The sequence below is a fragment of the Anas acuta genome, chromosome 1, assembly GCF_963932015.1.
Source record: "Anas acuta chromosome 1, bAnaAcu1.1, whole genome shotgun sequence".
Taxonomy (NCBI): domain Eukaryota; kingdom Metazoa; phylum Chordata; class Aves; order Anseriformes; family Anatidae; genus Anas; species Anas acuta.
The window spans coordinates 162482081-162587506 of record NC_088979.1 but is presented as its reverse complement, the minus strand read 5'-3'; the positions used below and the strand labels follow the sequence as shown (position 1 = coordinate 162587506).

The 105426-nt window shown below is 51.0% G+C and overlaps 8 protein-coding genes and 1 long non-coding RNA gene across 10 annotated transcripts; 4 read left to right on the top strand and 5 right to left on the bottom strand.

The window, feature by feature from the left end:
- Positions 1-1093: 1093 nt before the first annotated feature.
- PMM1 (phosphomannomutase 1) lies at positions 1094-10261 on the bottom strand. The gene is made up of 8 exons (XM_068669050.1): positions 10102-10261; positions 9866-9983; positions 8974-9050; positions 8391-8482; positions 5917-6016; positions 5042-5117; positions 3167-3282; positions 1094-2906 (listed from the first exon to the last, which is right to left on the bottom strand). Exons 1-8 carry the CDS (start codon positions 10243-10245, stop codon positions 2784-2786), a joined length of 846 nt encoding a protein of 281 aa, XP_068525151.1. The 5' UTR covers positions 10246-10261; the 3' UTR covers positions 1094-2783.
- A 2183-nt stretch (positions 10262-12444) lies between these two features.
- Positions 12445-24642, bottom strand: DESI1 (desumoylating isopeptidase 1). Its single transcript, XM_068669057.1, has 6 exons — positions 24449-24642; positions 19233-19254; positions 18292-18361; positions 17724-17833; positions 16780-16902; positions 12445-15623 (listed from the first exon to the last, which is right to left on the bottom strand). Exons 1-6 carry the CDS (start codon positions 24537-24539, stop codon positions 15530-15532), a joined length of 510 nt encoding a protein of 169 aa, XP_068525158.1. The 5' UTR covers positions 24540-24642; the 3' UTR covers positions 12445-15529.
- A 71-nt stretch (positions 24643-24713) lies between these two features.
- Positions 24714-38215, top strand: XRCC6 (X-ray repair cross complementing 6). The gene is made up of 12 exons (XM_068669038.1): positions 24714-24879; positions 24972-25087; positions 25400-25538; positions 27438-27692; positions 28562-28745; positions 30111-30297; positions 31536-31704; positions 32826-32987; positions 33858-33987; positions 35305-35405; positions 36262-36375; positions 37010-38215. Exons 1-12 carry the CDS (start codon positions 24780-24782, stop codon positions 37204-37206), a joined length of 1854 nt encoding a protein of 617 aa, XP_068525139.1. The 5' UTR covers positions 24714-24779; the 3' UTR covers positions 37207-38215.
- Positions 38216-39889: 1674 nt separating this feature from the next.
- On the bottom strand, positions 39890-42077 carry SNU13 (small nuclear ribonucleoprotein 13). Its single transcript, XM_068669064.1, has 3 exons — positions 41913-42077; positions 41489-41609; positions 39890-40865 (listed from the first exon to the last, which is right to left on the bottom strand). The coding sequence occupies exons 1-3, from the start codon at positions 41913-41915 to the stop codon at positions 40603-40605; spliced, it is 387 nt and encodes a 128-aa protein (XP_068525165.1). The 5' UTR covers positions 41916-42077; the 3' UTR covers positions 39890-40602.
- Positions 42069-76540, top strand: MEI1 (meiotic double-stranded break formation protein 1). The gene is made up of 31 exons (XM_068669066.1): positions 42069-42283; positions 42528-42651; positions 44121-44171; positions 45779-45852; positions 46518-46623; positions 47287-47490; positions 48229-48359; positions 48943-49057; positions 49819-49935; positions 50484-50583; positions 53051-53185; positions 53705-53819; positions 55401-55501; positions 56490-56631; positions 57671-57782; positions 58154-58214; positions 59148-59245; positions 60054-60228; positions 60339-60486; positions 61054-61326; positions 64395-64560; positions 65777-65881; positions 67600-67710; positions 68291-68472; positions 70385-70466; positions 70668-70873; positions 71600-71681; positions 73698-73804; positions 74643-74774; positions 75128-75237; positions 76279-76540. The coding sequence occupies exons 1-31, from the start codon at positions 42152-42154 to the stop codon at positions 76322-76324; spliced, it is 3843 nt and encodes a 1280-aa protein (XP_068525167.1). The 5' UTR covers positions 42069-42151; the 3' UTR covers positions 76325-76540.
- LOC137849451 (uncharacterized) lies at positions 67739-70119 on the bottom strand. The gene is made up of 2 exons (XR_011091881.1): positions 69617-70119; positions 67739-68514 (listed from the first exon to the last, which is right to left on the bottom strand). It is a non-coding gene; the product is annotated as an uncharacterized lncRNA (long non-coding RNA).
- An 87-nt stretch (positions 76541-76627) lies between the features above and the next one.
- CCDC134 (coiled-coil domain containing 134) lies at positions 76628-80252 on the top strand. The gene is made up of 7 exons (XM_068669056.1): positions 76628-76787; positions 77616-77733; positions 78010-78131; positions 78338-78422; positions 78848-79029; positions 79258-79329; positions 79649-80252. The coding sequence occupies exons 2-7, from the start codon at positions 77631-77633 to the stop codon at positions 79772-79774; spliced, it is 690 nt and encodes a 229-aa protein (XP_068525157.1). The 5' UTR covers positions 76628-76787; positions 77616-77630; the 3' UTR covers positions 79775-80252.
- Positions 80253-80482: 230 nt separating this feature from the next.
- SREBF2 (sterol regulatory element binding transcription factor 2) lies at positions 80483-97310 on the top strand. Of its 2 annotated transcripts, none has more exons than XM_068669032.1 (19): positions 80483-80706; positions 81341-81724; positions 82256-82437; positions 83105-83245; positions 84917-85138; positions 86455-86569; positions 86820-86953; positions 87731-87923; positions 88533-88714; positions 89277-89550; positions 90409-90578; positions 90743-90911; positions 91191-91311; positions 92967-93076; positions 93515-93647; positions 94329-94497; positions 95255-95440; positions 95518-95629; positions 95739-97310. In XM_068669032.1, exons 1-19 carry the CDS (start codon positions 80622-80624, stop codon positions 95957-95959), a joined length of 3303 nt encoding a protein of 1100 aa, XP_068525133.1. In that variant the 5' UTR covers positions 80483-80621; the 3' UTR covers positions 95960-97310. The 2 variants fall into 2 exon arrangements, with proteins under 2 accessions (XP_068525133.1, XP_068525132.1); XM_068669031.1 differs by having other exon boundaries at positions 86772-86953.
- Positions 97311-97366: 56 nt separating this feature from the next.
- Positions 97367-103295, bottom strand: SHISA8 (shisa family member 8). The gene is made up of 4 exons (XM_068669044.1): positions 102226-103295; positions 98194-98318; positions 97925-98053; positions 97367-97802 (listed from the first exon to the last, which is right to left on the bottom strand). The coding sequence occupies exons 1-4, from the start codon at positions 102759-102761 to the stop codon at positions 97534-97536; spliced, it is 1059 nt and encodes a 352-aa protein (XP_068525145.1). The 5' UTR covers positions 102762-103295; the 3' UTR covers positions 97367-97533.
- Positions 103296-105426: the final 2131 nt, after the last annotated feature.

The following is a 105426-nucleotide window of genomic DNA, read 5'->3' as shown; positions in this document are numbered from 1 at the left end:
GTCACTGCCAGCTCGGGCCGTGGAGAAGGGGGGCGTTGGGAGAAGCGGGCTCTGCCCCGGCATGGGGCCTGGGGGCGAGCACTGGTTTGGTTTCCTTTCCCCTCCCTGGTGCCCCAGCTTTGGGGGCCGGGTGTGCAGGGCCAGCGGGATGCAGCCAAGGAGAGCATCACCAGGCAGCACCGGGCAGCACCGTGCTGCCCCGAAACGGTGGGTCCCGGCTGAACCCCCCCTCCCCAGTTAAACCTTTGTTCAGTCAAGCCACTTCAATACTATAGTTTAAAAGAAAAAAGGGTGGCTTAAAGGAAGAAAAAAGGAGTTTTAAGGGACAAACGCCCACTGGCAGGGCCCCGTGGTGCTCAGCGCTGCCTTTTCTGTGTGCCACGGAGGGGCCGGCGACGCACTGCCCTCAGGCCGGAGCTGGCTCTGGGGAGACGGCTTCCTCCTCCTCCCCCTCCCCGTGTCACCCCAACCCTGCGGGGACCCCCGTCGTCCCGTGTGTGCCTGTGTGTGTGTGTGCGCGTCCTTAGCTTGCCGTGGGGCTGAAGGGTTTTTAGGTGGCCACGGGGCGAACACGGGCGCGCCTTCCTCCGGGCACGCCCTGCGCCAGCGCCTCGGTGTAGACAGGGTCTGGTACATAAAGCACAAACCCCTTGTGGTCCCTAGCCAGGTGGGCTGCTGCAGCCCGGGGGGAACAGGCACCGGGGGCTGCAGGACCTGGCTGCGCTGGCCACGACAAACTCTGATTATTTTTATTATTATTCTTTTTTTTTTTTTTTCCCTCCAAAATAAACGACAACCCTAGACTCGTTGGTGTTTTTACAACTCTGGTGTGGTTCCCGCCTGTCTGACCTTGTGTCAACCTTTGTAACATTGGCAATAAACCATTAAAAGTGACTTTCCCTTGAGCCCTGCTGGTCCTGCCTCTTTGTGTGAGTGTGCGGGGTGGGGCAGGGGACCTGGGGCGCGCCGGGCTTTCCCCAGCAGGCTCACCGCACCCCCAGCCCGCGTCTCACCCCAAATTCCCTTCCTGCACCTCACCTGCACCCACACACAGCGCGAGGGCACAGCAGAGTCCATGCAAAGCACACGCTCCGACAGCTGCACATTGTGGCTTTAATAGGATTGATTTATATATATATATATATGTATTTAATTAAATTATTCCTCATTTAACAGTTGGTACCAGTCAGACAGGGGCCACCCTCCTCACGCAGACACAGAACCGTACGGCAGCACAGCCCCCGCCACGGGACCCACCGCATCCACTCGCTCACACACACAGGTGGGAGAAACCCCGCGGGGTCACGCTATGGGACAGGCGTGTGGGGGCACCTCGCTGCCTCTGGGAAACCCCAAATAGCCCAGCCAGAGCTGTAGCAAGACAAGCAGGTCGCCCCCCTCGCTCACAGCGTGATGGCCCCGAGGTATCTCCACAAAGAGGTCGCCTCAGCCCCCAGGGCCACCACGGTGTCCTGCACCTTCAGCAGCACCGAGCTCTCCAGAGACCTGCTGACTTGGAATAGATTTACAAGGAAAAGAAACCAAACCCAAACAATCAAAACCAAACACCCAAACATAACCTGGTCCTCAGCGAAAGCGAAAGCGGAACCACAGATGATTCCTCCACGAAGGTTGCAGGGGAAGGGCCAAGACAGTGGCCTGTGAGGAGGGTCCCCTGCATTCAGGCTTCTCCAACAAGGTCCCCTTCTCCCACACAGATCTCGTCTGTGCAGAGAGAAGAATTTGTGCATTTGTTGGGGATTTCTGGACGCCAGGCAGACCGCTGCACTCCTGCAAATCTGGTGCACCACAGACCCGACGTGCTGAATGTAAGAGGGCACCCCGGCTGTGCTGGGCTCACAGCGCCCTGCTCGTACCACTACAGCACCAAATCCGCTCGGGGCTGTGCCCGGGGCGATGTGGGAGCACCAGGCGCCTCTCCTGAGCAGCTTGGTCCCGTGGTTGAGTGGCAGCAGCTGGGAAACTTCCCTCTGCACTCCAGACCCCGGGTGGGAGGCAAAGAGCAACGGGACTGCGTGGATGGGTGCAGGGTGCAAGGAAAGGGGGTGAAAAAACGAGAAAACAGGAGCATGGGGCAGCCACAGGCTGGTGTCAGTGGCTGTGACACACCGGCAGGGAGTGGCGAGGGGCTCCTAAGGGCCGGGAACAAAGGCTGAGGTTTGGGTTTGCATTGGTGTCGATCTCCGTTCGCACCGGGAACTGGATTTGGTGTGTCCCGGTCCGCACGGACACACAGATGGGAAGGCAGCACCAGAGGTTGCCCAGAGAGGTTGTGGAGCCTCCTCGCTGGAGGCCTTCAAAAGGGGGAGCTCCCCGTCCCTCACGAAGCTACGCAAAGGGGGAGATACGGGCGCTGCACCTTCCCTCGTGCAGGAGCGTGGAGAGAAACAGCGAAAAAAAGAAGGAAGAAGGAAGGGGAAGGATGGACGGACAGACAGACACACACATGGCTATGAATGGCCCCTTGCCACGCGCCCAGGTCCCGCAGGCAGGTGCTGCTGCCCCCCGGGGCCCAAGCTGGCAAGCGAGCAGTGTTGCTGGCGGACGGACTGCCTGGTCCCACAAACCTCAGCCAGGAGCGGGGCGCGCCGCAGGGCTGACCAGCAGCGGCTCCCTTCCGCGCGCCCACCCGCTGGCTATCTCCCGACCAGCTCTGGAAAGTGTTTTTCAGTCCAACCCTGAGCAGATTCCTCAAATGAAGGTGCTTTTCCTCGGGGGGGAAGGGGGAGGAAGAGGGGGATTGGGCGGCCGTGCCCCGGCAGTCAGTACTCGTTAGCTCGCTCTGGGAAGAAGATCTCGCGGCACCGCTGCACCGTGTCCTGGGGGGACTGGACGCTGTGTCCCACCGTCCGGGGGTCGTCGTAGATCTCGTAATCGTTCCCTCCCTGCAGGGGGACAGAGACCAGGGGCAGCGTTAGCACCTCTTCCGTGCCATGGGAGGAGCGAGCAGGGAACGGATGGGGAAGGTGCTGGACCCGCTCGCGGCGCAGTGCCGCAGAGATGAATTTCTGCACGACCCACGTGAGAGCATCTCCCCCTCGTGCACCACTAGAGGTCTGTGTCGGCCTCCGGCAGCAGCCGTGCTGCGGGCAGCCAGGCCCGGGGAGGGGAAGCAGCAACCATGGGGTGTGTGGGGTGCACTCACCGGGGTGGTCTCGTTCCCGAAGAAGTGGATGGTGTCAAACCTCTCGTCGTCCAGCACGTTGAGGCAGTAGCGCTTGTCCCAGCCTTCCGGGAAGACGTCAAAGCTGATCATGCCGCCTGCCAGCGGGAGGGGGGGCATCAGTGACGTGGTGGGGACAGGGTGGGGGGTCCCCCGCCCCGGGACAGGGCTGGGCGCGAGCGGGGAGCCCTCCCTACGAGCCCTCCCCACCAGCTGTGCCCTGTGGCTCTGGCACGGAGCTGGGAGGGTGGCAGATGCTGTTCCCACAACAGCAGCCCGAGGGACACCAGCACGGTGACACGCAGGCACCAGGGGAGCTGGCAGGGGCTGTAAGAGAGGCACCGGCTGAAGGAGATTTGGGGTTGCACCCCACAGAGAGCATCGGCGTGTCCTGCGTCCCCACAGGGGGCAAAGCACCTTATCGGAAACTCTCCCACTCTCTTTCTTCACAAATAATAATCCTGCCTCAAACGGGAGGGGGGTGAGCTGGCAGCTACCCACGGGGGAAGATCCCTCCTGGAGGAGAGGTGCCAATCCCCCAGGCTGCTCAGGAGCACACGTACGATGCCGTGCTCCTCTCCTCCCCGGCTACCTGAGATGTCCCTGCTGCTTTGGGGCCCTTCCCCGATGCTGGCCCCGCAGGCAGAAGGAGCCTCTGCAGGACAGGGTGCCCCAGGCAAGGCTCTGCAGTACTCAAGGGAGCAAGAGCCCTGTGAGACCAAGTGTCCCACAAAAGAGCAGGAACTGAACTTGGTTGCCCATTTCCCAGAACAGAACACTGTCCTCATTAAAAGCCTTCCCTTTTTTGTTTTTTTGTCTCCAAAGCCATTTACCTAGGAAGAATGCTGCATTTCGTTGTGTGCTGTCCTTTCTAAGAGAGCTGGGCAGCACGGAGGGCTCCTGATGCCAGCTGGAATGGGTAAGGAAATCGGAGAGGGGAGAGAGGGCTGGTGTGGGGACACCAAGCACCTCGTCTAGGCAGAGCATGGGCCCAGGGAGCTGCAGCAGGATCTGCGTCACCTCGGGCTGTGGCAATGCTGCAGGCAGCACAGGGTGCACTCAGTAGGGCACTGAAGGGAGAGGCGCTCAGGATGAAAGCCCACCTACCTGTTCTGTGGAGGGTCTTCTTCTGGCCTCAGCCCCACCCCTCAGCTCCCCTCATTTCATTTTCCAACCCCTGCTGAGCAGATTCCCAAGGCTGCTCAAGCCCCAAGCTCCTTCAGCTCCTTGCCTTTGGTAAGCTGGCTGTAAAAGCGCGCCTCCACCCCGAGGCATGGCCCTGCAAAAGGCACAGGGTGGCAAACTCCCTGCCTTCTGGCAGCTCTTCTGCCAAGGAGAAAGACGTTTCCCTAGTAGCCAGCCTCCCAAACAAAACTCCAGCGCTGAGAAACACGAGATCCCTTCCTCTCTTACACCCCTGCATTCCTCCAGGAGCCTGTGCAGAGGACTGAATGTGCCTGGAGCTCTGCTGGCAGCCCGGCTGCTGCTGCTTGAGCCAGAACAGACCTCCTGCCTGCGCAGGGGTGGGCTCAGCACGGCTAACTGCAGGCAGGCACAGACAGCGTCACGGGACAGAACCCAGTTGGTCTGGATGGTTCCCAGAGAGGAAAATCTACAGCACGGTTTATTCTCTGCCATCGACCTGCTGCAAATGCGAATGTGACGCCCTCGCAGCGGCTCTCCAGGAATAGAAGCTTGCTGAGCTCTCACCGGGGGCTCCCTGGGGAGCACAGCTCCAGCCCTCACCCAGCCGGGCCCCCGAGGAGAACAGCCTGGATTCCTGCTCCCCTTTCCATGATTTTAAGGGAAGCACAATAAAGAGGCCAAAGCACAGCCAGGGAAGCCGCCCCTACTCACCTCGGGAGAAACGCAGGCCCTTGCCAGCAAACTCCCTCTGCAAGGCTGCCACAAACTTCTCCCGGATCCGCTCCTTCTGCAGAGGAGAAGAGGAAAGAGAAGGTTTGAGTAATCAGATGCTGACACTACCGAAATACACCGTAAGCTGTCTCCTGGGCAACTCTGGCTCATCGCTCTGCTCTGATCACTCTCCCGGCTTTTCTGAGCCCCTGGAACAAGGGAACTCCCCATGCTCTTCGGGGTCCTGAATGGGCGTTGTGATCTGACTGCCATCAGTTCCCTCCTGTCTGACCCTCTCCTCCTGGCTGCTTCAACACCCTTTAACCAGCTTTCACCAGTCCTGCGTGATGCCTGCCTACAGACACCAGCTCAGGGCAGCTCCAGCAGGCTACGGGGAGCAGCAGATCTGCCCAGCATATTTGCCATGGCTCTCCCAGTCTAAAAAGCCCCTTACTGCCAGCTCCCTTATGGATGGGAGAGAGGGAAAAAGACGACAGCTGCTGGTGAGCTAGGCCTGGATGTTTAGGGCTTTTTCTGAGGCTTGAGGTGAAATTCTACCTTTGGTTACTGCAAACAAGGAAACAGCCTGTGAAATACATGTTTTATTCCCAAGGGGCCTGCCACAGCACCAGGGATACTGCTGGCAACCCCACTGCCCTGGCAGACCCCAACTAAATCAAATTCTTCCTTTTATTTATGTCTCTTCTTGGGTTTTCTGCCTCGAGTCCTGTCTCCACCTTGCTGCCTGCTTTACTTTGGTGCACAGCTTGTAGCTGGGCTCCCTTCTCCCCAGAAGGGGGAAGCACAGGAGACCTGAGATCTGTGAACAGCACAAAACCACCAAAAGGGAGGGTGAGCCCGAACGCAGCCCGTACCTTGTCCAGCTCGGAGAACTCGATTCGCTCCTCCGGCGTGCAGCTCCGTCCGATGGGGGAGATGTTCAGCATCCCGTTGCGAAACTCAATGAAGGTTCCTCTGTGTGTGGGCAAGAGCACGAGGTTACTGGCGGGATTTACAGGGGCTGGGAGAGAAATAAAAAGGCTTTTCCAGGGAAACGGCTGCTCAGTGAGGCATGCAGCATCCGCAGAGACATGCAGGAGGAGAGGAGCCGTGCCCACTCATGGCTCAGTGTGAGCTTCAGCTGTGCACGAGCTTCTAAGGTTGCCCAAGAGCCCCGTTTCAGCAGGCAGAGACCAGGCTTCAACAGCTACTGAAGGTCTCCAAGGGATAGTTTAATAAAAAGACTGCAAGAGAAGGGGAACAAACAGTTACTGTGCTCTGGAAACGGGCTGGAAACGATGGGCTTAGGTGAGATAACAGGAGGCATTTTGTGATGTTGCAATAGCTGCAAGGACTGCTGTCGCCGGGACTGGATCAACCGCCTGGCAGGACTGTGGCATCTCCACCCCTGGAGGCCTTTCAGAGAAGTTCCCTGCGTTGGTCTGTGTGAAGCTGGAGGAGCTTGGGGCAGTGGGAAGGAGCAGGTCAGCGTAACGTGTTGCTGATGCTGGGCAGCAGGATCAGGCAGGCCCCTGCAGGGCCTTCACATCCCCCCTCTGCCACCTGCACCTTGGGCTGTGATTGCTATCGCAGCTTGCACAAACAGGGCCCAGCTCCCTGCCTGACACCCTCGCCTCGCACTGACACTACTGCTCTGCCAGTTCCTTGGTGGGCTGGTCCAAAGCACTAAGCTGGCAAAAAATCATCGATTCCCGTTCTTTTCTCCTTTTTTGCTGGCTTATCACCTCAGAAGAGCGCACCGAGGCTTCAGACAAGTACCAGCACCGGTGCACGGGAGGGGCAGGAACAACGCAGAGCGAAACAGAAGCCAATCGGCAGCACTGCTGATTCGAAAATAGATCAAAACTCTTGAGGGAACCTACCCGGAGCAGGAAGATCCCCTTCCTTGTCCGGTCTGAGGAGCCCTGAGCTCCCTAAGCCTCTAACGTCCCTCCCAGCCGTCTGCTGTTTCTCTGTGATAAAGCGCTTACCCCGGGGGAGAAACTCTCCCCCTCCTGTCTCGTAGCACAGAGCAGAAGTGCCTGCGGAAAGGGCACGTAGGCAGCCGTGCCTGAAGCCTGCGGACAGCATCCCTGCAGCACCGAGGGTTTATGGCTCCATGCCCAGGGCCAGGACTCGGGAGACGTGGGTTAAAGTCCTTGCTTTGTTAGAAATCCCACAAGCCTAAATCCACAGAGGCACTTGGGAGCTGAAACCTCACTGGGTTGAGCAACCAGGCAGCCGTGAAGCAACCAAACAGCCCTGAGGGATCTGGGTCCCAGCCCACGGTTTCAGGGGCATGTTTAGCCAGCGCTCCTGTCGCAAGGAGCCACGCTGGCCCCTCTCACCAGGGCTCACGCTGCCACGCGGTGACTCACATCAGGAAACCCATCTGGATCACAGTTTAGCAACTTTTCTTTCAGCACCTTAATTTCAAGCAGACCGCTCGCCTCGGGTTCACCATACAAACACTGGTGCTGACACGAGGGGGAGAGCAGGAACAAAACAGCCAGAGGCGAGGGGAGAGCAGAGCTGCTGGGCAGTGCTGGCTTCAAGTGTTTGTGAAACCGTGCTCTGAGGGGTGGTTTGACATTACACCCAGACTGGTTCAGCTGCAGGCTGTCTCTGAAAGACGTCCTTCTGCTCTCCCCTTCCGTGTCATCTTTTTTTCTCCTCTTTTTTTTTTTTTTTTCTGCTGGATCCAGCAATGACATGATAACGAGCTGATCCAATGGAAAACTACCCTTTTCTTTCCTCGCAGCAGACTAGTTTTCCTACAGACCAGATGTACCAACCCAACTCACCCTGTAACAGCAGGATCTCATGATGAGGAAGCAAGCAGGAACACGTGGTTGACTGCAGAGCATGGCCAGCCCCGTTACTAGAGGCTTCTAGTGACTTTAGGTTAGACAGAGCACGAGACTGTGTGCTTAGACTCTGCACCTCTGCACCTTAAGATGTTAAGAGCTGTTTTTTGTCTGTTTGGAATCTCATACGACCAGTGATAATTCCTGATGCCCTGACCAGCATCTAGCTGTTACCACTGCCTTAAATCAGGTGCATGCAGTAGCTGTACTCTGCTTCTGAAGGAAGAAAACCTGAGGGGGAAAGCACAGGCATTAAGCTAAAAACCAGTTCAGACTCTCCAGAAGAAAGGCCCTCCTAGATTATTTGCCTACAGTGCCCAGCTCAAGGGGGCAGCGATCCTATACAGGGTCCCTAAATACTACAGTAAAACCTGGAGCAAAGACAAGCTCAGTAGCTCAGCTGTTCTTACAACAGCTTTGGGGTCCACAGCTCCCTAGAAATCAGTGATACAACAGACATTTGCACAGGGTCAGTCCTTTACCGTTTCTTGGGCAGTTTCAGCAGCGCCATGTAGTTGAGACAGAAGTTGATGAGATCCTGCAGCAGCTCCTCTCCCAGGTGGTCCTGGATGGCCTGCGGGAGGAGAAGGGGAGTGAGGGAGAAGCAAGAGCACACACAAAGCTGAGGTTCCTGCTATTCTGTCAGGAAGAAAGGACCACAGGAAAACGGCAAGGCTTTTTTGGACTAGGCCTTTCTACCAAACGTGGATGGTATGCAGTGAGGGGACCCTCAGACAGCAGGAGTGGGTCAGTTTTTCCTGTTTGTTGCTTGGCTCTTCTGCCCCACACAAGCACAAACCACTGAACCTGGCGCTAAGCAGCTGCCACGGCTGCAGTGGCCCTTGGACAACCATTAACCCAGCGGCCACGTGACAGGTGGGGGAGCGCAGGCTCTGGCCCCTGTTCCAACCCAAAAACACGAACAGGAGGAGTGGGACATCCAAATCTGGCTGCTGGGGAGGGAACACGGGGCTGCCCACCTGCATGCAGCCACCCTGCTCCCTGTGGCGCTCAGCAAGGCGGGCTGAGGAGGCAGAGCTGTGTTTGCACGAGGAGCCGGCCTACCTGCTTGGAGACCAGCCGCCCGTTCTTGTACTGCACGGTGCCATTCTCGGCGAAGACGTAGTCAAACTTACTGATGACTGAAAGGGAGGAAAAGAAAGAGAAAAAACAGATGCTGCTTCAGCCCTCGGCTAGGAAAAGGGGCCAGACAGAGAGAGAAGAGCTGGCTGGGTCCAGGACCCAGCATGTTTTCCTCCAGGTGCCTTCACAGCACACAGGCAGCGACCCTCAGAGCTCGGGGCGTGCGGGAGCAGCCGCTATCTGCGGCGGGCAGGGGGGCAGCTGACGCAGACGGGGGGAAGCGACCTGACTGGGGTCACAGCCTGAATCAGTGGCAGACGGCAGATAAGAGCTCCGAGATGTCAGGCTTTCAGCCACGTGCGCTGCCGGGGTGCTCCGGTGATGCAGTTGTTGGTTATCTAACGCCGGGCCCTCCTGGCAGCAGTAAACAGATTGCTGCTGACTCAGCCACCGGCGCCGCGCTCCCCCGAGCCACGCAGCCCATCGCTGCTAATGAGGCAGAACGGAGACCTTAGGACCAGGCTGCGTGCTCGCCATCGAGCTCGGCGATGGCAAACAAGGCGGAGGGCGGACAAACAAGGCTGCCCGCCCTGCCCTGCCCTGCCCTGCCCTGCCTGCTGCCCCATCCTCTGCCTCACGCCCTGCCCGGGCTGGCGATGCTGTGGGTGCGCTGCCAGGCGGCTCGGGCAGCCTCTGCTCACATCCCATGGCAGTGGGAAGCAGCCTTCGAGCGGCGGCTCCTAGGGCACGTCCAGCGACCCTACAAGCGGGTGTGGGGTCCCACTGCTCATCTGGGGCACGCGTGAGCCCCCGAACCTGAGCGGTACCCCCGGGCTCAGGGCCGAGGAAGCGGGTGGGCTCGCGGGCTTCTCACCTTCGTCGCCCTCGCCCAGCTGCTCGGCGATCTTGGAGTAGTCGGAGCCGCCCACCACGCCGATCTGCACCCTGCCGCGCAGCTCCTGCAGGAACCGGTCCACCTCGGGCTCGATCTTCTGCGGGAGCAGGGGGGGGGTGCCCGGGGTCAGCCCGCGGGGCCGAAATGGCGGCCGGGCAGCGCCCACCCCCCCCTCCCCCCCTCACCTCACCTCCCTCCCGGCGGCTCCCCCTCACCTGCCGGGCCGGTGTCAGGGTCCCGTCCACGTCGAAGAGGCAGAGCACCCGGCCCCGAGCCGCCGCCATCCCCGCTGCCGCCCGCTGCCAGCCCGCCCGGCGGCCCGGGGGCGGCCCGGGGGCGGGACCGCGCCGCGGCGCCATCTTGTGGCGGCTGAGGGGGGCTGAGGGGGGTGAGGAGGGCTGGCAGGCCGCGGGAAGCTGGTCCAAGGGGGTTTTGGGGTTGGTTTTAGGATTGTGGTACTTTATGGGGTTTGTCTACGTGCAATCACACATATCTCTCTCTTCTGTGCGGCGCAGCCATGCCCCATCTGCCTCAAGAGACAGCCATGCAGTCAGACACACAGCAAACTCCCGGTGCCCATAAACACAAGCCATTTCTTGTTTGTAAGGCACAGCACGGTACAAAGACAATACGTCCCCTGTCTGACTGGAGGAGACACGGTGCTGGGAACAACTGCAAGCTCGCTCCCCTCATGGCCCCAGAGATGTGGCAGCACTTCGGTTCTCTCCATAGCCCATGCTGCCCCTCTGGTCTGTCCTCCCAGCTGCTCCCTCAGGGCATCCCAAACCTTGTGCCCAGCCTCGCAGTTATTTCAGGCCAACCTGCCTCCTGTGAGGACTCCAGGACACCACCATCGCTCTGCAGTCTCTTGGCTGACCTTGTGCTTGCACAAGCTGGGTGCTCACCCCTTCACCCAGTTGGACTCAAAACATCCCCCTGCACATCCACATCTACACTTCATAGCACAGCAGGAGGAAGAGGGCAGGCTCTCAGCCACATCTGGGTCTGGATTTAATAAAAAGGACGTGGTCCCCACTGGGATCTTTGTGTTATTCTCAGTGTCTGAGGCCAGTGCAGGCTTCTGCTGCAGAGGCCGCATGTATGGGCAGCTTTCCCCTCGGGCACCCAGCTGAGGCTCATCTTCCCACTTGGGGCAGGAGACAGCCACCAAAAAGGCCCCTCCGTGGGACCTGACCCCCTCAGCTCCCGGGGAGCAGGAGCAACTCCGTGCTGCACAACGCCCCAGCACTGCCGCCCCGTGGCACTTGCCGGCATCAGGAGGGCCACCAAGGCACCGCTCCGCCTCGTTTTCTGCACGCCTACAGAAAACGCTGGCTTTAAGCCAGCGGTAGAGCTTTCCAAAATCTGACCTACCTGCTGTGCTTTCTCCAGCTTATTATTTCCGCCGTGCTGCTTTACGAAGTCTTTTCAAGTCTACAGCATGCCAAACCACCTCCCTCAGCACCTTTATGGCCATTTACCGTCAGCTGGGGAGGGCCTGTGCCACTGTGGTTTCCCCAAGAGCACAAAAATCACCTGGGTTAGCTCTGAGAACAAGCCACTGCGGCTGTCCCAGTTATTTAGTACTTCAGAGAGCTGCTTAGCTCCTCCCTTGATGCATTCCCTTGCTTGCGACTTGGACAGCAGCAGTTGTGGATGAAAGCAGGTATTTTGGTCCAAGTTTTGACCGTGTCTGTGAGCACTGTACATTATGACTAGGGCCGCTATTATGGTCAGCATCTCCCCGTTGTACTCACTCCCAGGTATTTTACCCGGGGCTAATACTTGAAAGTAAACCAGCCCCCCATCTGAAGAATAGACCAAAATGACCACAACCATTAAAGCCCCTTACCCTACTAAACCCACACAGATTGCTGTACAAACAGCAAGCTGTGTGGCTCAGCACATGGATGTCATCAGTAAGTGTCCAAAAGCCCATACTGAAATAATTTCTTACCCAAAGCCCCAACTTTCCTCTAATTTTTAACAGCCTACTAGCAGAGGCACCATGGACGCTGCTACATAACCCTCACCCGTATGCCCTCTGCAGCTCCAGAGGAACCCAGGAATGAAGCCCACTTCTTAAGGCTTCTTCCTTCCTTTTTAAAGTAGTAGCACTGAGACAAGCAGGAGAGAAAAAAAAAAAATAGAGCCTTTTGTTATGTTTAAGCTCTTTTGGGCCTCTTCTTCAACAGTACACATTGGTTATTTCATTCTTGAACACTTAAATGAGCAATGGCTGTACACGATCTGTGCTGACAAACCACCTACTGTGTGACCTTTATTCAGCTCATCCAAGCTGTGCCAGCCCTCAGAAGAGGGATTTTAACATACCACAGTGATTGCAGAAGTAAAATGTCCCCAAATTAAATAAAAATATTGCCCATGACCAGTTCTAGCAAAGAGCAGTAGCCACTGTCACTTCTACCAGCAGTACACAGCACAAACTGCTGGGATGGTTTCTCAACCTGCAATTTCCAGCAGGGAACAGAGTGAAGCAGATTTCTGGTGGGCTGCCTTTGCTGGGTAGCTGCGTGGACACATACAACCAAACAGGAAATTGCTGTACTTTTTTATTGTAATAGAAAAAAAAATCAAAACATCACTTTCTGTCTAAAGATGTTATTAACATTTTAAAAATGGCATGGTGGAACCCCAGCAATACTTGACAGAACAGTAAGTGTGGGAAAAAGGGTCCTGCCCCCCTCCAGGAGTTCAGCTTCCCTGCTCCCCTTTGTCAATCAGCTGGCTGAAGTTTGCCACCTCTGTACACTTCCATACATTGCTCATTGTAGTTTGTGCACCTATGAGTAGGTATGGCTGGGAGGAATGTTGACTGCACAGACCTGCAATTTACACGCAACCATCTTTGGAGAAAATGGGTTTCCTAAGAGGCCTACGGGGTGCAAGGGTCTCATTACCCAGTAAGATCAAACAAACAGGATCTCCTCCTATAGTTCCTTCGTCACAATACACAGAGTAGATCCAGGGACATGGAGACCCTCTGGAGCTCCTTTTGAGAGTACCACAGTTACTGCAACCAGAATGTGTCTGAGTGAAATTTTACCCACTGATACTCAAGTAGCAGCATTCTCTCCGCAACAGGGCTGCTCAGGAGGGGAAAAGGCTGATTGCAAAATGCCTGGGGTGAACCTCTTACATCCTGTCAGGAGGCAGGAAAGGAAAAGGCCCTGAAGCAGAAACCAGGCTCAGGACCTCTGAAGTGGACACATTTGTCATGCAATGAAGCATGGGGCAGAGACCGTGGTACTAGAGACTGTGGTGCCTGTGCTTGCCTTGCAGAACAGCTGTACCAGCAGATGGCTGTACCTGAAGTGATAGTTTGCCGAAAGAAACAACCACAGCTGTGCTCCTTGTGGGTACCAAACTAGCATACCCAGATGTTGTGCTGTGTTGTATCAGCTTCTGTATACCTGTTCGACAGAGGAAGCGCCAAGATCTCTAACGTGCTGTTGTGTTTTGTGGTATAGTCATGTCTGTACTCAGATGAGAGACCGTTATTCTTCACAAAATAGGCATGGAAAGAGTCTGGAGGGGATTACACAGACAACAGGAAAACTATGCTGTGGCTTACCAGAAAACAAACACTTACCAATTCCTTCTCCAGAAGCACCAAGAGGTGCTGTATGGTAAATAATTTACTACAGAATGCTTTCTGCAAACAGTACGTTTTGATGGTGAAAGACTGAAAACTTTTGCATTAAGTTTTTGCATCTGTACTAACTGCTGGAGTTGTCTCCTAGTCCAGTCTGTCAAATGAACATTTAAAAAGTTGATGGCATGAGCAGAGAATGACAGAAGGAAAAATTCACCGCTGACAACAAAAAAACATTCTGGGCTGCAAGGGCCACCTGCACTCAGAGCAGCTCCACACAACTGCAAAAGGACTGACAGTCCCCGACTTCCACTCATGTAGTGACTCCACAAGGTGCAGGGCAACAGAATAACTGACAGAGTGACTGAACTGTGGGTTTCTTCCACTTCATCCCCACAAAAATAACAGCGTGAGAAACATACTAATCCGTATTACTCTGGGAGAAAGATAGCCCAGCAGAGGAAAGACATCTCCTTTAGGTATACGGAGAGATGCAGGACTGAGCTTGCAGCAATTGTTTGCACAACAAAGCACTGGAACTAAGGGCTATACTTTGCATAGATGCTTTCTTCAGTGGCATCTGGGATGTGCAATCCCCATTTATGAAACACCAGCAATGTTTTGGGGGTTTGCCTGATATCTTTCTTGCGTTCCTTCTGAAGTATACTTGCTACAGAATTGTTCAGGAAATCAGTGTATATACATGCATGAAAAGAAATCAATGTGCCTCATCTTTCCTTCCCCTGATTTTTTCCCCACTGCAAATAATTGCAAAGCCGTAAGAACCTGAATTTCTAACCTAAATTCAGAACCTAAATTCATGCCTGTCTGAATTTAAGAAGAAGAGATTGGACTGTGCACTTAGTCACATCGTCTGAACTTTTGGGTAGACCTGTGGGGTGTCAAGAGTTGGACTTGATGATCCTTAAGGGTCCCTTCCAACTCAGGATATTCTATGATTAACCTTAAATTAGAAGATGCAGTATTGATACAATCTAACATCAATCTAAGGATAGGACTGCTTCTCCATGCATCCCAATCAACTCAACTGTTCCACAAAAAAGCTTAACTTCACTATTCCTTATTTTCTGTAAATTTGGGGAGACCTAGCACTTATTTCCCTCACTTAAGCAGAGCGCTCTCATTATTGTGCAGCTGCCATGCTATTCCTGCCTCACTGTACCGTAACTCTGGCTTAGTGAGAAAAAATAGCTCCTGAGCAAAGGTAAAAGTTAACAGGATTCTATCCATCTGCTGACAAACCTGCTTGGAGAAAAGAAAGCTTACTTTCACCTAAAATTTGCTCATGAGATTCTGTCCATTCAGCTGGTTCTCTCCCTTAACACTTGGATCTCGCCTTACGAGGCTCCTGGTAATTTTCAGTTGCAGCCTCCCACCCACACACAGCTGATCCCATTGAAAGTCTCAGCTTTGAAAGTGATGCTGACTAGCTCAGCGAGGCCACCCTTTCCACTCAGCTGTGCCATTGCAAATACTCTGATCAGATGAGTTGAGCTTGTCCCCTGAGCAAATAACACAACGTTAATGAAATATGTGTAAGACTAGTACAGGGACACCTTCACTTCCTAGGCTACAAACACTTCCTTTGTCTTCTTGCTACAGACTTCAGTAAATACCCCCAGAATACACGCAGTGACAAGAGAAAGAGATGTGAGCCTGCAAGGGATGGCTAGGACATCCCATTTACACCAAAATGTGTAACGGGTGCTTGAATGTTCATGGAATGAATTCCCACTTACCAGCACGGGAGTTACTTAGAAAGTGTCAGCCTAACTCAGGCAGGACAGCCTTTATAAATTAGTACAATACTATTAGAAATTATGGCAATCTTTTTGGTAGCATTGTCTTACATGCACCCTGATAACCCTCTCCCTAGGAAATTTTAAAACTGGTCCTGTAATTTCCATAGAGTTAATTCTGATGGGAAATTATAAAATAGAAATCTGGTAGATTCGTGTTTAAAAAGGAAGAGGCATGGTGAGGCTGGGCACAATGGGTCACTCCTGTTAGCTCTGTCCATTATGTCTGCTGAAGGCATTTCCTCCAGGTGCCTGGATCTGGATGGTGTCCAGGAGGGGTCTCAAAGCTTGTCCAAAAGGTCTGAGAAGGCAAAGAAATAAACACATCAAATAGCTTACTTGAACAATTTTTCCCATTTACTACAGAAATGGGCTCACTTCCTAGACTGGAATCAAATCACCATAACAGAAGTAAAGTTGATGAAGAGACTTTCACTTTTCACTACAAGCAAACTAGATTTAACTTATCATGCAGAATTTACTGTTCAATAGCTAAGGATCTTAAAGCAGATTTTCTATAAAGGTAATTCCAAGTCCTAACACACCCACGCTGCTAATGTGGTATTAGTGTGTCTGAAACTGGCTTTCAGTAATTCATTCTACTTAAGCATGCGAATGAAATCCCTGTTATGCAACTGCAGTTCTTCATTAAGCACCACATCAATATTAAAGACTAGAATAGCCCCTAGTCCCCTTATAAGACAATGATTCAACACAGAGAATCATGTCTGTTGCAATCTGTAGCACCAAGTTTGTCTTTTGGTGTGACTCACTCTGTTACAGCCTGGCTGAGAGATCTGAGGAAATAAGAGCCCAAGGCAGAAGATGTGTCTCTCAGATGATGTGGTATACCACTGCTACGAGAAAGACCTAAACAATGGAGCTAAATCACCCTGCTGGGATCTTCACCATCTCAGACTACAACAGAAGAGGTCGAGCTGACCTGCCTTCATTTCCTCTTCCATATTCTTTTTCCACTCAGTTCTAGCTTTAAAGCTGCAGCAGTAATTTTAAAATTACATCTCCCCTGCCTCTTCACAAGCAAAACTGACATCTTCACTGGTGCTTTGAGTATGATACGTGACCATTGAGATATACTGGTTCCCCAAGACAAAAAAAAAGACAAAACCTAACAGCTACCAAAGAAAAGACACACTTGCATCACTTTCAGAAAGTCCCTTTACGTGTCTGGTCACATAAGAGAGGCCCTCACAAAATAGCTAATTTAAGTTAAAGACAGAAGAACAACCTTCTTTCACACCTTCTCAGTAATGCCAGTGCCAGTTAGCACCTGTCGGACAGTGTTGTAAGCATTAAAGGAAAGCAAATAGCATCCTCTCCTTAATCTCATGCTGGTTCTCACAGAACCGGCAGAAACTGGTACTGCTGCCTCTGTCAAATATTTAAGCATTAGCATGAAGCAATAGACTACAGGGAGAAGCAGAATGCATACTCACGTGGCAAGAACTTCAGATGGAAGGTCAGTGATGTAGGAAGGGATTTTTCTTCCTGTCAGGAACTGTGCCACTTCATTACTGAAGGTGTTGCAGTTATGTTCAAAGATGTTATAAGACTCACTTCTGTGCCACAGGAAAGGAATTGAAACATGAAAAGCGAGACCCAGCAATAAATCTAACAAGAAAAACTTAGACCACTAATGAGGAACATCTCCTTACATCAGCACTTTTCTCCCCTTCCCAACAAAGGGTGCTAAGTCAAGTACGTAAAATACAGACATCAATTCACCTTCAAATTCAATTGAATCAGGGTGGAAAACGACATCTCTCTGCATCACTGACTCTATACAATGTTTTTTGAAGGGTAAGTGAGGTCAGGTTTCTTTGAGTAAAACCACAGAAGGAGTAAGGAAAAAAAAAAAATCACAGGAATTATTGATACTGAAATTTAGCCAGAACACTAATGCTACCATTTCCTATCCTCTTGAGAAGCTGACAAGACTCTTTAGCAACCAAGACCTTGATTTTACTTATCTGAAAGTTGGCAGCTTTACTACAAAGCTTCACCCATGACTCATGGGGCAAAGCCCTATTTACTGAAATATTTCATACAGTGCCTTCGTTTTCCCTGGTGATCCTCTCTAAAGCGTTTTAGGTATTATTCCATTTTGAAAACAACAATAACACAAAAATACAACAACAAAACAAACATGTGAAAGATTTGCTGGTAGAATGTCTTCCCAGCCTAGCTCAGGGCTGGCACACGAGAGGGTTGCCTAGTTGTACGTATCAGTTCCAGTCTCTTATCTGGAGAGCACTAACTAATACACTAGGCAAAGTTCTGTGAATGGGATGGGTTTCAGAAGACCTTTCTCCCTCTTTCCCTAAAAGCCTTTTTTTTTTTTTTTTGGCACACAGATTTTATAGCAAAAGCTGCTACTTACCGGAACATAGATTCCCCCAAAGACGACAAATATTCCAGAAAAAGTTCTTCTGTGACTTCCGTGTTTCCCAGGTCAACAACCAAGTCTGGGGGGCCAAGCAGCGTTCCTCCCTGTAACAATTAACATCCAGAAGATAATATTAAAATCAACAGACTGAATTATTTTGGGGTCCACTGAATTGAGCTATGGTTTCTCCAGGCACAGAAAGAGGAACTTTTAGTTTATCAAGCAAGGAGCCCTACTGGCCTTCCCCATTCTCCACCCAGAGAATGAGAGGTTATGTGCCGAAATCTCTAAAATACAGAAAAATTCTGCTTTAGAAGAATTGCCCATCAGTTTCACCACTCCAGTGGCAGAAAGGTCTGTCAAAGCATTGTGTTCTATTTTTTTTTTTTAAAAACTTCCCTCCATGTTCTTTTCCTCAGATGCCCAGGGCAACCATGGCAAGCAGCCACATCTGGCTGAATTCAGAGTTCTCTTCACTTGCTGCTTTTCTAAAGGACACAAGCAAATCTGATCTGTAAGCCTATCACAAAATTATCTCCTCAGAAAACTAAGGTTAACTTACAGGTGCACAGCTGGAGATTCCTCCACTGCCAAAGAAGAACTCATCCTTATGGACTATTATGGAGGTGTGCCTGCCAGAGAATAAAAACAGATGAAATAAAGGAAATATTTAACCTAGCACATTAATCACCAGTAAAGACATTGTGGTCAAGGTCATCACCAAGTTAATAGCTGAAGGAAAAAGTCAATGCGTTTCTGTGACTAGGAACAGTATCTGCTGAGACAAAAAACAAACGGAAATGATTATCAACCCTACTGCAACACTGTGGGAGGTTGGGAAGAAGGGCTCAGCTAGGTGCCTAAGCATGTACGAAGGAAGACTGGGACTTCCACAGCAGCACGAGAACTCCAGCAGCCTCTTTCCGCTAACGGGTTGAGGGTGAAGTTGCTGAGATAGTCGCAGAGCTAGCTCTGTCTCTCTCTGCTGGCAGAAGGGTCTGACTGATAGCAACCCACTGAGGATACGGTTGGGCAATCACTAGAGAGGGCTTGAGAGAGACGCAGAAGGTGGGTTATTTATTTATTTATTTTTAAACTTTCTGAGCATGACCTACAGCAAACTAGGAAATGATTTGTAACTGAACGTAGCCATGGTTCTTACATACCAGGAGGCTAGATTCTCTAATACCTTCTCCCCACCTACTCTTTTACTCTCATGTTTAGTCCTGCAATTAGAAGACAGTGTCTGGGACAGGGACAATATCCTGAACCCTGGAAAATGGGTACAAGAGAGCACTAAACCAAAACAATGACTAAAACCATGAGATCCTAGCACCTGACTGTATGTGATTTTACTGTCAGTCTGTATTCAGGAACAGAAAGTGCCTTGGTCTCTTCTCTGTGCTAAAGTGTTCTTAAGACCTGCAGCAGATACAATCTATGGATAATACTTCCTACGCCACAGGAGTTAACACATTATGCAAGTTAAATGCAGTCACTTACCAGATGCCTTCCAGCTGCTTCCCTGTATGCAGAAAAAAGATGATCATTATTAGCAATGTATTCTCCAGATTTCAGCCTACCTTCTGTCAATCACAAAGGAACCTTGCCTGTTATTTCACCACGACAGCATCCCCCCAAAGACACAGCTTTCATCCCAGAGGCAGTTCTAAAGAAGCAGCATGCCTTTTTTCCCAACCTAAACTACTGTGTCCACACCAGTGCCTCCCATTTTTCCTGCTGCATGCAGAGCTGGCAATACCACCCTACCCTGCCAGTGCTTACATACCTTGGGCTTTTGCCTACAGACAAAGGAAAGAAACCTTATCCCACAGTTACAGAGCCTTCAGTCATGACCAGAACAGTTGAGTTTTGCACTGCTTTCACAATCACAAGCGGTCTGCCAGCACGGAGCACTCACTTTCCTTTTTCAGTGACTGATCTGACTCGAGCCAACTATCTGTGGTGATGGTCTCTACAATCAGCTGTCCCCTGGCTTCCCCGCCTCTTACAAACTAAGAGCTTAAATGAATGTGTGGAATTAGTGTTGTAATTTATACAAGTTATAAAATCAAACTGTGTGTTTTGTAGAACACAGCAGCAGCAACGATACGCTTCAGGCACAGCTAAACTGATAGCATGGTTGTCTTACAGAGAGCCCCTTCTGAAATTCTTTTCCAGTTCCCTGGTGCATCTTTTTCAAGTGTCCTCAGCACACCACCTCACACTCAGCTGTCCTCTACATCCAGGCAGCACCTCTCCCGAGAACTTCTGTTGTCACAGCCTTGCTTTTAGGTGCCAGAATGTGATTTGAGCACCAGCAGGTTTCCTAGAACTAGACCAAGAGCACCGTAGACAGATGACAAAAAAAAAAAGCCAGCTGAACACAAGAGGCATTGTGCCAGGAAGAATTTGTTAAGGAAGTGCTGCTGGGCTACCTTCAGGCCAACAGCCTTTGCTCTGGTTTGGACACCATCTGTTTGCATCAGATGGGCATCAGGCCTCCTAAAGCCTGCTGCAGACCTCAATTCCTGAATTCTAGGCCATCGCGTCCAGATATTGTTCTCTTCCTTTCCATTTTTCTCCTTTCAGTGAAGCTTCAGAGCTCTGGTCTTTTTAAAATAAAGAAATAATAATTAAAACCAGTTCTATTTAAATGCTTGCGACAATAAAACTTTTCTTGGCTATCTTAAGAGCCACCGCCTTGCCAATCCTCCGATGAGGATAATCCCTCAGGCCTTCCCAGAAAGGGATGCCTATGTGCCCAGGTAAGGAATTCACAGCCACCACTGCAATTTCCTCACTTCAGTTTGACGCAAAATAGGCACAGAAATGGAAACCTGCTTCAGATGAGGGTCACACATGTGTGGAGGCAAGGAGAAGTCTGTCTGATGCCTGCAGTGTCACAACCAAGTGAGCATACACAGTTTTATTGTAGGTGGACTGATCTGTCACTGCCGTGGCCCGCAGCCAGGCAGCAAACATATTCTCTGCCATCCTGTTGCAAAGAAACGTGGGCACGGAGCAGGAGGGAGGCCAAAAGATAGCAGCAGCGATGAGGGGAGTGGAGCAGCGTGTCGCAACATCTCAGCAGGATTTGCTGCCTCTTGAGCACGTCCCACCCCACTGAGCTGGATCCTCTGGCCCTCATCCCACACCTTGCCCATCGGAGCTCTCGCCCCGCATCCTGGAGCTGCCAAAAAGCAGTGATAGCACAGCTCAGCAGCACCAGCAGCTGGGGAGGGCACAGGGCACGGCCTGCAGCAGCTGGCCTACCTCCTTGGCATTGCGTAGTTCACGTTCTCTTTATCTTCATAAATTAATGCACGTTTCTATTCACAACAAATCACTGTTTTCCAGGAGGAAACTGTTGCAAAAGCAGCACGAGGAATCTGTTCTCACTGGATCTACCGTGAACAGGACCTCCAGGGATCCCTTTCCACCAGTGTGGTTCCCTGATTGCACGAAGGCAAAAAAGCAGAGAGAATTCAGGAAAGGAACTTCACATTAACCTCTACTCCGGCCGGGGGGGGGGGCTCTCCCTGGCTGCTATGCCCCAAGCCCACAGGCAACAACAGCAGGGCAGCTCCGGGCTAGCACAGCCCCACAAGGCAGGGCTGTCTGAGGCCAGCTGCTGCCAGGCGCTGCTTTGAACGGAGCCGCTGTTTGTTTTTAACTCCTCGCGGACAGCGTCCAGCAGCAGGCACAAAATACACTGCTCACAGCCTCTCGAGGTACAACACACACGCCAGCCCAGCCCTTGCCCAAGCAAGGATCTGCACTGCTGTTCCCACAGCCAGTTGCCCAAGGCAAGTTGCATCCAGGCCTGGCAGCGACACTTCCAATAAAGCTGCTGCTGGCAGCACTGCCCAGCTTCATAAGTAAAAGGTCAAGCTTTTCGGGGAGCCACCCCAAATAATCCTAGAACAGGAACGTCCACATGGGATGGTATTTGTTGGGCATCTGCTGTTCATCCAGGTAAATAAGGTAACAACAATAAGGTACACAGGGAGTTTAAATATTCCAATGGGCCTCTAGCTGTTGAGGAGGAAAGGGTATTGCAAATTTAGCTGAAGGCACTTCATCAAACAACAATTAGTGCAGATGGCCAAGTTGCCAGGTATCAGCTATCCCGCTGCAATTACCTGTGAGGAAGCTCAGCCTGCAGTAAACGTGGGGTAACTCAGTTTAATTTCAGCTGCTGCCATTGCAAGCTGATGTAAGGCAGATTGCTGTTTGTCACGGATGAAGAACGTGGGCATTGAAGTCACCCTGTCAGAGCCGTGAGATTCTAGGATGGCAGCTCCTTAAGCTTTGGAAACCCGATCAATGCCCAACCTCTTAAGCCTTCTTTTCTACTTGCTGAGGTGCTCATATGGATATTTCCTGAAGACACTCAGCAGAACTCAGGAAGGGATGTCAATTATGCACAGATCCGTGCACTTCAGCCTCTCAAGGATTTAAATTGCTGAATGAGGCCAAGTTTCATCTGCTTTTTGTGGCTGTTGGCTATTATCTTTGTTTATAACATTCATAGCACAAATAGCTTTCTTGCTCAAGTACATACCAGAGAAATATGAGAAAAACACAACAGTCAAACGCGTTAAAAAATCGCAGGAGCCTCAGCTTAGCTACAGGAACAGGGAGAACGGAATGGATTTGTTTGTTGTGCTGATTCAGGAGACTGCCATCACGAGCATGAGGGCATTTTGAAAGAAAACAAACCTGAATAATTTTAGAATAACAATCAAATCAGATTACTTCCATGCTGAGGTTTATCTGGAAGGCCAAGCAAAAGGCAGATTAGATGCTCGCCAGTCTATCTTCCGGGCAGAGTCAATTTGTTAATCTCTTGGCGCACGTGATGTCGTTTATTCCTGTGCGTTTTAAGTACCAAGTGAAAAGAGTTTGCATATTAATCCAAACTATTAGGCTGAAGGGCAGAAGAGCTGAGACTTGAAGGAACTGTGTAAGGAGACGGATGTTTAGCCCATTTAGAGCTTGTTGTTCATCCCTCAGCTCAAGAGCAACTTTTAAAAATGGAAAATTATCCTAATTAGTCAAACACTTTCTCCTATGTGATATTCAGGGTACTCAACTGAAGGAAAAGACTAAGAGAGGGAGGAGGGTGCTTCATTTCCCTTCTTGTGGTGCCTGGAGAGACCAAGCAGGGAAGACTGGGGGAGGGAATTGTACTTGATTTTCACAAGATCCCTAGCAAGTGTTTTGGAGCAAAGCTGCTGGGATTTTACAGCAGAGCAGTTTAATGTTTTTTGGAAAGCGTGGAGGTGAGGCAGCATAGTGTGCTGGGGCTAGGAACAAGGAACAAAGCAGAAGGTACTTTCTTTGGACAGTTATCTTTTGCTCCAACTCTTTCTGGGCTGCTAGGTGCTTACAGCTGAACGCCCTGCTCAAGAGTTCCACCTGACACACGCTGCCGGCCAACTCGACCGCAGTGAGCCAAGGCTGCTGCAGCAAACCAAGGTCCTGCCCATTCTGCGAGTCACGTGGGCAACAACCTCACTTACAGGACAGGGGAACTTAAAGAGCTGCAAGACATTTTTCTTCAAGCCCACAATGCAATGGGATTTTAATCTTCCTTAAAGATTTCTCTCAGTATCATCTTCCAAATCAGAACAATTCAGCTGGCAATGCTGTTATCCTCCCTGTTATCCTCCTTATACAGAACCAGGTGCAAACTGAGATCTCATTTCCTTCTGGTTAGCATTTATTATTATTAGATCACATAGCTGGACAGACAAACGTAGTCTGAACAGACTGAATGAGGGAGAGCAGACAGTACCTGCAGAGAAGGTAGAGCAACAGCACACAGAAGTTAAACATGCCACGCCTGATATCAAAGCCAACTGAACTTCACTGTCTGGTCGCTTATACTTTAGAATAGAAATATTCACCGAAAAGTTACAGGAAACTCACAGAAAGTAACAAGAACAAAAACACCTGGGGAAAAATGAAGAGACTTGCCAAGAGAGGTGAAGATGTGCCCAAGGGGCATGACTAAGTCACCACAACACCTGGAAGGAAGGAACAACGCTGCGTGGCTCTGCTGTTCAGGTTCATCACTCAGCCACAACGCAGAGCCCTGATCTTGAACCAGGCAGGCTAAACTGATCCTTGAATGCTGCACGGACATAATACATAATGCCTCTGGATCCTATTAGCACGGCTAAAGGCATCGTGCGGTGATGCTCCCACAGCAGCCAGCCCCGTGAGGAGGAGCTCACCCCTGTGTGACAGAGGGCTGGGTTATCAGAGGGTCATAAACTGGTTTGGGCTGGGAGGGACCTCACAGATCACTGGTGCCATGGGCAGGGACAGCTCCCCCCAGCCCAGGCTGCCCAAAGCCCCCTCCAGCCTGGCCTCGAGCACCCCCAGGGATGGGGCACCCCCAGCCTCTCCGTGCAGCCCGTGCCAGCGCCTCCTCACCCTCACAGCGAGGGATTTCCTCCTCACCCCTACCCCAAACCCGCTCTCCCCCAGTTTAACCCCATTCCCCGTGCCCTGCCCCTGCTCCCCCTGCCAGTCCCTCCCCAGCCGTCCCGCTGTGCGGCCTCCCCGCGCCCCCTGCTCCCCACATCGCACCGGTGTCTCCTCACCAGGCCCCGTTACCGTGACCGTTACCGCGACCGTTACCCGCACTGCCCCGTCACGCTGACGGGCCGGCCTCACCCCCCCCCCCCGCGGTCCCGGAGCCTCACCGAGCATGACGGGGCTGAGGCGGCGGGCCATGCCCTTGGACAGGTCGTAGACGTAGAGCTGCACCGGGTGCAGCGCCGCCGGCTCCGCCATGGGGCCGGGACCGGGGGGGGACCGGGGCCGGGGGGGGGGCCGGGCGCGAACCGGCGGCGGCGGCGGGGTCTGGTCAGGCGGCGGGGCCCTGCGCGGTGCGCATGCGCGGCCCGCGGGCGGGTGGGCGGGGCGTAGAGGGCAATTCTCTCTCCTCATTGGTCAGAGGCGCCGTGAGTGACAGCTGGGGCCGGCGGGGCGGGCACCGCCTCCATCTTGCCCCCTCCTCAGGGCGCGGCCGCCATGTCGCAGTGGGGGGCCTTCTACCGCGCCCAGCTGCACGGCGACGATGAGGAGGAGCGGGAGGAAGGCGACGGCCATGAGGAGGGCCCGGAGCCGCCCGGTGAGGCTCCCCGCCGGCCGGGGCCGCGCTCTGCCCCCGGGGGGGCGGCGGGGAGCCCTTCTGCCTCACGTTTCCCTCCCCTTTTCCCTCAGGGGGCGCCGGGTTCTCGGGCCGGGACAGCCTCATCTTCCTGGTCGATGCCTCCCGGGCCATGTTCCAGCCCTGCCACGACCAGGAGGCCGCGACGCCCTTCGACATGACCATGCAGGTGAGGCCGGGTGGCTGCCCCGCGCTTGGAGGGCTCCGAGCCATACTGTCATAAAAAAGATGTATTTCCTTCATATCCCTGTTAAAGAGAACGGTAATGAAAAATAATAACGCTTTCCCCCCAAAAAAACACAAAACATCCCGAAAAGCAACGCCTTGAACTCTTTCTCCTGGCAAAACGTAGCTTAAAGCATTCATTATGGTTCTTCTGTCCTCCACAACTCATAGGAACTGCTAACCGCCAAAGACAAAAAGCATTTCCACCAATACTGCAACAAATGTGCATGTTTTGACCCCTGTGCGTTCTTTCCAGTGCATCCGGAACGTGTACACCAGCAAAATTATCAGCAGCGACAGGGACCTGCTGAGCGTCGTGTTCTACGGCACCCAGACGAACAAGAACTCCGCCGACTTCAAGCACGTCTACGTGCTTCAGGACCTGGACAATCCAGGTAAAGGCAATAAAGAGATAAGAATGTTCATGTAGAGGGCAGAGATTAAAAAAAAATAAATTTGTAGTACTGTCAGTAACTGGCCTCTCTGAACACAGAGCTGACAGGTGAACAAAAAGGTTCTTGGTAGTGAGATGCGTTTCGGGAGGGTGGATTTAGAAATTTAGTGGAAGCTTAGAAACTTAACGGGAGCTTAGCCTTTTCTGTTATAGTTTGTTCAGATCTCCTTTCTTTGTCTTTTTTTTTTTTTCTATTTTACTGTGGTCATTTGCTTGCCTCTGTTAAAGCTAAGAGGATCTCAAAAGAACTCTTGAGAGCCCGTCATGTGCTGGCCACACTTCAGAATAATATGTGGACATTGTAAGGAGCTGCAAGTTACAGCTGGTGGAGAATATCACAGAATGGCTGAGGTTGGAAGGGACCTCTGGAGGTAATCTTGCCCAGCCTGCCTGCTCAGATAGGGTCAGCTAGAACAGGTTGTCCGCTTTGTTACCTGCTTAGGGTGTGTTGTCTCTAATTTCTGTAGGAAGTTTTGCGGTTCTCGATTTTAGCGCTTCCATTTTGTTCGGGTTACCTTGCATGCACTTGTTAACAAGAGTGCCAATTGTTGAATTGGAAAACCTAGAAGCAGTGCGATGAGTGCATGCTTGGGGCTACAGGTTATCAGACAGCTGAGAGTGTTGTAGGGGAACTCTGTCTACTAGCTTTTAATAACTGTCATTATCTCCGGGGAGGTTTTATTTCATTTTCTTAACTAGGAGGTGCAGTTTAGTGCTTTTGCTGTTGTGCTTTAATAACGCATGGGTTTTCCTGTAAGAACTGTACCTTGTCCTACTTTCAGAATTAATTGCAAGTGGGACCTGACAGGACTGCCCAAGGTTCTTCTCCTTTCTTCGGAAGAAAGTGCCTTACAATTCTAGCACATCCTTTTTCCTCTTCCTTCCATGCTTGCCCTTTTTGCCTTCGTTAGAGGCGGTAGCTTCATCATGCCGATAAAGAGTGCGAGTGAAAGGTGGATGTTGCTAAAAAGGGAGAAAACCGTACATTTACTGCCACTGGAGAGCCACATGGAAAAGACATGCTATTATTAGTTATTATGTAGTTGTTATGAAAACTTATGGTATCAATTAAATGAAAGCTGAGGATGAAAATAGGGGAAAAAAGGATGTTTTCAGATGAGATTTCAAGAGTGCTATGGAATTTGAGTGAAGGACAAAGGAAGAAGCTCTGCAGAATGCAGTAGGTAGAAAATGGAAGCTTGTCTCCCTTTGTAGAGTTGTGGGAGAAGACAGAGGAACTTCTTTTAGATGGCTGGAGAAAGGAGTCATACTTGGGCCGCAGTAATTCATAGATCTTTAAAAAGGCCGTCAGTACCTGACTGGAACGGTGTTCTGCTCCATGTGGTGATCTGCGGGCTGAATCTCACCTCTAGGCTGATGCTATCGGGCATGTGGGGCAAAGGAGCAGGAGGAGATCTTAACCTTCCCAAAGTGCTGTGGAGACAGGATGCATTTCAGTCTCTTCTCCGTTCGCTGGTGGCATTGAAGTCTGCTGTTCCTCTGAAGTGGGTACAATTGGTGCATTTTCTGCTGAGAACTTGTCCTTTCAGTTCAGGGTGCGTGATGCTTTCATCGCTGCGTGTTTCCCCCAATAGAAGGTGCCCCACATTGGTGCCAGGGCACTTTGCCTCTTCTTGCAGGTTCTTTCAGCTGATAACCAGCTTACATTATTGAAAAAGTTGGGCCATCTCAAACAGTTTTCTCAGGTAGGGGTTGGAAGGGCATCACTACAGAGCTGTTGGGGGCATTACTCACGTGTCAGCTGCAGGGAACCATCAGTGCTTATTTGGAAGAGTTTGTTTCAGTATTTCTAATACATGCAAATACTTATTTCCCTCAGGGGCAAAGCGAGTCCTAGAGCTGGACCAGTACAGGGGAGAAGAAGGACAGGCGCTTTTCCGCGAGACCTTTGGCCACAATGCTGACTACTCACTGGGCGAAGCGCTCTGGGCCTGCTCCAATCTGTTCAGCGATGTCCGAGTCCGGCTGAGCCACAAACGGATCATGCTTTTCACCAATGAGGATAACCCTCATGCCAACGACAGTGCCAAAGCCAAGCTGGCCAGGACCAGAGCTGGTGATCTGAGAGACACGGGTCAGTGTGCTCCCCTTCAGCGCAGGCCTGGAATTTGAGGCGATAAAAGTGATGTGATGGCTCCTTGCAGCAGATGTTAAATGCATTGCAGGTTCCTGATGGAAAAAGAATGTAAAATCATCAGGAATCTTTCTGGCGCTTTCTAAATGAGAATGTTTGATATCCAGTCTAAATTAGAAAATCCATTATCCAACCTGGTATCCGACAACAAACACTTCTTTCTAGGGTCTCTCTATCTACCCTCATACCATAAATCAGAATTAGAAAGGGCCACGGAAATAAACTATTTTACTTCATTGCTCTGCCTCTTTCTCCAGGAAGGGAACAATAACACTAGCAAGGGAGAAATAGCACTAAGCCAACACAAAAGGAAGATTAATGATTGCATTCTCAATTAGCAGAAGATCAGCAACCTGGGCTCAGAGACTGGAGAGCAAATGCTTCGTTAGTTCAACTATGCAGCTCAGATAAGCATTGTTTTTTTGAGTTCAGCATACGTGCTAGATCTAGAAGCTCTGAGGCAACCTTAATCCATCAGCTCTTATAACTGGGAAGGGGGAATTTCTGAACTGATTGCTTCCCTCTATGCCTGAAGGAAGATTAGGTTTTAAAGGAGCTTAGCAGAGCTGTTTCATGCACCATGTTGATGCAATTCTCAGTTAAGGAAGGAACCTTTTGCGTGCGACATTGCTTTGACTGAAGATGAAGAAGGTGTTTTGCCTTTTTCTCTAGCAACTTGCACATCTGGTGCAGATGGGGCAATTTGGATCTTTCTCTGTCAATGACAGAGAAATCTGAGAGTTGTGGATCATGCCAGTGTAAGAGCAAAGCAGTTTCAGTGATCCTCCTGTCTTTTACTTTCCTTCTAGGTATTATCCTGGACTTGCTGCACTTGAAGAAGCCAGGAGGGTTCGATATCTCTTTGTTCTACAGGGACATTATAAACGTAGCAGAGGATGAGGACCTTGGGATCCAGCCTGACGAGTCAGGGAAATTGGAAGATCTCATGAAGAAAGTACGAGCAAAGGAGACAAGGAAAAGGGCTTTAGTCAGGTGTGTGTCTTGTTACGGTGTGTCATTCAGTGGAAGCAACGGGATTTTATTTTCAGACTGCATCTCACCTACCTCTTCTGGAAAGATTGGTCTCTAAAAGCATCACTACTTTGATTCCTCAATCTTAATTCCTAAGCCTGAGATTGGTGTTTCTTCCTTGGCTTCCAAGGGTATTTGTCCTTAGTGGATAAGAGTGAAGAGTGAATCTAGGCCTCCTCTTTTCCACCAAGTGATGCCTCCTGTATTCAGGTTGGCCAGAAAGTATCATGCGGAAAAAATGACATCATTGCCTAAGTAAGATATCTACCCAAATATCGTCAACTTGTGGTCTAAAATGTTCAGTTTATAGTGCAATCTGATAGAAATGAGGCTTTGCTTGTCCGTGTTAACTTAAAAAAAAAAAATTCAATCTCTGTGTGACCGATAGGTATTTTGGTCAGTAATTAGTTACATGTGGCCAGTGTGTCTAGGCACTTGGTATGGATTCACACAGCCTTGATATTCCTGATCTACTGAAAGGTTAGAGATACTTATAGAGAGATTAAAGGGAACTTGACAAAGTAGATGGGAAGTATTTTTGGAACCACCTCCTTCATAACAGTTGATTTTATTGAGTGAATTCATGGCAGAATGATGTGGGGTGGGTGCACAGTAAGTGAATGAACTCTACAGCCTCATGTTTTTTTAAATATATTAAAAAAAATCCCCACTTGAGCTGTTGTTACTAGCATTCTTGCTCCTGCGTGCAACTTTGTTTTTCTCTTCTGGGAATGTGACTCAAGTTTTCTAATACCCAAAAAGGAAGAATCCTGTACCAATGATATTTTTGAGAGGAGAGCAAGTAATGTTCACAGTAATTCACTGTCCTGTGCTCAGATCTTTAAGATTACCTTCAATTTTAAACTTTTCCTTCTGAGTTTTTCTCTTAACTTTATATATATTTTAAATCATGGTATTGGTTGCCTTGATGGATTTCTTTGGGGGAGTTTTGCTTTCTGCTTGAACGGTTGTGTGAATTCAGAGGTCATATTGCATTAAGCGCAAGTGAATTTGTCCAACCATGAACTTGTCCTGTGCTCTACCTGAGGGTAGCTGCCCTTCCGAGTGATAAAAGGTGGAAGAAATTTGGTAGTTGAACTGTGTTTAAATAATTTTTATGACCAGAAGTGACAGCGTTGCAAGAATGTTTTTACGCAAGTGAAATTAGGGAGAAAGTAATAATATGCTTCCAGTTACACGTGTGATTTAGGGTGGGGAGAGGAGGTTGGGGAAAATTATCTGGGAAATTACTGGTGTTTGTTTATTTGTTTGTTTTAAAAAATGATGGTTCAGAAGTCTCAAGCCTGTATCTGCTTTTTTACACAGGTTAAATCTCTATTTGAACAAAGATCTGTCTCTTTCTGTTGGTGTTTACAATCTTATTCAAAAAGCTTACAAGCCATATCCAGTGAAGCTGTATCGGGAAACTAACGAACCCGTTAAAACAAAAACGAGGGTGTTTAATGGAAAAACAGGCAGCTTGCTTCTGCCTAGTGATACAAAAAGGGCTCAGGTAATGTATTACGTGTCTGCTTCTGCCTGTCACTGTGATTGCTGGATGGAGAGGTGGGGGAAAATGTTAAGCCTTTGCTGCTTTTGTTTTGTATTTCACTTTCAAGATGAGATGCAGAAATATTTACATCTGTATGCCCCTGGGGATGGTGCGGTCACTTTGTAAGTTATTCAGAGAGAGAGTGGGCTGTTTCTCTGGCACAGCTCTCGAGGGAAAGCATAGCTGCTGCTAGCAGTGCGCCCAGGAACACAGCTCATTTCCTTCTGTAAGGCAGAGCTGGGTTGGCAGCATCTGACCTTGCATGGCCTTGTGCTGTCACTGCTGGTGATGGTGTTTGATTCATTAGGAACTTGTTTTGACTACTTCATTAAACATATGAGTGTGGATCACAGAGGGTTTTTAGAACTCTCCTCCAAAGAAAAAAAAAGTATATTAGCTTAGTTTATCTATATATTTATTAATTTGTTCTTTGCTTTGTCTTCCTGCTTGATAGCTTGGCTGATGTGGACTGAATGATTGTCACGTTCTGCTCAGGCACAGCCTTACTTCAAAGTGGGGTAGCCAGTTGCTAGGGGAATTGTCACAAGTGCACTTTGTGTTTCTTTCTGTTCCAAAAGCTCATGAAGTTGTTTAATTATTAGTTTTATTTATATTGGACACAAATGTCTTGAAATAAAATGCAGAAGATAAGCAAAAGGCCAAGCATCAAGCCTTTACATGTCTTCTGCAGGTGCACTACAATGCATTTTCATTTTTGTGGAATATGAATGATGCTTCAAAAATGTTGGTTCTGCCAGGAGTAGCTGACGTGCATCTGCTGCAGCAAGTTTAGAGCCAGGAATCCAAGAGGATATCTGGAAGTGTCTGGGCAATCCCAGGGCAAGAATCAGGAAACTGCATTATGTCATTCTGGGCTTGTTTGGGCCTGCTCTGAGTAACTGCAGGGCTGAGATGTGACAGCCTTTCTATTCCAGGTTTTAACCAGTGGCTTGGGAAAGTGCATTTTGCTAATGACCAGTCTGAATTTCCATTGGGACAATGGTTGCGGACTGTGACATGCCATTTCAGTGTGCACTAATAAGGAAAATTTGCTCTGTCTTCTCTAAAAAACCCTTTTCAGTAAACCCCTTTTCAGTAGTGGAAGACAGCAATTGCATCTTCTTCTTCACTTCTCTCCTCTAAGTTCTCTTCTGCTGTCATCATTTCTACATGTTCTTCTCTGGCCCTCTCTGATTTAGGTGTATGGTAACCGCCAGATTGTGCTGGAGAAAGAGGAAACAGAAGAACTAAAACGATTTGGTTCTCCAGGCTTGTTTCTGATCGGCTTCAAACCACTTTCAATGCTAAAACAGCACCACCATATCAAGCCTGCCCAGTTCATCTATCCTGAGGAGTCCCTAATAAGTGGTAAGCAAGGAAGGCAAGGGAAGAGCCATCACCTTGCATTAGGGTAATCAGCTGATTCATTGCCTGTTTGGGTGGTGATCATTGAGTGTGAAATCTTCATCGAACTTAAAAAAAAAAAAAAAAAAATTGCTAATGTTGAACTATATAGAAATAACTGTTACTGCCCCTCTCAGTTGCGGTTAATTTTCTTCTTCAATAGCAGAAGAGCTGATTGGGCTTTGTGTTTCATTCATGCAAAGCAGCTAATCATACTAAGCACGTGTAGCCCCAAAATACTTAGTTTTATCATTCATGGAAGTGAAGGATTCTAGGACATGACAAGAAGGCAAATGTGGTTTAAAGCAAAAAAAAGTGAAGATAACTGCAGTTTTCAAGTCCATATCAGCTACAAGTGTAAACACAAGACTTGGGAAGTGTGGTTGAATTAACACATTATTGGCTTGGGAAGAGAGAAGGAGAGGATGCTTAAGATTGTGTTTTCTCCTTTATTATCTATCTTTGGAAGATAATTCATCTAGAAATACAAAATGAATCCATCCCAAGCTGCATTTGTAAAGGAAAAGGTCCAGCTCCTCCATGTGCCAGTGGGTAATGAGGGCTGAGTTACAACCTTGCATTGTCTGACTGAGGAAGAACGTTTATGGTAGCTTCTCCAGCTTAGCAGTTTCCCGAATGAAACATGTTACTTGTATGCCAGTTTTTTTGTAACCACACTTATCTGGTGAAATACAAAGCAAACATACGTGGTTAGGTCTCAAGGGGGAATATTGCAGTGTGAATTCTTAATTTTTTACTTCTGCAAAACGTCCTATGATGTGCTGCTATTCCTGTATCCCACCCGACCAGAGTTAGGCTTTGTAGACATCTTCCAGTTTTCAACCTTACTTCGTTTCTCGGGCGTGTTTTCAGTTCTTTGCTCAGAACTCTCTCAGCTCTGCTCATGAGGGACAATATGAAGGTCATTTTAGAGGTTTCTCCTTTCCAAAAGTTGCTTTTTACCTCTGGAAATATTGCAGGCATTTTAAAGAAGTCACAGATAATCAATCTGTAATATCTAGGGTTACATTCCTGAACAAAGGAGCAAATCTGTCAATCTGACCTATGTAGTCTTTGCTTTACAGGGAGTACAACTCTGTTTAATGCCTTATTGATAAAGTGCTTGGAGAGAGAGGTGATGGCACTGTGCAGGTACACCATCCGCCAGAACACTCCCCCTCGCTTTGTGGCCCTGGTTCCCCAGGAGGAAGAGCTGGATGAACAGAAAGTGCAGATATCTCCTCCAGGTATGGGAAGAGATGCTTTCTTTCCCTACTCTGTGGGATGGGGTCAGTACAATAGCTTCCTGCGTTGTGTGAAAATATTCTGACATCATTTTTCTTTAGTTTTGTTATTGTAAGCATCTGATGATGCATCTGATTTTAAAGCCTAGGTCGCACCTCTGCTTACTTGGGTGTAACATGGCTACAGTATTTTCCCTGCCTCCTACCCCTTTTTAGCAGATTTAAGTAACTGAGCTAAAAGATAAAAGCCCTTTTGTCTGTTTGTTAGCTAGATGAACATGTCTTTCCCTGAATTTTATTGTATCCTTGGTTATGTTTTAAAATGTTAATATATTTCACATATAGAGCCTTGCACCTTATCAGCTGAGTGGGGAATGATTAGGGACTGCAGGCAGATTCTTGCTCTTTTGCATTTTCTCCCTTTAACTGGAAAATCCTCTACTGGCAGAATGTAAAGTAGGGGAATAACGTTGCTTGTGTACGATGTAAAGCATTTCAGAAATAACATCTAGTCATTAATCAAATTTGCAAGCAAGCCTTTTTCAAGCTCGTATTTAGTGAAAGATGGGGAAGGTGGACAAGTTACTGTGATCTTCCACTTAAAAAAAACAGGTCATGAGTTTTTCAGCTTTTAGCTATCCATTTAGTGAGATTCTTTCTCAAAAAGCCAATAGTGGTGTTAGGTATTTACATAGAGATAGGGATTTATTGTCATATTAGGTATGAAGAATTGCGGCTACTTAAAACAAAATAGCTGGCAAGTCTGGGGAGTCATCAGACCTACCTATTTACTACCTTGGTCTTTCCCATAAAGCATGTTTTTGAGGACGTTGTTCTGCATAATTGTTCTCTCGCTGTCTCTGTTCTGTGTAGGTTTCCACGTCATTTTCCTACCGTATGCAGATGATAAGAGGAATGTTGATTATACAGAAAAGGTGCCAGCCAGTCAAGAACAGGTGAACAAAATGAAGGAAATCATTCAAAAACTCCGGTTCAAATACAGGTACATGCAGATAAATAGTGTGTGGGGTGCACATAGGGAAGAACGCACAACGCTATCGCTTGCTCTGTTGTACGTATTTTTCAGCTGCAGTTTCCACACGATAGATTTTGGTGCATGTGTTCACTAAATAGATATAATTGGGATGTTTCTTCATACCTGCTAATTTAATCATAGAATTGCCAAGGTTAAAAGGGACCTCTGAAGATCATCGACTCCAACCCCCCCTGCTTAGCAGGATCACCTAGAGCACATTGCGCAGGATGGCATCCAAACGGGTTTTGAGTATCTCCAGAGAAGGAGACTCCACAAACTCTCTGGGCAGCCTGTTCCAGTGCTTTCTGGCATTCTTTAACAGGTCTACAGCAAATGTTTTAGAAAGATGTAGTTACAAATACATTGGCTGTAAAACATTCCACAGCTTAGTAGTGCAAACTCAGTGGTCAAGCCAGGCACCTTAAAGGTTGTGGTTACAGTAGTTGGGCAAGACTTTGAACTGCTCTCTAGGTATGACCTGGATTTTGTTCCACAGTATGGCCAAGCATCATTGTGCAAATGTTGCTGTTGTTACGTGTCACGGGGATATGTCAGCTATAGGTGTAGGTAACTTAGCAAGCCTTGCTAGCTCCATTTCATAACGCAGTGTCTTGCATATATAAATTACATCGAAGTTTTTACTTAGAAGGTTCCAAATGTGCCTCGGGGTTGGGGAGCACCTTGCTTCCCAAACGTAAAATGTTTGCTTGTGTACATCAAAAAAAGTGAGATGATGACTTGCCTAAACAAGTTGCTTCCCTTTGCAAAAGCCTTGTACAAACTTTATTCTTAATCGTTCTGAAATGCCCAGGCATCATGTGCTGCATGTAGCATGTTTGGGAATTCTTTGTAGTATTGCTCTGGTTCTCTGGGCTGTTGTAATTGGTTGCAGAGGTACCACATTTTGTTCTGGTTGTGCCAATCTATCACAAATCAGATCTGGGTGAGAGTATGTCAGAGAATAGGCCGTTTTCATCATAGCTAGGACAAAATTCATAAAGTGCTCTTAGGGGACAATTTTTTATTTGTAGAAAGTAGCATAGGTGGAGTCAATGCAAGATGCTTCTGCCTGTTCCTTTCACACAGCTTTTAACGTTGTGGATATGTGACAGAGATGGTCATTCAGCAGATAAATTGAAAAGAGGAAGAACAGTTTTTCCAGTGAGATGGATTGATGTGCAGGAAGGAGGGAGGTTTTACTTTGAAATAGGTTGTTTGGAGATCTTACATGTCTTATCTGGCTTCTCAGCAGCATGAACTGAAATTTTGGGGGATTCTTGACAGGACCGACAGCTTTGAGAACCCGGTTTTGCAGCAGCACTTCAGGAATCTGGAGGCTTTGGCGTTGGATATGCTGGAACCAGAGCAAGCTGAGGATTTGACAAGTGAGAATTACTGGTTGATGTGATGGGCAGTCGGATAAAGGGCTCTTGACGTCATCTCTTTGAAGTCAGAGATCAGAGATCTGGTGCTACAAAACCAAAAATCTTCTAGAAGGATGTTTTAGTCATGTGCTGTTCCAAGATGTAGAGTTTTGGACGTGTCTTCAAGAACTCTTCTTTAAAAATTCTTTCTATTTTCAAGAATCTAATTAATATCTTTGTCTGATAAATGGGCAGCATTTCTTACCGAATTATCTGCTAGGAGGCAGTGATGCCACCTTGTGGCTGTGACGATTTATATATAAGAATATCTCAAAGGGTAGAAACCTACTTTTGATGGGGATGTTTTTGTTTGTTTGTTTCTTTTGTTGTTTTAAATTTTGTTGTATGCTAGGAATAGTGTTAGAACAGCTATTTGTTTCTTCTGAAGTGATACCTAGCAAATAATCTAGGTCCCTGTGCTAGTTACTGTACAAATATGTGACAGAAACAACCTGTTCTGCAACAAACTACTTGTAACCTTAGGTAGTAAATTGCTGTAATTGTCCAAGGTTAGACCTAGGTAAAGGTGCCACCAGCTAGGGGATCTGTATCACTTCTACCATGTAAATTTTGTTCTGTGCATATATTTACTGTTCGGGGATGTGTGTGACACTATTGCACATATATAATACAAATCTTTGATATTAGCAGGAGCTGTGAATTTCCCACTTGTGATTTTCATAACATAGCTCTTCGCATGCTTGCAAGAGGCTTGCATGCTAGTTTTTACAGAAGCAAGATGGTGTCTTGTGATGTGCTTGTTTAGACTCCTGTATTTGCTCTGTTTTTAAGAGGGCAAATCTTTATCTTTTGCTAGTGCCAAAGTCTGAAGAGATGAGCCGCAGGCTGGGCAACCTGGTGGAGGAGTTCAAGCAGCTGGTTTATCCTCCTGACTACAACCCTGACGGGAAGGCTGCAAAGCGGAAACAAGGCAAGTAATGACAGTGCAGATACACAGCATGGTGTCTGTTTTCTTTTCTTTAGTTGAGGCTTCTGTGTTTTCACTGATTCTTAGCACAGGATATTTTGGTATCCAGCTAGACAGCTGCTGTAATGAGAAACTGCATAGTGAAAACCGAGTGGTGTAAGAAGGAATGTGGGTAAATTGTTATAATATATCCATATTTTTTTTATAACTTTGAGTTTTATAACAGAGAAGTAAAATTGTTAATGCATTTAGTCTGTGTTTTGGGTGAGGAAACAGACTTTTACTCACGGAACAGTTTTGCAAGCTCAAGATGGGCGTCTTTAGGACTACGTGTCTAAGTAATGCCCAAGTACATACATAGTATGGGAACCTGTGAAACTCTGCATAAAGAAGGAGTGTCAGCTGAATTCCCTGTGTGAACACAAAGTTTTGTTCTTGAGTTTGAAATCCTATCAATGAAATGCTGCATCGTTTATGTAGTGAGTGACACCTTTAGAAAGAAATGTAGAATGAGTGTGTAGATAGCCATTAAAGTGTCATGCTAATGGCTGCTAACTGTGGTGTGTCTAAGAAATGCTGATGTCTTTCTATTTAATTTTCTTTTTTAATCTTGGTGGTATAAAATTTGTCTTTCTAGCCTATGATGATCAAGCTGACAAGAAGCCCAAGATAGAAGTCTCGGAAGATTCGCTGAGGAGTTATGTGCAGGCTGGCACTCTAGGCAAGCTCACTGTACCTGCTCTGAAGGATGCCTGCAGGTTTTATGGGCTGAGGAGTGGGGGGAAGAAGCAGGAGCTCATAGATGCGTTAACTGAATACTTTAACAAGCACTAAGCAGGAACAGAAAGCCCTGGTTGACTTCCATCTGCTTATAGATGTGACTGTCTTAAGTGTATGCTGGGTCTGTTCAGTCCTGCTCTGGAAGAGAAGGCAACTGTTGCTGAATCCAGCAGTGGAGAAACTTCTAGTCGTTACGAAAAATCTCTGCAAACTCAACTTCTGTTCACAGTAGCCAAAGGCAGAATTAAATTTCCTGCTAATTCAGGTTGCCCACTGAAAGCAAACACAGTTGTGCCTTCCTGGTTTCTTAATAAAAGTTATTTTGGACTTCTTTGTAACACCAGCTATACCATCTTTTCATCAAAAAGACAGCAAAACGCACTTCAGTGTGAGTAAGAAAGCAGAATGATCCGTGCTAGTGGCATCACATGCATTCATCTGTCTGTGTGCTAACACAGGATGTAAATGTAGTGGGTTACTCTACTGGTACTAACGCTGGCAGTTTTGGAGAGTAGTAATCAAAATTGGGTTCTTTTCTACCATCAGCATTATAAAGATTACCAGCAGATCACAAAGGAGAAAATCATTGCTGGTGATCAGTAGCCAGTCCTTCGGGCAAAATGCCAACGCTTGGTAAAGCTGCTCAGCCAGGTCTTCCATTTTTAAATGGCAATTGCAAAAGCAGGTTTAAAAAAAATAAAAAGTTGTGTTCCCTGGAGGGCTGCAAGCACTGATGACAATTAAATTACTAAGATGGCACAGAGCTTTTCCACCTCTGTAGTGAGTATGAGTCAGAGTATTGAACAGGCTTCAGTGCTAAAATCCGTGCTTTAAAAATAGCTCGCTGTGACGGGTAGCCCTTGTTTGTTACTTCCACTATTTTTTTAATTATACTTCTGGAGGCTGCATCTGGGGATGTGTAAATTTTGGTTTTCAGACTCACCCCAGGATGTCCCACCTGTCTTGCAGTGCAAGGTGAGTTAAATTTTCGTTGCTGTAGGGAACAACGCTAATTGTTCCTAAACTGTAACTTGATGCAAACATGGAATACCTGAGATGCTCATTTTGGTCTGTGTTGGTTTTTTTTTGCGTTCAGCCGAGATTCTTCTTTGGCACACTCAATTAGGCAACGTGCTGAGGAATTAAGTCATGTATTAAAGTCATGCCCATACTGCAGTGAGTGTGGCACACTTGTTAGGAGCCAGCTGCAAACACTGGTGACACTGCGAGCACCCTAGCTGTACCAGCACGCTGCCCACTCGCACAGTGCTGCTCAAAAGAGGAGCTAACACATACAGAGCTCTGCCATATTGGAACTAGATGGTCTCTCAATCAGCCTGCATTACAGTAGATACTTTAAATAAGGATTTGTCTAAGCAATAAATTCCTTTTGCACTTAGGTGAGGAAGTTACCCTAAATACTTGTCTTAGCAAGACTTGAATTAAGTGCAGTGGAATAGTGAGACTGCCCTGTCCTTAATTCTGTAAATTTTCCTTTCCTGGCTGCCCTTATTAACTTTGTCTTGGCTTGCTAACCCCCGAGTGCAATATGTTCCAGGCCTTAGATGATTATGGCACATTTTGTCTAGGTTATTACATTTTTTTTCTTAAAGCAGGCTATTACATTAGGCAGAAGTTTAACAAGGATGGTGGTAGAAGGCTTCAGAGCAGAAAATTAGACAGTTTGGCTTGCTCAAGAATCCTTTATTTATGCTCCTTATATGCTTTGTTTTACATCAGCTGTTTTGGCATGGTACAGAGAGGGCAAGTCCTTCGTAGAGTTGTGCTTTTAAACACAACTAGCTCAACAATCAGCATCAGGGAACAGCAGCCTTTCTGAAATTCATACAAATGGTAGGACTCCAAAATCTTTGTATTGACTCAACAGTAATGTCCTTGCTGAGATGAATTTACCAGCCATTTATAAAAATACACAAACGTGATTTAAGTCTTTTTGTGAGATAAGTTTCATCTGTGGGGGATGTACCAGATAGAGGTATGCAGTTGGTGCCTCTGTGGAAACGTTACAGAACTTATTTTCCCTTCTGTTGTACCTCTCAGTCTTTCCTCTCTAGCTTTCCACTTTGGAAAGGTGAGAAGCACAACTGAGCTGGGTAGCCACGTGAGGAGCTAAAAGCCTGGGGATAAACTTCCCACTGTTAGAAGTCCAGGCATGCTGCAGACATGTTCGGTACGATCTGCCCTGACACGGAGGTTTATTCTGCTCAGACCACAAATTGGTTTTATTACGCAACATGTATTTAACTACAGCTAACTCTCTAAAACCACTGCTAATCCAAAATGCTGATGGTGCCTCACGCTTTTCCAGATCATGAGGTTACCCATCATTCCCTTCTTGAGCCACAAGTTGTTTTATCTGAAAAACTACTTGCTCTCTTGTTCTGGCCATGACTTCTAAGCACTGATCTTTAGCTAGATGACCATGATGTAGTAGCATCCCTCAAAGCACAGGATCCTCTTTATAATTTGCCAGAGGTATGGTACTTGTCAGTCACAGCCAAGTTGCTGTCTACTATATTTTGTACTTAAAAATCCTAGGAAGCCCAAGCTTTGCAGGTCATTGATACAATCCATGCAAATAAAACTGAAGGAGGATGAACTACCACACTGCAGTAGCCTTTAGGCAATCTCTGAGCAATTTAGCTTTACAAGTAGGAACGCTTTAGTTGGTGGTAAACGCTTCCCCAAGGGAACGACAATTATGGACATTCCTGTGTTTAGCTTTGTCAGCAATTTTATTTTCTTAGAAAGACAGTATTTAAAAATAAGTGAAATTAAGAAATTTCCCCTTCTGCACTGCTGTAAGATTTCCGCTCCCCATACAGCTTTTCCAGAAGTCTTTTGTCTGGTCTCGAGAAGAGGGTTGTGCTATGTGTAGGGACCTGGGCTCCACCTGCTGCTACACAGTAGCCACCGCCTTACACAGGGTCTGTGCTGCTTCACTTCAAACAACTCCAGCAGCCTCAACACCTGCATTGTACTGGGGAACCAACACGCCTTGTCCTCTGTAGCCTAAACCCTTCTGAAGCACAAAGATACTCACACCCGTTAGAGGCTGAAGCTTAGCAGAAATACTCAAACACAAAGGAAACTAACAGGTAGGTTAAAAAAGCCCTGAGCAGGCAGACATGGAGATAACGGGGAGGGTTTTTTTTCCTTCTCTCTTGAACATCCAACAGTAAATACAATTGTACAACCACTTTTCAATAAGTATTACAACGAGAAGGACCATGTTGGAGTGGAATAAGAGAAAAGAGGGGGAAGAGGAGGCAGAGACACTTTAAGAATTAAGCCGCTATTAAACAAAAATGTGGTGTTTTGAAATGGAACACTGGTATAAAAACTCTATCAGCACCAACTAAAGCTAGACATTAATTCCCCCTGACTTCATTTTTTAACCATTCCACACACACTTGAAATCATAGGCGTTTAGACCAACAGTCTCTCTATAGCTTGCTGGACAGACTGGATCTGAGGCTTCAGCTGTGATCCCTCCTTGATGGTGATTGAACAGGCGATGACGGGCCGGGAAACACCGCAAGCTCTGCCCAGGGCCTGCTTGGAGCGCACAAACACATAAGGCACGTTCTTGTCCTCGCAGAGAAGAGGGAGGTGCAGGATGATCTCCAAGGGCTCAGCATCGGCAGCCATCACAATGAACTCCGCTATTCCTCGGTTCAGTGTTTTCGTGGCTGTAAAAGAAACTGAAGAGTAAGCCTAGGTCCTTCCGTAATGCATATCTAATGAAAAGTAACATTAGGAGATGCTGGAATTAGTGTGAGCAAGAAGGAAATCTAGCAAGAGGACAGGCCAAAGAAAGCCAGCAACTACAGGACCATGTAATAGAACCAAGGCAGCTTCAAGTGCAGGTTGAAGTGAAGTGTGCTCAGCAGTGCACTCATGCAAGGCCAGAGGCTGGCCTTTGGAGTGCAAATAGCAGATCCTAGGGAAGGGATTATTCACAGGGTCACACCTGGGGTACTGTGCCCAGCTCTGCCCTCAAGCATGGGAGAGATTCACAACCCAGTGAGGCCAGCACAGGGCTGCTCATGTATGATGACAGTACAGACACCAGTGCTACAGTCTGAGCTTCTACCAGAGCTGTGTATAAGTGCTGGAAAGCTTTGTTCTGTCCCTGAATAGTGCTTAAGCAGGCTCTAAGAAGGAGGGAGGAAAAAGATACTCCTAATAACCAGATCTATGTAACATTATTGGCTCACAACTGGCGAGCAAACAGTCTCTATCCACAGCTTCTCAGCAAATCCTCGCTACAAACACAGCATTTTTGGCACGCTGTGCACCAGGGCGGCCTCACCTTCGTTGGCTCCCTTGCGGAGCTGCTTGTAGTTGCAGGACTGCTGCACGAGGTCCAGCAGCGTTTTGGTGAGCTGGGCATCGGCCAGCGGGTAGGCTTTGGGGTTCACCTCTGCCTCGCTCTGGGGAGAGGAGAAAGAGCAGCGCGTTACGCCAGCAGCCGGTGCGGGGTCCGCCACATCCACCGGCTGCCGGGCTCACCTCACATTCCTGCGCTGAATTTATAATTAAATATAGATATTTTTATTTTTTCCCCCTCCAAAGCCCCCCGGGCCCGGCCTGCCCCGCAGCCCGGCCTCCACGTGCTCCCCGCCCGCCGCCTCCCGGCCGGGCCCGGAGCAGGGAAGCGGGGCCGGGGCCGGGGCCCCCCCCGGCCCCCGGCCCCCGGCCTCAGCCCCGCATGGCGCCCACCCCGTCCCGCTCACCATGGCGGCGGCGGCCCCGGTGCGTGAGGGAGCGAGAAGGAGGAGGAGGAGGAGGAGGCGCAGAGCCCCGGCGCAGCGGCCCGGCCCGCCTCACCTCGCCTCGCCGGAACTGAGGGGGCGGCAGCGGGAAGGGGCGGGCAGCGCGGGGCCGCCTCTCGCTGCAGCTTCCTCGCCCTCAGCGCCGCCTCAGCCTCGGCTGCCCCGGTGGCGGCGGCTCCACCGAGCCCGTCCCGGCCGCCATGGCGGCGCCGCCATCTCGTGGGCTGGCGGCGGGGCCGTGCGGCCGCCACGCTGCGGGATGGGCGCTGCCCCTCCGCCCGCCGCTCTGCATCGCCTGCGCCCTGGGCACCCTGAGCGATGGGGGCGCCTCGGTGGGCAGCGCACACCCCATGTGTCCCCCTCATTCCCCCTCATTCCCCCCTCACAGCCTGGGCTTTGAGGTCCTGGGCTGAGGGGGCTCGGGGCAGGCAGCCCCGGCGTGGTGCTGAGCGTTAGCCCAGGGCAAAGCATCAACGGGTTGCCCTCACACTAACGGGTTCTCCTCACACTAACGGGTTGTCCTTACACTAATGGGTTTGTCCTTACACTAAAGGGTTTGTCCTCTCCCACCTGCAGCTGGTGCGGAAGAAGCACGCGCTGTCCCGGCTGCGCGATGCCCTGGCCTGGCAGGCGCTGCCCGTCATCCAGCTCTTGGCCCTGGACGAGAGGGTCTGCGCCTCTCTGGTAGGAACCCTCTTCGGTAAGAGCGCCCTTGTGCCACGCCAGGGAGAAGGCAGGTGCCTTTTGGGGGGGTAGGTGTGAAAATGCGAGGTTTCTCCACATTTCAAGCACGTTTGAAAAAAGCAAGACGAGACTTGAGTTACCCCACTCCATGCCTCCACCACCACCACTGTGAGGTGTAGCTGCTCCCCATGGACAACTGCTTGGAAGAGGTTAATTAATTTCCCCGCTCCCCAAGGAGCTGAACCGGCACATTACTAAAGCTCCCGCAATTTTCCTGACATTTCTTTGAAGTCTTCCTGGAGAACAGAGAGTGCTCTGGCTTATGGCTCTTCTCAGGCTGCCCTCACCCTGCTTTCATGCCTCACTGCTTCCTCGTCTTGCTGAACTTGGCAATATGCGAAGGTTCACACAGAAATGAAAGCATGAGCTTAAAAGGGTGCTGCAGGATCTAGTAGCAAATATGCAAAGTAGTAATCTATATAGTGCTTTTTTTTTTTTTTTTTTTTTCCCACACCATCCCGTTAGATTGGTAGAAATTCTAGTAGCTGTAGGTCTGATACCTGCTGCTTTCTGAGGGGTTGGCCTCGCAGCAGAATGCAGATGTCAGAAAGGGCCTTTCCAATAACAGCCTCGCAGATCTTGAACATCTCTGACAGGTTTCTCTTTGCATAGCAGTGCTGTTGGTCTTTGAAATGTGTTAAACAGCTGTGGGATTTTGCTGTACTTGGTGTAACTCCTGGAACAGCTGGAATCCCAGTCTAGGCTTGGGGTACAAAGAATAATATGTACATTATGGATTGAACTTAAATGAACCAAGGATACATTTGGTGCAAGAGTATAAGAGGGACCCCCAAAGGTTTAAGCAATGCTGTGGAGGAAGCAGGAGAGAGAATACTCATTTGTTGCCTAATTGTGCAAATAACTTGGAAAACATTGTCTAGTAACAGCTTCAATTTAGTGTTGGAATCGTTTTCACATGCCTTAAACTTAGTGTTTAAATGTAGTCTCAGCGTTTTCAGTACCGTGGAGGGAGAATACTGCTCTCAGTGATGGGTGTGAATGGAAGAAGGAAGGGACATCTCACAGCTGGGCTCTAACTTGTGTCGTTCCGGAGTGTTGTAATTCAGATGTGTACTGCCGGATACGTGCAGGGAGATGTGGTAATGTTTGCAGTTTCATATTTACCTACATAGGTGGAGCCACTGACTTCAACTATAAAGTGCAAGAGCGAAAACAATCTTGTAAAAAATTACAGGAGAACTGAGTGCCTCACAGGCCCTTTGTCCTGGTTAAGGGAGCCCTTTTACAAAGCACTCCTTGAGAGTATCCACCCTCCTCTGGCAAAGTCAGCTTGTTCTCATGTGAAACAGGGGGAAAACAAAACAGTACTGAAAGAATTTACAGCTCTTTTTACAAAAAGCATTTACAGCATTGTTTATCACAAGCAGGAACGAGTTCCACGGTTGATTGTGGTTTATCTTTTAGGGATGTGCCATTCCGTGGAAGACAGCGATGCCCAGGACCAATTCATAGAAGGTGAGAGGCAGGTGTCATGTCTCAGCCACTGGCGGTTTGTGAAGAAGGGTCCGTCTTGTCTGACAGTGTGAATGAGATGTTCAGCCCCTGCACAGTTGGAATTGGGGAGAGCATCTGTTTTCTTTCAGCTGCAAGAGGGACAAGCAGGCTGTGCCAATATTTGGGGGGGGAGGGTGAGGGTAGGGAAGAGGTGCGTGCGGATTTAAATATTAACATTTCTCTGACAGGTTCTGTATGCACCTTGAATTTAGCATCAGTTTGGTAACAGTGGTAAACAAAGCTCCATCTCTGGGCCTGACTGAAGTCTAATTAAAGCAAATGGAAATCTTCCTGTTGGCTTCAGTGAGCTTTTGGATCTACTGCTTTTTCCTCAGGACAAAGAGTATTTGGGATTTAGCTGTGCAGGTTCCAGATTCCTCTTTGTGAGGAGTCCTTCATTTCTGATCCAAAGGGAGAGCCTGCAGGTCTGAGAAGGGATCTCTGCAGCCCAGTTAACCTTGGGTATCTCTGCTGAGTCTGGTGATATTTGCAGAGCAACAATTTCCTACTGTCCAGCCACGAGAGATGAAAGGAGATGTGACCAGCTCCTTTCAGAGGGGTATAAGTTTTCAGGCATGTGTTTGAAAGGGTGTTACGAAGGTGAGAGGTCACTCTGCCATGATATGGTTTTGCTGAGAGATAGATGCTCTCAATCAGAGGAATTTTAACTTAATGACACCTAATTCTTGAAAATTCTTAGAAATTATGAGAGTTCTGGGCAAGAAAGGACCATTAAACCATCTATATATCACCTGCCTCAAGATACGCCTCTGCTGAGAGGTGTAGCTCTTTAGCTAAAGTAGGTCTCCTAGATAACCCTGCAGTGTTGCCCTGGATATACCCAGAGACAGTGAACCTAGAAGTCTCTGGTATTTTTTACGATGCTTTCTTAGAATACAATTGAAAAGAATGTGGTCCTGTAGAGTGTGCTCTGCTTCAAATGAGTCATGCCACGACAAGAAGATAGGTACAAGTTGTATGGAGCGACGTTGGGCACGGTGTCTCAGTTAAGGGGAACAAAGATGAGCCGGGCCTTGCTTTCTGGAGAGGTGCATGGGGTACCTGCAGTCGGTAGAAGTGGCTGGTAGGCCTCAGGGGCAGGAGCAGCTGGAGGAGGAGCTCTCAGACTGCTTCCAAGGACACTCACAGCTCCGATGCCTTCTCTGGAAGGATGTTTTCAAAGGCCAGTTTTCATACAGCAGGAAGCCTGTTCTATTCAATTACCATTTTTTTTTTTTTAATAGTTTCTGACTAGGGCTTTGTTTCCTTCCCTTCCTGGTTCCTTATGTTTACTTGGTGTCCTGATGCTCTGTTTGTCGCTTGCAGCTCATTTCCACGCATGGTTTGTGGTGCTGCTAGAGCAGGATTGCTGTAATATTGCTGCGGAGAGCCCCGGCTGGGCTATCAGGAGTAATAGCGCTGGGACTGCTGGTGTTCCCCTGCTCTCTCAGCACCCCCGCGCCCATTTAATGTCTAAGCTCTTTGCTCACTGGCCTGCTAAAGCCCTGTGGAGGATGGATTGTGAGCGCTCTTCCATGTGAGTTACTGATCCTGTTTCTTCTGCCTAGTTCTGGTGCAGCTGGTAGCGGAGCTGAAGTCCGAGCAGTACTTGCACTGCATTTTGGATGAAAGCCAAAAAGAGGTCAGTGAAGGTGAATTCCCTTCAGTCTTTCAGGGGTTGAAGAGATGGCCCTCCAGGACTGCAGGTACTGCACTCAGATACAGCTTCTGCTGTAGCATGACATCCTAATGCCAGCTCCCGTACTGTGATTTTGGCGTTGCTGGTGTCTACTCTGGAGTTTTCTATCGTCCCCATGGCACATTGCAGCTGTACGGCTTCATGCTGTTCATGAAGCTGTGTGCCTTCCTCTGATTCTTCTTTTTCCGCCCTTACCATGACAGCGGTATGAAGAGCTTTCCCAGCCTGTGCTTTTGCTGTCTTTATTCCTAAATTTGTGGTAGCCCTACGGGATACAAAAAATCGGGAAATAGCAAAAGTGGGGAGAAGTTCAGCTGGTTCATCTGCTCGTAAAGAAGCTGGAGAGGAAAGGGAGGAAAAGGGACAATAAGCAAGAGATTTCTTGGATTAATTAAAAGACCACTGCTGCGTTTTGAAGACTTAATAGGTGTGTTCAGAGTTTTCCTCTGATCTATCCTAAATGGTGAAGAGGACCCACTTTAGGAATGATCCTGTTCTGGAGCACGATACATCAAAGAAAGCTCCCTGTTCTGTGTGCATTTCTACCTTTGGGCTGTGTTCTTAGCCATGAAACATTTTCTTTTTTCTTCTTTCTCTCTCCTCTACAGCTGAGCAAAGCAACTACCATGAGAGGCAGCCTCCCCATATTCACTCTCTTGGGCAAGCTGGCAGATACCATCCCAGTCTTTGCTGATATACTGGTGGTAAAGCACAGTGAGTAACCTGTCATGCTCCACTGAAGGGTTGTAGTCACAGCCCTAATACACATAAGTGTGCATGCACTGCCCCATCCCCGATGTGTGAGTTTATGAAGGCTGCACAAGAATCTTGTCCCTGAAGTTAGGGTGGCGTTCAGACCTCTTGGGTTGCTGGTCAATACCTTAATAGCAGGCTTGATGTCGTGCTCTTAGCCAGCCTGGCAAAACCAGCCTCTCTAAACTGGGCTTTGTATGTATGCCCTGCAGGAATATGCATTTAGTTTTTCTTTCCTTGGTCCAGCCCTTGGGGGTCTGGTAAGCATACTTAGCTGTGTGTGAAAGTAGCTGGGGGTGGTGGACCTTCCTGTGCTGAACAGTGAGCTCCTCTGGCTATTTTTAATTGTATCTCTGCTCGGAGACTCTTAGAAGTATTCCCTGATTCCCTAAATGTTTGACTGGGTCAGAGGGAGTGCATCATCTAATCGTGGCATTCAGTAATCTGCACACACCAGTCTGTCTGGTGGGCTTCTGCAGGTCGTTTTGACTGGGAGGGGACAGTGAGTGGCTGTGTGGTGCTTGGCTGCCTACTGGGTTTAAACCACAACACCAGGTTTCAAGGGTGCTGTAACAAAGTCAGTTCATTAGTGTGAATGCTTGCAATTTCTGTTCCTCACACTAGGTAATTTAGTGGATCATCTACCATTGGGCTTGATGTACCCAAACGAAGGTGTAAAGGCTGCTGTGTGCTACTTGTATGGCAAGCTGTACTCTTCTCCTGTTGGCACAGAAAGGCTCTCAGCACACTTCGAAGAAAAGCTGTGTGGTCTCTTCTTGAATACTTTGGGCCATGCTCAGACAAAGGAGCTTCAGGTTAATTGTTTGGGTAAGGCATTGCTGAGAGAAACTGCAAGGTGCAAGGGAAGGCTTACAACAAAGGAGAAATCCCTTGGTTGGTTTAGATGCCCTGATGTGGGTTGGTCCCTAGAAGAGCTGTTTTTCTGCTTGTTTGAAGCAGTTGATCCTTGCTATTAGCATACAGCAATCAAATGACCCAGACCTGCTGCTGAGAAGTGCATATGTGCACTGCGTATAAGTGAATGCCCAGAAGTGTCTGAATGCAAATGCTATGCACAGACAGGTGGGTTTTGTAGAGCAGTGGGATGGAGTCTGACAAATATCATCTTCAGGTATGGAGCATCATGTTCTTCAGGTTAAAAAGGTAACTTGGAGGTGGTGTTTTCATGCATTTATGCTTCCAACTGCATTTACGTGCTGGAGTGCACAATTTCAGCCTTCCTGGCACTTCTTGTTTGCAAACCATCCAGGGAATTCCTTTTTCTTGTAGGAGGTGAGTAAGAATTGAATTGCTCCTTAGATCATCTGCTCAGCCACTAGAAAAGGATGATGATTCTTTTGAAAGCTGAGCTCAGGCATTACCCTTGTGAATTTGTACTGATGTGTACTGATGATTTGCATCAATACCTGTAACAGTGCTCCATAATTTTATACCAAGGGTGCTTTTTTTATATATGTGCGGATGTTCTTTAACTAAATGCAGATATTTATGTAAGAGCCTGTCCCATGTGCAGTATGATGCTCACTCTTGCTCCCACTTTTTCAGGTTTGCTAAAGGAGCTGCTGAAGTCTGACCATTTTGTATCCATTCTTATGAATAATTCAAGGACAGAGGAGGAATCTGAAAACTCTGACTTCTTAGAAGGGGAAAATCCACTTCCACTTGTTCTCAAAAAGGTGATTGCTGAAGTAGTCTTACAGTATGCAGTCTATGACTTTCTAACAGGTTATCTCTTATTCTGAGATGAATTGTTGGTTGAAGTAAAAATATATTAGTCTGTATTGAATCTTTATTTGATTAACTTGAATGGTGTTGCCAACGCTGACTAGCAGTAGAGACTGCAGTGGAAAATGGGGACACCCCCATAGATCTCCTCATTGTTCATTCGTGAATCATGCAGGGGAGAAGTTTTCATTGTGGCCTCAGCTGGCTTTACTCACCATCACTTGAAACTCTTGTAGTGCCAGTAAGACTAAGCACCAGGGCAGAACTATCCTTACTTCTCTAAGTATATATATATATATATATATATATATATATATTCTTGTATTCTCTATTGTGGTTCTTGTGTTGCATTTTTTTAGTGCATTTTAGCCTAGTATTTTGTCTTACCATACCAAGTTTAATCAGCAAAATACATGCCAAAAGAGAGAGATTTTATTTAGTTATTTTAAATTTTAAAATTTAGAGGGAACTGTTCACTACTCATATCTGCGCAGTTGACTTCCTATTTTCTTTCTGGCTTTTGCTTCCCATCAGCTCTTGTTGACCAGAGATGAGATGTTACAGGCAGCGAGTTCTCACTGTGTGGCTGCAGTGCTGGTTCACTCTCCCAGTAGATATGCTTCTGCCTTTATCCATGCAGATGTCCCAGGTAAAGCAGTGCGATAACATTGCATTGTTTGTCTGTCTGTTTGTTTTAGGAATCAGCCTGGCTCCATGATGGCATAATCTATGCAGTGACCTTTTTGTGTCAGTAAAGATGTCTAATGTGATTTTAGAAACAGAAGTGAAGAAGGAGTTTTCAGTTGAAAGTATAGCAGCAGCTGTCAACAGGCAGAATGAAGTTTCCCCTGCAAGAATTTGGACATTCCTTGAGGTCAAGGTCCATCATGCAGTATAGATACAAAGCCTAAATAGGCTGGGTTCCCATCTTATCCCATTAAGTATTGTAAGCGTGCACAGAATTTGGTCCAGGAGCTTTAGAATCCTTTTCAGATGTGGGGGAGATGGTTCATTGGTTCACTCTACTCACAAAACACAGAAATACTCTGTTTTTGCAAATTCTTTGTGAGATACAAAAGTTCTGAGGAAAAAAAGATCACTTCATCTGTTATAGCTTGCTTTGTGGCTCTTCATCTGTGCCAAGGGTTAGAGCCACAATTCAGCTCCTGCTGGATAAGTTTGTGCTGGGAAGAAGCCTGCCTGTGTGTCTCTGCTCTCTGTTGAAGACTAGCATACCTCCAAGAATTCACTCCATCCTCCGTTCCTGCCATTTCATTATACAACAGTTCTCCCTATGGCTGTTGCTATGCCTCCTGCTTTCCTCCTCCTTCCTCTGCTCCATTCTCGGAGCAGCTGTGCACACTGTGAACAGACTGCCTTTTACCAGGGTGCCCTTATTTGTGCTCACAGAATTCCTGTTCGAGTGTCTCTTGTGCAACAGCGAGATTCTCATCTGGTCAGTGTACTGCTGTCTGCTTCTGCTAACTGAAGAGCGCCTTTTCTTCTCCAAGTGTCACACAGTCTATGGTGAGTCATCAGCCTTTCTGACAGAGCGACCGCGAGTGATGCTGCCAGCATTGCTTGTGCCTCGAGCTGCATTTCAGCACTTCGCACACAATCACAGCTTCCAGTCAGGATTTATAAAGCACTGAAAATGAGTACTCACCAGATATATTTGTGATGTCTGCCGCAGCTTGAATTTACAGTGCCACCGTCCTAACGAGTTTCTGATGAGCATGCATACGTTATACTAACCAGTTATGATGACTGTTAGTATAACCTGACTGTTACTAGTAACCAGTTATCAGGAGCTACTACTAGGTGCTGCTGTGGAGTTGCCAAGGGTGGATTTAGGAAGGCCAAATTCCTTCCATTCTTCTGAACTTTCCTCCAGCAGTGGAGATTAAGGCCTGTTATCAGTGAGCTGAATGAATACAGTGTTTTAGACAATTGTTTCTGCCAGGGCTCAGAAAAATGATTGTTTAAATCTTCCTTCTTTTCAAAAGTTCATTTTGCTTCCATCCTGGAATTTGGGGTATTAAAAACCCTCCTCTGCCTTCTCTTGAACATTGCAGGTATTGAATCTCTGGTGAGGAGTCTCCAAGATGTCCTGCAGCTGAACAACGTGGAGTTACAAAAGCAAGGACTGCTGCTCTTCACTGAAATACTGAAACGGTGAGGAAGTGCCCTCTACCTGGCTTGCACAGACAGCATTTGGTGCTCCAAAATGGAAACTGTTGTGCTTTTGCTTTTTAAGGTTTTTGTCCAAGGACAGATACCTACACTGCTAGAGCTTTTGTGTTTGAAGCATGTTGTCCTCTTTGTGCATACAACCACCAGTGTATCTGCATCTCCCTGCTTCCTTGGCAACCTGGGAGGTGAATTCTCCTTTCAGCTGTAGGCAGAACAGGAGGGGAAGACTAGGAAGGTCCAGGTGTATTTGAGCAGGCTGGCTCCTGCTAAGAGTGACAAAACAGAGCATGTAAATTCCATGGCTTCTAGTCCTCTGTAGTCCTCTGTCATCAGCTGAGCTAAATTCAAATAGCAAAAACAAATTCCAGGCTGAAATATTAATGTGTTCTGTCAGTTTTTCCCTTGTTTTCTGCTAAGGAATAACATACCCTGGCTTGTTTATCTTCTGTGTTTCCTGTTCCTGCCTGTGTGATCTTGTTCCTGTTCTGTCATGGTAGTGACAGAGTCTTGTTTTTGCCACTTAGTTCCCCCAGGAGAGCCCTGGAGCTGAATTTTGGAAATGTCAGTCAATTTTATAGCAAGTGGTAGGTTAAAAAGGAGAAGGAAAAGCAGCTGCACTAGAAGAGCGTGAGGATGCCAGTGTGGGATCTGTCAGAAAGAGAAACCAGAATGTGGGAAACACTAATTACAGCATTTATGCTTGTAAAACAAAGGGAACGCTCTGTGCAATTACTCCAATTTTCTAGCGCACACATTCTGTTTCTCTGAGGTTCACATTTGAAATGTCACTTTATTTAAAACTATACCGTATGGAGAGAAGGGTCTCATCCTGGAACCTCTCTTCTTGTTTTGCCTTGCAGCTGGATTCTCTTGCTCTGTAAGTGACCACCACGCTCTGGTGTTGCCCAGACAGGATGTGCTGCCTCTGTTGGCGCTGTTAGAAGTGTCAGGAACGGGGTGCAGCTCTCCCTGGAGTGCTCCTTGCCTCTCCCAGCACAGAGTGGCAGGCACTGTTAGGGGCCTGGAGACAAGAGGCTGCAGGATGGTGCAGGAGTGCTGTCCTTAATGCATTTTTCCCAGGCCCTGCAGACATCCTAGTGCACCATATTGCAAGTGGGTTTGTGCCTCTTGAGTGAGTCAGCAGCACTCCTCCATCCCTTCCTCCCTGCCTGAGTCAGCGAGGACTTTTTTCCCAATGTGTTTTACTTCAGAGGGTCAGTGATCAAAGGAAGGAAATAGAGGGGATTAATAGAATTACAGTGTAAGTAGAAACAACTTCAAGTTCAGCACATTACTAATGGCTTGGGCCAGAGGCTGATCCTGGTGCCTGAGCTCCCCAGCCTTTTCCCTGCCTTGCCCACCTCTCAGCCTTTTCTCACAGCAGAACGTGAGGTGACTGTCAAACCGGATTTGATCCCGTTGAGTAACTAAAGAGTGGTTCTGCCTCTGCTCACTTTTTGCCCTGAAGCTGAGCTGCAAATTTAATTTCTACTGAAGTTTACTTTTCTCTTACATTTCTGCATGGGAGCTTGTGCTCCTGGCTTGCCTTAGTCTGGCATGTCTGTGAAAACTGAGTATCAGGGAATACTCTGGCTTCCAAGGCTGGATGCTGTCATGCTGTCCTTTTCTTGCCTTGCTTTGGAGAGGCCCCCTGGCAGGCCATTAGTGCCTCTCTTCCACATGTAGCAGCCAGTCTTCTCCCTTCTTTCATGATTGTACCTGACTTGCCAGGAGCCACATGAGCACCGTCTGCCCTTTGCACATCTCTGCCCAGTAATGGGATTAATGACTCGCCATCCCTCCCTGCTCTTGTGTTGAATGCTCAAAGGTGTTGGGCCACAAGGTGATCAGATGACCAAAATGATCACTGTCAAGAAAAAAAAATCAAAACTGTTGGATTATGTTTTTATTTTATCCTGTTTACTTTTTATGTTCTTGAAAGTTCCAGCCCTGCTGGCAGCATCTGCCATTAGAATTGCTGTAGGACTGTTAGGGAAGCTATTCTCATGGCCTTGTCCTTGTTCTAGGACCATAGGACAGTAGTGTTTACTTGTTTACTCAGAAATATGCATTGCCAGATTAATCTGCAAATGCCAGAGCAGATGGTCTCGGAATTAAGTCCTAGGTAGAGAGATCTCTGTGTTTTGCAGAGCCTGTTTTTCATGTGCTTTTCATGTCACTATTTGCTGCCATACTCACAGCGTTATCCAGGCTGTGTGTTTTTTTTTCATCATAGTAGGGCTCCAGACCTGCTGAAGTTCACTCTTTGTAGCAAACCCTCCACCTGCTCAGATTTGAGGCTACATCCTTAGGAGCAGCTGGCTCTGAATACTGAAAAGGATGCTTGGAACCACACGGCTCAGCTGTCCATTTGGTCAAATAAGGAGAGGGTGATACTGTTGCTTACTCTGACAATATTCTTCTTGCTTACTCTGTTTCCTCTTCGCAGGCAACCAGTGGAAATCACGTTATTCACAAACCGAGGGGTATGTCTAGATGCCATTGATGTTTTGATGAAGACAGTGGACTGCCCAGTGCTGGAGGTGGTAGTGGAGGCTGTGAAAGCTGTGGCAGCTTTTCTGAGGTAGGCAGGAAAGCGTTTGCAGGCTTTTCTTCAGATAGCTCTGAAGAAGTGTTGGTCTCTGTGGCTCCCTTGTGTCTGTGTGGGTGAGCGTGTGCTGCAGTGGGAATTCTGGCTGAGGCAGGATGGGTGTAGCAGAGCTAGCTTCCCACCCACCTGCTGGGGCACTGGAGCTGTGGTAGGCAGCAGGATGCTGCAGCAAGGACCTGGCATCCCAGGCAGGCCTGTAACTGCAGCTGCTGTGGCTTTGTCGTGCTCTGGCCTATCCAAACAGATCAGACCGCGTACAGATGTGCTTCCTGGTTGTAGTGGGAGCAGACACTAAATGCAGCGAGGGTGTGTTTGGGCTCACATCTGCATGAAGGCACTATTCAGACTTTGTGACCTTAATATGCTGGGCTGGAGAGAAATGGCAGCAGCACACTGCTGTCCTGAGGGGTGTTATTTCTGCCGGTGTCACCTTCCCATGTGGAGTGTCCCCAGCAGGGAACGCACATGCTGTCTGTCTTTCTTCTTGTTCAGGAAGGACCACCTGAGCTCTCCTCCAGTCCCGTATGAAAAGCTGCAGGAACTGCTGGAGGTGGTGCTGAAGAGATGTGCTGACCTTTCCCCACCACAGAGCAGCAAGAAGCATGCAGTAAGTCAAGAGTTGTGCTTGTTGCTAGGACCAGGCAGGGTAGGGATGATCATCCTAGCGCAGCATGTTGTTTATATATTCCATACCTTTACCTGTGGTTTTGGGGGTCTCTGGTGTTTTTTTGAACCTCATTCCTTGACAAGCTAACAATCTTTGTCTCTGAAGGAGCTGAAGATGGATGCTGGTGAGTGCTCTTTTTAAATCACTGAAAATTGGTGGGGCACCAAGTGAGCGTGCTGCTCTCGTTATATATTCAGTGCTGCTAGGTTCATTTGAACCTCCCCTTCTTTGGGCCCCCGCCTGTAGGCTGCATCACGCAATCTATTTTTTTGGCAATGAATGTCTCTTGCTGTGCCTTCAGACCAAGAGAGTCACGTTGTATGCACAGTGATCCCTTAGCAAGGGAGCTGTTAGCCGCTATTTGAACTGCCAATCCCTTCCTGTTCCTGGAATATGTTCCTGGAATATGTTCCTGGAATATGCAGTTAATGTGGTGTGCTGCTGGGACCTGTGCACCTGTGAGGGGAGCTCCCATCACTGATGACTACTGACAAGGCAAGGGATGAGCCTTCTTGCTCTAGGCTCAGGGTCATGTAGGTTTAGATTGCATTTTTGTGGCAAGAGCATCTTGTGGGGGTGCCAGAACCCCAAATGGCTGCTGAGCTATCTTTAGGCCCAAGTTGTTTGGTACCAAATGTCTGCCTTGTCTGCCTGGAGAAAGCAGAAAAGCTTTCTGCCCCATAGATAGGTGTTGGTCAGTCTGTTTGCACACACAGCTTTGTGTCAGGACAAAAAGCTTTACAGGAAGGAAATCAGGCAGATAGTAAAGACATTCAGGCTGTCTTTAATGGGGGAAAGGGAGAAATGATTGTAGCTGTAATAAGGTATCAATTAGGTAGCTGTAATAAGGTATCAATTATCAGTATCAATTGAGGAAAGATAAGGAGTTCTGAACTGCCAGGCCCAATGCGTTGCCAAGTCATCCTCTGGCAGTATTCAGAGCAGATCATTGCAACGGGTTACAGTGTAAAGGTAAATTTTGAGCTCCAAATGGTTCCCAGTTTGGGCAGATGATAAACTCTGACCCTGCAGGTGGCTTCTGGCTAAACTCAATCGAATGCTGTGTGGAAATAAGGGCCAATACATGCATAGTTGCTTACAAATCTGAGCCAGAGTGGAGAACTTACAAGATTTCTGAAGAGGGAGAGAAACTGCTCAGCACTGAGTCAACAGTAATTGGAAGAAATGCAATAAAAAAACAACCACACAAGTATTCCCAGAAGAATTTGAAGCTGAGCTGTTTAAAACTCAGATTAGACCAAACCATGGCAATACAGGCTATACTGCCCAAGGGACAAGGTAGTGCAGAATTAGTAGCCCTGTAATTCTGCCTTCCCTTGGAAGAGCACAGTAAATCTCTTAACTCTGCCCTCCCTAGGGAAATCACAATAGTAAAGAAACATCTATGTAAAAGAAGTGATTGAAATGAAAAATGTTCTTCTCCTCCTGCTGGTACCAGGGAAGAAAGCCATTTTGTCTGACAGTGAACACAAGATTTTGAAGAATTCTGTCCTTTAACAGGGTGATCTCCTGTTCCCAGTGTCTCAGAGCCTTAGCAGAGTTTCTCAGAGACAGGGCCAGCTCTTGCTCAACACCCTGGAAAGTTTCAGAAGTGCTTGCAGGTGAGGACAAGGGAGGAATGCGGGTGGGTAATATGTGTGCCTGTCCATCTGTCCGTGTGACTGAGTTCTTTTACCAAACCTACCACTGAAATACCACAGGTGGGTTCAATGCATGGCACTTGTCAGTGAAACAACAGAAGGAGGGATATGTAGTTACAGTGAACATTTTGTGACACCTGTATGTGCCTGCTAAGAAATTTCACTCAGACCTAGCAGCTTCATATTTTGGCCAGTGAAGAACTGCTTGGAAATTAGCCCAAACTGGTGGTGATGTAAGAACTGTGGGAAGGTATGTGTGCAGCTTATTCCTGTGCCATCATCTGCCCCAGATGATGACCTTGTTATTTGCTCACGTCTGTAACCTGTTACTGCAAGTGGGTTTATAGTCACCGACTTTTCCCGTTTTGCTGTGTGAGAGCTCTCTCTCGACCCCTACCTGCACAGGAAAAGGTGATAGATGAGTTTGGGTATGAAACCAGATCTGCTGTTAGGCGAGTCTGGTCACCATGGTTATTTTGCCTTGCATCACTAATGTTTGGCTTGGCTGAGAGAATTCAGTCAGAAGATGTCCCTGTCTGTGCTGACCCAGTCTCTTGGGATGGTGCTGAAGGTTGTCATGGTTTTTGGATGAGCTGAGTGGCCCTCAGTCTGATTTTCACAAGGTTTGCTGCATTGTGCTCTAGGCACTGTGGCCTGGCTTCATAACTTCACTCTTGTGGTAATAGGGCCTCCCACAGCAGATATTTTATTCAGAGAAGCTAAGTCTTCCTTTCCCAAAGTGTGGTCATCTTGTGCAACATTGCTGACTTTTAATAGCTTCACTCAAGAGGTAGCTCCGTGTTATTGCCAGGCTCCTATGTTTGCAGCCCATCAAGTGTCTGTGGGGTCCTTCGTGGTGAAAGTTTTGGTGGAAATGCAGTGTCTCCTGGCTTCCTTTACAGAGTGAGGAGGATTCCTCTCTCCTCTGGTACCCGCTGTGTGTTTGTAGGTTAGCAGTGGAATTCCAGACTGACCCCATGGCCCAGGAGAACGCTTTCACTGCCCCTGGCTCAGAGAGCAAGGAGACGCTGAGCAACTTCTCTGAGTTCCTGCTGAGGATCTGTGACAGTCTCTGCATCCCCATGGTCATGGTAGGGCTTCTTTTGGACTTGATCTATTCCTTTAAACTTGGTCTATTCCTTATGAAAGGTGCCCTCAAGCACCGCCAGTAGGTGGTACAGGTCTTATGGCGAAGAGAGCATGTAGAGTAAACCCAGAATAGCTGTGACGTTTGCCACCTCTCCAGAGCGAAATGTGGTATTACATAGTTCGTGCAAAATGGGAGCATTTAGCCTCAGTGGGTGGAGAAATTCTTAACGTTTCCATGTAGATGGCAGTGTCTTTCCTCAGACCATGCAATCCCCGTAGCATGCCTGCCATGTTATCTAATCCATGGCAGCCCTGTTGCAAACGTTGAGGAAATTTTACTAGTGCTTTGCCACAGGTTTAGGTATGGATCCTTGCAGTTGCTGTGGGGGCTTGAAGGTGTTTTGGCTTTATAACCAGTCTGCTGGTAGGCAGCTGCAGGGGCACTGCTGTTATCGGTCCTAAAGGGAAGGTGAAGTGCGTGTCCAGTTTGGCAAAGCTGGAGACAGAGTGCTGCTTCTTGCTCATTGGATTCGGGTAAAAATTAATGAACTGTGGTAAAATTGTCCAGTGACCTTCTGCAGGAGTGAGCTGAGTCGTTCTATTCCAAATGTTTTAGTGCTGGGCTCTGTGGAGAACTCAAATGCCTGTTCACCACTGCTCAATAAAACTCTACATTAAGTGTTGCTGAAGTCAGCTGCACTTAAGTATATGTCCCGTGGTGTATGCCGTGCTGCAGAACCGGCCGTCGGACCTGCAAGAGCAGGGTAATGTGGGCAGCAATGGGGCCTGACTGGTTGCCAGCTGGAACCAGGAAAATGTTTCATGTTTGCTGTAATGCCTTGCAGTGTTAGCAGCGTAGCTCGTAACATCAGCTGAGGGGAATGTTAGTTGCTTTCAAAGTGCTACCAGGCGTTTTGGTAGAAATATTAAGCTATCTGTTTGGATTTAGGAAACTTCCCGAGAGGGCAGGAGGCAGGAAGAAAGCTGCTGCTTTCAGTGTGTATTGCATATCGTGCCTCTGAACCTTTATTTCTTCCACAGAACTACCTGGAAAGGGCTGTCAGCTCGTCAGTGATGGAGGTTTTCATCTCAGCACTGAACACCCTCTTTACAGTGGTGCCAAACATGCGGATTAAGTTCTCCAAAAAGCTGGGTATGGTGGTAGCGTGGGATCACGTTCTCTGTGCTAATTAGAACTCCTGTGTACTCTGTATTCCTTGCTCTTTGCACACCAGAGCAGTGACACACAGAATTCAGTTCTCTCTTCTAAACATGTAGAGCTGTCAAATCTTCCCTTTTCCTTCTGAGCAGACAAAAAAAAAAAAAAACACTCAGATACTTTCCTACAAACCTAACTTGGAATAGTTTATTGTGGGAGAGACGGCCTAACACATGTATTCTTACTGGTATGGCCTGCCTTGTTCACTAGGCTTGCATGGAGATAATTACGGCACCAGGCTACTATTTTTCTTTATCGTACATATTCTGTGCTCCTTTGACATTTCTGCCTTGCTTTCTGTCTAGCATCCTCCTCCTTCATCCGCCTGACGCTGGAGCTGAAGGCCAGATTTTGCTCTGTACAAAGGTATTGTGCTATGTGAATTGTGAGTGAGGCAAAAATTTCCGGAGGGCAAAGCAGATCAGGCCTTATCTAATGCACCCGATTTAAGCAAGAAGGGAGGTTAAGAGACTCAGGAGTGGTTGTATCCTACGGCAAATTGTAAACACTGCCTTTGGAAAAGCTGCGTCTGTGAGAAGGGAGAAGCAGTTAGCTAGGGGGAGGGTGAATTTTCACAGCTCTGCGAGAATTCTGTGCTCCACTGTGAGCTGTGCAGAGGTGAAGCAGTCTGAGTTTTGAAGAGTGGAGTTGGTGGGTGCTTTGTAAAGGAGTAACAGTAGCATCAGCTCCATCTGAGCTCTGGCTTCCAAGGCACATATCACCACTACCTTTGTTCCCTGGGGTGTGATAATGCGTAAGATGTGGGAGGGAGGAGGAAGACTTCAACAGGAGGCCTTGCAAAGGGTCTTCTGTAGCAGAGATTACAATTTCTAGGTTGAGTAACACTGGGGGAGTCTCCCTTCTGCTCTGCAGAGATGTTTTACCTCCTCTTCCCTGTGACTGTATCTCATTAAAAGAGTAAACAAAATACACTGCACCCTCATCCAGCTTAACACTGTGGAAATTAAAGTGGGGATGTCTGTGCCTGTGGGTGGTGTGTGGGGAGTGACCTCGGTCTCTAAATACAGTAGTGTGAGGCATCAAGGATGCTGTGGTACAGTGCGAAGATGTTTATGTCCTATTCTGCAACGAAATAATTGGAGAGAGTAGTTAGAAATAGAGCTGGTCTCACCCTTTCAGGCGATATTCTATTGACATTCTTCATGGTTCATCCCTGGAAACACCATGGTGCCAAAATCTTTCACACCGGCAAAAAAGTTTTGGCAGGCAGTGTGTGATAGTGGCAGTGTGAAGAGGATGTTTCTAGCCTTCTTTGCTCTATCTTTCTGCTCTTCACAGTAATCCTGCCTTGAATCAGGCCTGTTCCAGATTCCTCTGCAACTTGTGCCTGAGCCTTTACTCTGCCACAGAGAAGGAGAGAATTTCTGCTCAGGAAGGCAAGTGCAGGGAAGGAGACACATTGCTTCATTTAGGTTGAGGTCCTGCCAGCCTCTATTTAGGCAAAGGGGGAAAAGAAAGGGGGGGCAAAGAAAGGAGGAGGAAAGGGGGGGGGCACATATAAGCTCTATTTAAAGATATTTTTCTAGCTTTTTTTAAAGCTAATCTACAGAGGAGATAACTGGCAAGAGAATGCCTTTTGAAGAGTTTGACTCTACTTGAATGAGTGTTTTATGTGCCTTTGGTTTACATGGTGACATTTATTAGCACAACTTTGCATGGCTTAATTACAATGATATTAGTTGCCAGAGTCACCTTTATCTGGTGATAAGGGTCCTTTTTTTTCCTCTGTTGTACTTTATTTTTCCTGCCTATACTGCAACTTTCGATGTTAGGCAAGTCCCAAATAAATAAGATGAAAGTTTCCACATCACAAAAGCCACTTTTTCCCCTAGCAGTGGTTGGTCACTGTAGTGGCAGCATCAGCAAAGAGCTGGGAACCTCAAACAGAAGTCTCTTTTTATCCTCAAAGCCAGCTCTGTTAGATCAGGTCTCACACCTCCATTCATTCCAAATCATGGACGTGCTCTTGCTGCTTCATGCACTGTATGCAGGCTGGGGTAGTAAGCTGCCTTTGATATTTCTTACATCAGGAGCTTCACTAGTTTAATATGATTGAGTTAAAGGCAGACAGGTGCTTCGATTCTCCCTCCTTCCTCCCCCCCCGCCCCATTCCTCTCTGCTTATGCCTCTCTGCTATTACGTTCCCCATCATTGCCTGCCTGCTCATATTAGTTTTATGTTTAGAGCAAGAGATGTCTGAGCTCCTGCAGAAGGCTTTGCCTCAATTAAACTACACAGTTGCTGAAAGCCTTCTCCTCCTGGCTGAAAACCCAGAGGCTTTCTCCTTGGATCAGTCCCTCTGCAGCCACCAACACTGCTTCATACTCCTCTTGTACTTTGCCTACACCCTTGGGGACAGGTGAGCCACGAGCATGCAAGGCAAGTAGTTATGTGGCCATTACAGACCATGTATCAGTAGGTAAAACATGTCTGATTTAATTGTTTCCACTCCAATCTCCTTGCCTGCAGGTTTGTCCCAGAAGCAGAACTGTTTCTAGCCATAAGAAATTTCCTCCTGTCAGCACAGGACCGTGGAGACTGTCCCCCTCCATACATACTCAGAGCTGTGCTTTACCTCCTTGCCGTTTGTCAGGACAAAAGCAAAGGCCTGGACTCGGTAAAAGATTTCATTCCTACCTGTTGGACCCATTTTACTGAAACTGAGGTTCCCCCCTGCTCCTGTCAGCCCTCCTGCAGAAAGTATTTTGGTATGTGTGGTGAGTAATGAATGAGTGGAGAGTGTGCAACGCATATACACTCTGGAAAGTTAACTGTGAAAAGCCACTAGGGGATAGGGATTTGATTGAATAAACTCGTGGCTGTGTGGGAAGTGTAAATGTGTTGGATAGGCTGTAAATTCACATACAGAATATTACAAATTTCATAGCTCGGCTCTCCTGAACACATCCACAGCCTCTGCAGCAGCCTTTCTAGTGTTCCCATATGGCTCTTTGCTGCTGCGCAGCTTTGAGCACTGTATAAAGCCTACAAGTTTCTTAGCCTTTGTGATGCAAATGGGCTTCACAAAATGATGTTTAACTGATATATTTGATTGTCTACTAAAAGGGCTGTGTGACTGTTTTTAACAATAAACTCTCATCGCTTCAGCTTTTGGATATTCACTACCCAGTGGTTATTTTGTTCGCTCTCCCCCCTCTCCCTTTCCCTCCCACATGCTTAACAGAGGTCCTTGTGTACCATAAGGAGGATCCTGGATAATCTCCCAGATCTGGGCTTGGTCTACGTTCACTGTCCTCTCCTGCTTGAATTCTTCCTGCGCTACCCTGAACTTATGGGGAGATTTGGACACCAGGTTCTACAGCTCTGGTTTTCCTGGGAAGACTGCAATCAAACCAAGACTGAAGGAGCTGGTTTTGGCATGTCTGATCAGCTGAACAGTGCTAACCCTTTACTTCCCATTCTGCAGAGCAATTCCAGCATTTTGCTCATTTTACTGGTATGTGACTTTCACAAGGACAGGCTGTCATCCTGGCTTTAATTTTAGGGGAGCACTTAGGACTTTTTGGTTAATAAAGCACTTAGTGCTGCTCTGAGGCCCATGTCTGCATACACGGGCCTCCAACTCACAGACAAGCCTGATATGGAAAATGGGATTGTGAACATGTGTTAGCTCTTTTGGTTATCCATCTACTGTGATGGAAAGGGAACTTTTGGGAGCTGGCTAGGAAGGAGCCTGAAGGGTGCTGCTGACATATTTCATGAAATAAAATCATGGGCTTTTTCCTTTCTCTATCCCGATACACAGATGGATAGTCTAGAGCCTTCTGTGGTAGCCTTTCAAGAAACTGCTTTGCTAATTTGGGAGCAACGGTGTACTACTAGTAGATGAGAAGGATATGAGGAACAGAGAGCTTTCAAAAAGAAGCAGGAAGAGAGCAGGTCTCAAGGGCATGGGTTTCTGTTTGCTTTTTTTATTTTGTTTTTAACTGGAGAGTCTTGCCAGATATCTTTGCAGTACTCTGAGTTTTTAGGACTGTGAATAACACATTGTATTGCTCTTAAAAGATAAAATACAAAACTTAGGACAGGGAGAATTAATGAGTGTAGGGGAGAAAGAGGCCTTGCAGTAACATGACTAGTGTTTTACCATTAGCTGGTGTAATGAGCTCTGTTGATCTATGCAATCGTGAGAGAATTTGGGTGCCGATGGCTGCTCGAGGTCTTCTCTCACTTCCCCCTCTCCCACCTGCCCTGTCACCCCTCCCCATCGGTGGCCACTTGTCCCATGATTGTTTAGCCAGTCTGATAAGCAAATACTTGTTAGTATTTCCACACAAGAACATTATATTTACCTTTAAGGGAAAAGCTAACAGCTGTGATGTTTCTTCTGCAGCCTGTTACAGTAGGACCTTGGTAGTTTCTGTACACGTTTCTGCATATCATGGAGAACAGAAACCCATTTCAACAAACAGTGAAGAAGCCAGATTTGATGCCGAATGGGCACCTGTGAGGCATTTCAGACTGGCAGGTGTTTGTTCTGATCTAAGACGCTGTGAAGTACATTTTCATATCCTGGGTTATGGAACTGATTGCCAGGAGGGCCGTTGTGTAGGACAGTTCTTGAACAGTCAGGGCGACATTGCAGAGCAGGTGCCAGTATCCAAGTGTTTGATGCCATTGCCAGAGCAGTAGTAAAGGTGATCAATGCGTTGACAGAGTGCAAACGAATTGAGAAGTGCCCCAGGAAATGCCTCTGCCCTATTACCTTTGGCAATAGTTCTGGAGCTATCACTCCACAACCTAAAGCAAGTGTACAGGACGCAGGTCTGTCACTGCACAAAAGGGGAACGGTGACTCCTCCTCTCAATGGTACAGCATTCCTACTGTCCCCTTTTCTGTCCTGCCACCTACTCTTGCAGAAATAAATTAATTTAGCTCTGTCCTACTCTTTAAAGTGAGTCGTAATAAATCACAGGCTTTGACAGTTTACCTCTCAGCTAGGGAAGGGCATAATCAATCTGAATTTAGATGGCCTAATAAACCAGTGCAATATCCTGAAATAAATATACTGTCAGATATCAACAAAACTTACGAGGTGAACAACCTCAGCCTGAGAATCCACTAGTAAAATGGAAAAGCCTCTGCATGGTGGAGTGAAACAAAAATTAATGTCCTTCCAAGGATGATATATTTGCTTATCTGCTTTTAATAAATGCCTGGATTAGATGGAACAGATGGTTGGTGGCTTCATCTCAGACCTTGAGCTCCTGAGTAGGAAGGAAAATGTCAGCACAGTGATGCGTGTAGCAGGACTGGGAAGGCTGTGGGCCTTGGTTAGCACTGTTTGGTGCTGTGTATGTTTACCTGGGAATGAATGTGGTAGTGATCACACATTGGCCCACTTGTCTTCATGCTCCATATCTGAGCTGATCTCTCAGGGAATGGAGGTAGGCTGAATGACATGAGATTATGCATGAATTAGGCAGGAATTAAGTTCAGAGCTGGAGAGGTGTAGGTTTTTTGTTTGCTTTTCTTTTTTTTCTGGCACAGAGCCTGTTCTTACCTGAACTGCTTTCCTTAGGCAGAGGGTCCCAAAGCCCTTTTCCTCTCCATCATCCTGGCCTGGATGCATGACTACCGTGTGACAGGGGAAGGGAGCTGGAAGAGGCTCCGGGCAGGCTGTGGGCTTGGTAACATTGCTCAGATCAGTTTTTTTTTCCTGTTTACCTCTTTCTGCTGTGCTGTTTGCAATGCAGTAGTCAGGACTGCTGGGAGAAGAGAGGAACGGTAGCGCTGATGTAATTTATGTTGAGGCTATCACAGTATGTCAGCACTGCAGGCCGTTTCATGCCTTGCCTTTATGGAGCTGCATCTATACATGCTGTGCAGGTGAATTTAATGTTAAACACCTTAGCAACAAAGTATGCCCAAATTTAGGCTACTGGCTGTGGGATTTAGCTCAGAGACTCCAGACGGAGCTCTGTATTCCAGAGGAAGGCTTGTGGGCTGGATGCTCTGTACGTGACTCTTCCATTTTCAGGGACTGAGTGATTGCTTGTCTGGTTTATGTACGTTTCATACAGTTTAGCTGTTATGTTGCTACTGCAGATAGTAGGCTGCCAGCCTGAGACTTCGGAAAATGAGTAATTATGGACTGACTCAAAGCTTGATTTTGGGTAAGCATGTTAATATGCAGCCTGATTTTTCAAAACAACAAGGACAGCGGCAGTGCCAGAGGCTCCGCGTTCTTGGAAACAGGGCCCTGGCTTTGTGCACTCGTTTTTGTAAAGCCTTGACCTTAAACATACCTTTCCCCCATCCCTGTGTGCTGGATGGGGGTTACACAGCCAACTGCATTCTTTAACAGGGTATTTATTCAGAGATGCCTATCAGAAGAGTGTCTGTCTGCTTTATCAGTGCTCCATTTAATCAGGACGTACTTAGTCTGAACAATGCTTTATTCAGATGTTTCCCATGACTCCAGATGAGCACAGTGGTATTAAATAGCAGTGACTTCTGCCTAATCAGGGCAGAATGGTAACCTGTGTGCTGCTTCCCTCCCAGGACCTGGTCTGCTCAAGCCCCGTGGAGGTGGCTCAGAAGGTGTTGGTGACTCTGAGGACCTTCCTGGAAAGAAGTGAGGACGCCCTTGTCTGTGACCTCCTCCGGAGCCGGTTCCTGCAGATTCTGCAGCAGCTACTGGTAGAGAGTAGCTCAGCTTCCTTACAAGGTGGCTCCCCTCTTGGATTTGGCTCTTTTTGTACAATCAACTAGCAGGGTAGATGGCTGAAGCTATCTAGTCTGGGATGAAGTATCCCTTTTGCCTCTCTCTGTGCTGGACAGCTGGGTGAGCCTAAGTGCAGATGGCTCCCAGGGCACAGAGGCTGGGAGCAGACATCATTTGAATCGTTCATGACATAGATCCCCACACGGGATCTCTGATATTACCAGATTTTATAATTCTGTTAAATCTCAAACATATAGCAGGGTTGTGACTGGGGGAAATCTCTGTTTTCCTTCCTGACCCTGGCTGTAGAGTGGGGACTGTTACCCAGTCACAAAAGGTGCTGTGCAAAGCAGCCCATGAGGCTGAACTGAAAGAGGGAAGCAGTGCTAGGATGTCCTTGGCTCCCTTGGGATAGGGGTCCGCCACAGTTTTGCTAGCTCTTGAGGGGGATGCTGACACTTCTTGCTCTGCCTTGCTCTGTTTGGAAGTTTGTCTGGCCAGCAGCTGGGATGGAAGCATGAGAGGGACATTGGTTTTGCCTTCTCTCCAGCAAAGTCAGGTAGGCTGGAGAAGAGAGTTGTTGAAGGCAGGAGTGTGATACAGCATGAGATAGACAAGATTATGGACAAAGAAGGCAATGCTGTCATCTGCTAGATCTGTCATGTTGGGAATTGTGCACATCTGGAGTTGTGGTGTCCCTTTGTTGTTAATCTAGGAGTGCCAGGTCTGGGGGGAGGCAGATTGTCCATATCCTGCTGCAGGAATCAGACCTCTTCCTCCAAACCACTTGTGATGGAGACAGGACACTGGGCTAGAGGGTTTATTTTTGCAAGATTAGAGCCCTTCTGCTACATCTGATATTCACAGCTCCTCTTCATACCGCATCTTGAACTCATTAGTGAGGGTATTGGCAGCGTCCTCCAGAGAGCCAAACACCAGATGCACCCTGGAGACAAGGCTTATTCCTAGCACACGGGCAGTTCTCTGTGAGGTCTGGGGCAAAGAACTCCAGGAGATTTCTTGCATACAGACCTGCCTGGTCCAAAGGGGCTGTAGAGATGAGAATGAGGTCAGGAGGGTATAGCTGTGTGTCTGTGTGGAAAGGGGGAATGCTTTCTCCCCTAATTCACCCTCATTCCTAAGCTGCAATTGTTGGCACTCTGCAAGGTAGAACAGATTAGAGTTCACTGACAAGCTAACCTGCCAGTACCCTTCTTAGCTAACAGGAACCTGCCCATTTTGCTGAGCCTGCTATTCCTGGTGCAGCTGCGGAGCAAGGGCATGAGGGAGCTGGACAGCACAGACTTCAAGCTGCTTCACCAAGGTGAGTCTGTGCATCCCTCTTCTCCCAGGAGGATTTGACCTTGGTTGGTTGTTCCGTAAGATGATTAGGGGCTGGCTCTTCATCTTTTGAAAGAAGCAGTGCCTTGCATCACACTTACCATTGTTTTAAGATACGTTCATAGCCAGAGTGCTGCAAAGAGCCCTGGCTACCAGTTTAGGCAATAAAGCACTTTTTCTGCCTCTTGCTTTTGCAGCACATTTGTTGTTTGAAAACCCCACAAGGTGGCCAAAACGTTCTCATGGCCATGACACGATGTCAGAGTCCGTGAGTGGTTCTGGCTCGGCATATGATGGCATTGGTGATGTGCTTCCTGAATCCCCCTTCCCTGCCCTCACTTGCTAACACAGGACTGAGGGGTTCAGCCCCCAGAGGTGTCCTGTGAACCAGCCGGCAGGGACAAGCAGCCCAGGGAACGCAGACTTTCCTTGCAGCATGAATCCAGACTGTATTGGTCCCAGCCAGCTGCAGGACTTGCCCACTCCTCCCCAGAGACACAGAGGAGAGGGGTATGTTTGTTTACTGCACATGCTCTGGCCTGCTCATCTGCTGATCCTTAGCTGATGACTTCTCCCTTCTTACTTGGCAACTGGAGATTAAGGCAGGCCAAGAATGAAGAATAGATACTAGAGGGGTACTCAGCTGATCCGTCCTCTCATCTCTTTCCTCTCATCTCTTTCTGCTCTGTCAAATTGATTTGTACAGCAGACTTTGAAGGACTATCCCTTTCAATTTGAAATGTTCCATGTTGCAGGGCTGTCTGTGCTGCCCTTGTAAAGAAGCAGCGTTTCTCAGACACTCATTAGCGGAGGGAACTGGGGGCGTGGAAGAAGCATGTCATCTTTACAGCAGCCCTTCTTAGCCTCTGTGACTTCAGAGCACAGCTTAGCTGCTCCCAGAAGTCACAAGCTCCCTTTTCTCTTGCTTTCTGCTCTTTTTTTTTTTTTTTTTTTCCCCAACACAACTCTGTCTCTGCCCCAGCACCCCCTTCATTCCCTGCTTTCCTCCCCAGGCTATGTTCGTGAGGGGAGGGCACTCTTCTCTGATGCAGCCTGCAAACCAGCTCGTAGATGGAAGGTTGTAGGGAGACACGTCGATGTGTGTTTTTTGAAAATTGCTTATTCAGTGTGTGAGCTCTTCAAAAGATCTCCTATGACAGTTCTGCTGAGCCCTGCAGTCCTGAATTTCCCTCCCAGACTCTTGCTAAACACTGTTCCTAAATCCCTGGTGCTTACAACAAGCGTGGCACGTTCATTACTTGTGTGAGCAGTGGCTGTGAGCGTGGAGGAGCACAGCTCTCCCTGCCATCCCCTGCTCGGGCTGTCTGTCTCCATGTGAAATGGGCACGTGGCTGCTTATGGTCCACCCAGTATTAGGATCAAACGTTTTGTGGAAACAGGGAACATATCTAAGAGTCTGTAGCACTTGGATTCATTACTGCCCAATGTATAAGCCTTTTAATATACTCCTTTCTGTTGTCTTTCGTTGTTGTTATTCTCTCCCCTCCCCATTATCACACCCTCCACTGCATCGTCTTGGTCTGAAGCAGACACTCTGCTTTGTCTGCACCCTGCTCTGTTTAGTTTTGTTTCAGGTTGTGTTGCTCTTGTATGAATTCCCTCCCCACTGGCAGCTCCTTTCTTGTGCTGAGGTGCTGCGTCGTGTTGGTGCCCGTGTTACACATGTTCTTTTGTTTCCAGTCAGCAACCTCTGCGGGAAATGCAGGCCGAGAGACACCGACCTCCTGCAGCCATCCTTGAATTTTCTGTACTGGAGCCTTCATCAGACAACACCTTGTAGTCAACAGAGAGGTGAGGCAAGACTGTATTGATTGCCAAGTTAATCTCTGCGAGGCTGTAGCTTGGGCATGAGAGATTGTATACTAACTGCCTCAGCAGGTGAGGTGGATTTTTCCACTTTAGCATCGCAGTTAACAAACAACACTTTGTGTTTGGGATCATTTATTTATTTATTTTCAGGGCGAGGGCTTTGTTTTGTTTTTGCTGCCTTCTGATAATTCAGGAATCGGCTGCTGGGAGACAGAACCGCTGTATTTTTCTTATTCAGAAAACTCAGCGGTGGGGCTTCGGTGCCTGGCTGACGTATCCTGGTATTGCCGTGGTTCAAAAAATTAAACAATAATAGAGACAGCTATAACCAACCTCCTAGCTGTGTCAGCTGAAGGCTGGTCATTTTATTAGCTGGCCAAGCGGTCGCTCATGCTGCGGGAGATGAATACGGGTGTAGCAGGACAGCCTTAGGTTGATGAGCCGTGGCAGCTGAGGCTGCCTCACCGCAGCAGGGGTGTGCTCTGCACTTCTCTTCTGCTTGTCAGGCTGGCTTAACCTGTGCCATCCCACCAACCTCTCTGATGATGTCTCTCCTACACAGCAGTGGCTGTGCTGCTCTCCAACGTGTCCTTGCTAGAGCTCCTCCAGAAGGTGTTGGAGTGCACCTGGACGAGGTCCTTTCCCTCTGAGCCTGCCTACCTGTTGCCCGAGGATGCCTTGCTGTGCTCCGGATGGCTCTTGGCTGCTTCCCTCCTAATTTATCAGCATCGTTACAACACCGAGGTTAGATCCATTCTAGTGTTCAGATCCAGGGACTGGCTAAACCTTAAAAAAAAAAACCACCACACAAATACTTAATTAGCAGGGAAAGTGGTTTGCTTTGGCCTGGAATCTGTTTGTCTTGGCTGCTTTACTGTTACACATTATTCCTTTCTGCACCTCTCCAGCAGGACTGGAAGCTAGCATGTTGCTGGAGGATGAGACACAAATCATTTCAGAGTTATAGATGGGCAGAAATCTTGAGGGGAAAAATGCATACCCAACTCTCCTGGTCCAAATCACTTTACTCTTCCAGACAGCACAAAATAAACCTTACAGCTTTTCTTCAGGGAAACCTGGGGGTGTGATGCACAGCTCCCATGTTATAAACTGCTTATTTGGTACTAAAACAATCAATAGTAGAACAGTCACTATCCAAACCTATTACTGGCAAATAAATGCTTAATATTAGCAAGCTTATATGGATGTGGGCAGCTGTCATTGTATTTGATGCTTTGCAGTCCAATGACAGAGCTGAGCAGGAGCTGGCAGCTGCTATTAGAATGACAGGTTAGAGGGAATGGAGCACTTCCTAAAGCCAACACAAGGGAAAACGTTGCCTTTTGGAGTAACTACCCAGGCCTGTCTCCCCTCTCTTAACATGGAGGTAAACAGCATGTCATGAGTTCTGAGCTCTGCTTCTGCAGTTATGCCCAGTAGAGTATGTTCTTTGGTGCACCTACTCGTGGATGATAAAGCCACTTCAAGCACACGTGTGCACCTGCACAGATAGGCAAAAATTGGTTTTCTATACTGAGGGAAGATTTCTTCCAAAAGACCAAACCAGAACAAGTCTGTACCTGTTACTTCATGGATGTGCTGCCTCTGGTTAAGTCTTGCACTGGACTTGCATGGGCTGTCAGCTGTGTGAATGCATGGGAAAACCTGCCTGCCCCTGCTCTGTTAACTGCTGTGCACAATTTTTCTTCTTAGTTTTCAACTCAGGGCTGTGTCTGAGTGGTCAGTGTTGCGCTAGTCCCAAAAGGGACTTGCTTCAAGTGGCTGATGTCGAGTTTCATCTTTTGGAAGCCATTCTCTCGGCTCATATGGATCCTTGAAGTGTAATCATTTAGTGGCTTATAAACCTGTTATTTGGCCTCATCAGTACCTTACTGGCTTGATGTGCTACGCTGTGCAATCCAAAATCCTTCTTGCACCAGAGATGTGGATAGACACTGCAGATACAGATGGCAAATGGAAGTCGTTGAAGGATGCTTCAGTCCTTCTAATCTCCAACATTTCTAAGCTGCAGTATTTCTAATCTTCTGCTGGAAGGAAGGAGAGAGGATAAGAGGAAGAGTCACTTCTGCTGTTTTCTGCTGCTCAGTATTGGTAAAGCTGCACAAAGCATCCTGGAGGCCCTAGCAGGGAGCCTTTGGCCTCTGTGACTGTGGGGTGATGCCAGGCTGTCTTCCTGAGCTTGCAGTTTTATACAGGGCAACAATGGCTCTGGAAAACGTGAATCACCCACATTCAGCTCAGGTGGGTGTTAATAATGAGGGCTTGACTGGCCCTTCCAGCCTTGTGTCACAGCTGTTAGCGTTCCTGCTGGTGGCTTTAGCAGAAGCCATTGGACAAACATGGGTCATGGGTGGAAGGCTGCTGAAGCCTTTGGCTTGCCAGTACTTAGACATGCAGCCAGTGCCACCCCGTTACAGAAGGTCCTCCTAGCGTTCCTATTGAACGTTCCTCTCTTCAGAAAAGCAGTTTGGATGTCACAATGATATGACTTTCCTTTCTGGATCAGACTCCTGAAACCCTGTTGCTGTTCCCCTTTTTCAATGGTTATCATGGAGTAATGTCTAAGGACTGAAAATACAAAAGGAAGCTTTTTACCTGGTCAAACCATTTTTTCTTGTATTTCATTCACCTCTAGGTTCACCAGACACTCACTCTAGACCTAACAGAAGCCCTGAATGCAGTCATCTTCAGGAAGAAGAAGCCAGTCCTGCTGTTAGGTATTTTGTGGGGATTTGAGTGGAAGCGGTGGTTAATACCATGTTACGGGCAGCAAGGGAGAAGTGGTGACTATGGGATGGGGCGGTGCAGGTGCTGCTGGTAACCTGAAAGCTTTGGGAGTGCATTTTGTTTGCACAGGCACCAGCACGCAGGGCAGGGGAGAGAAAAACACTGATACTAACGAGAGGCTCCCTGTCTAGTGAGCATCATGCAGTTCCTGAGAGCTGTCCTGCGACAGAACTTCTTCTCCTCCCTGCTGGTGATTATCATCCAGAACACAGCCCAGGGTGCTACACAACCACAGCCATCACCGCTGGAGGATGCTGCCCTGCACCCCCTTGCCATGCAGCAGGTCTTCTCGCTTCTCGTCAGCCTGCAGAACCTTTTGGTGCATGTCTACTTGCAGGTATATAAAACACCAGCTTTGGGACAAGGCCCATAAACTAACCTGAAGAGAAATCACCCTGGTGCAGAAGGAAACGGGTCTGCCTTTTCTTTGCTTCTGCCTGCATTTTCCATCCCTTGCAGACCTGTGATGAGGAGGAGGGAAAATGCTCTTGCTGCAGTTTGTGCGGCATGGTGCAGTGCGAAAGAAGGTAAATCAAGCTACGTGGTGCTTCCTGCTGCTGAACTAGACAGCTTAAACTCTATGTGCTGATGACAGTCTCTGTACCCTATCTCCTGCTCTGCAGGGACCCTGCAGTCTTTGGGACTGTGAGGTGGGAAAAATGTATCAAATCCCAGCCCCTTTCGTACAGAGCTGGCGAGGTGCTTTGGGGGTAAAGTACCTTAGTTTGCATTTCCTCACACAAGTGATGTTGGGCTCCAGGGGACAGTACATCGGTTTACATTTAACACCCTTGAGCAATGTTGCGCTCCTGCCTTTATTCTTCGGAGATTGTTACTTAATTTTTTTCATCTCTGAATAAGTACTTCTGCCTTTGTCTGGCTCCTTGACATGACAGCTAATTTTCAGCGCGTTGCATCCTGTGAAGGAGATGAACGCTGTTATTTTCCAGTGCTGCATGTTCTTCAGAGCCTGCCACTTCATGAATTTTCCTCTTGCAATAGCTTTTGACTGTTTGTATTTTCTTCTTTGTTGTTCCTCTCCCCCCCATCCTTGGGATTCCAGAAAGACTTGCTGCTTTCTCAAGCTGTGGTTGCCTGCCTGGAAACCTTACTGGAATACCTGTATGTGAAGAACCAGGATGTTGGTAAAGTCTTCCTGCCCTTCCTTCTCCTGGGTTTCCCTCCTGCAGTGATTTTGGGCTCTTTGATCTCCATCCAATAATGCCCTGGAGCAGATGTTTAATGAGCTTATGCCCAATAAGAAAATTTATTTGTATGCTCAAGGGTAATCTTACGTGCTTTGTGGGATGAAATCACGGTGCTTTGCGCCCCTTTAGGAGTGAGCCTTCACTTTGTCCTTGAGCACCAAGATGTTTTCCAAAAGAAAAAAAGGTCACAACCACCCCCCACCCTAATGTGGTAAAAATGAAGGATTTAGGGACCGATGTAATATAGGAATAGTCTGTCAATTCCACCCCAATTTAGCAAACCTTTGGACCATAAAGATAGGGGGGGTAGGAAGGGAGGGAGGAAAGATATGAATATGATTTGTCTTCCACACAGAGACATTTGGCCTTTAGGGATAGGAAGGGAGAAGAGGGTAGTAAACAGCCTTAGGAAATGGAAGCTGGAAATTCTAGATTTCCAGGGGCAAATGCAGACCTTGCTTTCAGGAGTTCGTGTCAGACTGAATGTATACCACGCTAGCTGTATAACAAAATATGACAGCATCGTACAGTCAGGGGAAGTGTAGACCCTTCTGCTCATTGTCAGCCTACAAAGTAGAGATGTTGTCTCTGATCTTAGAACAGAAAATTAGTTTTCTGTACCCTGACCTGTTCAAATCAGTCACGTAAACACTGAGCGAGAAGGGAACGGAGTGAATGAACACCAGACAAAAGGGACATTGTTGGGAGAGGGGAAGCTGTTGAATAAAAATGTAATACTGCCGATGAATGACAGCCAGTAGCTGAAGGGAGTCTGTTAAAAGGCGTGTTATGGGGACCTTCCACTGATCTGGGATTACGGTAACAAAATGTTTCAGTAGCAGCTGAACCCTTCACTTCGGCTGTCCAAATTCTTGCAGTGGTGCAGAAGCTCACAGCAGTGCTAAACAAGAGTCTCCCAGGTGGAATGAGGGTTTTTAGTATGTTTGGCTGAAAGAAGCAAGAACATTGCAAAGGCTGTGGCCTGGTCTCTGCCTGTAGAAGTTTCCTCCTTTGAGGCTTTCTAAAACCCTCTCTTGGTCCAGAGATTCTTGCAGACGAGCAGAGCACACTCAGTGCACAGCACTGGTACTTTCTCATTTCCTCCAGGGAAAAGACACCGCCCTCCCCTTTCCAAACATTTTATGTGATTTTTTTTGGTGTTGCTTTACCACAGAAAAGATTGTTGTAGAGGCAATAGGGAGGTTATGCAGGTGCCAGTGGAAAAGGGACCTTTCTGAAAGGGTTCAAACCTGGTGGCCAAGCTGTAACAGGTTTTATTGCTGACCTGTTGTAGTTGTCTATCCCCAGTTCTCAAACAGCAGTAAAAACACGGTAGTACAAGTTAACTTTAGTGAGAGATTTCACGCTGACACAGCCAGTGACCTTGAGCCTTACCTCTGCTTATCTTACACGCTTTTAATTAAGAACATTTTCTCTGCTGGTTGTTTGCACTGCTGCCATCAGCCTGCCTGGTCCCTGTAGTACGCTCTCTGATGCAGACCCAGGCTCAGTTCGTGCAGCTTATGTTATAGGGCTTTCTTCATTCCCTGAAGAGTATTCGGCAGCTAAATAAAACCTGTGGTCAGGAAACTTGTCCTCATATTGAAACCAGAGGGTATATTTTTAAAACCTTGGGCTAAAGATATCCCCTCAGTATTTTATGACATGCACCCCAGGAGAAGGTTTCTCATCCCGCACAAGCACAACGTTGGACAAAATGTATTTTCTGTTTAAAAAAAACTATTAAGCTTTTGTCCTCATGACTAAACTCTTGCCCAAAGAGTGACAGATTTAAAAGCGAGTAAGAACAGAGCAAAATGCCCCCTTGGTGTTTCACAGCTTGGGGTCTAGAAGAGAAAACATGGGTTCAGAACTGGAAGACTCCTTTTGCAGGCCCAGCCTGTCACTTGGCAGATTTTCTAAAGCAGTCTGTGGCTTCTCCTTCTCTCCCAGCACTACACGTTGCTTCACAGCCCTGGCACCGATTCCTGCTCTTGACACTGCTCAACGGGGGCCAGAAATCCGTTCTGCAGCCAGAAATTCTCAGACTCGTGACTTTGGTGAGCAGGGGAGGGGTGGGCTGTGCTCTGTTTTGTTCCTCTATGTTGGTACAGTGCATCTGGGTTGTTTACTGCAGCTTGCCTCCTGTACATACACAGTCTCGGATACTACTGTGGTTTTGTCCGTCACTATATTTGTGTCCTGTAATAATTGTACTTTCAAGTGAACTTCCCTTCCACGCTGTGCAGAAACCGACTGCTCTAACTGAGCGCATCCTGTTCTTCTGGTGTTTTTGTAGCATTGGTTTAGATCACCTAGAGCCCCTGGGGAGGAGAGGGGAAGCCTACAGAGAACGTGTGGCTGCTGTTGGCAGGCTGGGAGCGTGCTGTGGCTCGTTGGAGAGCAGAGCTCTGCTTGGCATCACAGCTTCTCTCCCAGTCTTTGTCCTTACAGACCCGAATTTTCAGGTCAGGGAATTACCACAGTCTGTGACCCTGCTGCATGTGGGGCCTATGAGCAAGAGAGAAAGTGTGCTCCTAGCCAGCAGAAACTCTGAGGATACTGAAGTCCTCATGGCAGTAGATGAGAGGAAGGGGTTACTAATGTGAACCTTCCACCCCCAAATACATGATGGGTCTGTGAATCTTTGTTATTCTTATTTCACTTTTAAAAGGTTACCTGGATTATTTCAATTTCTTCTTGACCTAAACTAAGTCTAGCTAGACCACCACCAACGTGGATATTTGCACTGGTTCTGTCAGAAGTGGTATAAAAAATCAGGCCTGTGGTTAGGGTGCTGCAACATCCCTTTGCAGGGAAGAGGTCTTCCCAGGTGACGTGTCCTTCTCGGAGCCTATGGGTTGCTCACTAATGCTTCTCTCGTTCCCTTTGTTCAAGTTTGTGAGGTACCAGAGCAGCAACGTTATTTCTCAAAAAGAAATTAGCCTGATTCTTCGGGAAGCAGCAGAAGCCAACTTGCCAGAGCTGCCGGAGGCCACATCACGGGCACTTCACCTCTTCCTTCGTCAGGTAAGAAAGCAATGACTGCTTAGGAAAATGAGAAGGGAGTTCCCTAAGGGATTGCTTCAGCCTTTGATGGGGAGCCATAAGCTTCCTTTGAGGAGGTGATAGTAAGATGATGAGGAATCCTGCAGCTGCTAGCTTGGCCTGCTGCCTTGAGAGATGAGTAGTGAGATGGGGAAGTGAGCGATGCCAGCAGCTGCCTAAACTGTGTCATCAGCATTGTCGTGGGCCACTTGATCAAAGTTTGAAGTCTGAAGGTTGCTCGGGAGAGAGGGAGGGAGGGAGGGAGGGAAGGATGAAAGAACAAGGACAATAATTTGCTGTTGGTCTGGAAATCATTCCTGCTTCCGACTGCACAGGTTCAGAGCAGTCACTGTCAGATGGAGGCAGTGGAGGCAGGGACCATTCAGACCTTGCTGGAGCACCTTTCGGGACAGAGGAGCACCTGTGCAAAACATCAGGACATCGTGTATCCTTTTGCTGAGCTAAAGCCTTTGATAGGAGATGTGAGGGTGGTAGATGTGATAGAGATAGAAAGGTCACTTAGTCTGCTGTTCCTGACTGATTTTCAGCCAAAGGCAAACAAGAGTGCAAAACCTGGTGGTGGTTACTACAGCTGGCTAATTTTGGGATGAAATACCTCATCATCCCCAAATTTGAGAAGACATTTGGGAAACAAGGAGTCATTTGGGATGAAAGACAGGTCTCTGCACAGGGATTGCATTCATCAATAAAGCAGAGGTGACACAATGAAAGGGGAGCAGGCCGGGGCAGCCGTGACTTCAAAGCAGCAGCAATTCCTGTGTTGATTTCCCTGGAGGATGAGCAGCCACTTAACCTCCGTGTGCTAACTCACACCGATATGCCTGTAGAGTCACGGCAACCCACAGATAACTCGTGCACTTTCTAAGTACAGCAAGTGTCCAGAAGCTGCCCGGTGGAGTTACCCCGTGTCTTTCTGCTTGGCCGTAGCAGCAGAGTCCCCTGCTGAGCACTGCCTCCTCCTTTTCTCCGTGGACAGGAGGGAGGGGTCACTCCCAGGTTACTTTTGGAGAAAGGGAGGGCCTGACGGACGTGCCAAATTCGGCATTTGTTTATTTCTGAAAACGTCCGCTTTTGCCTTCCTGTTTTCATCACGCCGCGTTGCCTCAGACAGGTAGCAGACATGGAGCTGGCCCCAGCAAGGGTTTCCTACAGGGTGGGGGACTTCCTCCATCGTGTCGGTGGGATGGCACCGTCATCAGCCGTGGGCAGGGCGTGTGGAGGGTGAGGTGGCTGTTACTCTGGTCAACAGCGAGCTTTGGTGTCAGCTTTATCAGGAAGAAACGTGCTTTGGGCTCACCCACATGAATGTTTCCCATGTGTTGGTGGGGTTTCCGTGGTCTGGGAGGGGGGTGGTTGGGTGATGAACACCTCCCGTCAGCAGCGTGCCAGATGTGGGAGCTGCGGTGTCTCGCTGGAGTTTCAGCCGGGCTTTCCCTTTGGTTTCCACTCATGCCATCCACCACAGCTGTCTGGGAGGTGTGGCGGTGTCCCTGGCACACATCGGAGACTGAACCCCGAGGAGTACGCGCGATGGGGCGACGGGGGAAGAACGGGACAGGAGGCCCCACGTTCCTCCAGCGGCTGGTGGAGAAGAAGATGGACGAAGGAAGTCATTTGCAGCTCACTTTCAAAAAAAAAATGTTGAAAATTGTTCATAAAGCCCTGTTTCTGAAACAGAGCCTCTCTGTGATGCCTGTGGGGCTGCTGGTGGCGGTCAGGACCCCCGAGCTGCCTGCTGCGAACAGCTCCGGGCACGGCTCGCCCCGCAGCCGGGCGGAGCGGGACCGGCCCCGGACCCCCCCCGGCGGTCCCGGAGCGGCGATGCCGGGGCTCGGGGTGCCCGGGGCGGGGCGGGAGCTCAGGAAGTGACACGGCGGGGCGGGGAAGCGGCGGCAGCGGGCATGGCAGCGCGGCGGGCGTGAGCGAGCGGCACCGGCACCGGCACCGGGCACCGGGCACCGGCACGGCCCGCAGGTGGGGGGCGAGGGGCAGGGGGGGAGGCTGCGGGGCGGCGGCTGCGGCTCTGGGAAAGCCGGGCTGGGGCTGAGCACGGCTCGGCTCGGCCTGCTCCGGGCTCGCAGCCCCATGGGGTCGCCCCCCTCGTGGCGGTGGCAGCGGGGGTGCAGGGGGCGAGGTGTCCCGGCTGCCCCCCGCGGTGCTGCCGCAGGAGAATGCATGAAGTGGTTAGAAATGGCTTAACGGGGGCTGCCAACCCGCATCCCTCACGCCGTTAGGGAAAGGGGGCGAAATTTGGGGAACGGGAGGGGGGCTGTGGGCTCCCGGCTGCAGCCAGGCACGGGGGGGGCTCGGGGGAGCAGCAGCCGGCGGTGTCCGTGCCTCGTCGCGTCCCTTGCAGCGTGCGGGGACACGAGGAGGGCTGTCGGAGCCAGGAGGGACATCTGCATGGGGTCACTGCATCCCCAGCACAGGCTGGCCCGGGGCTGGGTCCTGCTGTTACAGTGGGGTGCGGTGGGCAGGGGGCTGCGAGAGGGGCTGGGGGGTCAGGGTGGGGTGTGGGCCACCAGGGGAAGCTTGGCGAGGGCACAGGGCAAGTAAAAGTTGTCTGGGTCTCCTCACGACCTCGTGGTGGGGCCCCAGCTGGTGTTACGGTTACCTAAATTGGGGAGGATTCAGCTGATTTCAGTTCTGTGGCGTGGTTTGGGCTGGGGCATGTGTGGGGTGAGCAGGGTGAAACACAAGGGGCTGCCAGGGAGGGGGAGCCCCCGGCCGTGGGGTGGGTAAGGGACAGGGTCGGTGTCCCTGGGGCTCGTCTCACCACGGGGTTTATCCGTGCGGTTCCAGGCTGCGGTGTCCCACATGGGTCTCCTCGTGTTCTGCCCCTTCCTGCTGGTGCTGGTGCTGCCCGGGGGCAGCCGGGCAGAGCTGGAGAAGCAGCGGGTGGACTCCGGCTTGGAAATCTGTATCCTTCCCCTCAGGCCCTCGCCTCCATCCTGCTCGTGTCTGGCGGGGCCGGAGAGCGCTCGCACGCGTGAGGAGGGTCAGAGATGGCACAAAGGGGAAGGTGGGGACGGAGGGGAGAGGAGGGAAGGGTCTTCAGGCTGTGATCAGTGCTAAAAGAGCTCTGAGGGCTCGGTCTCTGGGTGGGGAGATGCAGTGGGGCCGGGCTGGCGCCGTGTGCCCTGAGGAGCGGGAGCGCTGTGGCGCTGGCAGCGTGGGGCCCTTGACTGCGCTGCAGACAAGAAGCTGTTCGAGGTGAAGCGCAAGGACCAGATGAACGCCCTGAAGAACCTGATCGAGCTCAACGACGTGAACCAGCAGTACAAAATCATCGACATCATGCTCAAGGGACTCTTCAAAGTGAGCCTGGGGCAGGGCACGCGTTTGGGCTGCCCATGGTGGCGCTGGGGAGGGCGGGCAGGGGGTGAGGTGACAGCAGGGGGCAGACAGTCGGGCTGGGAGCTGAAAGGGGGACGCAGGGGGGCACCCCCGGGGGCTCAAGGGCTGGGGGAAGGACGGCAGGGCAGGGAGGAGTGGGATGGGGCAGTGACCAGGGGCTCTTGCAGGTGCTGGAGGACTCGCGGGCAGTGCTCATAGCTGCGGACGTGCCCCCAGACGGGCCTTTCCCTCAGGACGAGAAGCTGAAGGATGGTAGGTAGGGACGAAATCCCCCTGTGCAGACACCGGGCATCCCCTGGTCCCCTTGTTTCTGTCGGGGACTCTGTTGCTGTCTCCCTGAGCCGTTTGCACTGGGGGTGCCACCCCTTCAGCCCCAACCTCCCCATCTCACCACAGACGCGCTCAGGACCCTGTCCTGTGTGGGTGGACCATGTGGGTGGCTCAGCCCACAAAGCCCCCCATGAAGCTCTTGCTCTCAATCCCCTTTTTTGGGTGACACCATGAGGATCTAAGATCTCACAGCCTGCATCACCTCTCCCTTACCCCGTCTCCATCCTCAGCATCTCATGGCTGGCATCTGCTGGCAATGCCCGGGGCTGGGCCTGGCTTTTTGGTGTTTTGGTGTGGGGTGATGTGCAGGACGGGCTGCTGACGGGGCCGGTGCCTCTCGTCCCCAGCCTACTCCCACGTGGTGGAGAACACGGCCTTCTTCGGGGACGTCGTCCTGCGCTTCCCCAAGATCGTGCACCACTACTTCGACCGCAACTCCAACTGGAACAACCTCATCCGCTGGGGCATCGGCTTCTGCAACCTGACGGGCGTCTTCGAGCGGGGACCCCACTCCCAGCTCCTGGGGCTGGTACGGCCCTGAACCCCCCACCACTGCCATGTCCCCTCCCCACTGCCTGGGGGGCTGCGGGGAGAAAGGGAGGAAAAAAAAAAAAAGAGGGAAAGAGGAGCTGCTGGGGGGCTGCTGAGCACACCCCGTGTCTGAGGGGGTCCCACGTCTTGGGCTGGGGTTGGGGGCAGAGCAGAGGGGAGGGGGGCAGGAGCTGGTGGTGGCAGCGGTCTGTGCTTTGCCCCGCAGATGGCTCAGGAGCTGGGCATCAGCGAGAAGTCCCCCGATTACCGCAATCCCTTCAAAGCCGACCACTCTGAGGTAAGGCAGCCGAGCTGCGTGGGTCCCCCTCATCCCCTCATGGATGGTGGCAACTCCAGTGGGATTTTGGTGGGCTGTGCTCCACGGGGGGATGCGTTGGGGGATGCCAAGCTCCAACTCCACTCTGCGACAAAATGATGAGCTTTTAGTACTTTTTACAATGCCATAGCCTGTCCGCATCCCTTCCTTTACTGAGCAGGCAAAACACTCTCCGCATCCGTGCTGAGTTGTCCTGGCACCTCCCTGGAGCCAAATTGTCCCGGTGTAGGGGCGGTGGGTTCGTTAGCAGCCCCCCGGCTGACCGTGCTGTCCCCCCCAGTTCTTCCCCAGCGCCGACACCTTCCAGAAGGCGCTGCGCGAGGAGGAGAAGCGGCGGAGGAAGGAGGAGAAGCGCAAGGAGATCCGCAAGGGCCCGCGCATCTCGCGCTCGCAGTCGGAGCTGTAAGCACCGGGCTGCACCTCCACGGGGCCGGCTGCGGGGCGAGGGCCGGGTCCTGTGCCCGCAGGGCTGCTCCCACCCGCGGGTGGGCCGGGGAGCCCGCGGTGCTGCTGCTTGTGAGTTTTGGGGTGTTTTTTTGTGTTTTGTTGGCCCCGGTTATCCCCGGTCGCTACCTCTGCCCGACCCCATGTCCTAGGGGGGCTGTTTTCCCATATGGCCGGCGTTCCAGCTGCGGCCCCACAGTTGGGAGGCCGGCTCCCAGCCCCGCTGGGGGTGCCTAGCGGGGACATTGGGGTTTGGGGCTCCCCACCGAGCCCCACTTTGGGGCCCCCAAGCAGCAGCGGGCCCACTGGCGGCATGGTGCTGGGGGACGGGCTGAGCCGCGCTGCCTTCAGGGACGGGGAGACGGCCTTCAGCGCCTCGAGCAGGGGCAGCTGGAGCGGGGCGCGCCTGGTTTCTCCCGAATAAACCCCAATTCTTGTTACTGGTTTGTTCTTAACGAAGACGAGCCCGTGCCTGGGGGCCGTGTACATGGGGAGGGGAGGGGGGGGGCAGGAGCCGGGGGCGCGCCTTTACCGCGCGTGGCCACGCCCCCTCCTCATGAATATTCAAATGAGGGGGGCGTGGCCCCGCATGCTAATGCAGCTGCTGATCGGTGACGCGGCCTCACGCCACGCGGCGCCGCGCGCGCCCATTGGGCGGCAGCGGCCTGGTCTCACGGACAACGCGTGGGGGCGGCCGGGGGCGCGCCAAGATGGCGGCGGGGCGGCGGCGCGAGCCGGGAGCCTCCGCCTGACGGCACCGGGACCGGGACCGGGACCGGGACCCGGGGGGGGGCAACGGCAGCGGGGCCATGGAGGGCGGCGGGGAGCTGGGCACCGACGGCATGGACACGCTGACCGAGCTGGGCGACGAGCTGACGCTGGGAGATATCGACGGTGGGTGCGCTGCCGGGGGGTATGGGGACACCGGGGGGTATGGGGGCACCGGGGGGAGCCCTTAAAGCCGGGTGTGACGGGGAAGGGGGGGGGAGCCCCGGCTGTGGGGCTGGAGCCGCTCCGAGCCCCCCCCCCCGAGCTGCTGGGGGAGGTGGGGTGGGGGGGGCTGCTGGGCGGCTGCCCCAGCACAGCGGTGAGCAGGCGGCGTGCTCAGAAATAAAATAAAAATAAAGATAAAAATAAGAAACAGTTTTTTTTCTGGTCAGACGCACGCACGCATTTCTCTGCTGAAGTTCTGTAAAGCGTTGTTTCCTTGGGGTGCTTCCCCTCTTTTCCCTTAAGCTTGGAAGCGGAGCCAGGTTGAGGTGAGCGCTTCCAGTCTGTTGGAGGTGGGTTTGTGTTCTGGGCGCTGCCTGGATCCTGAAGCCCTGCAGGACGCTGTCAGAGCGCTCTGCCTCTTGTTCCCAGTCTCTGGCCGCCTCTTGGCTCCTGCCCGGAGGTGTGAGGCTGGCCTCGTGCTACCTCTGGGCTTCGGGAGCACCCACGGCTCCCTCGTGTGTGTGTGTGCGCTCCTGTGAGTCCTGCCCCGCTGATTCACGCCATAAAAACGCACCGAACGTTTCCCTCCTTGCAGAGATGCTGCAGTTTGTCAGCAACCAGGCGGGGGACTTCCCGGACCTGTTTTCGGATCCCTTGTGCGGCACCTTCCAGGGCGGCAGCACCACCACCACCAGCAGTAGCAGCAGCAGCAGCAGCAGTGGGACCCTGGACCCCCCGCGCCCGTATGGCCAGGCGCCCCTGCAGCCCTTCCCACCGCCCGCCGCCTCCCCGCAGCTGCAGAGCGTCCCGGTGAAGGCCCCCCCGCAGCGCCCAGCACCGCTGCTCCAGCCCCGGCCCCAGCTGCAGCCGCAGCTCCAGCAGCAGACGGTGATGATCGCCCCCACCTTCAGCTCCGCGCCCCAGACCAGGATCATCCAGCAGCCCGTCATATACCAGAACACAGCCACCAGTTTCCAAGGTAGGGCTTGGGCTGGGGCAGCGCTCACAGCACGGGCACGGTTCTGGTCCCACAGGTGTCCTTGGCCGTGGTGAGCCTGTGGGGTGTTTCTTCTGTGTATGTGGCTTTGACTGAGCGAGCATGAGCAGCTTTCATAAAGGAGATCATAAATTGTCCTGTGCCACCTCTTGGTGTCCTCTGTTGTGGCATCTCCTACGGCTGGGTTGGACCCCCCAAGACCCAGGCAGGGAGGTGCTGGTTAGGCGTGCTGTGTAACGTTACAGAGGTGATGGGCCCTGAGCTGCCAGACCCACAGGGCTTTGGCTTCATTTTCGCTCAGCTGATGCTCTGTGCGTCCTGGCAAGCTGCTGTTTGAGGTGCAGAGTCCTCTCGCAGGAGCTGGGTTCTGAGCAGCCTGTGGGAAGTGTTAGGTGGGCTCTGGCTGGGGAGAAACTTTGTGAAGAGGAGGAATGAATCGGGGAGCATTTACACTCTCCAAAATAAGGACCTGGGTGTTTGCGGGCTGTTCCTGACCTCTCCCCTGCTTTGCAGTCCTCCAGCCTCAGGTGCAGAGCCTGGTGACGTCCTCGCAGGTGCAGCCGGTGGCCATCCAGCAGCAGGTGCAGGCGGTGCAGGCGCAGCGTGTGCTGACGCAGGCTGCCGGTGGCACCATCCAGACGCTGGCGCCAGCCACGGTGCAGACGGTGGCTGCGCCGCAGGTCCAGCAGGTCCCAGTAAGTGCAGGGGGCGTGGGGTGCTCCTGTGGGTATGGCTGGGAGGGCCCTGGGGGGAGAAACCTCATTTAAATGAGTTTCCTTTGAGTTTTCCCTGCTTCTTTTTGTCCTGCTCCTTCTTCTTCAAGTCCACTGCCACTTACTGAGAGACTGACAAAAAGGGGATGCTTTATTTTGGTTCTTCCACCATGGTTTATTTCACTTTTTTGTTGCTCCACTGTCATATGATCTTGTTTTAAAACCCACGTGTGAGGGCAACAGCCTTGTGTTTCTGTGTCAGATAAAAGTGGTTTTGGCACTCGCCATGGAAAAGTTACTCTGGTTTAACCGTATCAAGTCATCTGTAATGTTCTTTACGTGTGAGCACCAACAAGGTACTCGAAAAAGGAAGCACAAGTTGTGTTATGGCAAAATAACTGTTGGTTTTGATCTGCCTGACATCCTGTGCAGACCCTCTCATTTTGAGGGCTTGCACCAGGTTCTGGCATGTCCAAAAACCATCCCAGTGATACAAGGTGCGAGGTGGAAGAAATTTGTAGTGGTGCTGCTGGTGGTTCACTCACTGAGATATGGCATTACGCTTGTGCCATCGCCTGCCTCTGGCTACCAAGATCAGCAGAGGAACGTGTGCCTACTCGTTGCTTCATCCGTGGCTGTTTCCACGCAGGTTCTGGTCCAGCCCCAGATCATAAAGACGGACTCCCTCGTCTTGACCACCCTGAAGGCGGATGGCAATCCCGTTATGGCTGCGGTGCAGAATCCGGCGCTCACGGCGCTCACCACTCCTATTCAGACCACAGCTCTGCAGGTACCACCCTGAACATTTTTTTTTTTTTCTTCTTCCCCTTTCTGGCGTTATTTCCCCTGGTAGGAGAAGGAGGGTTGGAGTTTAGTGTTCATCGGTGATGTGGATGGGAGGGTTTCCAAGTGCTGCTCTGGTTGTGTCCAAAGTGAGTAATACCCTGCTTCTGCCAAGGCTAAATACACAGATTGTACATTTTTGGCAGCCTCCCATGGCCAGTAAGCGAGGACCAAGGGCACATTTCTGTTTACCTTTTTCTGGTATTACAAGGAGAAGAGCATGACCTAAGAATTCCATGCGGTTTTTAACCTCTGTGGAAGACACTGAAAGGTAGCTGACTTGGAATAGCTGTGGACCTTCTTTTCTCCCTCAGTAGCAACTAATAGCAGTGTGTCGAACATAAAAACTAATTAAACTACTCCTCAAAGGGCGTTTGCAGCAAGGATTCAGTATCATCATTCAAGATGGCTCCTATGCTTCAGGGTCATAACTTGTTACTCACTCGGAGAGGCTTGTGCCCCCAAAGATGCTTTTATCATGGTCCTCTGCGTTCTGCACAGATCCTTCTGTTCAAATATTTACTGCTGGAGACAAATAATCTTGCAAGTCTGGACTGAAGTTCTGACTTCCGCATAACATAGTAGGCGTGCTGTGTACTTGTTAGCAGCCAGCCTAAAATTGTCGATTTGCTCGCTTTTAGGCGGCACTTTCACACAGAGGTGAGGTTCATGTGAGTGTGTCTGTCAGACACACGATCCACAAAATGTTCTGAACACATTGAAATTTCCTGGAGATTATCCAAAGAGAGGTGGAAGACTTTAAGCTGAAACTTGACAAATAAGTGAAATGAAACAAAATTAATTTCTACTATCCCAGTTGGAAGACCATTTCAGAGTCAAAATTGTTCCTACATTTCTTTGTGGCTAGTTTATTCTCATTTCCGTCAGTCTGATTTTTAGTGTAAATAACTCTTCCTCTCCCTAACAGCTTCTCCGATCCTGGTTGTACTTTAGTGGCCAGTTGTACCCTTCCCAATCTTGTTTTACTTGTTTAAGTCGTCTAAATTCTTTTCTTTACGCTGATGATCCTAGAAGCACCTCTGTGCAACCGTTCTGGTGGGATTCATCTTTTATTGTGGAGCACATACTGCTTTGGTTTGTCTACACTTAGGTGACCAAGTCTGAACTTTTCACACCAGCACGTAACACTCGTTGCCTTGATTCCTCATCTTAAGGCATTTTTGTAACTTAAAGTCATCAGGGATCTCCTTTTTTCCTCATATAATCTAACTCAAATTAACTGCATCACTCAAGCCAGAGTTTGTCTTTCTGCAGTCAGAACCTTTCTAACATGATTGGTGCAGAGGTAGTGTTGCTTGTTGATGGTCTAACAACTTCCTTTGTCCATGGAAGAGGTGGATTTAGAGAGGTGGGGCAGAAGGATTTGAGGAGCAAGAAAGGACCTTGGTCCATTTCTGTTTAGTTAGTGGATGAAAAGAGTATGATATTGGTGAAAGTGTTGGGGTGATGGTGTCCTTGGGGAGACACTGGCCTGCCCCTTTGTTTTTGAGCTCTGTGAACTTTGCTGAATTCTTTGTATTCATTTTGCTCTTACCATAGTAAATCTCATGTGTATCAGCTGATTGCTATTGACACTTCCTATGCCCTGTCCCTGTAGACCCTTGTTGGGAGCAATGGGACCATTCTGACCACGATGCCAGTGATGATGGGGCAAGAAAAGGTGCCTATCAAACAAGTTCCCGGGGGTGTCAAGCAACCAGAACCACCTAAAGAAGGCGAGAGGAGAACAACTCACAACATCATCGAGAAGCGTTATCGGTCATCTATAAACGATAAGATCATTGAGCTGAAGGACCTCATTATGGGGACAGATGCCAAGGTAAAGATGTGGAACCTGGTGTCATGAATACTTGTGTCCTCGGGTGCTTGTTGCTCTACCAAATGGAGCAGTTGGGCACGTACTGCTGTTAGTGGTGTGCATGCATGTGTTGGGATAAGACTTGTGGAATGTTTATGCAATGGAAAGCTTGATAATTGCATTCAGGAAAGGTCACCTGTAAAATGTTGTTAGCAGTCCTGTTTCTTGGAAATCAGAACAAACACATAAGGTATAGCTTGCATTAGGCCTAGCTTAAATAGGTGCTCTATGAAGAACGTGAAAGTGAATGTCTTGATAACTCTGCCAAACCAGAACTTGCATCATCTATGTTTCCTTTTCCTTTAAACTGCACTAGGAAAGTAGGGATGAGGATTTTTTGCTTCTGCTGCAGTTACGGTTTTTCAAAAAAAATGAAGGTTAAATGCTGCTATAAAATCTAAACCAGTGTCTTGCACAGAGCTTTCCAACTGGATTCCAGTAGATACTGAGTTGGAAAAGCTCCTGTTCACTCCAATGTTAGAAACTTTCTTGCACCACTTGTGGCCTGTGTTCAGGGCTGTGCTGTTCACTCTTCCCATATTGGCAGAAAGAACGGTGGTGTTCTTGATACCCATGTGTTTACATGGCCTCTGCACAAGCACGTGCATTAGTGAAGTCACCTTCTGTTGCTGGGTCGAAGCTTTAGGTTTGAAAATATTGGTTATGTAAAGTGGCTTCAATTCAAAATGTTAGGGCTGTTTCCAAGGTAGACTTGTCAGCCTCTTCTGGAAGCGTGTATTTTTGTGGGGATGGATGGACAAAGGACTGAGGCAGAGATAGAACTGGTTATCTCAATTAAACCACGTTATCTCAGTTGGCCATGGTTAACAGGTGGCAGCTTGCTCCATTTCAGAAGAGAACCACTTCTTCACTTCAAAACTATGGTATTTCTAAGGACTGTTCCTGTTTGAAGTTGAGACATGAACTCCTGTAATTTGAACATTTATCTGTTTCCACTGTACTGTCTTTAAAAAACAAATCAACAACACCACCTTAAATCTGAAGTTGAGATCTCTCTTCTCATAGAGAGAACTTAAGTAAAAACTTAGAGAGATCCCAGGTACAGTGACTCAAGTCCTGTTGTCCAGTCCTTGTGTGCCTTTCAAAGTAGGATACCTTGCCATTATTTTATTTTATTTATTTTGCTGCTGCCAAGAGGTTCTCAACACTTTTGTTTGCATTCATGATATTAAGGGTTGTGGTACCCTTATGAGCACAAGTGGGCCTTTTGAAGCTCGGAGGATAAACTGTGTTCTGCTTGTCTGAATTCCTTGCAGATGCACAAGTCTGGTGTCCTGCGCAAAGCCATCGATTACATTAAATACCTGCAACAGGCCAACCATAAACTGAGACAGGAGAACATGGTTCTGAAGCTGGCTAACCAGAAAAACAGTAAGTTGTGGAGGCTGCACAGGAGGGAGGCGGTCAGCAGGGACGTAGGCTGCCTCTTGCAGTTTCTTGTCGTTGGCAAAAGTAGATGGGTGCGGACTGTGGTGAGGGTGGCAGTATTCCTGCAGGGGCAGAGCCAATCTGAGCGAGACTGGCAGCATGCAGGATGGAGAAACATGTGCATAATGCGCTCTGATTCTTGCAGAGCTGTTGAAGGGCATTGACCTAAGCAGTCTGGTTGATAATGATGCAGACCTGAAGATAGACGACTTCAACCAGAACGTTCTGCTGATGTCTCCTCCGGCCTCTGACTCGGGATCCCAGGCTGGCTTCTCTCCCTATTCCATCGATTCGGAGCCGGGAAGCCCACTCCTTGACGATGCAAAGGTACTTGTGGCTGGATTCATCAAATTCAAGGCGTCTGCTTCGGGGATATGTAGGGGCCAGAGTTTGAATTCTCCTAACTCAAGAGTGGAGCCAGTAGATATCTGCCAAGCAGAGCTGTAGGTGTCAGAGAAACATTGGAAGGATGAGGAAGGTGCATGGGTGTGTTTTGTTTTTATTTTTTTTGAATGATTGAGACTGTTGCCTGAGCTGTATTGTCTGAACCATACTGTAGCTGCTAGAAGAACTTAGATTGGACTTTAGCTCCTGTAGCTTCTCTGTGGACTCATGGTGAATAAGTCCCAAACTCCTGACCTGAAACGGTCCATGGCTCTCAAGAGATGTCCCATGATTACAGCAGGAGAACTTGGAGAAGAGAATGACGGCTCAGCTCTGGGTAATGGGACTGTGAATAACCACAGTTACAGGGATCTATTAGCTACCTTCAGCTGATGGGCTCATTTTGTGGGTATCACAGAACTGGGTCCTGAGGGAGACCCTCAGAAGAGGAAAAATTAGTCCTGGCCTAAAGCAGGGATCCAGTTAATGGTAACTGGAATGATTGGGAGCAGAAGGAAGGTGAAGGCATTCCGGTACTTCAGCCTTATCTTACTAGGGCAAGCTCCACCAGAGTTCTTACCGATCTTGGTCTTAAACAAATTTTAAAACTTGTTCTCTTTCCTTCTTCTCTACCCCTCCTTTTGCATAAGCGTTTTTTGTTTTAAAGAATATTAAGCGTTTTTTCTTCTTCCTTTTTTCTCTACTATAAATTCTTTGAAGGTTAAAGACGAGCCTGACTCTCCTCCTGTGGCCCTTGGTATGGTGGACCGCTCTCGAATCCTCCTCTGTGCCCTCACATTCCTGTGCCTCTCCTTCAATCCTCTAACGTCCCTTCTGGATGCCCGAGGAAGCCCAGAGTCTGACAGCCTTGTGCGCCACGGCTCTGGCAGGAGCGTGCTGACCATTGAGTCAGGTAATGAGTTAGGGTGCTACGAGTTGGGATCTCTCTGAGGGATCTTCACCTTTAGTTTGTTTTTAAGGCAGCTGACTGATTTTTGTAACTTATTAAGTATTGCCTGAAGAATTACTTCAGGAACGTGCTGTTGTAAGGTGTTGAAACTGGCTTGTTTCTTGTCCTTATTCCATGTCATTTGTAGTTGAGAGGACAGCAGCTTAGGTGAGCGTGGGAGGTTCTGCCGGCATCTTGTCACTTTCCCAGCTGGTTAGTGTGCTTCAGTGTTGCTTTGTAAACTTAATTAAGTCTGGAAAACAACACTGAGATATTGAATACCCATGGCTGGATCTGATAGCTTGCCTAGAATGTCTTGCGTTAAGGTAATTTTAGAAGTGCTGACTCAGTTTTTGTAAAACAGTCTTGTAAAAATAACAGTTGTGATTTGGTTAGGAGTGCTGAGGAGGTGTCGATGCAGGTGTTTTCTGATTGAAATACCACTTGTAGTATCAAGTTTTGCAAACAGAGCAATACATCCTTGTTGGTCTGGGTGAGCCCACGCTCATCCTGTTGCAAGCCTTTCGGTGTGCGGATCAACTTCTCACTCTCCTTTTGGGATGCTCGTTGCAGATGCTGGCGGGTGGTTTGGCTGGATGATGCCCACGCTGATCCTGTGGCTTGTGAACGGAGTGATCGTCCTGAGCGTGTTCGTGAAGCTCCTCGTGCACGGAGAGCCAGTGACCCGCTTGCACTCGAGGTCATCAGTCACCTTCTGGAGGCACCGCAAGCAGGCAGACCTGGATTTGGCACGGGTAGAGCTGGCTCATTTCACATCAAACATGTCCTGTAGGAGGGGGCGCGGGCAAACGTGACCTAATGAGGCAGTGCCTGACACTTGCAAGAATTTTGGTATTTCTGGGTGGTAGCAGGTCTGATTTTCTGAGAAGTTGGTGGAACTTGTTTGTGTTGAGCAGGTTGCTCTTCTCCCTCAGCCTGAATTAGTGAGGCACAGGCATTGGGGTTGTTAGAGCTGCCTGGGTTCTGTCCTTGTGCCTTGCTCCTGCATCTTCTGGCAGCCTTTGGAAGCAGGGTTTTGGTTCCTGTCCTGATTCTGGCAACCAGTCAGTGCTGGAGAGAGTCTTTTCTGTAGCACAGGCGTGTTTTGATGGTAGCTCAGCGGAAGCTACCAGCTGGGCCAGATCTGAAGCTGGTGTAAGCTGCCCTCGTGTTTACTGAAATTACGGTGACTCCCTCATCTGAAGACATTGCCCTAGCTTGCACATCGGTTTGCCTTGCTCCTGATGCTGAGGAGGTCCTGAGGTGTGGCTGTGGTTGTGCTTTTTGTGGCTTCACCTTTGGCTGTGATGTTCGCAGGGGGATTTCGCTGCAGCGGCGTCCAACCTGCAGACCTGCCTGTCGGTCCTGGGCCGAGCGCTGCCGGCTTCCCGCCTGGACCTGGCGTGCAGCCTGTCGTGGAACGTGATCCGCTACAGCCTGCAGAAGCTGGCGCTGGTGCGGTGGCTGCTGAAGAGGACCTCTCACCAGTGGCGGGCCCGGGAGGCCACGGCGGGCTCTGAGGATGAGGCCAAGACCAGCGCCCGGGATGCAGCTCTAGCCTATCACAAGCTCCACCAGCTCCACATAACAGGTAGGGGCTGAGGCAACAGAAACACTGGCCTCGTTGAACTAAATGAGAAAGCTCAGGGCTGTTCCTGCAAAGAAAGGGCTCTGCAGGGATGGCTGAAGCAACAGCAGTGTCCTGCTACATCCTCACCAGCCTGCAGAGGTGGTGTAGGGTCCGTTCCAAGCAGCAGTTGATTGAATCCAGTCATTTTCTGCCGCTTGGTTCAGTCCTGTCACTTGGGAATGTGATGTGAAAGCAGGGGCTAGGGTTAATTGTTTGGAAAAAAGTCAAATTTCTGAAGCTGTGTGAAGCGCAGATGGCCAGTTGGTGTTGATGTGCTTCGAAAACCTGGGCATGTGCACATGTACTGAGGAAGTGCTTGAATGTTCCTTGTGAACAGTTGTTTTTGCTGCTTCCTTGGCAAACTAATTTGTAATTTTAATAGGCTACAAGCCCATCAGAAATTCAGGTTAAACTTCCTACTCTTGCTGTGTGAACTGTAGTTATGCCACCATGGACAACAATAAAACGAACTTGTATTTAACAGCGTCTGTGTAGGTATCTGTAGAGGTGTGGACTGCAAAGGAGTTTGGTTCTGAAATGGTGATGAATATAGTGGGATAAAACTTATTGATGTTTTCTGGGGTTAGCTATGGAGGGCATCTTGCAGAATCACAGCTGTAAATGTCCCCTTAATATCTGTGAAGGGAAGATTTGGTTATAGCTGCTCTGTTGTGGGAATGCAGACTAGGTGTGGGACTTGGGGTATCAGCTGGTTCTTATTTGTCTGCCTGGGACAGTGCCCCTGCAAACTGTGTTGTTATCAAGCAGCTGGTGCTAGCATGCCTCGGGTTAACCATTCTCCTGTCTCTTCTGGTGCAGGTAAACTTCCCTCCAGCTCCGCTTACTCTGGCTTGCACATGGCCCTGTGCGCCGTGAATCTGGCCGAGTGTGCGGAAGAAAAGATCCCCCCCAGCACCATGGCTGAAATCCACCTGACGGCCGCTGTTGGCTTGAAGACCCGCTGCGGGGGCAAGCTGGGCTTCCTGGCGGTGAGTGATGGAGTCCTCTGCACCTCCAGGCAGAGCTCTGGGAAGGGCTGCGAGCAGGCACAGCGCCTCTGTTAGCGCTGCTGTTCTGCAGCCTGCAGCCCTGGTCCCTGGTGGTGCGCCTTTCCCTGGGTGCTGTTCTCAGCCCTCGTCTCTCCCTTCCCTAGAGCTACTTCCTGAGCCAGGCTCAGAGCCTGTGCAGCTCGGAGCGCAGCGCCATCCCCGACTCGCTGCGCTGGCTGTGCCACCCCCTGGGACAGAAGTTTTTTGTGGAGCGGAGCTGGACGGTGAAGTCTGCTGCCAAGGAGAGCCTGTACTGCACCCAGAGGAACCCTGGTGAGAGCCGCTCATGCTCTGGCTGCGTGACCTCTCTGTGCTGTGTTTGCCCTGATAATTAGTAAATCTGATGGCTGATAGTTAGTAAAACCTGTTGTTAAAAAGGCCTTCAAAACTCAGTCTTTGTAAGTCTTTGCAGTAATTCCCTCAGGAATTTCCCTCTACTGCTCTTCCTCTTGCTCCTAAAATGGGATTCTTCGTTACAGCTGCCCTTGTCTCTATCAGGAGGCGTGGCTGCCACTGCAGATAAGAAAAAGAGTTTGTTTTCTTTCTCTGTAGCGGATCCCATTGCACAAGTTCATCAGGCGTTCTGTGAGAACCTGCTGGAGAGAGCTGTGGATTCACTTGTGAAACCTCAGACTCGGAAAGAGGTGGTGGGACAAGAGGAGGAGGAACAGTGGTAAGTTCCTGTGCTGGGGACTGCTTGGGGCAGCTGTAGACTCTGAAAACCGAGCGGATGATCGTGAACTGAGTGCTCTGAGGCCAGCGGAGTGGTTGGTCTTTAACCAGGGCTTGACATGGCGAGCTGAACCTGACCACCACAGCTTATCAGCAGGGTGAGCTCTGCCTCTTCGTATGAAAACCTCTGCACTCACAGGTGCAGTTCTGACTCGTTACCAGCTGTAACGGGGATTTCTGCTGCTGTCCTGATCGATTCTTGAACTGGGTGGCACTTTCTCTGCCGAGAGCACAATGTTCAGAAACGCTAAAATTAGCATGGCCCTATCACTTCGGTTGACCAGAGCATGTGTCCAAGGCTGTAGGAGCATAAAGGCTTGGCATGTTAGAGAGTGACCCAGCTGGCTCCCCGCGTTACGCATGAGAAGTATTTTCGTAACTGAACAAAGTGCTGTGTTTACCAGCAGTGAAAAATCAGACTAACCTCCGGCAGGAGTGGGAGAGCAGATGCTGGCTGAAATTGTCGGTGGCTTCTGCCAAGTGATTTCGCCCGATGAAAAATGAAAATTTGTGGGGATCGGAGCATCTTTTTGTGCTGTGCCACGTCTCCCAAAAGAGCCGGGGTAAATGCCTTAGGTGGGAAGGTGACTTATTTTCTCTGGATGTGTAAGAGAGAACTGTGTACATTTAGCTTTATTTTCAATCTTGCATCTGTTTTCTAGCGTAGTTGCAGACAGGGAGCAGCAGTTCAGTCTAATTGCTTGCACAGTACAATTGCTTGTGGTCACATGCTGCTGGTGGTGAGAAAAGGTAGGAGGACTCGTATGATTGACGTGGGTTGTCAGTGTGCTTGTGGAAGTCCCGTCCTGTCCCTGGGAGGACTGTCTGTACCTAACAGAGCCAGCCGTTTTTCTCCCTCTAGGGGCAGGAGCTCAGGATCCTCCTCTGTAGCATGTCCAAGGAAATCAGATCATCGCCACACACTCCAGTTTCTCTGACCAGCACTGTGAATGCATTGTCACTTGCATTCAGATACATTTGCATATATGCAAATAGTCACTAGCAGGAGCATCGTTTGGCCTCTTCTGGAGGCAGTGATTGAAAGGGAGCCCGTAATCAACTCCTAACATATGTCATGTCCGTCAGCAGATACAAGGCACTGGAGGGGATGCTGGCAGCTTCTGTTCAGTGCTTGTGGAACGTGGGGTGCTGACTAAGTGCTAACGTGGATCATCTTTCACTTGAAAAGTCTATTACGGCCTTTAATCCTCTTGGTGCACTCAGACTAGTCCCTCCCTTGGTAGTGGTGCCCCCTTTTTCAAGGACTTAGGGACGGGGGAGCAGGCTGTGCCCTGACTAGGGAGGATAAGTCCAGAGTGGCAGCAGCTGTGGAGCAGCGGTGAGATGCCTGCAGGCACCTCACCAGGAAGATCTGCTGGTGGTGCTCCTTGAACTGGTCTGTGCACTTCCACTCTGGGAGGTCTCTTCAGGTCCAACAGCGTTGTGTTACCTGTAGAGCTTGAAATTTCTGCCTCCACCTGCTGGCTTGCTGGGCCAGGCTTGTTTAAAAGCTCATCGACCGCTCAGAAACAGCTTCAGGCTTTGGTGTGTCCTTCCTGATGTCACAGCGAAGCTCTGCCTTGCTTCTTGTTCCAGTGAGTTCTCCAGCGCAATGGAGTACCTGAAGTTGCTCAACTCTTTCTTGGACTCGATGGGAAGTGGAGCACCGCCCTTTGCCAGCAACTCTGTGCTCAAGTCAGCCCTGGGTAAGTCTGTCCAAATGGAAGCTCTGCCAGCTGCAGGAACTACTGCTGATACCCGTCCCCTCCACCCCACCACCTCCCAAGCTCCATGCATGGCAGAAATGCAGTCTGGGGTGGAGTGGGGTTTTTGGGGGGATGCTTAATGAATGCAGGAAATGATGGTTGGGGGTGATGAGTGCATGTCCTTGTCGGGAGGGAAGTTGGGGTTTTTCTAGACAAGCAGACAGGGTAAGTTCTTGCTGACCAGCTGCAGTCTCAGCATCCCAGCCTCTTCCCCCAGTCAGATGTGGGGTGTTTGCTTGCTGCCTGGTGGCTCTGTGCTCCCCCAGCACAGCAGCTGCATCCCTGTGGGATGGGCTTGGTCTGCAGGCTCCCCCTGTCCCTGTGGTGGGGGCACAGGGTGTCACCCCGTTCCTCCAACCCGTGACTCTGCTCTTGCAGGCCCGGACGTGGTGTGCAGGTGGTGGTCGGCAGCAGTTGCCATGTCCATCGGCTGGCTCAGAGGGGACGACGCAGCTGTGAGGTCACATTTCACAGAAGTGGAGCGTGTGCCGAAGTCCCTGGAGATGTCCGAGTGCGTAGGCTTCGTACCACTCCTAAACTCCCCCCTCCTCCTTCCCTAGCCATGGGCTGGCACTGGAGCTGTGCACTAGGAATGACTGGGAGGGGGCAGAATCACTTGGGGCATCTTGGTTTTGCTCTAATTACACCTCACCGCCACCACCAGAATGCAGAGGTGTCCCAGCCCTCTGATCTCCAAAGAGAGCAAAACCACAACTTGCTTTCTTACAAAAGGGTGGTGAGGCCCTCGCACAGGCTGCCCAGAGAAGCTGTGGGTGCCCCATCCCTGGAGGTGCTCAAGGCCAGGCTGGATGGGACTTTGGGCAGCCTGGGCTGGTGGGAGGTGTCTCTGCCCATGGCAGGGGGTTGGAGCTGGGTCATCTTTAAGGTCCCTTCCAACCCAAATTATTCTGTGAAAATCAAAGCTTGCCCACTGATGGAAAAGACAGTTCCACCTTCTTGATTCACATCACATGAAAGCTGCTTAGACAGTTCCCTTCCCTTTCTCTGTGTAGCTCAAGTAGGTGAGGAACAACTTCCATCTTTTGTCTCCCTCCCTAAGAAGCTGTGATCTCTGCTCTTGGAGGGGGGAGGCTGGCAGCTGATGCTGGCTGCTGCTTGAGCTCAGCCCTTGGGGCTGCCCCGCGGCACCCTGACACGGCACCGCTCGGAAGCAGCGCCGTTTCTCTTCCAGGAACGCCCTGGTGAAAGCCACCTTCCACCTGTGCAAAGCCATGCAGGCCTCGCTGTCGGGGAAGGCGGACGGGCAGCAGAGCTCGCTGGGTCACTGCGAGAGGGCCAGCAGCCACCTGTGGAACAGCCTGAACATGAGCAGCGGTGCCTCCAGCACCACCCTCAGCAACGTAAGGGCCGTGAGCTGCGGGACCGCGTGCGCTGTCGTGGCTGTGAGGCTGGGCCATCGCTTCCCTGTGTGCGTCTGCGTTCTCTGCTCATCCCGCGTCTGATAGGAACGAGGGGGGTGCTTTCTCCTTTTCTGTCCCAAGGGCATTTAATATTTTCCCTCCCTGCTGCGTGGAGGAGCACTGCAGCACTACCCTGCCAATCCCCGTCACCCCTTCTGTTTGTTTCTCCTTTGGCCACTTTGAAATTGGCCCATGGAGAACCTCCATCTCCGTCCTCCGAGGGGAAGATGCTGACACCTGTGCGACAAGGACCTCATTATGTCAAACCCGCTCTGTTTCAAGAGCGCTTGAACCCTCTCTCCCGCAGAAGTGGGACTGCGCTGTGCTATTCCTGAGCGCGCGTGTTGCTTGTTTCTTTTTCTCCCCAGGGTTACCTAAAGCTGGAGCCTTCCTGTGCGGCATACGGGGGACGGTTCTGGTCCCTTCTGTCGCTGCTGGGTGGCAGCTGTAGTGCATTGTAGTTGCATTGCATGTGACGCCAGTAACTGTGCAATGTTTCTGCAGTGCAGTACAGAGGCACTCTCCACCTCCCCGGCACAGGTAGAGTCTCCCAAGGGCACCTAAACTAGCGAGCGATGCTAGGGGGCAGCAACAGCTGGGGAAAAAGGGATTTGGGTGGGAAGGAGGCACCGCTGTGGGGCGTGCAGGCAGCGGGTGGGCTGCCCTAAGCTGTGTGTCTGCCCCGTGGCTCTCGCAGGTGATCCAGCTGCTGGCCTGCGACCTGCTGCTGTCCCTCCGCACCAGCCTGTGGCAGAAGCAGGCGAGCAGCAGCCAGGCTCTGGGTGAGACCTACCACGCCTCGGCCTCCGAGCTCACCGGCTTCCAGCGGGACCTCGGCAGCCTGCGCAAGCTGGCCCACGGCTTCAGGCCCGCCTACCGCAAGGTGAGGCTCTGTCCCTCGCCCCTTCTTCACCCAGGGGGTTCATCATCAGCCTCTCACCGCCTTCCCTTTTCCTCCAGGTCTTCCTCCACGAGGCCACGGTGCGGCTGATGGCGGGGGCCAGCCCCACGCGCACCCACCAGCTGCTGGAGCACAGCCTGCGGCGCCGCACGCCCCAGAGCAGCAAGCAAGGTCAGCCCCGGGGCTGGGAGCTTTTACCTCGGCTCACTCGCTCGTGTCAGGCAGTGCCGGGTGTTGTGGCAGCAGCTCTGATAGCTTTTTGTCCCCTCTCTGTGTTTAGGTGAGCTGGACGCGCTGCCGGGGCAGAGGGAGCGAGCCACGGCCATCCTCCTGGCCTGCCGCCACCTCCCGCTCTCCTTCCTCTCGTCGCCCGGCCAGCGCGCCGTCCTGCTGGCCGAGGCCGCGCGCACGCTGGAGAAGGTGGGGGACAAACGCTCCTGCAATGACTGCCAGCAGATGATCGTCAAGCTCAGCGGGGGCACGGCCATCGCCGCCTCCTAACGCCTCGCCAGCCCCCACCTGGACTTCTCGGAGTCGAGAAAGGAATTGGGGGATAAAGAGGGGGAAAAAAAAAGAAAGGGGAGGGGGGGGTTAAAAAACAAAAAAAAAAGCAGTGCTAGGTTAGGGTTGTGCCAGTGGGATCACGCCGGGGTGGGAGCCAGGAGGGCATTTTTGTTGTGTTTTATTTTTTTAATCTTGCCCCAGGTGCAGCTTTATTCGCACTTGTGCTTGCCTGGGGTGCTGCAGCGGGGCTGGGGCTGGCGGCAGCTTGGTGGCGGGGCTGGGGCCGTGCCCCCCTCCTCGTGCTGTGTGCGTGGGCACCTGGCGCCCAGCTGAGCCCCCCGGCCCCAGCCCCGCTGGTGTGCTCCACCTGGGGCCAGCACTGCCTGTCGGGTTTCTGTACTGTTTTTATACCGCTAATTTTTTTTTTTTAGGAGTGTTTGTGACTTTACCAAGTGTAGGCAACGATGCAGGCCTCCCCTTTTTGGCAGGGGCTGGGTCTGCAGCCAGCTGTGACCAGCAGCGTGCTGCTTGGGGTCCCCCTGGGGGCCTGGAGCTGGGTTGGGGGCCGATGAAATGAGCTCTGCTCGCCCCCCGAGGTGTCCGTGTGCCTTTTTGTTGCGGATTGAACTTTTAGAAACAGTTTATTTTATTCCCTTCCCCCTCCTACGTCGGCCCCAAGCCCCTGCAGGCCTGGAAGGCCGGGCTGGGGCTGGGTGGCTGAAGCCCCTTCCCACCTGCAAGTAGGAAATCTGCCCTCAGGAGGCGTGCAGCCCCCTTTTTCCCTGTCCACGTCCCTCCTCGAGGATTATTTTTCCCCAAGGCGTGCTGCCCTGTGCCCCCTGAGTGTGGGGAGCATGCAGCGCTGCCCTCCCTCCCCATCCCCCTGGGGCACCCCACTTTGTGCCCTCCTCCTCTCGATCTTCCTCGTCCTGTTATTTTTATTAAACCACAGCAGCTCTTCACCCCAGTGCCCCCCTTATTTCCCAGTGCCCCGGGTCTGCCCGCAGGTGGGGTGGTTTTGTACTGCAGTAACCGGCACAGAGAAGCTGAGGAGAAGAGACGTCCTCGGCCTTCCTCTTGTCCCTTACCCCTGAGTGGGGCCAGCACTTTCCCCCCTGCTCCGGGGGCCTTTTTGCCCTGTTTTTCTACTCTTTCCAACCTCTCTGCCTGTCTGTCCCTACGGTTTTTTATATGTGTGTACATACTGTAACTGGGGGGGGCGGGAGGCTGCCAAGGAAGCCTGCTTCCCCCTGGAGCCCAGCGGGGTGAGAGGTGTGTGTGGGGGGGCTCCCAGCTCCGGGCCCCCTGCGCATCCATCTACCCAATAAAGCCGAGTGTCACCACGTCACCCTGTGTGCCCGCTGCTGTCCCCCCAGCCACGCGGGAGCCGTACACCTCAACGTGTTTATTACTCAACGTGTTTATTACCAAGGGGGAGGCCGGGGCCGTGGGGAGGGGGTGCCCGTGGGCAGCACCGGGTCCCGCTGCCTGGAGTCCATTGCCCGTCCTCGTGGTGGGCTGAGACCGGTCCCAACTCCTCGGCCACGGTGTCACCTCCTCGCCGGCTGCCATCAGACGGTGACCTCGGTCTTGCTGTTGGTGGCCAGGTGCCGCGAGCTCTGCCCGTACAGCGGGGTGGCGGGGCCTGGCCGGCGGGGGCCGCGCTGAGGGCCCCCCTCCCAGCCCCCCGACGGCTTGGGGGGGCCCTTGGTCTTGGTGGCCCCCAGCGGGGGGCAGCCCTCGGGTAGCCCCGGCCCCTCAGCGTGTGGGAAGGGCAGGGTGCTGGGGGGGGGCACCTCCGGCCCCCCAAAATGCCTGTAGAAGTCCTCAGGGATGCTCTCTGTGGGGACAGAGACACTGGTGACACCCCCTCCGGTGGCACTGGGGGCACCGACAGGGGGATGCAATGGGTCTGGGGGGGGCTCCTGGGTGCTGCCCCCTTCCCCCCATGTCCCCACTCACCTCCAGCCGTCAGCGTGGCGTAGGTGCTGTAGCTGGGAGCCGTCGGGGGCAGGCGCTTGCCGTGGCTGTGGGGCCGCCCCAGCGGGGGGACACCGGCAGAGGCCACCGCGTTGTTCAGGGGCAGCTTGTCTGGGGGCAGAGCCCAGGTGGGGGGCTCAGGGGCGCTCGGAGCCCCTCATGCTCCCCTCACACCACCCTTTCCCTGGGCACCCACCTGCCCAGCACTGGGGGGATGTTTGGGGAAGGGGCTGGGGGTGGCAGGGCCTTACCTGCGCTGCTGCGGGGGGACCCCCGGGCGAGCCCCTCGCCCAGCTGCACCTGCACGCTGCCCATGAGCCCGTCGATGTGCTCGGAGGGGCCGTGGCCCGGCTGCTTCAGCAGGTCGGTGAGCGTCCTGGAAGGGGCAGAGGGATGTCAGGCCGTGCCCCGCTGCCTGCAGCCCCCCTCCCATCCCACACCACACACAGCGGGGCCATTTCGAAGCAGGGCAGACCCCGAGGAGGGGATGGGCGAGGGGTGCTTGAGCTGCTGCGGGGAGGAGGCTGCACAGGTGGCTCTGGCGCACGCGCTGCCGCTCGCGACGCCCTCCCGGTACGCGGCAGCATGAAACATTAAACGCCATTACACAAGGCACAGCGCTGCCCCGTTCAGCATCACACACATCGCTGTGCGGGTGGGCAGCCCTGAGGGGCTGTGGGGTCGCCCTGCTTGGAGAGCTCCAAAATCCTCCTGGACGTGGCCCTGGGCAGCCTGCTCTGGGCCCTGCTGGGGCAGGAGGCCTCCAGCCACGCCTGCCCACCTCAGCCGTGACCTGAGCCTACGCCAGTGCTGCTCTTTGCACAGAGACCTCCCTACCCCATAACTCTTCTCTTCCTAAAGCCCCAGATGCAATCTCCCCGCTCTCCACATGCCCCCGCAGCACAAGCAATGCTTTAACAGCCAGCCCACCACGGCCCCACAGATCCCCCAGAGCCCTGCCCCAGCCCTGCTCCCTGCCCACGGGGCCATCCCGCAGCAGCTCGGGGAGCCCAGGGCTCGTGCTGGGCAGGGTGTGGGGCCAGCAGCTCCTGTGGGGCCGGGGGCAGAGGCTGTCAGGGTGGGAGCTGCCAGGCCATCAGCCGCTGCCTCCCCAGGGCCCCGCTCCCCCACGTGTCCCCGCAGGCCGCCGCTCGCCGGGCTCGTTTCACCGGGAGGTCCGATGCGATTTGACCTATTTCTTTTTTTTTTTTTTTTTTTTTCCTCGGGTCTGTTTACCAAGCTCGAGCAGTCCTTTAGCTGCGACTTTTCCTCTCCAGAGAAATCCATCAGTGCTCTTTTCCACACGCCTGCCCCCGGCCGCAGTCACCCGGACAGGAACGGCGAGAGCGGCTCTGTCCCTGTCCCTGTCCCCGAGCCCGGCGGCCTGGGGGGAGGGCATGTGCCAAGGCACCGCTGGCTCACTGGACGTGTTTTTTGGGGGTGAAAGCGCTAATCTGGGGGCTTGGGGAGGGCTCAGGAAGGTCAGGCTGCATTAAATCAGCTTGTCCAAAGGTCTGTGGCTGTGAGATGGCTCCGGGGTGGGGAGCAAGGTGGGGCACATCAGCGGAGCAGCTTTAAACCTGCACTGCAGCAACATGGTAAAGGGCAGTGCCCCCAAAACCAGCCCGGCGTGAGCCCAGGAGCGAGCAATGAGGGAGGTCCTGGAGCCGTGGGGAAGACGAGAAGGCAGCGGCAGCTCCCCGGCAGCACCCAGCACACAGCTCAGTGCCCCTGGGCAACGCGGGAAGCCACCAGAGCCAGAAAACGAGGTGACAGCGTGTCCCCAGCCCTCAGCACGGGCAGGTCACACGTGGGTGTGGATGGGGACGGGGACGGGGTCGCTTCGCTCCCGTCCCCCGCAGCGCCGGGGCGGCAGGTGGCAGCTCGCCGGCTGCCTGCAAACACCTTTTCTGGGTCTTCGCCGTGCCTGCATCACCCACAGAGCAGCACCCATCGGGGTCAGGTGCAGAACAAGGATGGGTTTCGGGACCCCAGAAAGCGTGGGGAGACCCAGCTGCTTCCTCTCCTTTCCCCGCAGGGTCCCCAGAGCTCTCGCCTGTAGGTGTAGTGCTTTTTTGGGGGGATACGGACAGATCGCCCTGCCCTGAAGGGACCTCACATCCTTGGAGACCGGGGGCCTGTAGAAAAACACGGGCAGGTGTTCCTGACTCAGACAGGGCCTGGGCACGCTGCGCGAGCGTGGGGACGGGTGCCAAGCCAGAGCCGAGCAGGAAGGAGCAGGCCTGGTGGGAGCCGCCATACGGACCCGCGGGGGGCGCGGGGACGGGGGGACGAGGTGGCCACAGCATTCGGGGTGCCTGAACCTCCTGCTGGACCAGCCATGAAGGCAGGAGGCGACGCGGTGCTCAAGGCAGACCGTGCCGAGCCGGAGCCATCCTGGAGCACTGGGAAGTGCTCTCTGGGAGCAGAAAACCACGGGCGGGATGGCAGGCTGGATGGGAACGGAAACCAGAGCGGCCGTGCAACGGGGAGCTGGCCCGAGGCCACGCTGCAGCTCCCGAGGAGCAAATGAGAAGCTCCAACCTGCGGCACCGGGCAGGGCGCGAGGCCGCACTGCCCATGCGCCGGGGCTGAGGCACGGCACCGGGCACGGGCCGGAGGAGACGGTGCCACCACCGCACTGCCCTGCCCTGGGACACCCCGCTGGGGATCTCCAGCACGGCAGGCTCCTGGTTTCGCCCCAAAAAGGCACCCGAGGGCAGCTTGTCTTCTCCTGCTCCATATGGGTGTGTCCCAAAAATCAGTGGCTTCGGGGAAAAAGGGAGGTGCTGGGCAGGGAGCTGCGCGTTTGAAGCGTGCTCGTGGGGAGCGGGGTGAATCGCTGCCCTGCTCCTCGGGAAGGGTCGGCCGTGCAGGGGAGAAAGAGGAGGGGAACGTGGAGATGTGCGGCCTCGGTAGCATGGTGCCGAGGCCGCCAGCAGAAAACAAATCCCCTCGGTGGCCGGTGGGGTGAGAGGGGCAGCAGACAGAGCTGGGTCAGGTGTGGGCACCCCGGGGCTGCCCCTGCCCAAGCTCAGCACCCCCTTCCCGGGCAGGGGAGGAGCAGGGAGGCTGGCGGGGCCGTATCGATCCTGTCAGGGTGCCAGCGCTGCCTCGGATGACGCGGGAGGGGGACATGGACACACAGAGACACCGGGCTGGGCTCCCTGCCAAGTGCAGGGGGGGCACAGCATGCAGCCCCCCAAAAAAACTGCCTTGCTGGGTTCAGGAAGGCACTGGGGTCCCCATTCCCATTCTGTCCCATGCCCAGCCTCCTCCAAACGTGGGGTGCAAATATTGTGCTCAGCAGGGCCTGGGGACGGGGCGCAGGGGTGCAGGAGGGGATGCGGCACCCAGCGGCCACCCCAGCCCCATGCGGGCACCCCATGGGAAGGTCCCCGCGAGGGAGGATGCAGCCAGAGCACCTCCCGCATCGTCCTGGTAAAATTGCTTCCTCGGGCTCTGTCTGCCTGCTCTTATTATTATTAATTTTAAGCTGAAATCCTTGAAGAAAACGGCACAAAAAGCGGGTTCATCGCCATGCTCGATGTCCTCGCTAGGAAGACCTTGCCGATCGGCAAGGGCTGCGGCTCAAAGCCCAGGGCAGCCCCCGGCCCTCGCCCTGCTCCTGCAGCCCTCCTTCTGCCACCACGTCCGTGTGTCCGTGTGTCCGTGTGTCCGTGTGCCGGGGGGAGGACGAGGAGGGACAGCTCTGAGTCAGAGCCGCAGGGGCAGGGCTGTGCCTGGGAGGCTGGAGCTGCCGCCAGCCGCTGAGAAGTGTTAAACTCATTTAATGTGATCGTTCGGGGGAAAAGAAGTGAAAGGGGGAAAAAAAAATAAAAGAAAAGGAGGGAGAGAAACGGCTCGCTAAGAGAAGGAGCTGCGGGAACATAACACCGAGGGGGAAGCAAGGCAGAGGAGCCGCAGCCACTGTCCCTGTCCCTGTCCCTCTCCACCAAGCCAGCCACGCTGCCCCACACCAAGATTTGGGGCAGAAACGGGACCAGAAGTGTGTGCCTGGAGCCACAGCTCTCAGGGGAGCCCGAAAGGAGACAAAAAGCGAGGGGCTGGAGCCGGGGGCGAGGGGCAGCTGCCCAGCATCCCAGCGGTGTCCCCTGGGTGTGCGCCCCAGGTCCCCCCATGGGGGTGACATCCCAGCCTGGGGCACGGTGCCACACACACACCCCGAGGTGGTGCAGGGGCACGTCGGGAAGCACAGAAATAAGGGGAGAATTTTTTTGGGGGGAGGACAGCCAGCGAGCGGGGGGGCCGTGCCCCTTTACCTGGAGACGGTCATCTCGGTGGGGGGGCCCTGCGCCTTCTCCAGGCCCAGCTTGGTGAAGATGCCCACCAGCACCATGAGGGCCACCACGCCGCAGATGATGTAGACGATCATGTTGGTCCTGTCCCGCGCCGGGTCCACGGGGGGCTCGTCCACCCGGGCGGGGGGCTGCCCGGTGTTCACCCAGTTGGGGGTGTCGTAGTTGGAGCAGCCGCTCTGGTCCAGCCGCCCGGGCTTGAACTGGCAGCAGAAGCGGTACCCGCAGGTCCCGCAGCAGTACTGGTAGATGCCCGCGTTGCAGTTGAAGGGGGGGTCCCACTGCCCCATCACGTCGTAGTAACCCCTGCAGCGGTCCCCCCCCGGGCTGGGCTCGGTGGGTGCGGGGGCCGTGTCCTCCAGGGCCGGTGCCTGGCTCCCGTTGCTGCTTTTTTCCCCGGGCCCCCCCGGGCTGGGCTCTGCGCCCCACGCCCGGCCGGGCTTCAGCAGCACCAGGCAGCAGATGCCCACCACGTAGCTCCTCTGCAGCCGGGGGGCCATCTCCCACCCCCTGCCCGAGCCCTTTGCCCTGGCTGTGTGTCCGTCTGGCCCCTCCCCGGGGGGGTTACAGCCGCTCGCCCGCCCCGCGAGGGCCCCCCCGGAGCAGCCCCATGGCTGCGGAGATGCCCCCGAGGAGGAGACGGGAGGGGGGGGGGCAAAAAGAGAGGGGAAAAAAAAATAAAGAGAGAAAAAAGGGGGGAAAAACAAAGTGAGAGGGGACGGACCCCCGCTTCTCGCCCCCCAAAAAATAAAAATAGTAAAAAAAAAAGGGGGTTCAGGGCAGGAGCCGAGGCTGGCGGCGGGGCAGAGCCCCCGGGTGCCCCCGGCCGGGGCGGGGATGCGCAGCGGGGCGGCCGGGAGGGCTGGGGGCTCCGGCCCACCCCATCCCCGCCTCTGCCCCTTGCTGCCGGCACCGAGCTCCGGCAAGGAGAGAGGGGAGGGCGAAGAAAAGCCAAAAAAAAAATAAAAATAAAATAAAAAAAACGGGAAAGCAGCAAAAAGCCGCGGCACCGGGGAAGGAGGGGAGGAGGAGGAGGAGGAGGAAAAAGGGGAGGGGGGGGGAGGAGGGAAGGGGGCGGCGGGGCGGGCAGGGCTCGGGGCTGGGTGGATGCTCGCCGAGGAAACCGGAGAAGCTCCTTCAGCAGTCCTCTGCCGCCCGCCACGGGCCCTGGCCCGCCGCCACCGGGCGCCAGGCACCGAGCGCCCGCCCCGTCGGGCGGGGACCGCGCCTGGAGCCCCCGCGCCCCTCCCGCACCGGGCACTGCCGGTTGGGCGGGGGGGGAGGCATCCAGGCATCCATCCCCCAAAATTGTACAGCCCCCCCGGGGGGAGCTGGGGGGCTCGTGGGTGTCGGGCTGGGGGCCGGAAAGGGGGCGTCGGGGGGAAGGGGAGAGCCCCGCAGCTTGGGGGGCCCGGGGGGAGAGGTGTGGGGAAGGGGGAGTGGGGTCGCCAGGTCTGGAGAGCGTCAGGGAGAGCTGGGACCCCCCCGGGGTTAAGTATGGCCAGGGCGAGGGGCAGGCTCAGGGCCCCTCATCCCCTCCTGGGGCTCCCCGTGCCCCCAGCATCGCCCTGGTCTCCTCGGGCAAGCCACCCTCCTGGCCCAGAGCGGGGAGGAGATTTGGAAACATCGCTGGAAAGATGCAGCCGGAGCCGGGGCCGCCTCTGATGGGCCCCGAGTGCCGCAGTCTGCTGAGCGAGACCCATTTTGCAAGGTAGCTGTGAGCCCCCAGAGCCTCCCGAAGAGATCCAAAGGCAGCCAGGCGGCACAAAGCCGCGCAGCGCCAAACCCACCAACCCTCGGGGGGCTCCGCTTGGAGGCACCAGCCCTGGGAAGCTGCAGGCCCGGGGGCTGTTAGTGCTCACGGCCCGTGCCAGCACAAGAGAAGTTTGCTGGTGCCCAGGTGATGGCAGGAATCGTTTCTGGGAGATTGCTCGCAAGCAGAGCCCCCCCCGGGGCCGGCAGGCTTATCAGGCTGGTAGCAGGCTGAGTGAGAAACTGGCCAAAATTGGGGATTTTGTAGGGAAATTGTTGCCTGGGATGACCTGGGAGAAAGGGAATACTTCTTTTTTTGGGGGGAGGAATGCTCACAGGGTGTGAAACAGGCGCTTAAGGGGGGGGGATCTCAGCGCCTGTGGCTTGGAGAGGGCAGCGTGAGGGCAGGAGCCGCAGGAAATTCAGGTCGGTGGGGACCCCGAGGGAAAACCCAAAGGACATGGAGGAGGAGGGAGCGTGCTGTCTGCACCAGTGCTGTCAAAACCTTGGGTGCCAGGGGGCTTGGCCACAGCCTGGGGGCTGCCCCCAGTGGGACACGGTGCCACTGCCGGAGGGATCCCACGGCACGCGCTGTAGGGCGGCCCCCAGCTGGGGACAGAGCTGGGGACACGTCAGGGGACATCAGATGTGCCAGGGGGCACGGGGACGTGGTGGCAGAGCCCCTGGCCGCCCCGCTCCCGGCCCGGCACGCACAGGGGTTTTATTCCCCCGCCTGTGCTCGATGCCGTGGCTGGGAAATGGGCTGCCGGAGAAGCCGTGCGCCGTAATGGCCCATCTAAAACACAGGAGCATATGTGCGCTTACCATTAAGATTATAATTGCAAACATTCCCAAGTTGAGATTTGCGAGCTCCCAGCTTCCCAAAGGCGGCTGCAGCCGAACCCAAACGACATCCAGAGCAAGGAGGGGAAAATGTGTTCAGCGCGAGAGCCTCGCTGCTGCTGCTGTTGGATGGATGCGGTGCTGCAGGGGGACGCTGCGTGTAGGGCCAGTCCCGGCTGCCTTGCTGGTGATGCCCACCCTAGTGAACGGGGTGGGAGCAGCCCCGTCCCTCCGTGCCAGCACCAAGCCCCACAGCAATCCCAACGGGAACCCCTTTGCTTTCCCCCATAACGCAACTTCCCCGAGTTTTGGGGCCGGCAGCAGCAGAGCTCACGTTATTTGGGGGGTGTTTTTGAGGCTCAGCCTGCAGGAGGAGGCCATATGGCCGGGAACAGCGGCGTGCTGGCCCCGTGGCAGCCCGGCACAGCATCCAAGTGCCAAGCGGCTCCGGCCGGCAGCCAGCACCACGGGACGCCCCCGCGCACAGCCCTGCCCCTCCTCAGCCCCGGGCACTGGGCACAGGGGCACGGGGGTGGGCTCGTCCCCCCCTTGTGCAGGGTGCCCTCCGAA

Bases quoted from the DNA above. Each gene is read 5' to 3' on its own strand.
- PMM1 (XM_068669050.1), bottom strand. From the start codon at position 10,245: ATGGCGCCGCGGCGCGGTCCCGCCCCCGGGCCGCCCCCGGGCCGCCGG. The intron at 6,017-8,390 runs GTAAAGGACTGA...GCCCACACACAG, and splicing joins CTGAAACTGCCCAAGAAACG to AGGAACCTTCATTGAGTTTC. The intron at 3,283-5,041 runs GTGAGTAGGGGC...TCCCGCTGGCAG, and splicing joins GGGCCTGCGTTTCTCCCGAG to GCGGCATGATCAGCTTTGAC.
- DESI1 (XM_068669057.1), bottom strand. From the start codon at position 24,539: ATGGCGGAGCCGGCGGCGCTGCACCCGGTGCAGCTCTACGTCTACGAC. The intron at 19,255-24,448 runs GTGAGGCTCCGG...TTCTGCATACAG, and splicing joins CCTCAGCCCCGTCATGCTCG to GGAAGCAGCTGGAAGGCATC. The intron at 15,624-16,779 runs GTGAGTATGCAT...TTGCCTTCTCAG, and splicing joins CCATCTGAAGTTCTTGCCAC to ACCTTTTGGACAAGCTTTGA.
- XRCC6 (XM_068669038.1), top strand. From the start codon at position 24,780: ATGTCGCAGTGGGGGGCCTTCTACCGCGCCCAGCTGCACGGCGACGAT. The intron at 31,705-32,825 runs GTAAGCAAGGAA...TTTGCTTTACAG, and splicing joins TGAGGAGTCCCTAATAAGTG to GGAGTACAACTCTGTTTAAT. The intron at 35,406-36,261 runs GTGAGAATTACT...ATCTTTTGCTAG, and splicing joins GCAAGCTGAGGATTTGACAA to TGCCAAAGTCTGAAGAGATG.
- SNU13 (XM_068669064.1), bottom strand. The intron at 40,866-41,488 runs GTGAGGCCGCCC...TTTCTTTTACAG, and splicing joins CCGCAAGGGAGCCAACGAAG to CCACGAAAACACTGAACCGA.
- MEI1 (XM_068669066.1), top strand. From the start codon at position 42,152: ATGGCGGCGCCGCCATCTCGTGGGCTGGCGGCGGGGCCGTGCGGCCGC. The intron at 46,624-47,286 runs GTGAGTAACCTG...TCCTCACACTAG, and splicing joins TATACTGGTGGTAAAGCACA to GTAATTTAGTGGATCATCTA. The intron at 67,711-68,290 runs GTGAGGCAAGAC...TCTCCTACACAG, and splicing joins ACCTTGTAGTCAACAGAGAG to CAGTGGCTGTGCTGCTCTCC.
- CCDC134 (XM_068669056.1), top strand. From the start codon at position 77,631: ATGGGTCTCCTCGTGTTCTGCCCCTTCCTGCTGGTGCTGGTGCTGCCC. The intron at 78,423-78,847 runs GTAGGTAGGGAC...TCTCGTCCCCAG, and splicing joins GGACGAGAAGCTGAAGGATG to CCTACTCCCACGTGGTGGAG. The intron at 79,330-79,648 runs GTAAGGCAGCCG...TGTCCCCCCCAG, and splicing joins TCAAAGCCGACCACTCTGAG to TTCTTCCCCAGCGCCGACAC.
- SREBF2 (XM_068669031.1), top strand. From the start codon at position 80,622: ATGGAGGGCGGCGGGGAGCTGGGCACCGACGGCATGGACACGCTGACC. The intron at 88,715-89,276 runs GTAGAGCTGGCT...TGATGTTCGCAG, and splicing joins CAGACCTGGATTTGGCACGG to GGGGATTTCGCTGCAGCGGC. The intron at 89,551-90,408 runs GTAGGGGCTGAG...CTTCTGGTGCAG, and splicing joins CCACCAGCTCCACATAACAG to GTAAACTTCCCTCCAGCTCC.
- SHISA8 (XM_068669044.1), bottom strand. From the start codon at position 102,761: ATGGCCCCCCGGCTGCAGAGGAGCTACGTGGTGGGCATCTGCTGCCTG. The intron at 98,319-102,225 runs GTAAAGGGGCAC...TGCCCCTTCCAG, and splicing joins ACCGAGATGACCGTCTCCAG to GACGCTCACCGACCTGCTGA. The intron at 97,803-97,924 runs GTGAGTGGGGAC...CTGTCCCCACAG, and splicing joins CGCCACGCTGACGGCTGGAG to AGAGCATCCCTGAGGACTTC.